This window comes from Benincasa hispida, chromosome 8 (assembly GCF_027475165.1).
Source record: "Benincasa hispida cultivar pf3 chromosome 8, pf3_genome.v1.1, whole genome shotgun sequence".
Classification (NCBI taxonomy): Eukaryota; Viridiplantae; Streptophyta; class Magnoliopsida; order Cucurbitales; family Cucurbitaceae; genus Benincasa; species Benincasa hispida.
In genome coordinates this window covers 3,717,510-3,861,688 of record NC_143485.1, presented here as the reverse complement: position 1 = coordinate 3,861,688, position 144,179 = coordinate 3,717,510, and the positions used below count along the sequence as shown (strand labels likewise).

Genomic DNA, 144,179 nt, shown 5'->3' with positions numbered 1-144,179 from the left:
GTTAAAAACCCATTTTTAGTCGAACTTTTAAAATGAATTTTTTAATCCAAAAAACTTTATAAGAAAAGGTAACACAATTTTAAATGTATATTTTTTTTTTATTAAAAAAGTAAAATTTTATAATAATGTAGGAAAATTAATTTTAGAAGTTGAGAGACAAATTATATTTATACAATTTTTTATATTATGAGAAAGAACCAGTAAATTTAAGGAAAATAGAATGATTTATTCTGTAATCTAAGTACATACGATTTATAGTTGGCCTTAAAATTTGAAAAGTTTACTTTAAGTTTGTAAAGATTGAATGAGGACTCTATTGTAGGGGTGTTCATGGATTGAATTAGGTCGGGTTGAAAGACTTTTTTAGACCAAACCCAATTGACCGTAAATTTCTCCAATCCAAATAACCTTTATTAAAAAATGAACCCAACCATAAAATATTTGGGTTGGGTTGATTCGGGTTAATCGAATCATTTATTTAAAATTTTGTTCTAAAAAGAATTAAAATGTAAATATGTAAAAATCTAATTTAATTATTTTCATATATTTAATTAAGATTAAAACTCAGTTTCAATTTATATAGTGAGAAACTATTTTAAAAGTTGTTGAATAATTCTTCAAAAAATATTGAAATTAAATAAAACTAAAATCAATATAAGTATAAATAATTGTGTCATAAGTAATAAAAAATATATTTTAAAGTTAATAATATATTCGGGTTGGTTCAGATTGGTTTGGGTTATATTAGGTGAACCCATGAATCAATCAAATCCATAAAATTTTCATTTATTTGAACCCAATCCAATTCAAATGAGTTGATAAACCAACCCAAACCGCACGAATTGGGTTTGATTTTTTCGGTCATCGAATTTTTCGTATTGATAGAGTCAAATAATCATAATACTCGAAATAGTCAATTGTGACGGTTAGATAATTATAACTATAACACTAATAATGAAAATGATATTCATGATAAATAATTAGTGTGTGTGTTTTGTTATGGAATAAAGTAGCTAAGATATGATTTGATAACTATTTAAGCTTTTTAAATTTCCTTTTACAATCAAAATCACTTAGCCTAACAAATATATATATATATATTTAAACCTAATCTTTTGAAGGCCCCATTTAGGTTGAATTTGAACAACTTTTTTAATGGAAGTGAACCAAAATAATATCAAACTTTGAAATGATGGGATTTGGTAGAAAAAGAAAAGAGTATCCTAAGCATTATATTGAAATTGGTTGAATGACAAAGAGGAGAAACTTGATTTTCCTTTTTAAATAATAAAAGAGGTCTTTGAGTATGACACTACAAACCGCCAAAAAGTCTATATAGATTGTTTGTTAAGCTACAAAATTTGAATCTTCTATGCTATCTTTAAATGCACATTATATATATATATATATATATTTATATTTATATTTATAAGATTTGATCTTACTTTATTTTACTTTCTAGTTTCAAAAACTTCTCATTCATGTCTAGATCCAAAGTATTCATTAATTGCATTTTATAAGTAAAAGATTCATTTCTTCATGTGTAATTTGGAGCAAAAAATTTAAAGGGTTTATTGGAGTTTTAACTTTTAACTTTACTTATTCATATTTGGAAGGAATAAAAGTAAATGAGTTTTGTTTTATAACTTTGATTCTGGTTAATTTAGTGTATGTTTGAGAATGATTTTAAAATTGTTAAAATTACTTTTGGCATGTTGAAAATCACTTTAAATGATTAAATATGTTTAAAGTAATTTTGAAAATGTCAAAAGTGATTATACCCACGTTAGAATCGTTCTCAAGTATGCTCTTATATTTGTTACAGTAATGAAAATCTACCAAAAACAAAAAGAAAATAAAGAAAATCATTTTTGCAATTGATTCTTCCGTTTTTTTTTTCCTTCTTATTTATGAAAACCACTTTCTTTGAAAAAAAAAATGAAAAAAAGAATATGATGAAAAAGAAAAATTAGGCATGCAATTGATTCTTAAGTCGAACATATTCTTTTTACATGTATTCATTTGAATGAATTATTCAAGATCTCATCAAGATATTACACGGCTTATTGATTTGTTTCAAACATCAACATTTACTAAATTTTATGGATTTGGAACATTTGATTAATCAAGAAATATCGTTATAGTGATCGATCCTTTTTTTTTTTTTTTTAATTGATGATATAGTGTAAAGTATCATACATGCTATTTTATTAAAAATATTGAAAAAAAAAATGAAGCATTTACATGACTTTAAGATTGCTTTTAAAACAAGTGTTCTTAGGGAAAAAAATATTTTTATTATAAGTGCTTTGCTTAAGAGTATTTAATAACAAAACACTTTGATTCTACATTATTAAAAATATTTTTTAACAATCAAGATATTTAGGCTCGTTTGGAGGCCCAAGTTGAGAAGAGATCATGTGGGTGACTTACATCTCACCGTTTGGGCCACTAACATCCTAACTACCTATATCTGATATCTACATCCCCACAGTGCTAGGTTTTGCCCATCGATATCGCAACTCATCTTCCCACCCTCTATCTGACATTTTGGTTCTCTCATTTTTCTCTCCTCAAACATTTTTTCAACGTTGGTTCTTCCATGGAGAAGGGTTTCCTTTCTCCAATCTGACGCATGATCAGTGGGTGTTCGATTTCAAGTTTAGTGGGGGGGAGGTCGTTCTCTTATTCTCAGATATGTTGATTCTTTCGTTCTTTCTTTTTCTTACCCTCTGAAATCACTTTAATCCCTCGTCGTTGGTTCTTACATTGAGAAGAGTTTTCTTTCTTTTTCTCACTACTTCAATGAAAACCTAAAACCAATATCTTACCGATTCCATGGTCCTTGTTCACTCATGACTAGTTCTATGTTTGGGTTGTGGGGCTCGATGCATGTTGCTTCTCGAATGTTCAGCATTGAAGTCTTGGTAGGGGATTGGTTTTAGTCATTGGAGCTTAGTGAGGGAGAATACCATCAAGGTTTGTTTTCTAAACCCCAGCCGGCCAATGATGAATACCACCCCCTTTTCACCCTCGCCGCTTCAATGAAAATCTGAAACCAATCTCTTGCCAATTCGATGGTCCTCTATTCACCCATGACCCATTTTATGTTTGGTTTGTAGGACTCGATGCATGTTGCTTCTCGAATGTTCGACATTGAAGTCTTGGTAGGGGACTGGTTTTAGTCATTAGAGCTTGGTGAAGGAGAATACCATCCAAGTTTGTTTTCTAAACCCTAATCGGCTGATGATGAGTACCTATCCATAATTTTTGTTAAAAAATTTCGATGATGAGTACCTATTATGATTTCTTATGAAATTTCTTCACTATTTTCATATTCGGTCTGTTTTTTTGTATTCCTTCTCATTCATTCAGTTTCAATCTTCGATTATAAGATTAAAAAATAAAAAAAGTGTTCCAAATAGGATGGATACAATAATTGAATTATAATATTAAAAAAGAAAAAAAGTGTTCATACAGACAAATTATTATAGAGTACAAAATATAAACCAGATAGCACTGACATAACAACTCTGCACATCCAAACACAGACATAACAACTCTGCACACCCAAACACAGACATAACAACTCTGCACACCCAAACACAGACATATCAACTCACACATAACAACTCTGTACACCCAAACACAGACATCATAACTCCCTACACATTAGAACTCTCCAAACATCAGACTTCCTCACATCCTATATCATTTTAGCGCCCCAAACAACCCCTTAATATCTATTTTGTTGAGATCTGAAATCTGTTTTTATGTTTTCGGATTAAAATATCAACTGTTAATGGAAAAAGATAGATGATTTGGGCTTGAGGACTAGATCCGACTTTCTTGATTTTCTGTTTTTCTTCAAAAATTTAAATTTTTTTGGGAGGATCGAATCTCTAACTTTAATATTGATAGTATAAACACTGTCAATTGTGCTACTACTTGTCATAATTATTATTAGGTTAAATTGAAAATGTGGTCATGATCGAATAACTTTCAAACTAGTGATTAATAAGTAATTGAACTTTAAAAAGTGCTCAATAAATTCATGAACTTTCGTATTTAATAGGTTCCTAATATTCTAACAAACCAAGCAACCAAAAGATAGAATTTGAAAATTCAGGGACCAAACACACGTATCTTTTAAAACCTGGGACTAAAAAGGTAATTTTGTTCAAAATTACTGTTTCATGGTTTCACACGTATCAATAATGTGTCAATGTCTAAACTTAACCATTTTTAACGTATCTGTGCTTTGTAGTACAAGGGTGTTATAACATATAACCACTTACCTATGCATTAAAAAAACAAAAACAAAATAAAACAAAATAGAAAGAGAAAAAAAAAAGGAAAACAAAACAAAACAAAGCAAGACAAAACCGAAGATTCCATAAGATCTTACCTTGTGCTTGCTTCCTATTTTGTGGATCAAAAGATTCGACTAGACCTGAATAACACCTAACACCTGCAACCAAATAAAGAGAGACATGCCATCATAATTTGTTTTAGCAATGGACAAATGAAGATATTGAAAGAACCAAACAATCAACACAGTTTAACATGAGACGTTCCTCTGCGCGAAACATGATCGAAAGAGAATTTGGAATGTTAAAGGTCGATGGGTTATACTTCGAGGAAAATCATACTACCCAGTTGATGTGCAATGCAAAACAACATATGCATGTTGTCTCTTGTAAAAATTGATCATTCGAGAGATAGGTCTACCCGACATTCGAAGAAGGCAAAAAAAGGTTAGAACAAACTGATGGGAATGAATGCAAATCATGTCAAATTCATGGAAGCCATGGATGCATGGACTCAATGGAAGGAAGATCTCGCGAATCAGATGTGGACAAAATAGAATGTAAACTGAGGAAAATAAATTGAATGCACGTGTTTTTGTGACTTCTTTCTGGAAAGATTGTGATGATACAATCTTGATCTTGTTCTTTTGTAAGTACGTGGGGTACATGTATAGGTTTATTAAAGGACGGTTGATGTGAAATATAAATCTTTTTGCTCACTTATGTAAATAGAATTATAAATAATGTGAATCGATTAATACATATAACAATACATGTGCAATGTGATAGACCACCAATATTGTTTCAGTATCAAAGGAGGAAGAATAAGGGTAATATGAGAAAGTTTAGAAAAGATGAATGTGCTTCGATTGAGAAGGTGGGGACCATGCCGATTGGGGACCCTTGGTTAGTTAGGGAATTTTCGATGATTATTAAATAAGAATTAGAATGTAACAATGAAATTGCAGGAGAAGAAAGAAATGGTAAACAAAGGGAAATGAATGGAAGAAGAAACAAAATAGAAGGCTTTTAGAACAGAAAAATGAAAGGGAATGGAGTGGGACTGAAATTGAGTTGAAAGAGAGAAAAGCATAAACTTTAATAAACTTTAGTTTATTCAATCTTTTTGTTCCATTCCCAGATTTGAATGCAGAGGAAACTATATTTTCTTTTGCATATGCTCTATTTCAATCCTTCTTGAATTCAATAAAAATTCCATTTTCAATTTGGTATTCTATCAAATTGGTAAATGGCTCAAAAGAGATTTGAGGAGAAACTGGAGCTGTTGGATCAGGAGATTTCCAGACTTCAAGTAGAGATGAAAAAGTTACCGACCATCGAGGAGAATTTACCATCCTTGGCGAAGAGTATTAATCGATTGGGAATGCAAGTGAAGACGCACCAGAAGATGTTAATCTCATATGTGGTGGAATGGTGAAGGGAAAAGCAATCTCGACGGAAGTAACAGAGGGATCGAGGAGCAAGCAAATCGAGGGATCAAATGACAAAATTTCGAATGTGTTGAATAATGCGGCCAAGTTGGGAGCAGAAGATTTTTTGAACAGCCGAAGTAAATTTAAGAAGGTTGAAATGTTGGTATTTAGTGGAAGTGATCCAGACTTGTGGTTATTTAGAGCTAATAGGTATTTTCAGATCCATAAGCTGACTGAATCGGAGAAAATGACAGTGGTTGTGATTAGTTTTGATGGGGTTGCGCTGGATTGGTATCGATCCAAAGAAGGATGAGAACCGTTAAAAGATTATAAGGACTTAAAGCAGAGATTCTTAGTTTGTTTTCGATCATTGAGAAAAGGATCGATCTGCGAAAGGTTTCTGACGATTAAGTAGGAGTCGACTGTGGAGGCACATTGAAATTTGTTCGACAAGCTGGTGGCCCCATTACCATACCTTTTCAATGAAATGTTGGAGGAGACGTTCATGAATGAGCTTGCGTCGTGGGTCAAAGCAGAGGTTGATTGTTGGGAACCAATTGGGCTAGCACAAATGATGAAATTGGCCCAATGAGTTGAATACCGTGAAAATGCACGATCGGAGGCGGGTCGGGCGAAGACATTCAAAGGTAAGATCCAAACCTTGAATAACCCTAAAATGAATAATGACTCTATCAATAAAGTAGATAACCTTATCGAGTCATTTTCGATGAGGATCATTATTAAGAGGGGTATCTGCAGGGGAAAATAGGAGAGAATGAGCATCTAGACGATTGACAGACATTGAATTTTAAGCTAAGAAGGAGAAGGGATTATGTTTTAGATGTGATGAAAGGTACTCGATGGGACACCATTACAAAAGACGCGAACTCCGAGAGTTGAGGTTACTGGTTGTGAATGCGAACAGGGAGGAAATGGAATTGTGCGATAAGAACGACTTGAAGGAAGAAGTAATAGAGTTGAAAATGTTGACCGTAGAGGATGAAGTGACTACAATGGCAGAACTTTTGTTGAATTCAGTTGTTGGATTGACCAACCCTCGAACGATGAAGATCAAAGGAGAAATAAGGGGTGAGCCAGTAGTTGTGTTGATCGATTGTGGAGCAACACATAATTTCATATTCGAAGGGTTAGCAAAGTGATTACTCTTGGCAATAACAGAAACCATAAACTATGGAATGGTTTTGGGATCTGGTTCGGTAGTCAAGGGAATGGAATATGTAAGGAAGTTGAGCTTACGATCGGGGAATGGAGGGTGAGGGACAGTTTCTTACCGTTAGAGCTAGGAGGGGTGGACGTTATCTTGGGGATGCAATGGCTACATTCATTGGGAAAGATAAAGGTGGATTGGCAGAACTTAACCATGACCTTCAATCATGGGACTCGCAAGGTAACTCTCCAAGGTGACCCTAGTCTGATGAAGGCGAGAGTGAGTCTGAAAAGTTTGATGAGATAGTGGACAGAGGAAGACCAGTGCTTTTTAATTGAATGTAGAATGATGGAAGGAGGAGTATCAATGGCGAAATGGTATGGAATAGAAGAAGTCTACACTATTTCTGAATCAATTCCCACATTTTTGAACAAGTTTGAGGATGTGTTTGAGTGTCCAGGCGAATTGCCTCTGAGAAGAAGTATTGAGCACCACATTCACTTTAAGAAGGGAACGAATCTGGTAAACGTGAGACTTTATCGTTATGCTTACCAACAGAAAGCTGAAATGAAAAAACTAGTAGAAGAAATGTTAGATTTGGGGATCATAAGACCCAGTACAAGCTCGTATTCAAGCCCTGTGCTGTTGGTGAGAAAGAAGGATGGGAGCTGGAGGTTCTGTGTTGATTATAGAGCCCTCAATATCATAACTATACCAGATGAATTCCCTATACTCGTAGTATAAGAACTATTTGATGAATTAAATGGGGTAGAGTTATTTTCTAAGTTGGTATCATTAGATTAGAATGTATCCAGGAGATATAGAGAAGACAACATTTAGAACCCATGAAGGACATTACGAGTTTTTGGTAATGCCTTTTGGACTAACCAATGCTCCTTCCACGTTTCAAGCTTTGATGACCACCATCTTTAAACCTTACCTTTAACACTTTGTCTTAGTCTTCTTCAATGATATATTGATGTATAGCAAGAACTTGGAAGATCATTTGCAACATCTGGAAGTAGTGCTAGCTAATTTGAGGGAAAATGAATTGTATGCCAACCTTAAAAAATGTCAGTTTGCTAAGGAACGTGTGGAATACTTGGGGCATATAATTTCGGGTAAAGGGATGGAAGTGGACCTAGAAAAGGTAAGGGCTATTTTGGAATGGCCAATGCCACATACCATCAAGGAGATCCGTGGATTCTTGGGGTTGACAGGTATTATAGGCGTTTTGTACAAAATTATGGAAGCATTGCAGTACCGTTAACTCAAGTATTGAAGGGTGGTGTCTTTCAGTGGAATGAAGAAGCTAAAAAGGCATTTGAGAAGATGAAACACACCATGATGACCTTACCCATGTTAGCACTGCCTGATTTTGGCTTACCTTTTATGGTGGAAACTGATGCTTTAGGCCACGGATTTGGAGCTATGTTAATCCTATAGAAACGTCTGATTGCCTTTTATAGTCACACATTATCTATGAGAGATCAGGCCAAACTGGTTTATGAAAGGGAGTTGTTGGCTGTGGTTATGGCTGTACAAAGGTGGAGACAATACTTGTTGGGAAGAAGGTTTGTAATCAAGACTGATCAGAGGGCACTAAAATTTGTGTTAGAACAGAGAACCATACAACCTCAACATCAGAAGTAGATTGCGAAGCTGTTGGGATATGATTTTGAGGTGATTTATCGGCCTAGACTTGAAAATGGAGCAACGATGCGTTATCATGAGTGATACTCGATGTACAGCTTGTGACCTTGACTACCCCTACACTGTTGGACTTTGCTGTCATTCAAAGAGAGGTGGAACGAGATTCTAAATTGCAGGATGTCAAAGCTAGGTTGCAACAGAATGAAGAGGGAGTTACAGACTTTTCTTTACAGCAAGGAGTGTTGAAATACAAGGGGAGGTTAGTACTGTCTAAGACATCTTTGATTCCCACCATTTTGCACACATATCACGATTCAGTGTTTGGAGGGCATTTTGGTTACTTAAGGACTTATAAACATTTATCAGGGGAGTTGTATTGGGAGGGAATGAAGAGAGATGTAAAGAAATACGTGGAGGAATGTATGGTGTGTCAAAGAAACAAGACTCTAACTCTATCACCAGCAGGATTGCTGATGCCTCTATCCATCCCTAATGTGGTTTGGCTGACATCTCAATGGATTTCATAAAGGGGTTACAAAAGGCAAAAGGTCATGATGTAATCCTAGTCGTAGTGGATAGATTGAGTAATTGTGGACATTTTCTGGCCTTAAAACATCCTTTGAATGTTGAAGTTCTAGCCAATGTGTTTTGTAGAAAGGTAGTTAAACTTCATGGGATTCCACAGTCCATTGTGTCTGATAGAGACAAAGTCTTCATGAGTCACTTTTGGCAAGAACTATTTTGTAACGACCAGACCCCCTAGGATTCAAGTTAGGTCATTACTAAACACATGCATGCATGGAAATTAAAACGACACCCTTTTATAGTGAATTAAATGATAAATAAATAAGGTAAATTCAAAAGAGATTCATTAAATTCAAATATTAAAAACAGACGATAGCGTACCAATAAATCATAAATGATAATAAATCGGTCTGAAAACAAATCTTAATAGTAAGTTTCAAACATCAAAACTAAACGTTAAAAAAAAACGTGAAAAGAAATCTAAATATCATGAGCGAAAGCATAAAACTGGTCTCAGTGGTTCGATCACGGATTCCGCTTGTCCATCGCCTGTACACCTCTATCTTTACCTAAAACAACAACATGAGAAAGGATGAGTATAAAATACTCAGTAAGTAATCCCACTACTGGGGTCAGGCTAGGCATCTATGTCCTCTAGATGCCTACCTCTAGTGGAACATATAAACTTCTTTAGTCCTCATAGGACACATGCATATATGAATAATTGAATTTCATCCAATTGTAGTTAAGTATGCCCACTACCTCTAGTAAGTCCCATAGGACCCACAACCTTTGATGAATCCCGAAGGAAACACAACCTCTAGTGAATCCCAAGGGAAACACAACCTCTGGCGGATCTTGAAGGAAACCACCACCTCTGGTGAATCTCGAAGGAAACAAAACCTCTAGTGAATCCCGAAGGAAACACAACCTCTGGTGAATCCCAAAAGAAACACAACCTCTGGTGAATCTCGTGGGAAACATAACCTCTGGCGAATCTTGAAGGAAACACAACCTGTGGCGAATCTCGAGGGAAACACAACCTCCGGTGAATCCCAAAGGAAACACAACCTCTGGTGAATCTCGAAGGATAACACCACCTCTGGTGAATTCCGAAGGAAACACAACATCTAGTGGGCATCTAACTAATCAGTAAGGACACTATCACAATCTCAACATCCCATGTAACACAACACGGTTCTATAACATACATATACACCTCATCATCATGGTTCTACAACCTACCTATACATCTCGTCATCCTAGTCCCATAACATACATATACATCTCATCATCATGATTCTATAACATACATATACCTCTCGTCATCCTAGTCTCATAATATACATATACACCTCATCGTCATGGTTCTATAACATACATATACCTCTCATCATCATGGTTCTATAACACACATAAATTTCTTCATCATAGCTCTATAACATACGTATGCATCTCATCATCCTCAGATTCAGCAGGATCTCCAATAATAATAATATACTCAAATCATACTAGTATTCAAACATCTCTATGCACAACTAGTCTTTTAAACCCTCATGTCAACAAGGCACACATAAACATCAAACCATCAATATATCCTCAGTAAATCATATTTATCAATACCTGGCTCTAGTCCTTTCAAACTTCGATCATCATGCTAACTAATAATCCTCAATAAATCATAATTATCATTGTTTGAAACTAGGGCAGTTCCAGTAGTAAGATTACTTATCCAAAATTATGTCTAACCGACAAGCAAATTAATCTTCCTCCTAGCTTAGATGAATCTTGAATCAGGCCTAAACATAATCCAAATTTACAATTTATAAAAAGAGCTTAGTTCCAATAATTAAATTAACCAAATAATTCCCAATAATCTTATCTAAAGTGTGTTGGTCCAAACATCACCTCATGCTACAAAATAAATACAACCCGACAACTCTAGTCACAAATTCAACCTTTACTCTCGATGGACAGTCACTTTGAACCTTCAATTCTAACCTTTTATATCACAATTGAATCAATAAATAAGCCATGACTTAGTGGGTAACCAAAAATAATCAACAAAGACCCCAAAACTTACCCAAAAGCTTGTCGAAACCACTTCCAAATCCTCTTGACAGCATATTTTTAACTCCAACGCTTCTCCAAAACTCGATTTTAAAGCCCAAACAAATGTGTATCAACAGATTGAAGCAAAACACCATTGGCCAAGAAATCCAATTAAAATAGCACAAACTTACCCAAACAGATCTGACAGCACCCAAGACGACGACAGGGGCGGGGCGGTGCCAGACGAACGCGGACGACGGCGACGGATCTGGTGAGGTCAGTGTGTAGAAGGGCACGTGGCAGAGGAGATTTGTGACAATGGATCTGGATGAGCAGCGGCGTGGCGCTGCTTCACATCTAGGAGGTTGGCTGGGCGAGCGAACAACTGGCCGGGCTAGGGCGACGACTTCCAGCGTCAGCGAATGGGGCAGAACAGCGGGTCATGCGGCTGGGCTATTTGGGGTCTGTTTAGTGTCACAATTGTGTCAGGTAAACGGTAGTTTGTCACCTGTATTGACGATCACACCCGTCTTACATAGGTGTTTCTCTTTACGAACAAATCTGAAGTGATGCCGGTATTCCAACAATTTTACACTACAGTCGAAACTCAATTCAATACCAAAATCGACATTTTTCGAAGTGACAATGGACGTGAGTTTATTAATCAGTCTCTACGTGAGTTTTTAACCTCTAAATGCATCGTCCACCAGAATTACTGTGCTTATACCCCTTAGCAGAATGGGGTGGCTGAGCGAAAAAACCGCCACCTTATTGAAATAGCCCGATCTCTCATGATACCTGCATCCTTACCCTCATATCTATGGGGAGATACTGTACTTACTGCAGCTCATCTCATCAATCGAATGCCCTCCCATGTGCTCAAATTCCAAACCCCTCTAGAGTGTTTTCAAGAGTCTTTCTCGTCCACTCGCCTTTTCCCAAATGTACCCCTTAGGGTGTTTGGCTGTACAATTTTTTTTTTTCATAATCATGGTCCTCACCAGAGTAAGTTTGCACCTCGAACCCAAAAGTGTGTGTTTGTTAGGTATGCACTTCATCAACGAGGCTATAAGTATTTTTTCAGCTTTCATCTCAAAAGTATTTTGTCACCATGGATGCCACCTTTCTAGAGGACAAACCCTTTTTTCCCGTTAGTCCTCTTTAAAGGGAGACCACTAGTGAAGAGGCTAACATGTCCACCTACTCCATTCCTATAGATCTGTTTCCTGAACCTATCCCTGAAACAAATGACCTTGTCCTTCCTACGAAACAAGTGCCCACAAATGACCTTGTCCTTCCTACAAAAAAGTGCCCTAGATAACCTACTATAGGAAGAATCTCTGAAAGGAAATAATTCCCGAAATAGTTCCCCTTGTTGCTCCACCGGAATTTGTCCAAGAGTCAGAACCGAAACTAGCTCAAGGAACCTCTATTCTTGATGATAATGAATGTGTTGAAGATGATGTAGTGAACTCTGACGAAGTCAAGATCGATGGTGGTAGTGAATTACCAGGTGATACATAGTGAACTGAAAATGTGTAACAGTCAAGTACAGATAAACAGGTGGAAAAGACTGGTCAGTTTGATGCTACTTTGGCTTTGTCGATTGCCTTACGGAAGGATACAAGATCCTGCACCAAGCATTCTATGAAAAGCTTCTTATCCTATAGTAACTTGTCTTCGAGATTTAAGGCCTTCACTACCAGTCTAGATACCGTGGTGATTCTAGGAAATGTGCACAGGGCTCTGGAAGTTCCTGAATGGCGAGCCGCAATTATGGAGGAAATGCGGGCACTTGAGACGAACAGAACATGGGATTTGGTCGTTCTTTCGAAAGGTCACAAAATAGTCAGGTGCAAGTGGGTGTTCACTGTTAAATACAAGTCTAATGGGACTCTCGATAGATATAAGGCCAGGTTGGTTGCAAAAAGGTTCACTCAAACATATGGGGTAGATTACTCAAACACCTTATCACCTGTGGCAAAACTTAACACGATTCGTGTTCTTCTCTCAGTTGTCGTTAATCAAGATTGACCCTTACATCAATTGGATGTGAAAAATGCGTTTCTGAATGGTGAATTAGAAGAAGAGGTCTATATGAATCCACCTCCAAGTTTTGAAGCATAGTTTGGTAATCAGGTTTGCAAATTAAAAAAGTCTCTGTATGGCCTAAAAGCAGTCTCCTAAAGCCTGGTTTGATAGGTTCACTACCTTTGTTAAGTCCCAGGGGTTTGTTCAAGGGCATTCTGATCACACCTTATTCACTAAGAGGTCGACACCAGGAAAAGTAGTTGTTCTGATTGTCTATGTTGACAATATCATATTGTCAGGGGATGATTCAACAGAGATTGGCAGGTTGAAACAGAGGATGACAGATGAGTTCGAGATCAAAGATCTTGGTGACTTGAGATATTTCCTCGGAATGGGAGTAACAAGATCAAAGGAAGGGATCTCTGTGTCTAAAAGAAAATCTACGCTGGACTTGTTGAAAAAAACTGGAATGACTGGGTGTAAACCTGTAGAGCCGGTGGAAGCCAATAGCAATCTGGTAGAATCTGTAGAAGATGTTCCTGTTAACAAGGAAAGATATCAACGTCTTGTAGGGAAACTAATATATCTTTCACATACCAGGCCTGATATATCGTATGCAGTTAGTTTGGTCAGTGAGTTTATGCAAGCTCCTGAAAAACACATGGAGGCAGTTACACGGATTCTGAGATATCTGGAATCTACTCTTGGAAAAGGCTTGGTGTTTAGAAAACATGACAAAAAATGCATTGAGGCCTACACAAATTCAAACTGGGCTGGTTCTATTACTGATAGAAAGTCCACTTCGGGACATTGTACATTTGTGTGGGAAAATTTAGTTACCTAGCGGAGTAAGAAGCAAGGTGTCGTGACTAGAAGCAATGTCGAAGCTGAATATAGAGCTATAAGCCTAAGAATTTGTGAAGAAATTTGGTAGAAAAAGGTTCTGGTAGATCTTCATCAGGAAATTCATGACCCTATGAGATTTTATTGCGATAATAAGGCTGCTATTAATATTGCTAATAATCCTATCCAACACGACAGAACCAAACATGTGGAGATCGATTGACACTTCATCAAGGAGAAACTGGATAACGATAGTATCTGCATTCCCTATGTTCTGTCTATTCAACAGATTGCAGATGTCCTCACCAAAGGATTATCGAGACAGATTTTTGACACCTGTGTTAGTAAGTTGGATCTTATTGATATCTGCGCCCAAACTTGAGGGGGAGTGTTGCAAAACGTTGTTTAGCCCAAGGGCATTTTAGTCTTTTACTTGGTGTCTACAGTCTAGGGTTTCTGACCTATGGCTATTTATATTTGTACCTGTTCTATGTAGTGTTTATCAAAAATTAATAAAAACTTTTATCGTGGTTTTTTCTCCCTAGCCTAGGGTTTTCCACGTAACCTTGGTGTTTTCTCTTCTGCCCTTTATTTTCAATAGTTGTCAAACGGGGTCTAATAAAAAAGAAAAAAAATCTTTATCAAGAAACCTTTTAAAGCCTCTAGGGATGCACAGTTCTTATTTTGTTGGCTTGGAAGATTCTTGTCCTCTAGTTTTCCATGCCTTCTCCTTTCTTAGTTTTTTAATGCACGAAGTTTTGGGTTTCGAGCCTTTATTTTGGTACTTTGTCGTTGTATTTCACTTATTGCCCTTTGCTTCCTTGTGGAGAATTGTAATTTTAAACGTTAAGTCTCTTTCTTTATCAAGAACTAACTTATTGAGATAAAAAAAAATGAAAAAGTACAAAGTCGGTAAGCCACTCAAACCAAAAATTACAAAAAAAAAAAAAAAAAAAAAAAACCAGCCCTCCAAAGAGCTAAAACAAAGCTTGGCTCCAGTCAAACAAAATAAGACCTAACGAATGGCTACAAAAATTCCTAATCACAGCTCCCAAAGTGAGACAATAAACTAAACCTAGCTATGGACCAACCCTCTTCCAAGACCTCTAAATCCTCTTAAAGATCCTATTATTCCTCTCCAGATAAATACTCTAAACAACTGCAAACCAAAGTTGAAGGAAAGAGACAAACCCGAAAAAAGAGTCGACTGAAGAGACTAATCACTAGTGGTGTTCAAAAAACTCAATGACCCGAAGAAACCGATCAACCCAACCCACCCGTGCGATTTGGGTTGGGTTATCAACTCATTTGGGTTGGGTTGGGTTCGAATAAATGAAAATTTTGTGAGTTGGGTTGGTTCATGGGTTCACCTAAAATAACTCAAACCAACCCCAGTCAACCTAAACTTATTGTTAACTTTAAAAAATACATATTTTTTAACTTATGATACAATTATATACACATATATTTATTTAAGTTTTATTTTTTTGGGATAATTTATTCTCCAAAAACTCCTAAAAATAGGTTTTTAGCACATTCAAAAGAAAATGATTAAATCAATTTTTTTCGTATTAACATCTTACTTCATTTTAAAACATAAATTTAATTAAATAACCCGATTAACCTGAACCAACCCAACCCAAATGTTTCATGGTTGGGTTGGGTTGGGTTCATTTTTTTAATAAGGGTTATTTAGGTTGAAGAAATTAACAAAGTGAACAATTGGATTGGGTCTACAAAAATTCTTCAACCCAACCCGACCCAATCCACGAATACCCCTACTAATCACACCCTAAAAGGAGATAAATGGAAAAGACGAGAGAACTCCAAACACTAGGGTCTTTGACCTACCCGACAATCTTCACATATTTGGAGAAGGACGCAATGCTTGAAGCAATTGCTAACCAAGGATTTCTAGATGTGCCTTCTAACCATGACCTAAAGCCCACTTGGATAAGTTGAGGTCATACTTACTCAAATGACCTTATGTCATATAGAATTTGATTCCAAAGGGAAACGCCACAGTTATTTGGCCTGCATCACCCCATTACAAAGTCTTAAATTACCTATACCCAACCCTCCTTGTCGTTGACACAATGTCCTACCTTACTCATGAGCCCTCCTTTACTGATCAATCTTTTCAAGAATCTTACTCCAAAAGACTGGAATCCTACACACTGATAAGAAATATGTAGAAACCCACCAAAAACGAATTGAATAAGAGTCAACCTCCCTCCTTTCAAGAAATCCAAAAAGGAAACACACCTAAAGTTGCAGCCTAAAGGAACCTCAAGGTGAAAAGGAAGAGACCCATCAAACAAGCTGCCAGAGAAGAGTACAACTTGTTACACACAAAATTAATCCCAAAAGACCACACTCCTAGACCTATCAATCTTAAGACCCAAAATAAGCTCAAACACAATGAATGCAATTGAGATTTACAAAGGAATCCTCTCTCCTACAATAAAAGAAAATAGTATCATTTGCACAATGGAGATACAACAGGAGAAGATTCTCTCTCCCCCACCTAAAAACCCTCAATAGCTCCTCTTTTCACACCTGTGCTAACTAATCTACTAAAAATATCCACCACTAGTATGAAGAGAGAGAGGAAAGAGAGTTTCCCTTCCTAAGCCCTCTAGAAGCCTCTATTTTATCTAACAATTTGTTATGGATAAGAACAGTGTTTTTAAATGCCCAAGGCGTCTTAAGGCACGATGGCCCTCTAAAGCCTAAGCACAAGGAACACAAAAAAGCACAGACTTTTTTTTGTGAGGCGCACTATATATAAAAATATTACATTAAAAAGAGAGAGTATAATTGATATGGAAATATGGAAAAAAGGGACCCAAACACAAGAAATGTTGCATTTAGGTTTTGTAAAGTTGATCCTTTTAGTTAATAAAGAAGGAAAATCCTTAATTATAACTATTTTTAAAAAATAATTGAAAAGCCCCAAGGTGTAGGTCTTTGATCATTGGGGCTTCACAAAAGGCACGCGCCTAAGGCATATCTTATTTTGTGCGCCTCACTTTTCCAAGGCGAGGCGCTAGACCTGCGCCTTGGACCTAGGCATGTGCCTGAGGGAGCTTTTTAAAACACTGGATAAGAAAGGAATATTTCGCCCTCTTAACACAAATTTAAATCTGAGATCTCCACTTCCACTCAAATCCTTTCTTCCCATGAACCTTATCTACAAAACCTCAACCCGCAAAGATGAAAGCTTTTTAATAATCAATTTAGTCAAATTTAAATCCAAGTCCTAACGTTGAATACAACACTAGTTACATAAGCTACCCATGTGCAAAAATATTAGAAAAGTATATGAGTGATCATGGGTTGGGTTGGGTTAAGTTGAACCATTTTTTAGATTCATTCCAATTGTTCAGGTATAAATTTTCTTCGACCTATATAATCCATATTAAATAATGAACTTAACCCAACTCAGCAATGAAACATTTGGATTGGATTGATTCGGATTTACTAGGATCATTTATTTAAATTTTTGTCCTAAAAATAAGTATAATATTAATAAGTAAAAATTTTATTCAATTATTTTCATATAATGAATTAAGATTAACAACTCAATTTCAATTTATATTATGGAAATTTTCTTTTCAAAGTACCAAAAAACATTTTTAGGAGTTGTTGGAGAATAAATTATCCAAAAGATCCTGAAACTAAATTAAATTCAAATAAATAATGTATATATAACCGTATCATAAGTAAAATTAATAATAGATTTGCGTTGGTTCGGGTTGGTCTGAGTTATTTTAGGTGAACTCATAACGAATTCAACCCAAAAACATTTTCATTTATTTGAGCTCAACTCAACTTAAATTAGTTGATAACCCAACCCAACCTGGGTCGATCGGATCATTGAGATTTTTTAACACCCCCAGAAAAGTATATTTCTGCATATCCTATGTGTGCATTACGACTTAAGTTTATCATATTATGATACTATGCACCAAAGAAACCTAAAAGAGGTGGTGAGACCATTTGCACTTACATGCAATCTTTTGGCCACCTTGGTTTTATCTTCGAACCAACTAGAGTTTCATCAAAATTCTTGGTTTCAGACTCCTGAAAATAACAATAAGAGAAAATGAGATTTAAGCTTTCAACACAACAAAGATGAGTGCCATTTGCTAATCAGCAATGTGTTGCTTTAAGATCATAAACGAAAAAGAGGCAACGATATTTAAAACCAGGAATAGTATTACAGTATAGAAAATGCAGAAGTTCCAATATTCATTATTTCATCACGTTTATAGGTTTTTGGTTATATATCATTTAAGTTTCACACACTCAAAACAAAGAACTTTGGACGAATCAGCCAATAAGTCTACAAGAAGCAGGACAAGCATTTCTACATCCTCACAAAATGCTTCACAAATACACACAAACGAATTATTGACCTGACTCCTAATCAGGAAAATACATAAACATCAGCAATTCTTGTATATATTTAAACAAAGACAAGTTGAATTACAACATACTAACTACGATGCATTGATGGCAATAAAAACAGAGTCATGAAGAACTTAATGCAATAATCACATCTTAGGTATCACATCTTGAGGCAAGGAGTGGAGTTGTGAACTCCTTAAGCCTACAGTATAAGAAGTTAATAAGTTATAAAATTGATATTTTTTTAGTAGGTTGAAAATGTCCTAAAATTCGCAGTTTGTAAACTTTGTGTTAAACATTCTATTTATCAAAAAATATTATTGAGTATTCTATTCAATAAAGTTGTTGATTTTGCATTCTATTATGAAAATCCAATAAACATATCCATGACTATAGTATGAATACTTTAACTTTATGTGGTGACATAATCAAGATCAAGTTAATAGTATATAACCTAAATGGTCTATAAGTATATGGATGAAATTGAGTATCTCATCCTGGTAACACTATTGGATGCGACCCATTTTGTATAGGTAATACAAATAGATCATTCATGTAGAGACATGTGAGTGGGGGCATCCTATGCAATGAGTTTGCATATAGACTGAATCATGAAATAGTCACTTTTCTTTATAACGACCATTTACGGTTAAAACTGACTATTTCATATAGTAACCTAGGATAACTCGATCTTAATCCTGAGTCAGCTATAAACTCCTATTTATTCAGGATTATCCTTGGATCTACATGGGTGAGAATAGTCCAACAAAACTGCTCAATAAGCCTTCCATAAATAACTTAAACCTTAACATTTTTTAAGAACTAGACAAATCACTATTATTTTTCTAATCGTTAGCTGAGGCATAGAGATTATAAGCCTCTATGCATTTGCAAAAAGGCGCAAGCCTCTTCCATGAGAGGCGTAAGCTTCTTATTGTTCAACAAAGGCGTAAATCTCGAGGCTAAAAGTTAGAGCGTTGCCTCGAGGCGAGCCTCAAGGCATAAGCCTCAATAGCTTTTTAAATCAATGCCTCAAAATCACTGGTAGTATCACTTTCTGTTTCTGCTGCTCTTTCCTTCACATTGCTAGCCTTCTCATAGCCCAAATTAGCAGGTTCAGGACTTTTGGGTGATTTCACCTCTTTGCACTGCTGACCACCATGTTCTTCCTTCTTGTTCTCCAAAGTAGAGATCGAGCCATCCTCACCCCCCGATGTAACTCCATTGCTCTTAACTAAATTATGATGTTTCTCAATGGTTGCGTCAACTCTCTCAGGTGTGGCCTCTTCTGTCGGCTTTTCTTCAACCTGATGGAAAGAGTATCATTTTACTCAATATTAGTTCAATGTGTTATATTTTGCATACCAACGTAATATGTTATGTTTTGCATACGTTATGAGCATGATATTATAAAGAACTGACTGTTCTAACAAGAGAAGAAATCCTTCTTAAAATAAAATCTGGAACGAATATGCATTAAGAAGCATTGTATGGTTGCATTACCTCATCCTCAGACATTCTAACTGACATGCTCTCAGCCACCTGCACGAAGTATCAACAGAGAAAAATGCAGAAACCATTACATAAAATTCATATTCAAGAGAAGATGTCATCATCACGTAAAGATCACTTCTGTCAAGGTTAAATTTATCTTATATGCTGACCCTTGGGAGTTGAATAGCATTTCAACAACCAGAATCTCAAGCTTAAAAGACCCAACCTCTGTAATACAGAAACTCGTAGAAAATTCAATATAGCAAATCATGTATCCTATAAATTTTAAACATGGGATTCAGAGATTGTATCCATGGCAGATTTGCATGGGATAAACGTTTGACACGGTTGGTAATATTATAAAAGATTCTAATCACTAGTCTGCCCAGCAAATAACGGAGAGAAAAGACCTACAGATCTTCATTTTTATCATACCCCATTGTCCTTCACACTTGCTAAGATAGGAGAGAGGAGCCCTACAGCCCTATCTTCACTTTCTTCTAAAACAGCCACATAATGGTCTCCATTGATGAAAATATATTCTATGGGTGATAATCTCTGGGTGAAGAACACTGTTAATAAACTTAAAAACATATTGGTTTAAAAAAATTAAGACTTCCAACTTGGCAACATAAAACCTGCTAAGTTCTAACTAATCAGAACAAGAACAAAAAAAAATACAACAAAACTACTGGGAAAAAATAGAAGCAAACTAATGGAAGGAAAATGCTAGACCTAAATTGAGTAGAAAGGCCTATAATTTTATAGACAAAACCAAAGTGGAGTGTTACACAAATGAGATCAAATCAGATAACAAATTACAAATTACAATAAGATTGTTTGGTGGTATGTTTTGAGTATCAGAATTTGCTTCTCTGAATCTTTTTACTTACTATTATTATTATCAGATCATATCAACTATTATTCTGCAAACACCAGGGAAGAATTGCTGTTACTGCTGTCATCTTAACTGTAGATTATCAGCAACTAATTGAAAGAATTGGCACAGCAAGCATATAAGATTACGGACATTCCTCTTCTCACTGAAATACCGAACCTAGTGCAGCGCAGCATCTACACTCAGGAACAACCAAAGAAAACTCTATTCCATATAAGAAGCCTTGAAAATATAACGGATATTCCTTTATTTACAAAGGTTGCCTACTAACCAACCCAACTACCAGCCCATGACACTAATTAACAAGGATTCAACAAATTAAACCTAATGAACAGTCAATAGTTATCCAAACTTATTACAATACAGTCAACTAATTCACCGCATTATATCTTTAATCGAGTTTTTCTTGCTAATCCTTCAAATGCACTCAAAACACCCAATATAATGGCCCATACTTTGCAGTTTGTTGCCCATGTTCTCTGGTATAAATCAATTTTCTGATGAAGTACAGAAGTCTAGTAGTATATCATGGAGAAACAAATTAATAGGAATTTGAAAGGAATTTGATTCCAAAATAAAATTTAAAAGGAAAAGTTAAGTAAAATTTAAGAGCACAGTTGTATATCACAACTGTGCTCTTATAAGTAAAATTTAAAAGGAATTTGATTCCAAAATAAAATCTAGTATGATACCTTACTGTCTTAAGGAAATGTTGGAACATCTCAATGATCAATGCATCACATTCCAAATCCAGCATGACCACACACGATCTGACCTTTGCAACAGTTTCAAGAATGGATGCCCTCTTTGCATATGATCGACTTGACTTGTCAGAGAGATTTTCAAAGGATGATACTATAAGATGAAATACCTCCTGAACAGCAGCATATATTAACTCTTCAGAAGTAAATTCAATAATTGGGAAATTGAGATTGTATCCACTCAAAGACCAAATCTCTAATTACCTTCATTTGTTCCTCACTGTAAGGGGCATTAGGTGCAGTGATCCTAGTTATTTCACTAATACATGCAGCAACTGAAATTTTGACATCAATATCCGAATGCTTTAGAAGCTGATCAGAAACCAGGGCTTTCAGTGATGGAGTGAGCGCAGTTTGCATTGATTTTGGAGGGGATTGTTCAACTTTTGCCAGCAAACTCTCAATTTTCTGCAATCAGGCAGATTATTGTGAAGTTAAAGAAACGTGCAAAGGGCTACCTATCATAACCACAAAAATAAAGATCCATATAGATAAAAATAAATAAATAAATACCAAGGACCCAGAAGGCCTACTTAGCTGCTAATAACTGCATTAGCAGGATGGAAAAAAACCAATGAGGTGGGAAAATACCTCATTAGACATTTAATGTGCAGTTTGAAGAATCAACGGCTTTTTTTAAAAAAAAAAAAGAGAAAACAAGACCTTTAAAGAGTCTAATGCTCAAAATTACAAGAAACAATATTAAAGGAAAATACAACAAAGGATAAAACGGGATTAAATGGAGAAGATAAAAGCACTCCAATTCAAACTAATATCCTAAATAGAATTGAAAGAGGACACAAAGAAGAAGCTAGAAGACGAGCTGAATCAGGGGAATTCATTCCCTATCGGATTTCCTCACTTCCAAAAAGTGCAACAAGAATCGCATTCTGAGCATTCGAGACTTGTGTCCAATTAATATTTGATGGAATGACATGACATCTAGGGGTTTTCTGAAGCAAAGCCATATAAAACTCCAAGATTTCATGCTCAATGTCTTTGAAGGAGAGGAGAGGTACCCCATTACTGAATAAAATTTCAGTAATCAAAGAGTGTTGCTTAGAAAATGCTCTCTCCTTTCTCCTCTCTCCTCTCTCCTCTTCCCTCCACATCATAGAACTTTCTTTTTCTAGCCCCGACCATCATGCCCCAGCCTCCACCGATTTCCCCTTCTTCCTCCATCATTCGGAAGATACATATTGACCAGAAAATTTTCTTTCTAACACTAATAGTTCCGGTTAACGGAAAACACTTCAAGCTCTTGGAACAAAGCCAATCCAACATCCACTCTGTCTTTATCTCGTGGAAATCACTTGAATGGTTAGCCTCCTTTTGTCCAATCTTTGTTCAAGGATCCCTGCAACCACAAATACTTTAGAAAGTTTATTGATGATAGTGATACTCTTTGGCTTGAAAAACACAGCAACGAATATAGATTTTTTGCCAAGCTTACCCTATTAGAGCAATCTGGCCGCTGCTCCATAATCCTTGTCCCTGCTATGGAAGACAAAAGAGGATGGTTTTCTTTCTTTTCCTTGGTTTCGGATTATCCTAGGAAGCCTAAATCAATGATCAAGACAACAATCAATACTACCATGCAAACTTATAAAGCAGATGTTCAAATAAGAAACATCCCCCTCTCCATGACCAATAATGACATTTCCCCATCAAATTCTAGTGGTTTATGTCTCTCTCCAGCCCCTTTGCTACCGCAGTTCGATCAGCAAGCTATGGTGGTTATTCAACGGTTTGCAATTACTGATTCATGGTTGGTTATCTGAGACTCTCTCCAATCTTATCTATCATCTTGATCTCGCTGTACTATCAATCCCATCTCTGATGAAAAAGCTCTGTCGCACGTTTATAGCGCAGATATTTCTCAAAAACTATGTGCCAACTTGGATTGGACTACCATCGATCCTCTGAAACTTAAATTTATCTCCCCACACATACCCTCATCTTTCCAACAACAAATGGTTGCATCATGTGGAGGCTGGATTGATGTGTTTCATCTCCCAATTACTCACTAGACCAAAGCCATCATTAGGTACATTAGTGATACATGTGGCGGATTTGTACGACCTTAAAATCAAACTGAACGTGGTTTGGTTCTTTCTTTTGCTCACTTGAAGATCAAGGAAAACAAGCAAGGATCTATTCCATATGAAACTCGTCTACCCAAAGAGTTGGCTGCACTCTGGTGAGAATTCAACCTGTCGATGCCGAATTTCAGGGACAGCAGCATTTCTCTCTCTCTCCACAAGGAAATAGCATTAAAGGGGTTGTTGAAAAAGTGGATCTAATTGAGTCTCGACTAAATGAAAAAGGCAAGTCAATAGCTTCTGAATTAAAACAGTCAGTTTCTCCCTCTCTCTCCCCATATCTTGATCCTTTGACCGAATCTCCTATAATTATGGAGAATATAAATCTTCCTCCTTTGACTGAATCTCCTATGAATATGGAGAATATAAATCTTCCTCCCTCCCTCTCCTTAAATGACCAATCTGTGGGCCCACCATCTGAACTTTTACCTCCCCCCACTTCAGCCGCAAGTCCTAGCCACATTACCTCACCTAAGTCAACCTCATCTTTTAGTTTCCAAAACCAGCATACCAACCCTTCCAACTTGGCCTCACCCTCTTTTTCACAATCTTCTCTATCCGCAGTCACTTTCTGTGAGGGCCCTACCACTTTACACACTGGTTCTCTAAACTCCACCTCAACCAACAAACCAGACCTTCCTTTTATCAGTTCTGATACAAAGAGTTATCTTTCCAGTCCCACCAAGGAAGATGAATTCATTGCTCAACCCCTTGATAAGGCCATATTTGGCGATCGACTAAATGATGCCAACCATTTGCCAATTCACTCTCTTCCCCCTCTTCTACAAGACTTGAGCCCCATTCAAAATTCCCCATCTACTTCCCCGATTAGCCATGGTTTCGACTCTAAATGTCCTTTACCCAATTAATCAACCGCCACCATCTTCTCCACCCTCCCATGAATGGCTTCTTTATTGTCCTTACATGGTTTATGTGTTATGGCTATTCCTTCTATCCTTCCTCCTAATCCCAAAAAAAAAAAGACCAATACTACTAGCAAAAAACAAAGCTTCAAAGGGAATCACAAGGCCTTTTTTCTTCAATTCACTATCATAAATCTGCCACCTTGGGTATTAAGAAGGGATCATTTGATGATCCATGAAATTCCTCACCTGGAATGTCTGCGGTCTTAATTCTTGGTGGTAGCGTGCTTTGGTTAAGAAGCTTATTCAGCAACATAACCCTGGTATTGTCCTCCTACAAGAAACAAATTCATCATTTGTTGTTTCCTCATTGATTAAACCCATATGGAGCTCTTCCTTTATTGGCTGGACTGCTTTGGATGCTATTGATACGCCAAGGGGTATTCTTATTTTATGGAGTGAGCCTGATTTCTCAATCCTCGAGGTTATACAGGGTCACTTTTCCATTTCAATTCATGTATCATTAACTGATGGTTTTTCTTTTTGGCTTTCAACAATTTATGGCCCTTCATGCTTTTCGAGCTAATTTTTTGCAAGAACTTGGATTTAGCTAGTTTGGGAAGTGACAACTGAGTTATTGGTGGTGACTTCAATGTCACTAGATGGTCTTGGGAAAAATCAATTGATAGAACAAATTCCTCTCGTATGCATGCCTTGAATCAATGGATATCTGATTATAAATTACGAGATATTCCTTTGTCGAATGGTTGCTTTACATGGTCAAGCTCTGGTCTTATACAAAATCTATCTCTTCTTGATTGGTTTTTGCTTACTGAGAATTGTCTTTGTAAATTTGGAATAGTTACACTCAAGCGATTGGATCGCATCACATTTGGTCATTTCCCATCAGTCTTATCTTCTGGCAATATTGATTGGGCCCTTGTCCCTTTAAATTAGAACTCTTGGCTATATGTGCCTTCTTTCCGTTCCTTGGTGGAGAATTGGTGGAATTTCCATCCTATTGATGACTGGTTGGGCCATGGTTTTATGTTGAAGCTTCAGGATTTGAAAATTATTATTCGTGATTGGAATAATGCTCAGTGCAATGCTGTTAATAATCTTCCCTCTCTTGTCTTGAAGTTAATCAATTTAGATGAACTAGAAGATAAAGGTGCCTTTAATGAGGATCAACTAATACGGCGCACGCCCAATAAATATACAACTTCTTTAATTTTTTTTTCTTTTTTTTCCGTTGAAAAGAAAAATACTCAAGAGAGACGAAATCTAACCCCTAAACTCATGAAAGGGCCAATGAAATGCCATGCCTGATATCAATTTGATTTTCAATCATATCCTAAACAGTCGACGGTTTTGCATGCATTTTCAATTGAATTCTTCATCTTCTTCGTTCGACTCCAAATTCTACAACTTTTGTTCTTCCTTGCTTTCTTTTTCAATTCTTCGTCTTCTCATGTTCTTCTTCTTCTGACATGATCAGGAGCTTCTGTTTTTTTTTTCTTCAGTAGACTTGTCTTCTTATTCATTTGACTGCATATTCGGTTGATTTGTTTCAGTCTTTCTTCTTCAGCTTCTTTCTTCTTCGACTTCTTGCTGAGTTGTTGGTTCTTCCATGAGTTGGGTTTTCAATGAAATGTTTCTTTTATAAATCATTTTTCAGAGGTTCTTTAATTGAATCTTCAATTTAAATCATTAAAATGTAAATAATAGTAATATTATTATTTAATCTTTTGTATAATAAATTTGAAACATTAATATTTTTATATTTTAATTTCTTTCAGTTAGTGGAGGGCAGATTATAATTTCTTTTTTTATTGTTTTCTATTTCTTTTTTCTTTGAAACCACTTAGATGATTCTGATTTCATTTTCTGGTGAGATTTCTTTTTCATATTTATTGAGGCGAGGTGTGATATTTCGACTTTTTTACCATTTAGTATTAATCTTGCAAGGCCTTGACGGTCTATGTGACTATATATAAAAATTCATGCCATCTGTAAATATATTTATATTATATTATTTATTTATTGCCCCTCTCATCACTCAAGCGACGCCTTTTTGTCATCTCTCACCTGGAGGCAATCATGGGACTTTTCGTCTTGAGGTACGACTTGCACTTTGAAAATATTGCTCTCTCTAGCCTTCCAACTTATTATTTGTCTTTGTTTCAGGCCCCCTCTTCTGTTATTGGTTGCCTTGATAAGCTGGTTAAAGATTTCTTTTGTGAAGGTTCTCGTGGTGATGGTGGCTTACATAATGTGAATTGAGTGGTTTCTCAGCGCCCTCAATTATGGGGTGGTCTTGGCATTGAACATTGAAACTATACTCTTCTTGCCAAATGGACATGGTAATTCTTATCTGAGCATGATGCTTATTGGGAGGAAGCTCATTGTTGCTAAGTATTATTCCTCTGATTCAATTTGATCCTCACCTATTTCAGGTGCTTCTTCCAAAGCTCCTTAGAGGTATATTTATAAATTTACCAATCTGATTGCCAATCGAATTAGACGCCCTACAGGTGATGGTTCTTCTACTCTGGCATGACTCTTGGCTAAGTTATGGTGTCCTTGCCAACACTTATCCAAGGCCCTTTCGTCTTGTGCAACAACCTAAGTTTACTATTGCTAATGCTTGGATCTCTTCTACATCTGTTTGGAATTTGAATTTGCGTCACAATCTTACTGAGTTGGAGATTGTTGAATGGGCTTTATTATCCCTTCATCTGGCATATGTCCGCTTATGTTCCTCCCTTGATGCTTGGTTGTGGCCTCTTGATCCTTCTATAGGCTTTACTGTTAAATCTCTTATGACTGATTTGGTGGGTGATATGGATTCGATTTTGACTGACCTTTATTCAGTGATTTGGAATGATAGATATCCCAAACAGATTAAAAATCTTTTTTTGGGAGCTTGACTGGGGTGCCATCAATACTACTGATCGTTTGCAGCGACGCATATCTCATATGTCTCTTTCTCCCTCTTGGTGTCATATGTGTCATAAGCATGCTGAGTCGCCGGTTCATCTTTTTTTCCACTGTTCTTTTGATACTAATATTTAGGATCTTATCTTGCCAACTTTTGGTTGGTCTTTCACTTGTCCTAATAACATTTGTGATGCTTTGGCCTCTATATCAGTGGGTCATCCTTTTGGTGGTACTAAGCAAGTGATTTGATTGGCCTTCATTCGTGCGTTCCTTTGGTGCTTATGGGGTGAAAGGAACAGAATACTTTTTAATGATACATGTTCTTCTAGTGCTCGGTTTTTAGAACTCGTTTTGTCTATTGCTTTTTCTTTGTGTAAATTAAAGTACCCTTTCAATCACTTCAGTTTATCTTTTTTAGTCAGTAATTGATGATCTCTATTGTAATATCTTTGCTTAGGGTTCTCCCCTTATACTTATCAATAAATTGTTTCTTTTACCGAAAAAATTTCGGTAATCAAATTAATTTCAACGTGAAAGACAAATTTAAAAGTCGTAGTTAGAAATCTTAAGAAATACTGAACTGCCTGACTAGTCTTAAAAACATGAACCCTCATTACATTAGGACCCATCATCCACATTCCTGGGAGTAATCCCCTCCTTACAAATTCTCAGAACATTCACATAATCTTAAGCAATTCCCCCCTTAATGGTTTTCAGACATAAATCACCCTACCCAACAGTATCATTCCAGTAAACTTGAATAAATATAAACCAAATTATCTTCTAATTTAAGTCTTCCTACTTGAAATCTAAAGCTTCAGATACATTAAAATATCAGCGTTATAATAAGGTATAGCAAAATAAAATTCAAAGACAGCATGGAAAATTCACAATCCCTCGAAAAAATCCGATATTGAAAAACAAAAACAAAAAACAACCAGCTGAAAAACAAAGAGAAGAAAAACGGAATGGCTTACATCGAGAAGAGGAAAAAGTTCTTCACTCAAGTAGGGGGGTCGACAATCTTATTGCTAGCTTCCAAAAGCTGTTCTTTGACATCCTTGTCGGAATACCAAGACGCCGTTAATGCTCGATTTTTAGCTTAAGATCCCAAATCCTTCGAAGTGGGGAACGGTTCAGTTCAATTGAAGTTCATGGAAGCAGAGAAGCCCACCGAATCGGATGGGAATGGGGTGAAATCAAATAGAAAAGGGAGGGAAAGTTCACTAATAACTGCACCGATAATCTAAAATATTTATGAGATTTGATGGTTTGGTTTCTATATTCGACTGAAAATTTTAACACCTTTCGAAAAAGTAGAAAATATATTTTACAGTCGTATAAATGGTAAATAGAATGGAAAATTTCACAAAATGACCCAAAATCCAAAAATTTTTGTATGGATGATCTCTTCCTAAAAACTTTTCTATCATTGACCTTTTGCCCATGTGAAATTCCAAAATTACCTCCAGTTTTTAAAAACCCTTCAGATTGCACCATATTTCTTCTTCCTTCAACGATTTCTTCAGCCCTTCATTCAATGTGCATTCAATACAGCACCAACATTCCACCAAAATATTTATTCCCAACTAATATTCTTCTAATAACATTGAAGAGAATGAAACGTCACTATCAGTATTCACTTTCTGTCTAACTCCCCACGAAATTCTCTCATTGTTCTCTCGTAACTTTCTCTCAGAGTTTCAGCCCAACATCTTCGTTGATCATTTCATCGTCAAATTTAGTCCACATTTCTTCTTCCTTCAACAATTTCTTCAACCCTACATTCAATGTACGATTTCTTGTCCCAGATCGCATTCATAATAAGTGTCATTCAGCATTAAATTACAATAAATGTTTACATATTACTATGCTATCATTTACTATGAGATCGTGTATAAATTACTATGTGATCGTTTATACATTACTATGCAATCGTTTATACATTACACTATACAATCGTTTACTATGCGATCGTAAACAATCGTATAGTAAATTATAAGCGATCGCGTTGTAATTTATACATGATTGTTTAGTAAATTATAAACGATCATGTAGTAATTTATACACAATCGCTTAGTAATTTATACACGATCACATAGTAAATGATCGCATAGTAATGTGTAAACATTTATAAACGATTGCATAGTAATGTATAAAAGATCGTTCACTTATCAATGATTTGTTTATCCCATTGTAGATCAATGACACTACTTCGCATCTTTGTACGATTTGGTGGGGATTGGGATGAGTCCAGAAGAAATTATTTTGGTGATCATATGAAAGGTCTGAAAGTCAGAAATGATATAATAGTTAGTGGATTAGTGAGTATGATGCACCAACAACTGAATATCAATCCGGATATGTTTGATATACACATCAAATGTTGCTACAACTATTGGTCCCGGCTCCCCCAATTGACATAGTCGACGATGAAGATCTTAGCTTCTTTTTAGAAGGTATTGATGCATTCCGGATGCCGTTATTTGTATCAGTTACACCTTGCGAAAGTCATGGAGTACACACGGACAATATGTATCAGCATTGTAATCCAACCGATCAATCCATTTCAACCAGTCAAAATTGTGGGTTTGCAACCATTCTGACATTCAATATTCATACCATGTCTTCACTTGATGATCATATTGAGCCATATAACTTGGGGGATGACAAAAGTGAAGCTTGGTTTGGTCAGAACAGTGAATCCAAATGTACTTCACAATTCGATACTGAACATGGATATGGACAATCTTCAGGACTACAAACTTCTCCAACACCTAACATCCATATTCCAACCCCACCTGCTCCCGTTCCACCAGTTGTGATGCCTTCGGTTCTAATGCATTCCACCATGCCAACCGAACCATTTGTTGATATACCCACACCATCAGAGGGCCCATCGTATGACGACTTCATCACAATACCTTATGACTGTTTGAATGACAAGGATATAAAGGTCGGTCAAATTTTCTTTTTGAAATATGATTTTTCAGTTAAATTATCGATGCTTGCAATAAGAAAAAACTTTTGACTACAATGTAAAAAAGTCAACAAAGAGCTTGCTAACTATCCGGTGTTTGGTGGAGGAATGCAAATGGAGGGTCCATGCAAAAAAAATGAAAGAAAGTTATTCTTTCAAAGTGACAAAATATCCAAGTGACCATATATATTCTCTTGAAATGAGAACTAGTAATCATCGGCAAGCAAAAAGTTGGGTTATTGGACACTTAATCAAGTCTAAATATGAACAAGTTGGTCGAACCTACCGCCCAAGGGATATAATTGAGGACACCCGACAAGATTATGGAATGAACATAAGTTACAGGTGGGCTTATCACGCTAGAGAGTACGGATTGGTGTATGCACGAGGTCGCCAAAAGAATCATATGCTATTGTTAGGGCATGTGGCGAGGCACTTAAACTTGCAAATCCAGGTACGATATTTGATGTTGAAATAGAGGATGGACAATACTTTAAGTACGTCTTTATGGCACTTGGTCTGTGTATCAGGGATTTTCTAAACTGCATCCGCCCAGTAATCGTTGTTGATGGGACCCATTTGCACAAGAAATACAAATGTATGTTGTTAATAGCAACGTGTATCGATGAAAATAACAACATATATCGTATCGCCTTCGGTATTATAGATGGTGAGAACGATGCATCATGGACTTGGTTCATGACTCATTTGAAGGCTTCGATAGGAGACGTTCCCAATTTAGTGATTATATCAGATCGTACATCTCAATTGTTGGGTTTTATATCCTAAAACTCGCAGTTTGTAAAATTAAACATATTATATTATCAATGAAGATGTTGTTTAACATTTCCTAAATAAAGGTATTGAATCTATTAATTGCATTCATAAAATTCTAAATCCAATTAACTAAGATCCATGGCTATTATATGAATACTTGAACTTTATATAGAGACATAAAGATGGATCAAGTTCGATTAAATAGTCAAAACGATCTATAGTATATGATTAAGGTTGGGTACTATATTCGGGTAACACTATTGGATGCGGCCTACTCTGTAGCTGTTACAAGTTGTTGTAAAGATACTACAAACGAAGTGATCCAGATTCGTTCATGTATTGACATAAGAAGTAGGGGCATCCTATGCAATGAGTTTGCATAAGATCGGACCAAGAAATAAGTCACTCTTACTTTATAACGTTGTTTACTGTATAAGACTAACTATTTCATTTACTGTATAAAACCTTATCTTGGTAACACTACGGACGTAGCCCGCTTTGTGGAATAGTTACAAATGTTGTGACTTGTCACAGATGATCTGATCCTAATCATTCGTGTAGGGGACATGCGAGAGAGGGCGTCCTACACAAAGAGTTTGTATAAGACCTGACCTCGAAGTGTTAACGTCTCGTCATATAACTCCATTCATGATAGAGACTTCACTTCACTAGGATGACCATAGGTAACATGACCTCAATCCTGAGTGAGTTCAGAACTCTTGCCATTGAGGGCGGTCCTTTGATTTGCATGGGTGCGAGAGGCCAAAGCACCGACTCAAACCTACCACTTTGAGAATTTTTCTGATTTGGGAGCTGGGAACTTAGCTTCACAAGATGAAGTTCACTTCTTCCCTGAAGAATTGGTAAGTAGATAGATTACTCTCTTCAGGGCTGATCCCGAGGCTTGAACGATGTGGCGTCACACACCTTCTCATGGCTCAAGAGATGTTCACACATAGTAGGACTATGTTGTATTGTTCATTAGAGGGATCAATGGTACTTAAAGAGTAAGATGTAACTACAGAGGCAAAATGGTAAATTGGCCAACAGTACTTATGAGCATCTGTGAAGGGTCATCGTACTGATGATTGTTATATCCAATGGACATAGAAATATATCTATGGAAAAAAGAGTTCAACTATCGGTCTTTAGTGGAATGTCTGGCAGTTAACGGATGGTGGATATCATGGCTAAAGAGTTTAGTCAGTTATTCACGTACTGTTGGAGCTTCAAACCATAGGTCCATAAGGTCCCCTTGGTAGCTTGGATACAGGTTGAGAATCAGTTTTTGGGTTAGTTTAAAATGTTCAAATTGACAAGAGGGAGTTCGATTATATATGATATAATTGAACTCGTTAATTATATATGATATAATTAACTTTATATATGAGATACATTAATTTGGAGGAAATTGGATATAAATATGATTTATATCTAGTGGAGGAAAAATACTATGATTAATATATGATATTAATCCATAGGTTATGAATATGATGTGATTATATTCATTGTCTATTAATTGAACGATTGAGGGATAATAGGTCGGCGTCTCTTCTATTTTCATAACGGATGAGTAAGTTGAAGAATCGCTTTGAGACGTTTAAATAGCTCACGGTGTGTTAAGCATTGGATGCGTAGACATAGTGTTGAAGTGTGTCATCGCTTAATAAAACCTGTGCCTATACGATAGTGCTTGAACGATCGCTTACCTATACGATAGTGTTGAGCGGTCGCTTAACGTTTACACCTGTGCGTACTATTTACTAGACGATCATTACCTTTTTCTAAGCGATCGTTTAGCACCCAATATTTACTAAATGATCTTTTACCTTTTCCTAAGTGGTTTTTTAGCGCCTGATATTTACTAAACAATCGTATAGACAACTACTTAGCTTTTCCAACACGATCGTTTAGACAATCGCTTACCTTTTCCTACACGATCGTATACTTCACCTAAATGATTAAGCATTTTTTCTATACGATAGACGAACCTTTCTCCCACTTGCTTGATCGTTGTATACGATCTCCCTTCCTCCTCCCCTCTACCAAATCCGAACAAAGCCCACCCTTTGGATTCTCATTAAGAGAATACTGAGGGCTTTGAGTGGTGGTCGTCCCCATTTCCTTTTGTTCGTGTGGAAACTGTTCGAGGTAGACGATTGGGATTTTCTGAACGATAGCTTACTGTTTTAGTGAAAGCGAGATTTGCTATGAAGAATAAGTCTTCAACTGGTATGATCACTCGATCTCTTATTTATTGTTTCTTTGAGCATGTCAATAATTTAGCATTATGAATGCATATTAGTACGTTTGAATGTATATGTGGAAATTCTGTTACAATGAATTGGAAAGATCCGCTTCTGCTCGTAGGCACTCTTGAATAAGAGTTCCTTCAATTGGTATCAGAGCTAGGTTTCTGATATTCCAATTCATTGCCGCAAAATAATTGCATTTACATTCTCGGTGGGTGCAACATGTCTACTCTCTGTTTTAATTGTTAATTTTTTTGTGGATGTGTGGATTAATGGAGTTTTCTGGGATGTAGCCTTGGTTTGTTGAATTCTCCAAATAATTGTAAAGGCTTCTGCGTTTTTGGGCACAATTAATTGCTATCGAGTCTATAATTTCAAATTTAGTTTAAGACTTGAGTCGTTCGTGATGAACTTCGGAGTAAGGGTTGTTGTTCTTCGAGGAAGAAGACGATCAAACGTTGATTGTGTCCTGTAGATGATAAGGTAAACGATCGCTGAGTATCGGATGCTCGACTGTCGTTTAAGACGCGCACACTAGACGATCGTATAGCTCAGCAAGCCTAATTTCTTAGTTACTGACTATACGATTGCGGAAAAAATGTGTGGTAAATTATTTCGCGTGCTAAGTGATCGTCTAGACGATCAGGCTTCGCGGCCTCATTGTTGTCTATACGATCGTTTAGCTTTCGCACTATCGTTTAGTGTGCGCTACACGATCATTTACCTAGAGGCATTTACTAAACAATGGGAACTTAGCCCGACGATTCAAGACTCGATTTGCTTGTGAACCGATTTGCTCGGTGGAATAATGTAATAGATAGTTTTCTTTCATTCTGGTTTTGAGTTGGTTCATCCCGGTCCATTAATCCATGGGTTTATACATGCGATGTATGTTTTTTTATGTCATATGGTATGCACATATAAATAAATCCCACCTTAGGTTATGCATTAGTCATGCATATTCTCTTTATTATAAGTGTTATGATTTAGTGATGCATGATTTAAATTACATAAGTGCATGCTCATGCATCATATAATATAAAGGTTATATTTATGTATGCATTATTTATTTAGCGTAATATTTATAAGCGTTATAAATATTTCGTTATGTGGCATGTGTATTTTAGTTGTTTATTTTATAATGGTTATAAAATGAAATTAGAACTAAAATAATTAGTTAAAGGTTAAAGTGTAGCAAATCTATCTATAAGAGACCTTTTGTCTAAGGCGGGTTCTGTCTAGGCTGGGGTATTTAAGGTGATGGCAATGGAACACCTCTACCTGGAAGCCTACTGATAGCAGGCAGAAATGTACGTTATCATATTGCTAAGTTCTTAAACAATGTTGGATTGCGTTGATGAAATATGTTAATTTGTGTCCATTAAGCATCGATTTCATAATATTGCAGTCGCATGCGTTCAACGCATTAGAAAGGTTGATGAAAATGTGTTATCAATTGAATTGTGTTTTAGCATCCAGGGACTTCAAAACCTCATTTTCGGGGGAAATTCCGGACTCGTTCGCAGCGGGGTCTAAGTAATGATATGTGATTGTTTCAAGCCTAAAGAATAATATGAGGATGGCTCAAGCAAGTTTTATAGCTCATGACAGCATAGAGCCTCATGATGAGTTTCTCATGAATGTGAGACTTAACTAGACAGAGTTATTCTCAGACATGTAAACCCTAGGAAAGACATCATAGTTGGCATTTCTAGAGTAGAAGCAGTTTTCAGTTGACTAGATTTATTCTGGTACGTATCTTCAGATGACGCATTATATAGTATGACCAGTTTCTTCACTGCACATATGAAGTTTTCCCAGTGACAAAATGGTAAGTTCAAATGTATGTTTTTAGTGGATAAGATTTTCTTAACTTCATGACCGTTTTCACAGTTCTCAGCTCGGACGTGTAGAAGTGTTGCTGATTTTCAACATCTTAAGTTTCATAGTTATTTATGGAAGGGGTTATTACACCTCTTTTGGTACTAGTTTTAGCTATGTCAAACGATGACCTTCGTTTTGCATCTAGTTTTTTTGAAGAGTCTTCAGTTAGTATTGGATACTTGATTAGATTTTGGTACAATTTTTTTCACCCATAGACTGATGCCCAAATAGAACGTCTGAACCAGATATTGGAAGATATGTTATGCCCTTGTGCATTAGAGTTTTTAGGGAGTTGGGACTCTCACCTGCATTTAATGGAATTCGCATATAATAATAGCTATCAACCTTCCACTGGCACATTGCCATTTGAGGCCCTATATAGAAAGAGTTGCAAGTCTCCAGTATGCCAGGGTGAGGTTGGTGAGAGGAAGTTGTTAGGACCTGAATTGGTGCAGACCACGAATGAGGCTTTACAGAAGATCAAGGCTCGTATGCAACCATCTCAGAGCAGACAGATAAGCTATGCCGATGTAAGATGTAAGGACTTGGAATTTGAGACTGGGGTGAAAGTGTTCTTAAAGGTGGCACCCATGAAGGTGTTCTGAGGTTTGGCAGGAAAGGAAAGTTGAGTCCGAAATTCATTGGACCTTTCGAGGTCCTGAAACGAGTTGGCCCTGTAGCTTACCATTTGGCTTTGCCCCCAGCATTGTCTTCAGTTCATAATGTATTCCATGTTTCGATGCTAAGGAAGTATGTGACAGATCCGTCCCACATAGTCGACTATGAGCCCTTGCGATTGAATGATAACTTTAGCTACGAGGAGAAGCCCATAGAGATCCTTGCCAAAGAAGTTAAGACATTGCGCCGCCGGGAAATTGATTTTGTGAAAGTCTTGTGGCAGAACCACCAGTTCAAGGAGGCCACCTGGGAGCGAGAGGATGAGATGAAAGCCCAGTACCTAGAGCTTTTTCAAGAATGAACTTTCGAGGGCAAAAGTTCCTTGAGGAGGGAAGAATGTAACACCCAGAGTGTTTTGTTACCCGGAGTGTTTTTAACTTTCGAAGATGAAAGTTCCTTGAGAAGGAAAGAATGTAACACCCCGCACATTTTTATATAATAATGTAATTTCAGTAACGTTATATTTTGGTAATTCAATAATTGCTTAGTCGGAGGGCCTTTTTGGAATTTTGGATCTCAAGTATAAATGCGGGAATTTAAGTTGGCGGAAAATTATTCAATTTTGAATTTCAATGTGAAAATTAACGACATGAGTTAATTTCCTTTTTAGTTATTATATTTATTACTATTTATTATTATTATTATTATTATTATATTAAATCAACCCTTTCCCTCCTTCTTCCTCGCACGACACACCCCTCCCCGATTTCTTTCTCCTCTTCTTCCTCCCGACCCAGCCGATCTCCTCCTCGCTCGCCCAAGCTTCGCCGGTCGTTCAGTCGTCGCTCGCGGCCAATCTCGCTGTGCAACCCTCCCCTATAACCCCCGCTGACTGCCGCCTCCCTTCACTGCCCAGATCTGAACGCCGCTGCACCGCTCCTTCACACGTCTAGACCACGAAGCAGTCAACGCCACTTGATTCACGCTCAACCGCGCCTCTGATCATCGAATCCCAACGGTATCGCTCGCCAACCCGCATTGCTCTCCATGGGTTGCAGGTCGACGCCCAGAATCTCGAGTTCGACAGTCACACAAGGGTGCTTCGGATCAGTCATTTCTTGTCTTTTGTACTGCCAACAATAAGGGTTGAAACTTGTGGATTTGGGGTAAGTTTGTGCTATTTTAATTGGATTTATTGGCTAATGGTGTTCTGCTTCAATCTATTGACACATATTTTTTTTGGGCTTTAAAATTGAGTTTTGGAGAAACTTTGAAGTCAAAAGTGTGGTGTCAAGAGGATTTGGATGTGGTTTCGACAAGCTTTTGGGTAAGTTGTGCTGGTGATTTGGGAATGATTTAATGTTTAAAAATTGGGCTTAAAGGTTAAGATCGATTTCTGTCCATGTTCTAGGATCTCATTCAAAAGTTGTGGAAAGCTAGAAAGGAGTTTGTTCGCTTGACTTAACTTTTGGACTTTATTTGAGGTAAGTAATCTTACCACTGGAACTGCCCACGGGCCAGGCTTTAGTTGTATGCTAGCATGATAAGTGTATGTTATGGTAAATGTTAGCATGTTGATTGACAGTATGACCTGAATAAAAGTATGTTCTGGCACGAATTCTGATTTGTTTACATACACACCTAAGTACTTGATCATTAGTATGTGATAGTATGTGTTTTCATATGTCGATGTATGATCTGCTGGTGTTGAGGCATACTTGCATGTTGTGGATTTATGATGTAAGTTATACATGGATGATGTATAATATGTTATTAAGAAATATGTGTATGTGATGAAGTCATAGTATCAAAGATTTTTATGTATGTTTTAGAACTGTACAATGTTGAATCTTAGCACGTTAAGACTGTGTAAATATCCTCATTGATTAGTTAGATGCTCACCAGTTTTTGTTTCCTTCGGGATTCACCAGTTTGTGCTTCCTTCAGGATTCACCAGTTTGTGCTTCCTTCAGAGTTCACCAGTTTGTGTTTCCTTCGGGATTCACCAGTTTGTGTTTCCTTCGGGATTCACCAGTTTGTGTTCCTTCGGGATTCACCAGTTTTGTGTTTCCTTCGGGATTCACCAGTTTTGTGGGCATACTTAACTACAATAGGATAGAGCTCGGTCTCTCGTTTGTTCCATTTGCTTATGTGCCGTAGGTGGGTATCTAAAGGACATAGATGCCTAGCCTGACCCTAGTGGTGGGGTTATTTACTGAGTATTTCATACTCATTCTTTCTTATGTTGATGTTTCAGGTAAGGGTAGAGATACACCGACGATGGCGAAGCGGAATTCATGATTGAGCCACTGGGACTAATTTTTACGCTTTCCGCATCATGAAATTTAGAATCCTTATTTTACCCTTAATTTCTAGTTTTACTGTTTGAAACTTATTATGAAGGATTGTTACTTTTATATTTTAATAGTCTTTACGAATTATGAATACCCTATTATTATTTTAAAAATTGCATTTAATAAATTGCTTTTGAACTTCTCTTGTCTATTTAGCATTTATTTCAACATTACTGAGCGTCATTTCAAATCCTATGTATGTATTTATTTTAGTAACGACCTAACCTAAGTTCTAGGGGGTCAGGTTGTTACAGTTGGTATCAGAGCCCATGTTTTGGGTTCTGTAGACTAACTTACTATGTAAGTCTAGATTGTCCCTGTGGCCCATGAACAGATTCCTCGTCATCGTCAGGTACGTCTTATCAATTACAAGTTTTATGATAGTTGTGCATTAAAATATTTGTTTAGCTAAATTCACCAGTTATGTTCTAATGCTAGGTCAGTGACTCGTTAGAAGTTATAATAAGAGGATTATCAGGTATGACACTACAAAAGGAGAAAAATAAAATAGAGTAAATTATGGGGTCACTTGGCACTAGTTAATCTCATGGAAATTATGTTAGAAATGAACAAATATATACCTCAGTTCAGCAATGCTTAAGATTGATGAAACTATGTAGAGTTATGACAATTTAGGAATGAAGATATTTAAATGTTTATGCCAAAGAATCAAATTATCGAGACAAGAATTGATCAAGGACTAGTGTTATGTTTTGTGTTGGATAGTGCAATCGGTGGTAGTATAAATTTCTTCATAGGCCACATACTTAAGTATAAGGTTAAAAGTTGTTTTATGGATAAGAATGAGAAAAAGAAGAGACTACAGATTTATTAAAGGTTTTGAGGTATTAAGAACCCAACATTTCAAGAAGAATTTTAGAAAGGATTCATAAGTCATAATCATTTGGGTAATACTACGACTTGATGGAGTAGGAAAAGTATATGTGATGATATGAAGAATTCTTTTGGAATATCTAGCTAAGTTGATATCATTAAAGAAAGTCAAAATAGTTAGGCATGAGTTTGGACTTAAAGGGGATAAAAGAAAGGTGTTATTTGTTTGGGTTGTAGGATTATTTTAGAGTACCTAGATTAAATTCATAGCGTTATTGTGATGAGGAGATCCAAGTTGGGCAAATTTGAACAAACAAAAGTCTTTCGGAGTCTAAAAGCATGAAAATTGGCAAAGGAGAATTCTACAAGATGGAAATTCTTAGTGAGAGATACAAGATTTATGGAGGAGTTAAGTAAAATATAATTTAGTAAAGAGATTATGTTCCAATCGGACAGTGGAAAAAAAGAGTGTCTTGAATTTAGTGGTTTTATCAAAGATAAGTGTAAAGGAGAGAGAAGTATCCAAGGAAGTTTACTTTTTGGAAAGAGAAAGGAATTTAATGTGTTCTAAACTCCTAGTTAAGTATGGTTTGAAGGCTTGATAAGAGGGGTTACAAGGTATTTGTTTTGGTGTAAAAGAAGAATACCTTATTGTCATGTGGAACTTTAGGACAATATGTGTTAGATGGAAAGATAGCTTAGGTAGGTGATTGGTATGGAACTTTGTTTTAACACAAGAATCTATTATCGAAATAGAAGGTTGAGAAGGGATAAGTTAAAATGGAGTTACTAGTAACAGTAGATGATCGATAACTATTGACATGGTATGTTGAGGCTTCATTAGTTAAGAGGTAAATCATTGAGGGCATTAGTAATATTTAAGGGATTTTGAGTTTGTGTGCTAGTTGAAAACATGAACTAGAAAGACCATCAAGTTGATTAAGAAAAGAAAATAATCCAACTCGAGGTAGACAATAATAGTACATGCACAAAAGTAAGTAAGTTGGATCTTCCAATATAACCATTGGTGTATGGGATAGACTTGGCAATAAAGTCGAGTTGATAGTAAGAAGTTACTAAAAGTAGGTTTGGAGTATTACAAGATAGTATTATTCTCTTGCATGGGCACTAAGCTAGGACTTATGAATCAAGAAGGTTTTATCATTAAAAAAAAAAAAAAAAAGACTTCAAGGATCAATTACGGTTATTACGAGGTTATGAAAATGTGTTATCAATTGACTTATGTTTTAGCATCTAGGGACTTCAAAACCTCATTTTCGGGGGAAATTCCGGACTCGTTCGCAGCGGGGTCTAAGTAATGATATGTGATTGTTTCAAGCCTAAAGAATAATATGAGGATGGCTCAAGCAAGTTTTATAGCTCATGACAGCATAGAGCCTCATGATGAGTTTCTCATGAATGTGAGACTTAATTAGACAGAGTTATTCTCAGACATGTAGACCCTAGGAAAGACATCACAGTTGGCATTTCTAGAGTAGAAGCAGTTTTCAGTTGACTAGATTTATTCTGTTTCGTATCTTCAGATGATGCATTATATAGTATGACCAGTTTCTTCACTGCACATATGAAGTTTTCCCAGTGACAAAATGGTAAGTTCAAATGTATGTTTTTAGTGGATAAGACTTTCTTAACTTCATGACCGTTTTCACAGTTCTCAGCTCGGACGTGTAGAAGTGTTGCTGATTTTCAACATCTTAAGTTTCATAGTTATTTATGGAAGGGGTTGTTACACCTCTTTTGGTACTAGTTTTAGCTATGTCAAACGATGACCTTCGTTTTGCATCTAGTTTTTTTGAAGATTTTCAACATCTAGTTTTAGCTATGTCAAACGATGACATTCAAGGTGAATGGAAGGAATGTTCATAGTAAGTGGGAGCAGGAAGTGCGACAGCATATCCCATGGTCTCTCTCGTTGGATTAAATAAAGTTTCTGCACATTGCCTCCAGGCACCTTAGGTGTGCCCCCCTATAGGATGTCTGTTTTGCACTTTTCTTTATTTGATCTCCTGTAAGAGGATAAGGTTACTTAGTCTCTTGTCCTAATCTACTTTTTCCCTATGGTGGGTGCATTAGGGCGGGACTCTGGGCCCGAAAACAAGGGGTTACACTTACGCAGAATTATTAAGGGTTAACAGTTCTGGACCAAACAAATGGTGGCTATTAGGTTCAGTTCTAAGAGTTGGTTCTGCCTAATAGTTGAGAATGTTTCATCCCAGTGAAGGGACATTTGATCACCCCACCGGTGACGTTTGCCCTGCCTCGTTGGGGCATCATTGCAAAATAGAAATCTTATCACTTAGGGTACTTGGAATCTATTATGCTAAAACTAATTGGTTAAAATGTGGTTTTGCAAAGTCTTATAAGAGTTTATTCGTTTTTTAGCAACAATTTTAAATGGCTACAGCCACTCAGTTTACTTAGCGCCGAAAAAATGAATGGTCAAAACTATTCGAGTTGGAAATATATGCTCACAACGATACTCATCATCGAGGATCTGAAGTTTGTCCTTACGGAGGACTGTCCTCCTATTCCACCTTAGGATGCTACTCGAAATGTTCGGGCGACATACGAGCATTAGACACGGGCAAACGAGAAGGCTCGAGTCTATATCTTGGCCAGTCTTAATGACGTGTTGGGCAAGAACCATGAGCCCATGGTCTTAGCACGTGAGATCTTGGAGTCCCTGTGGGGAATGTTCGGTCAGCCGTCTGGACAGCTCAAGCATGAGGCTCTGAAACACATCTTCAACTCCAAAATTGGGGAAGGCACCTTTGTTCGTGAGCACGTGCTGAATATGATGGTCCACTTTAACATGGCGGAGTTGAATGGGTCTAAAATCGATGAGGGCAGTTAAGTTAGCATTATCCTACATTTATTGCTGGAGAGATTATTCCACTTTGTTAGCAATACGATTCTTAACAAAGTGGACTATACCCTTACTACTCTCCTCAACGAGTTACAGACTTACCAATCCTTGCTGAAAAGTAAGAAGAAAAAGGAAGGTGAGGCAAATCTTATCTCATCTTCTAAAAGATCCCATCGAGGTTCGACCTCAAGAACAAAGTCTATACCTTCAACTTCTAACTCTGGAAAGGGGAAGAAGAAGAAAAGTGGTAAAGGGAAAGGGAATGCGCCTGCTAACCCATAACCTGTTGCCCAGAAGAAGCGTCCACCACCGGTTGAAAAAGGAAAATGTTTCCACTGTAACCAGGACGAACACTAGAAGAGGAATTGTCCTCATTATCTAAAGGAAAAAAAGGCAGCCAAGGCTAAGGCCAAGGCAGACAAAGGTAAATTTGATTTACTTGTGTTAGAAACTTGTTTAGTGGAGAATGATGATTTTGCTTGGATAATTGATTCGGGGGCCACTAATCATGTTTGTTATTCTTTTCAGGGGATTAGATCCTGGCGATAGCTGGAGGCTGGTGAGATGAAGTTGCGAGTAGGCATCAGACACGTCGTCTCAGCTGTGGCAGTGGGAGGCATCTAGTTAACTTTAAAGAATAGGTTTCTTGTATTAAAAGATGTCTTTGTAGTTCCTGAACTAAAAAGGAACCTTATTTCTGTAAAGTATCTGTTACAAAGCAATTACACTCTTTCTTTTAAATTGAATAAAGTGTTTATTCATAAGGATGGTGTTGAAATTTTTACAGCTAAATTGGAAAATAACTTGTATGTACTAAGACCGTTAGCCTTAAGTTCCCTCCATAACATAGAGAGTTTTAAATCTGTCGTAACTCAATCTAAACGCCAATAGGTTTCTACAAAAGAAAATGCCCAACTTTGGCACCTTCGATTAGGGCACTCAATCTCAATAGGATTGAGAGATTCGTGAAGAATGGCCTTCTAAGCTAGTTAGAAGAAAATTTAATGTACGAATCTTGCCTTAAGGGTAAGATGACTAAAAGACCTTTTACTGGAAAAGGTTATCGAGCCAAAGAGCCTCTAGAATTAGTACATTCTATCCTTTGCGGTCCTATGAACGTGCGAGCTCGAGGACACTATGAGTACTTTATCAGTTTTACTGATGATTACTCGAGATATATGTATGTTTATTTGATGCAACGAAAGTCTGAATCTTTTGAAAAGTTCATATTATTTAAGGCTGAAGTTGAGAATGCTTTGGATAGACGAATTAAAACACTTTGATCAGATCAAGGTGGAGAATTTTTGGATTCTGAGTTCCAGGACTATTTATTAGAACATGGAATTGTTTCCCAACTCTTAGTGCCAGGTACACCTCAGCAAAATGGTGTAGCTGAGAGCAAAAACAAAACCTTTTTGGACATGGTTCGTTTGATGATGAGTTACGCTTCCTTACCGGACTCATTTTGGGGTTTTGCAATGGAGACTGCGGTATACATTCTAAACTGTGTTCCTTCTAAGAGTGTTGTGAGAACATCTTTGGAGTTGTGGAATGCGTAAAGCTAGTTTACGTCACTTCCGCATATGAGGTTGCCCAGCACATGTGCTTGAGGCAAATCCCGAGAAGTTGAAATCACGTTCAAGATTGTGCTTATTTGTAGGCTACCCCAAAGGTACACGAGGGGGTTACTTTTATGATTCGTCCGAAAACAAGGTGTTTGTTTCCACGAACGCTACTTTCCTGGAGGAGGATCATATCAGGGAGCACAGTCCACATAGTAAAGTCGTGTTACGTGAGCTTTCCAAAGAAACTACTGAAACTTCAACAAGAGTTGTTGAAGAACCTACTTCATTAACCAGAGTTGTTGATGATAGTTCATTTGGTAGGTCGTTCCACCTCAAAAGTTGAGGGAACCTCAATTCAGTGGGAAGGTTACGAACCCACCTGATCGCTATTTGGGTTTCACAGAAATCCTAGCTATGTTGGCAGATGGCGACGTTGATGAACCTTGTGTTTACAAGAAGATCGTCAACAGTTCAATAGTTTTCTTAATATTGTATGTAGACGATATACTGCTCATTGGAAATGATGTAGGTCACTGACTGCAGTTAAGAACTAGCTAGCGACCCAATTCTAAATGAAATATTTGGGAGAGGCTGAGTTTGTTATGGGTATACAGATCTTTTGGGATCGTAAGAACAAAGTACTAGCATTGTTTCAGGCATCGTATATTGACAAAATCTTGCTCAAGTACTCGATGCAGGATTCCAAAAGGGGCCTACTACCATTCAGGCATGGAGTCACTTTGTCTAAAGACATGTGTCCTAAGATGCCTCAAGAGGTTGAGGAGATGAGACGGGTCCCATATGCATCTGTCGTTGCAGTTTAATGTATGCGATGCTTTGCACTAGGCCAGACATTTGCTACGTTGTAGGAATAGTAAGTAGGTATCAGTCTAACCCAGGCCAGGGTCACTGGACCGTAGTTAAGAACATCCTCAAGTATCTTCGGAGAACGAGGGACTATATGCTCGTGTATGGGTCTAGGGATTTGATCCTTACTAGATACACGGATTTTGACTTTCAGACTGATAAGGACTCTCGAAAGTCTACTTCAGGGTCAGTTTTTACTCTTAACGGAGGAGTTGTAGTGTGGCGGAGCACTAAGCAGGGGTGCATCGCCAACTCCACGATGGAGGCCGAGTACGTAGCGGCTTGTCAAGTTGTTAATGAGGTCGTCTGGCTCAGGAAGTTCTTGACAGAGCTAGAAGTTGTTCCAGATATGTCTAGGCCCATCACTCTCTATTGTGACAATAGTGGTGTTGTGGCAAACTCCAAGAAGCCCAGGAGTCACAGGCGCGGCAAACACATAGAGCAGAAGTATCATCTGATCCGTGAGATAGTGCATCGAGGAGACGTGATCATCACGAAGATTTTCTTGGAGCAAAATGTTGTTGATCCGTTTACGAAGGCTCTCACGGCTATAATGTTTGAGGGTCACCTTCAGAGTATAGGTCTACGGCACCGCCCACGGCTGGACTAGGACAAGTGGGAGATTTTATTGTAATGGGTTTTTATGCCCTAGTTTATTGTTTTGTACTTGTTTTTGTACTTCTCACTTCGCTTTAGGACAAGTGGGAGATTGTTGGGGTTTGTGCCCTATAGTCTCGTGTCCTGTAGTTTGTAAACAATTTTGTACGAATGCTTGTGATGTATAATATATATGATATTTACTTCATTTCTTAACTTTGCACATTTAGATGTTTTTATTTTACCACAAACCAATAAACTTAATATCCCTAGTTGTCTTTATGTAACTTAAGCATGTATGTAGTGACATACAAGTGGATCATGTCTTAAGTGACAACCAAAATGGTCTGTAGTATATGGATATAAGAGGGAAATCGTATCCTGGTAACACTATGAACGCGACCCTCTTTGTGAAATAGTTACAAGTATTGTGACTTGTCACAGATGGTCTAATCCTGATCATTCGTGTAGGGGACATGCAAGCGAGGGAATCCTATACAAAGAGTTTGTATAAGACCTGACCTCGAAGTGTTAACGTCTCGTCATATAACTCCATTCATGACAGAGACTTCACTTCACTAGGATGACCATAGGTAAGATGACCTCAATCCTGAGTGAGTTGGGAACTCCTGCCATTGAGGGCGATCCTTTGACTTGCATGGCTGCAAGTGGCCAGAGTGTCGACTCAAACCTACCACTTTGGGGATTCGTCTGATTTGGGAGCTAGGAATTCAGCTTCATAAGATGGAGTCACCCCTTCCTTGAAGTAGGGTGATAATTTGTAGAAATACAAGTTATTTATGCCACCTTATCTAGATACTGCGGCCAAAAGTTAGTAATTATGCGCCAATTGTATGAAAATTAGCCTAGTATTGCAATAATTATAAATGTTTGCGATTACACCCACTAACACCAAAAAGATGGAAAACAAGCCGAACTTTACTCTGTTTTGTTGGAGACCAAGTCACCGCTTGCGCTCAAGGCTCACGAGAGACTAATTAATGCATCTCTGTCACATTACGCCCATCAATCAACAATGAAGAGACGATTCATCAATGACGGCGCAATGCGACAGTCAATCCAAAAGTTGTGCTTCAACCACATGCGATAATAAAAATAACCATCACATGCGAACCTATGATCGAAAGATGCAGCTGAGCAATGCAAGAGCGGAGGATTGAGACACGTGTACAACTAACGGTTGTGCAGAATTGATGGTCTGATTGCACAACAAAAGGAATAATATCCCTCCATCTTTGGAATTACCATAACCATGAGTGGGGACCACAAGGCCGGAGTCAAAGATCTGCACCTATAAATACCCCATTGATTTCAGAGAAAAGATATGCTACTTGATACGGGGATAAGTGTTGCTAGATTGTAGAGAAAAGGCTGAGCTGAGTACTTAACAGAAGAAATCCGGGAAGAAGACGAGATAAGGCCGAGAGGTGAATCTCAGATCCAACCTGCCAAACACCCGATTGGAAGCTCTATGCAAAGATCCCTGCTACCAGTAGAGCAAGCCTGAGAGGGAAGCTCTTCCTACCATCAAATCCATCCTACCCGGCAAGCAGATCTTCATTAAATTTGTGCCAAGACATTGACACTTATTTGTATATATTCTATATCTCTTTCATTGTGTATTTCATGTTTTCTTTATCTCTTCATTCACACACCATGTATCAAACACTTAGTAGAAATATTAAATGTATCAATAAATTCCATTTACCATTCTTTGTCTATTTCTGTTCACCCACCAATCACTTTCTCCATGATGTCTCTTAACCCCCTGATGAGCAATATGAATCACTAAGAACTTAATTTTTATTAAAGATATAAAATACGTTTAGCTAAAGCATGCTAGACGACATCTTCACCTGTGAGAGCAGAAGTGAAGATGTCATTCTGATCTATCGAGAGAAGGTCAGAAGAATGCGTTAACTAAAGCGAGTAGTACTTCCAGACATGGAAGCAACCTTGCATTCATTGCGTTAGTTTCTGTTTCACCACAGACATGTGGGAGCACGGCTGATCACTGAGAGGTGTACGCCAAGAGAAGGGTGGAACAGTATTTGTACCTTCAATCCAATTAAGAACTTGCATTATTTGTATTATTTGTCTTTCTCTTTATATTCTGTTCATAAGACTTGTCACCGCATCCTATGTCTTTGCATAACTTTCACAGCCAGCTTTAATCCCAGCATTTTGTACATGAAGTCTGTATCTTGTATCATCTAGCTTAGGTTTATTGTATTTTTATGTTTTTATCGCATATTTACTGCTTTCTTTTATTTTATTGCAATTTATATACTTGTACAAACATACTTTTAAAGATTGAAAACCTGGTCACATGTATCATGAACATATCACAATAACCTAAACCATTCCCCATGTTCGACCTCGGATCACACCGAGAAACTTGCGGTGGAATTATACTTGGTTCCATTGTAAGGAAACTTGTGACAACGCATGGCATACTACATGAACATCCATAATTAACGCATAACTAGAAGTAGTATCACATCATTGTGAGCAATTTATATCATCAATCTAAACACGTTACATAGGGGTAAGCAGATAGATTACTTTCTTAAGGGTTGATCCCGAGGCTTGAACGATGTGGTGCCACACACCTACTTATGGCCTGAAAGGTGTTCACATATAGTAGGACTATGTTGTCTTGTTCATTAGAGGGATCAGTGGTACTTAAGGAATAAGATATAACTACAGGGGTAAAACGGTAAATTGGCTAGCTGTACTTACGAGCATCTGTGAAGGGTCATCGTATTGATGATTGGTTATATCCAATAGATATAGAAATATATCTATGGTAAAAAGAGTTCAACTATCGATCTTTAGTGGAATGAGATAACGGATGGTGGATATTGTGGCTAAAGAGTTTAGTCAGTTATTCACGTACTGTTGGAGCTTCGAGCCTTAGGTCCATAAGGTCCCCTTGGTAACTTGGATACAAGTTGATAATCAGTTTTTGGGTTAGTTTGAAATGTTCAAATTGACAAGAGAGAGTTCGATTATATATGATATAATTAACTTTATGTATGAAATACATTAATTTGGAGGAAATTGGATATAAATATTATTTATATCTAGTGGAGGAAAAATACTATGATTAATATATGATATTAATCTATAGGTTATGAATATAATGTAATTATATTCATTGTCTATTAATTGGACGGTTATGGGATAATAGGTTGGTGTCTCTTCTGTTTTCATAACGGATGAGTACGTTGAAGAATCGCTTTGAGACGCTTAAATAGCTCACGGTGTGTTAAGGATTGGATGCGCGGAAATAGTTTTGAAGTGTGTCATTGCTTAGTAAAATCTATGCCTATAAGATAGTGCTTGAACGATCGCTTACCTATACGATAGTGCGTAGCGATCGCTTAACGCTTAGACCTGCGCGCGTTATTTACTAAACGATCGTTTACCTTTTCCTAAGCGATCGTTTAGCGCCCGATTTTACTAAACGATCATTTACATTTTCTTAAGCGATCATTTAGCTCCCGATATTTACTAAACGATCGTATAGATGATCACTTAGCTTTTCCTATATACGATCGCTTACTTTTTCCTACACGATCGTATACTTCACCTAAACGATCAAGCATTTTGTCTATACGATTGACGAGCCTTTCTCCCACTTTCTTGATCATTGTATACTATCTCCCTTCCTCCTCCCCTCTACCAAATCCAAACAAAGCCCACCATTTAGATTCTCAATCCGAGAATACTGAGAGCTCTGAGTGGTGGTGTCGTCCCTATTTCCTTCTGTTCGTGTGAAGACTGTTCGAGGTAGACGATTGGGATTTGCTGAATGATAGCTTACCGTTTCAGCGAAAGCGAGATTTGCTATGAAGAATAATTCTTCAACTAGTATGATCTCTCTATCTCTTATTTATTGTTCCTTTGAGCATGCCAATAATTTAGCGTTATGAATGCATATTAGTACATTTGAATGTGTATGTGAAAATTCTGTCACAATGAGATCCGCTTTCATTCGTAGGTACTCTTGAATAAGAGTTCCTTCATCTACAACTTTATCTTCTTCCTCACAAAAAAAAAAAAAAAAAAACTACAATTTTACCTCACAAATTCACTCAAATATGAGTTCCACCACTCAAATTCAAGGATGAGAATAGTAAGAAGATCTCTTGGTTGTTCACAGTTGATTTGGACTGAATTGGAGTGAAGAACAACTTAAAATTTGAAGAATCATCAAAGGTAAGTTCTTCTAGAAACCCTCTTATGTATTTTCTAAAAAAGCATGCTTTAGAACTCAAATTAAATGTAATTAGAGTGCTTATTGATTCTGTTAGCTTCCGTTGCATGCTTGTGTATTCCTTCATCAATTGCAAAAACTGTTCCAAGTATATTCCCTGATGCATTTCATGCCCAGTGTATATACCATATTCGAAACAATTTGGTTGACAAATTCAGGAATAAGGACATAATCCCACACTTCTACCTAGCAGTGAAAGCTTATAGAATGTCTGAGTTTCAGATGTATTGGGCTAAGCTCCATCAATATCCTGGTGTGACGGCCTATCTTGAAGAGGTTGGATTACAACGGTGGAAAGGGTTTATCAAGTCCATTGTAGGTATGACAAGATGACGACAAATATAGTAGAATGCCTTAATGGAGTATTGAAAGATGTACAAGAACTACCAATCACAAAGCTATTAGAGCATATCCGCGAGTGGCTACAAGGTTGGTTCTATATTCGACGTACACATGCAATGGCATGCACAAACATTGTAACTGATTACACAATGAGTATTCTTAAGGAATCAGAATTGATGTCTAGAACATATAGTGTTTCCTCGGTGGATATACATATAATTAATGTAGACGATTACCCTATTTTGTAGTTCGATTTCTTGATTCCTACCATTTGTGAGATCTATGGTCAGTGTGTGAATTCAGTATGGACACGTTGAATAATTTATGGTGGTATCTAATGTGATCCCCTTAGCCTCAAAGGTCACAGAACATAAGTTAAATGAATCTAGTTACTATGATTGACGTCAGAAAATTCTGTTTTATTTACGAAGTACTTATATGGATGAGCATATGACTGACAATCCACCAGAAGATGCTAAGAAGAAGGAGGATTGATTTCGTGATGACGCTTGACTTTATCTTCAGATCAAAAATTCCATTGAGAGTGAGGTAACTAGTTTGGTTGATCATTGTAATTCTGTGAAGGAACTCTTAGATTTTTTAGAATTTCTATATTTGGGTAAAAAGCAAGTCCATAGAATGTTTGAAGTTTGTATGCGATTCTTTTGTGTCAAACAAAAAACAAAATCGGTTACCAGTTACTTTATAAGACTTAAGAGGATAACGTCGAGCTTGTTTTGTTATTACCATTCAGCCAAAATGTTAAAGTTCAACAAGTTCAACTAGAAAAGATGGTTGGTATAATCTTTCTTAATGGAATTTTACCTAAATTTGGAATGGGCAAAACACAAATTCTCTCTGTCTCTAAAATCTTGTAATTAAAAGATGTTTTCAATCGTATTCTTCACCTTGAAAGCTCTTAATCTGGTATGTTTATTCCTTATCCCAGTAGCGCTCTTATTAGCAAGAATAATAACCTCAGGGTACCTCGAGGGATGGACAATAAGTTTTAGAAAATTAATTATGATAATCGAAAATCAGATTCACAGGAGATTGTCTATAACTACTACCGTAAGCATAGCCATTTGAAACGTGATTATCGGAAGTTGATGTATAAGAATCAACGATCTCAGCATGCTTAAATAGCTTCCGCCAATGATATGACAGAGAACTTGGTTACCATTTCTGCAGATGAGTTTGTTAAATTTCAAGTGTACTAAGACACATTGCAAACGTCATTTTCATCGAATCTTATTGTCTCCAATGTTGACTCAGGTAATATAAAATGTCTCCTTATATCATCTACCAAATGGGTCATAGACTCTGGTGTCGTAGCTCATATGATAGGTAATTCTAGCTTAGTTTGTACACCATTGTCCTCTACTCTTTCCCCATCTGTCACTTTGGTAGATGGCTCAACATCCTCTATTCTTGGTTCTGGCACCATTAACCTTATCCCATCCTTTTCTCTATCTTCTTTTTTAATTTAACTCAATTTCTATTAACCAACTTAATTATGACCTTAACTGTTTTGTCTTGTTCTTTCCTGGTTATTGCTTGTTTTAGAATCGTATGACGAAGAAGATTATTGGTAGAGGATACTAGTCAAGGGCCTTTATATTTTTTATCACAAGATATCGAAAGTTGTGGCATGCTTTGGAGTTATATCTCCGTTTGAAGTACATTGTCGTTTAGATCATCCATCTTTGTTCGTGTTGAAGAAAATTTATCCATAATATCAGTCTTTGTCCTCTTTGAATTGTGATTCATGTCAATTTTCTAAATTTCTTCGTCTTAGTTCGAGTCCTCAAGTCAATAAATAAGAAAGTACTTCATTTGAGTTAGTTTATTCTGATATTTGAGGTTCTTGCCCAGTCGTGTCTCAAACAGATTCTCATTATTTTGTTACTTTTGTTCACAATTATTCTCGTTTGACTTGGTTATATTTAATGAAAAATCGTTCTGAGTTACTATCTCGCTTTTGTGCTTTTCATGCTGAAATTCTAAGTCAGTTTAATATCTCTATCAAAACTTTGTGCACTGATAATGTTGGCGCATATTTTTCTCATGTGCTTGGCTCTTACTTGTGTGAACATGACATCATTCATCAATCTTCTTATGCCAACACTTCATCACAAAATGGAGTCGTTGATTGAAAGAGTAGGCACTTACTTGAAACTCCACATGCATTATCCTTTCAAATGCATGTTCCAAAGCATTTGTGGGCTGATGTTGTTCCCACTACTTGCTTTTTGATTAATAGAATGCATTCGTCTGTTCTTAATGTTGAGATTCCTTATCGTGTTCTTTTTCCTACCAAATCTTTGTTTCCTATTGCTCCAAAGATATTTGGCTGGGTTTATTTTGGTTGGGATGTTCATCCTCGTCGTACCAAGTTAGATCCAAAATCCTTGAAATGCATTTTCTTAGGTTATTTGCATATTCAAAAGGGGTATCGTTGTTTTGTCCTACTCTTAACAGGTATCTTGTCTCTCCTAATGTTACATTTTTTAGGATATGCTCTTTAGTCCATCACCATCGCGTCCATATCAGGGGGAGAATGGAGATCTTTTTAAATATGATATTACCTCTCCTACATCATCATCGACTCTATCTTCCTCTAAGTCTCTTCCTTCTCGTATGTTGATTACTTGAGTCTTCTCTCGGTGACTTCCACAACAACCTACAGGCACATGTCCTACACCAACGCCTTCTTCGACATGCAATCCAGGACCAAGTGATAATCTTCCTATTGCCCTTTGAAAAGGTAATTACAAGTGTACTTACCCTGTTTTTTCCTTTGTTTCACATCATCAGTTGTCCTTGCCCACATATTCTTTTATTACATCCCTTGATTCCACATTTGTTCCTAACTCTATTCATGAAGCTTTATCTCATCCCGACTAGCGTAGCGCAATGATTGATGAGATGACTGCTTTAGATGATAATGGTACTTGGGATTTAGTCTCTCGTCCTATAGAAAAGAAGGTCATTAGGTGTAAATGGGTGTTTTCTATCAAGATTAACCCTAACAGAACCATGGCTTGATTTCTCATCTTGTTGGAAAAGGATATACCCAAATCTATGGAACTTATTATTCAAATACTTTTTCTCCAGTTGCCAAATTAACTTACATCCGACTTTTTCTTTCCATGGCTGCTACCCACAAATGGCCTTTTCATCAGCTTGACATTAAGAATGCTTTTCTGCATGGTGATCTTCAGGGGGAAGTTTATATGGAGCAACCACCTAAGTTTGTTGCTCAGGGGGAGAGTGATAAAGTATGTGACCTTTGAAAATCTTTGTATAATTTGAAGCAAAGTCCACGTGCATGTTTTCGTAAGTTTAATCAAAGAGAAAATGGGAACAAAGTTAGTCGAACTTCTTCGACAGAGATGTTCGAGAACACAAAAGTATTGCAGATTTCAATAAAGCTTCGGAGGTGGGCGTGCAGGTCTTCTCCACGCCGTCCTCCGAATTGTCCTGCAGTCTGGATCATCTACAGCATCACCGGTTTCATTTCGAATATGCTTCCATTGAGGGCAGGTCTCATGATTCCTGGAGAGAAATCATAGAGGTTTGGCGATGTATAGTCCCTAATGGGTCTATTGCGATCGTTAGCTAGAAGGATTGGATTTACCATGACATTGTTTTCGTTTGGTGCTCCGTTTTCAGGCTGCTTCGCCATCTCTTCTTTATCTGACTGTTGTTGTTGGTGGTCTCTTAATCTCTGTCTAAACGTTCTCTCAATCTCCGGGTCGTAATTCGCCAGAGATTGAGAGTCTGCAAAGAAATCAGAAAAATTACCGTTAGCACACTATTTTGCCGAAGTCCTCGGCAACGGCGCCAAAAACTTGATGCGTTATATTATGATGTGGATTTTGTGGATGAAATACGATGATGAAATTGCGTTGAGCACTCAAGTTTTCTCAGTGGAATCCAAGTGTAAACTCCACTGAGTTTCCTGGTAAGTCCAGGGTCGAACTCAGGGACTTTGGAAAATAGGTTGCGGTGGTAATTTTTAGGAAAACTTTGCGGTAACCAAATAAATAAATAGTTGTTGAGGTTGTTGTTTGCAGTAATGAAAAATAAACAAATGCAACGGAGTTTGAAAAGAGTTGAATAAACGGGAAATGCGATGAGTATGCGGTGAACGGGTTGAGAAAAGTTTCGGCTAACACTTCCTAGGATGCGTTCATGCTATGTGATCATGCAACATGCATACAACAGTAAACCACCTCTCGGTGCGAATGTCACGGTTTCTAAGGCTAGAACGCATGCGATATATGCGATAAGTCTATAGGACCTACACATAAGCCTCTATTCTTATTTATGTGATGACAAAATGACACATACACAAATAAGGCATCCACATAATATCATTCCCATCTCTAGGATGCATGCGATGCAGGTTGACAAACAGAGCTTATCTCTAAGTCCCTATCTCTTGTTTATGCAGTTCTAATCTTGCTCTCTCGAGTCTAGATTCTAACCTAGCTCTCTCGAGTCATTAGGTTCTTTCTTTAGACTCTCTCTCGAGTAGCTCTAAAGGGGTGTTGGGCACAACATAAAATAAGACAATCGCAAGCAATGAACTTCCTAGGTCATGTTAGCTTAGTTCTTCTCAACCCATTCGACTAGTTTAGCTACTCATGCGTGCTAAGAGAATGAACAGATGTAGAATAAGAACTTCCATTGTATAAATATAAAGATGAAGTACAAGATAACAATGCAAGAATAGAATAAAGAGCCTGGTAGCAATTTCTTGCTGCCCAGGCTTTTACACTGTTTTTCTACTCGTGTTCAAAAGATAATCTCGCTCTTGCGAGAGTCGCCCGCTCTCTGCTTCTATGCCTCAAAGTTCTCTCTCGATTTTCCCTGAGCGATTTCCGACGTCTTTACTCTTCTCTTGCTCTGCCTTAAAATAAAAGGAAAAACTATGGACAAAGATGTGCTAAGCTAACTTATGAATTTTCTAACTAGTGAACCCCTTTTCTGAAGGATGCCTTTGGTATTTATAGAGCTTTGAGGTGAAGGCGGCTTCTCTCTTATGATTGCTCAGATGGGATGACTTTAATTCCCTGACTGATGCGCCGAATATTTGTCACCGAAAAGCTGAATGTACTTGTTATCGTTAGCGGCTGTCAACTTAATTTGGATTCGACCGTCATCAGCTTTCTATCTCATCGTGATTAATTATGCCTTTCACCCAGATGCGCCCACCAAGTTGGGCCAACCAAGTTACGGCAATCCTTCTTGAGAAAATGTTTGGGAACACAATCACCACAAATTCTTGCGATAATGTTGTGCTCGACCAATGATTTCCTATTATGGCAATTTTCACCTTGCGTCAATGCATTTTCTGCATAAAAATACAAAAATGAACAGTTCCTATGCGATGAACGCATGCGGCTGCAATATAATAAACTTAATGCTTTTTAGACGCAATCTAACACATTTTATCAACGCAAGCCAACATTGTTTAAGAACTTAACACTATGATAACGTGCATTTCTGCCCGTTATTAGAGAACCACCACAAGGTCTTCCCTTCTATTCTCTTGGAGCCTTAGATTGAGTTGTGGAACTCAAAACAAGCTTGAATTGAAGGGAATTAAAGAGGAGGTTATTGGTTTTACACAGTGTGAAGAACACTTCTTCAGACACAAATCTCAGCATTCAGCAATCGTTTTTCTACCCATTTTATTCAAAATTCCAGCTTTATATTGCATGACTTTCATGCAACTAATAGCTTTGCATGAATCACAGCTCATGCTTGATTAATTGAGCTAAAGAAATGGTGGTTTAGTGACTAAGGTGCTTGCACCTAAAGTGGGAAAGTCCCACTTTTTCCATTTCCAATTTTCTTCTTTTATTTTGATTTCCAAACTAAAAAAATCATATTAATCAAAAATTGAAATTTTATTAATTTTAAAAAATTAATTAATTTTCTAATAAAATTAATAAATTAATTAAACAATTTTATTAATTTTATTAATTTAATATCAAATATTAGATTAATTCGTCACCAATTCCATTACCATGAATCTTTATTCATAAATTTAATATTTAAATCATATTATCGATTCTTCAATTCCATATAATTCCAAAATTAAACGTGTAATTATATCACATATAATTACTAATTCTCTTAATTCTAATTTGAACTTTTCAAATCAACTTGTTGTTGGGATTGGTGTCCTAATTCTCCTGGAGTCTCGTAGTTTGTAAACACTGTACACATTGTTGTGAATAAAATAAGAGTTATTTTATTTTGCATTTGCTCATATCCAATAAACAAAGATCCGTGGTTATTGTATGTAAACTTAAGCATGTATATGAGATATACAAGTGGATCATGCCTTAAGTGATAACCTAAAAAGGTCTGTAGTATAAGGATTAAGGAGGGATACCTTATCCTGGTGACACTACGGATACAGCCCGCTTTGTAGAGGTTTTGAAAGTGTTGTGAACTACTACAGATGGTTGATCCTAACCATTCATATGGAGATGTGCGAGAGGGGGTGTCCTATACAAAGAGTTTGTATAAGACCAAACCACGAGATGAATAGTCCTTTATATAACGCCGTTGATACTTGAGATTTACATCTCACCTAAACGACCATAGATGACATGACCTTAATCTTGAGTGTTTTGGGAACTCCTACCCTTGAGAATGGTCCTTTGATTAGTATGGGTGAGAGTGGCCAGATTGCCAACTCAACAAGCCTACCATTGTTGGGATTTGTCTAATTGGGGAGTTGGGAACTCAGTTACACAAGATGGAATTCATTCCTTCCCCAAAGCAGGGGTAAGTAGATAGATTGCTCCTTTAAGGGCTGATTCCGGGTCTTAAACATAGTGGCCACAGCTTCTCTTTGGAAGAGAGGACTCAGTCATAGTAGGACTATGACTTATGTTCATTAAAGGGATCAGTGGTACTAAATGAGTTAGATGTAACTATAGGGGCAAAACGGTAAATTGGCCCAATTATACTTACGAGCGATCTGTGAAGGGTTATCGCACTGTTAATTGGTTGATATGGACACAAAATATATTTGTAGTAAGGAAAGTGCAGCTTTCAGTCTTTAGTGGAGTGTCCAACAGTTAACGGATGGTGAATCCTGTGACTAAAGAGTTCAGGCAGTTATTCACGTACTGTTGGAGCTTCAAGCTACAGGTCCATAAGGTCCCCTTGGTAGCTCAATGGATTCAAGTTGAGAATCAGTTCTTGGAGTTGATTTGAAATGTTCAAATTGACAAGTGGAAATTCGATTGTATATGATATAATTGGTATGATGTATGAGATACATCAAGTGGATGATTAATGTAAATATGATTTACATTAAGTACCATAAAATAGAAAAAAGAGCTATGGTTTATATGTTTCATAAGATGAAATATTAAAACTATAAGTTATAAATATAATATGGTAAGTTGTTTATCATATATATTTATAATAATATTAATTATTTGATAATTATCTCTTTTTCTCTAATAACCAATTGAGTGGGAGTTATTGATGGTTTTATGGTAACCGTGAGATAAAAGGAAAAATGTTTTCCTAAAATTAGAGGTTAATTGATTTGGAAAGAAACTCATGACAAGGCTATCAAGTGAAATTCTTTCACTAATCGATAGCTCATAAAGAGATTAAATGATCGTGGAGTGTCACTATACAATAGTTCACACAATTGGTCGTAGCTAAACGATCGCGGGGCATTGTCTATACGATAGGCTACTATCTTCTACACGATTGAGCACATCGTCTATACGATAGACTGTGTCATCTCCCACTTACTCAATCGTCTACACGATTGTTATTCCTCTAGACTCTTCCTCTAACCAAGTTCATACAAAGCCCACAACTTCTAGATTCTCACACCGAGAATACCAAGGTAACCATTGTGGTAGTGTCCTCACTCAACTTGATTGATATCGAGGTTCTAGAGGCCATTCGTTGAGTTCGTGGTCGTGATGTTCGTTGTGTTCGTGCTGGTATTCGTGTTGCACCGGTCGTTGCATTCGAGTGATGTATTGCTGTGGACACAGGTAGACTGATCGAGGGAGTTTGAAGAATGAGTCTTCAAATGTATGATATTCTAACCCTTGATTATCTTAAAGCATGCTGTAATTTCTAGTTGTTGCATGACCTGTTAGTTTCTGTTTTGTGACTGTAATTGTTTATGTTCAATTTCGAATTGAATTTGAAACGATCCTTCCGCTGCTCATGGAATTCCTAAGGTCTGATTTCCTTCATTTATCACGCTACTCTAAGGCTAATCCGTTTGTGAGCTAGTAAGGGAACCTAGTGGACCTACAGATCATGGGCTCCAACGATCTAAGATTAATTGACTAAACTCTTTACATCGAGTTAACCCCCATTCGTTAATTACTGGGTCACTCCATTAAAGCCCATAGTTGCACTCCCCTCACTGTAGATATATTGTGTCCACTCGATATAACCATGATTAGTAAGTTAACCCTTCACATGTTGTTCGTAATAATGGTTGGGTCAAAAGGCTGTTTTACCCCCGAGATTACCTCTTGTTCCTTAAGTCCCACTGATCCTCTAATAAACAATTGATCCGATCATCAAACCGAGTCCTTCTCGGGCCAATGAGAGGGTGGGGTCCCTTATTCAAGACCCTAAGTCAACACTTAAGGGAACAACCTCTTTACCATCCCTGAAAACGGGTAGGAGTGAATTCCATCTTACATCCTACGTCTCCAGTTATCTACCCGGTCTTACACCTGAAATGGGAGGCTTATTGAGCCGACGTTGTTGAGCCAACCTCACCTATGAAAATCAAAGTATAATCCCGAATAAACAGGAGTTCATAGTTAGCTCAGGATTAAGGTCAAGTTACCTAAGTCATCGTTTTGAAATAGTCAATCTTAAACAATAAACAACATTATAAAGTAAGAGTAACTTATTTCGTGGTCAGATCTTGTGCAAACTCATTGCACGGAACGCCCCCACTCCTCATGTCATGACATGTACGAATTAGAAACACTTAATCTGTAGCACTTTACAACTCCTTGTAACAACTACAGACTGGGCCACATCCGATAGTATTACTAGAATAAGGCACCTAACCTTATTCATATACTATAGACCATTTTGACTATTTACTCAAACCTGATCCACTTTTATGTCTCCACATAAAGTTCAAGTACTCATATAATAGTCATGGTTTTTTTAGTTTATGGATTTATTTCTAAAACGAAATAAACAATTCATATATTCAATAACAACTTATTGAATTTTCAGAATAAGTTTATTGTTTACAAACCACGAGTTTTAGGACATAAAACCAACACATGGCATAATCTTTGTGTGAAATAGTGTGGATACACCAACTATTATCTAAGATGGGCTTCAGTTATCGTGCCAACTAATTTATGGTGTGATAATCAACCTGCGCTTCACATTGCATCTAACCCATTGTTTCATAAACTGACTAAACATAGTGAGGTGGATTGTCACTTTATTCGCGAGAAAATACAAGAAGGGTTGATGTCCATAGATATGTAAAGACTGGAGAACAATTAGGAGATATTCTTACTAAAGCTGTAAATGGAGCAAAAATAAGCTATCTATGCAACAAGTTGATGTGAATATTTTGTGCTATACGCAAGTGTACGTGGTTAAGTTACATATCAAAATGGCTTGTAAGGCTGAGTATCGTCCTCTAAGATCAAATTAACAAGTTATTGTTTAGTTATCTCAAAATTGTGTCAATTTTAGCTAAGGAAACAGAATCGAGTTTGAATTTGTGGTTTTGTAAAACAATAAAAGATAGCATGAAAAGTGTTAAAAAAAATTGAGAATAAAAGTGTTTTAGGGTATTGAATCCATTAATCACTACATTAGATCTATTCTAGCCAATTCATGGAATCATATATAAACATTATGCCTAAGTCTAGAAACTTAATTCAATATTACTTTCTCTAAAAAATAACCTATTCTCATGCAACTTAATTGAAAACTAAATCTCATGAAATCAAATTAAGAAACAAGGCATTAGGAATTGTCATCAACAACTTTCACTATTATCCTAACTATTAATATGATAGATTAATAACGATATAATGATATAGATCCGGTAAAACTTTCATCCTCTCAATTAAAAATTTAACCTAACAATTATCAATGGTCAATCAATAAGAATGAAACATGATACCATTAAAAAGAAAAATGTTCAACAAACATCCATGAGAAGAACTAAATTCAATCTAAATTCATAACAACTTCATCAATACCCTAAAACAATGAGTCTAGTCACTCATAGCTTGCAAGAACATATTTTCATACATCAATTCAAGCATAAGATAAGAGAAATAAAAGGAAACTGAAGAATCATCTAAGCTCACCTCGATCGTCACCTCGGAAACTCAAACAACCTTAAAAAAATATCCCTCAAATTCTCTAACTTTCAAGCATAAACTCTCTTTTAGCTCTCAAATTTAGTCTCCAAGATTAGAATAACTCTCCTCTCTCTTAGGTCAGAATGGCGTCCACAATATATAGAGGATGAGAAATTTGGAACAAAATCCTTGCCAATTAACAAATTTTTCAAATAAGGAAAGCCAATGTCGCAACGTTAGGCACCATCATAGCGACGTTAGTCTTATTGCCATAGCATAAGGCTATGCTACTTGTAGCGTAGCGACGTTGCCTCGGACGCACACGATCAGTTTTCCGTCATGTATCATAGCGTTGCTACGCTCCAAATAACTCAATTACTGTCTTGTAGCATAATGGGGCAGCATTACAATGCTAGCTTTGCGCTGCCCTCTTTTTTTATTTCCTTGGCATTTTTCCTTTTTTCTCTTTACTCCCTTCAATCCATTGCTTGGTTTTGGCTCCTTTAAGCCCAATTTGGTTCTTTTTAACTTATTTTGAATATAATTTACTTCTCGATCATAATTTCTGGAAATCACTAGCAAACACATCAAATCTAATAAAAAAAACACATTAAAAATCATCCTAAATCTAAGGAAAATAACATACATTTTGTTTGAGTTTCACAAATTGGACATGATTGACATATTGCTCCAACATGAGGGAAGTGTTATAATACATATTTATATATTTATATATAGATGTTCTTTATTGTAATTGTACATACCTAGTCTAGGATTTCTATATTTCCTATATTTATATAATTCTACTATGAATTATAATGAGATAATTTATTCCAAAATACTGAGGACATGAACTACATACCATTGTTTTAATTATAAATTGATATTATTTAAATTGTATTTTGAAAAATGTCACCATACACAATGATTAATTGAATATAAAGTTAATTATGGGTGTATGCATATAAATGTAAGTTCTATAGAACTATAACACATTGTATAGATACTTTAGTTTGGAAGTTATATGGTTTGAATTGTTTAATTACATTTAATTAAATATAACAGATTACTCTAATCAAATTTAAGAAATGTAAACAATTGATTTTTTATAAGTTCAAGTATTGTTGAATGTCATATTCTTTCACACTGGAATAGAATATGCTATTATCATATTCTAATAGTCGTTTTTATTTTTTGTTTTTATTTTTTTGGACGGTTTGTATTTAATGGCAAGATCTAAGAGAATGAACCCCTTCGAATTAACCTATGGACAAAATCAGAGGTTGTAGGTAGAATAAAAGAAGCCCTTAGTGATCAACTACTAGAAAGGTTTATGTAAACACCTTTTGAACACTTCCTTGACCGTCATTATAAATCAATCTTCTTAGATGGTGATGCACTTAATTCAAAGCCAATGCAAGCCTAAGTCTTCCTTCTAATTAACTTCTGATAGGAGGTAGAATATTAAAATTTGGACTTAGAGAATTTACTTTAATCACAAGTCTAAATTGTGAACCACTACCAAACGTAGATAATGATCATTTTTTTTTTTTTTTTTGGTAGGTTGGCCTTTGATTTTCTTGTAGATATGATCCATAGAAAATGTGCTACGAGCATGACAATGGGAGGGCTTGTATTCCCAATACTAGCATAAGCTTATGAAATGGTACCTATCTTAAGTACATCACAAGACTGCTTTGTAAGTCGAGTGAATAGAAAGTTGCAACCATCATAAACAAGGCTACACACACCTAGCCAAGATGGAACGATTGTGGAGGAAGGTTCTTAAATAACAAGAGGTAATGTTTAATTCTATATTAATTGTAGAACAATTAAAATAATAAAATGTTTGCTAATAGTTTTAGTCTCTTAATTTACTTGAGAGCTTGAGATTTGTCCATACTTGCCACTCTAGATGAAATGAAAATCCCCTATTGAGCGATTCCTTGAAGAAAAGAAGAAGATAATACATGAAATTAAAGAGGAGCTTCAAAAGTATATACTTAAGCAGCATGTAATTGACCTCACACTTAATAGAGAAGGACATTATTTACTGAATCTTTGCCTTAAGTCGTCAAACATGAAAGAACGAATTGTAATACAAAAATATTTTGTACATAACTAGTTAGGATTAGGTTGTAATAATGGGATATGCAAGCGTTAAGTCAAGAATCAATACACTTTAACTAAAAGAATAAACCTATAAAGTACAATGATCAAATATAATTGTTTAATATGAAAATTACATTGTAATAGAAGTAACCCTTGATAAGTACTTGCAAGAATTTTTGTTTTTAAAAAAACAACTATAAATGTTTAGAAAGGAAAATACATGCAGGAAGAGTACCGACGTAAATAAAAGTACAATGTTCTAAGATGTAAACTCAACCAGATATATGAGATATTTACATGACCTACGATTATGACTCATCCTCCCACAACATCCACGTTGAACTATGCTCTGTTTTGTAAGCAAGACAAAATCCTCTTTTTCCTAGGTCTTCCATACGATCCTTTCTTCTAAAAATGTGGATGATTGAATATGGGATTAGATCCATTTTTCCCATTCTTTCTTCCTTGTAATTGTTAAATCAGATAGTCTTTGAGCAATCCAAATTCTCCAAACGTATAAGGTGAACCTTTCTTTGGTCAAGACGACCTTAGATGAGGTTATCAGATTTGGCATCTTTGATGGAGGTGCTTTTTTCATCATATCAGACATTTTTAGAATAAGGTTGTTGTTTTCCTAGTTAGAATTTTTGCTATAGAGCCTTGTAATTAATGCTTAATTTAATTATTTGCATTCGTAACAATCAACTATCTATTATAGTAAAAATTTAATGTTATTAAATTTAATCCTAAACAGTATGTGATTGACATACAAGTGGATCATATTCAAGAAATAATCTAAAGTGTCTATAGTATATGGATCATAATCCTTGTGACATTATGGATACAACCCGCTTTGTAATTGTTACAAACGATTTGATCCAAGTCATTTATGTAGAGACAGGTAAGCAGAGACATGTTTTACAAAAAATTTATTGTATAAGACTATACCATGAAATATTTAATTTCTCTTTGTAAATTCATTAAATTGATAAGATTAATATTTCACAAATAATCATATATGCAACTTGATCTCAATCCTATATGAGTTATGAATTTCTGCTTGTGAGGCCTCCTCCTTTAATTTTATGGGTGAGAATGACCTTAATAGTCAATTTAATAGGCCTATCAGTTTGAGGACTTAACCAAATAGGGGGTTGGAAATATAATTTTGCAAGATGAAATACATTCCTTATCATATAAGGAAAACATATGAGTAGTTTCCTTAAGTGTTGATGTTGGAACTTGAACAATGAAACTTCACCCTTTCACTAGCCCAAGAGAGACTTTGTTTATGATTGGAGCATAGACAATTTTTTCATTAGAGGATCAATGACACTTAAGGTACAAGAGGTAATTACAGAGGGTAAAATGAATATTTGACCCAACTGTAGTCACGACTAACTCATGAAGGATCGACTTGCTTGTGATGATTATATCCATAGATACGACTTGTCCTACCATGGATAAGAGTATAACTCTAGGTCTATAGTGGGGTGACCTATAATTAATGAACGAAAATGATTAACTAGAGATTTTAATTAATTAATTATGGATCATTGGAATTTATAACATGTAAGTTCATAAGGTCCCCTTGCTAGCTCATAACGAAGAAAAAAGGATCAAGTTTGTTGAAAGAAAATTTAAAGTATTCAAATTGATTTTGGAAATGATCACCTACATTTTCAAACCCATCCATCCCAATTTACTTGGTTTAAAATACAAACCTATCCTAAAGTTAACCACCCCTTTTTTATGCATGGGTCAGAACTACATGTGTTGCACGTGCTTCACAACATTGAAAATGATCATATATGTATAAGTTGAAAAATTATTCAATATAAATCTCAATCTCACACAAACGTTAAAAAAAATACAATTTACGTTAAATGATAAGGAAAAAAAAAAAGACAACATACCTTAAGAAAAAAAAAGTTGTTTTTTTAATGTTGCATTTATTTAAGGTGAAGTAAATATTAGTTAGACATAAAATAGAATTTTGATTTTTTTTTAATTTTCTTTATTTAAGGTAGAGTAAATATTAATTAGAGATAAAATGTGATTTTTTTTATTTAAAAAAATATATAAGTTTCCCTTTAGTTAAAATATTAATTAAAGATAAAATGTGTTTTTTTAAAATAAAAAATTGTTTATTCAACATGAAATAGATATTAGTAAGAGATCATATGTGATTTTGTTTTTCTATTTTCATTTTGATGATTTGATGATTTTCTTATTTTCAAACTTTGATTTAAGCCAATATTTTCTAGAAAAATTTGTGATAATTCTTTCTTAGTTTTTTGAAACTTTTTTTTATTGGATAATTTGATTATTCTCCTGCTTTTAAACTTTAAAATAAACTAAAATAATTGTTTTTATTTTTTTTAATTTTTTTATATTAATCTCTTAGTTTTTTTTTTTTTTTTTTTGATGATTTGATTAATTGGTCAATTCCAAACTTTGATTTAAACCAAGTTTTTTTATAAAAAAAAAATATCATGATAATTTTTATTTTCTTAATTTTAAACATTAATAAAGGTAAAAAAAAAAATTTTTTTGTTATAATCTTATCTATATAATTTTATTAATTAATTTGGATGATATGATTATCTTTTTAATTTCAAACTTAAATTAAAATAAAATATTATTATATTTTTGTATAAAATTACATAATAATTATTTCTTAGTTGAAAAAAAAATTGTTTATCCTTCTAATTTCATTTTTTTTCAAATTTTAATTTCAACAAAAATAAAATATTAAAAAATATGACATACGTTAAAAACAGAGAGAGGGGTGATATCTTCTTATAGAAGATAGAATAGAGATACTTGAAACAGGAAGGTTAAACTTCTTAAGGAAACATTAGAAAAGAGGTTGCTATTAACGAAATTTAAAAAATACCTATAACAAAATTTCTAAAAAAAAAAAAAAAGAAAAAGAAAAGAAAAGAAAGAAAGAAAGAAAAGGAGATACCAAATGGAAAATGAAGGTTGAAATTAACTAGAGAGAAAAATTAGATCTCAAATCATAATTTCATTTTATTTTTTCTAAAAGTATTTCGAGGTAGAGATTATTAGAGATAATATGTGATTTTTTAAAAAAAAAATTGTGAATAGGAGATTATAGGATAAAATGTGATTTAAAAAAAAATTGTTTTCCCTTTACTTAAGGTGAAGTAGTTATTAGAGATAGAATTTGAGTTTTTAAAAAAGTGAATAAGATATTAGGGGATAAAATATGATTGTTCTAAAAAATAGAGATTTTTTGGGATAAAATTATGTGATTTTTTTAATAATTTAAATGTGAAATTACGTAATATATTCATATGATCATTAACTAAAAAGGGCAAAAGGAAAAATGGAATATTTCTCATCCATAGACCCTTATAGATATTATAATTCAGAATAATTAAACATAAAGGAGCAGAATTTTTATTATTTATTTATTTTTATTATTATTTTTATATAATTTTAGCAGCTAAAATAAACCATTTTAAACCTAATGTAACAATTTGAGTTGTAGTCCACCTAAAATTCTGTGTGGTGGATTCAACCTAACAAATCAATAAGTTTTTTTAGTTAATAAATTCGTTGGTTCAATTCAACGCTCATTCAACAAAGTTGAATTTATTTATATAATTTTTTTTTTTTTTTTTAAGAAAGAAAGAAGAAGATTAAACCATAGAATTTATCTATTTGATTGATAAAATTTCAAGACTACAACATTACTCTTGGACTTTTAAAATTTGAATTTTCAAATTTATTATCAACTTATTAAATACAAAATTGAAAGTGTATTTATTAAATATTTTTAAAAAATCAGAAACTAAATAATTACAATTATTATAATTTATCTTTCTAAAAAAATTAAATTCAAGACACGTTTACCTACTTGCAAATGTAATCCATGAAACTCAATTAAGAGATGTAGGTCTCACCTAGGGTTGGCAGGGCGGGATGGGGAAGGGTTTTGGGTCCCGTCCTCGATAGGGGAATTTATCCCCATCCCTGGAAACGGGTCTAGAGACCCGTTTCCCCGTTTCTCCAAAAATTTTCTTTGGTTTGGACTTGAACATTTTAGTGGGGCTAGATTGGGTTAAATTAAAGATTAAGCTAAATGTAAAAAATTAAGATGTATATATATTTTTTTAAAATCTCATCAGGGCGGGGTTGGGTTGGGGACGAGGCGGGATACCCTTCCCATCCCCATCTTCGATTTGGGGACCCTAAAAAGGTCCTCGATTTAACCCCATTCTCGATCAAACTGAAGATTCTCAACCCCGTAGGGCCTATCTCGCAGGAAAATTTCCAACTTTATTCTCACCAAATTACGTTTAGGGTTATTTGCCTAGATCCGAAATGATAATCCATTATTGGTCCTACCATTTTTTACATACACCAAATCATGTAATTCAATTGATCTTAAGAAAGGTGATACTCTTATTACGATGACAGATTATATAGGACCCACGCCATATTTTTTTTTGTTTCACTTTAGATTATTTACCCTTTCTATCTCATTTGATATTTTATTATTATTATTATTATTTTTTGGTTAGCTTCAAAAGGTTTATTTTATTTTATTTTATTTTTTAAAAAAATTAAATGAAGAATGCATGGATGAAAATTTTGAATAAATTTAATTTTCTCTCTCCTTAATTTCAAATTGGATTCTTGCCAAAATTCCATCCTTTACTCTCTACTTTTCATCAATTTTGACCTAGATCTAATGGCTATTTTTAAATAATTCAATTTCATTATTTAGCCAAATTTTATCTTCTTTTCTTACCTCTCAAAGAAAATTTTTCAGCAAGCTTTTCTCGTTTCTTTTGCTCCAAAAAGTGCCTAAAAATCTTAAATCTCTCACAAATCGATCTTAGATTATTTTATTTTGTGAGAAAAATTGTGGAGTATTTCTAGTTGTCAAATTTGTGTAATCTAATATTGTGAGAGTTTTATTTTTATGGGGATATAAATTTATCAATTCATTGAGAATTTGTAATAAGGTGTGGAAGCATATTGGGATTGAGTGTAGTGGTTTAATTCTAAATCCGAAAAAGGATTTAAACGTAGTGGTTTAATCCTGAATCCGAAAAAGAATTTCATAATAGTAGGTTTATTCTTGAACCCAAAAAAGGTTTTGATAGTAGTGGTTTTGATCTTGAACTTGTTGAAAAAGATTAGAATAGGTTGGATCCTAAACATGCAAAAGGATCAATTGTTTATTGATTCAATAGTGATAAGTCAGATTTGATTCTCACATTTATGAAAATGCTTGCAGTAAAATACCCAAGAAGAAGTCATGGGAGTGGAGAAGGGATTCTGAACCAATATAAAAATTACCGGTGTCATCTCTTTCTCTCTACTCTTTTGATTTATGCAATTTCCCATGCTTAGTAATTTACTTTGATTCATTGTGCTAAATATTGCTTGCTTATTTGTTTATTTTAAATTAAATTAGTTTAGTTTATATTTATAGAAAAGTTTTAATTTTTGGAAGCAACCCTATTCACCTCTTTCTAATGTTGTCATACGATCCTATATTTTTAGCTCTCCCTCTTGCCTCCCCCTTTCATACTCTCACAAATGCTTGATCTTGCTCTCATTTATGTTTGATCTTTGTTCTCATTCATATTTGATCTTGCTCTTGCTTCAACTCTGGCCCTATGACCAAAAAACTAAAGTGCGACCCAGTAGGCATTTTTTTTCTTCTCTAATTTAAGATTTTATATAGTGAAAAAGATTTTGTTTAAAACATATATACAATCATCTAAAAGATATCTATCACAAATATTCATATCAACATTACTTTGCCCTTTTATCATTAATCAATGAAATATTTCTTATAAAAAAAAATTCTTTGAAAAAATAAATCGAGATTAACGAAATTTATTGTAATTACTATATTTTTTAAATCCTAGATTTTTATGGTTTAGGCAATAAATTTGGTTAAATATAAAATTTCAATTACTAAATAAGACAAAAGAATGAATAAGTATAAAAAGAGATTCTCACAAATGCATAGAGATCACTACTAAGTCATATTTGGCATGATTGAAATGCAGCTTTTCTCTGCCATAAGAAATTCTAGAGAATGGAAAAACCTTGTCTTCATATCCCCAAGTGAAAGAACCTTACTTCTTTATGTGGTTTATGGTTTAAAATACCAAAAATATTGGAGAAAATTCACCTCTTTACTGAATGCAATACAAACAAGTCAATACAAATAAACCAAGCCAGATTTTAAGTACATCATTGAATGAGAAGAGTTTCTTTTAGATTAAACATCCATTACATAAACAAAATGATCATCACATAAACAGCCAGCAAAGAAAAGAGACATATACCACCAGGTCTGACAATTCCACCCTCAGAAAACACCTTATCTTCTGCACAATCAATAGAAGAAGCAGCAAATATCATAAATCTCAAATCAAATGTCAAAAAGTAAAAATTAACTTTGTAAGATTAGAGAATCAGAAACATACTGCACTCAAGAACATGGCATATGCATCTCAAACCCACTCCACAATGCCCATCAGGCTTTTGACACTCATTACACAAATTAGGAACATGATCAGGAATGTCAAAGGAGATTGAAGTTCCCAATTTGTATACATTTTTCAGGTCAAAATCTGAGGAGTTTCTGTAAACCCTCCTGAAATGGGAGCAATTCAAGTCATTTGGATGGAAGCTTTCCTTCAGCTTTCCAAGATCCTCAAAAATCAAACAAGATGTTCTTTGGGACATTTCTTTTTCATCTTGCTTTTGTAAAGCTTCAAATTTTGGGCAGTTTTGGACAGATTCAGAGATGGGTTTTGTTGGGTTTGAGCAGTTGAAGAGGAGGAGTGAGTTAATGAGGTCTGGTGGTGAAGGAAGCCCTGAGAATAGAAGAGAAGGTGAAACAAAATGGTCTAAAGAAGAATGAAAATGAGAGATTATGAGAGTTTTTGTGGTGTAATCAATTTTGGAGATGGGGAAAAGGCCAATTGAAGTTCTGAAAAACAGTTTCTGAGATCTGCAAAGAATCATATGGTTTAATGGGAAGGACCCAGTTAGATTAGAAGAACTTAAGAAAGGAGGTTGAATTTGGAATTTACCACAAGAAATTGGGTCAGTTTTCTGAGAAATGGAAGAACCTAAGCAGAAATTCAGGAACAGAAAAGACTGTAGAAGATGAAAACTCTGGATTTTCTGCATTTTTTTTTGTTTCCTTTGTCCTCCCTGGGTTGATTGTTTTTTTCAGGTGGTGAAATTTCAAAGGTGATATGTTCTATGGCTAATGGTTGAATACAGAGTGATGATAATAAAGAATCAACTTTTGGGTTTCATTTCTGCTTTTTCTGGTGGTCTCTTTGATCGAGGCTTCTTTGGAATCCAAAACAAAAGAACATTTTTCAGTTTTATAATTTAAGAGATCTCATTTCTTCCTTTCATGTCTGTCACTTTCACAATAAATTATTGACTCTCCCTCCTTTTGTAGATTCCCTTTAAAATAAAGAAACAACAAATGCAAAAATCAAAAACTGAGAGCATCAATAAGACTGAATATAGTGCTGGATATGACGAATCATATCCAGCATCTACAGATTTAGCTTTTAACTTGGTTGTGTTATTTCTCCCCCCCAAGAAACTTGTATGGACATGCATAGTAAAGAGAGGAGAAAAATCACAAGATAGCAGACCATAGTTTTGGACAAAATAAAGCCAGACAAGCATAACCACAATTTATATCAAAATTTGCAATCCATACATATGTTATCAATTAGTTCATTTTTTTCATGTCATGTTGTGTCAAACCATCAGTTGATAGTTTCGTCCACATACTATATTAACATTTAGCGGTTGTTTGGAGTACTGAATTAAGTTCTAAAGTCTAGAATTAATATGTTAGAGTTAAAAAACTTGTATTTGGGATGCAAAGTTGTTTAATATGAAAATGGGAAAACAATAGAGGGAGGGAGAGAAAAAGAGAGGAAGATGAAATTTCTCGATAAATATGTAAATTTCAATAGTGAACACTATTGAAATTGGTGAAGTTGAATTATTTAAAATCAAATTATGAAATCAATAGGCCAAATCGTGGCCATGGAATGAAAATCAACAATTTAGGAGTATTGTAGAAACTTCTTTTATAATTACTCTATCATCCGTTCATCTAGGCAAGTAATTACAGATCTTCCGACAAAAGAGTGTTTAAGGCAACAATAGTGGCAGACAAACTTTGTAAAATGGGGCCTCCTACGTTTGAACAAGAGTGGATATTTTCATCATCCAATTATCAATCAGGGAAACAAAAGAAACGTAGGAAGTACATATTAGACGAGCTTAGCAAGCAAATGCATGGATCATCAGCCACTTTTTTCCCATTAAGAAAAGACTTCACTTTCCATGATTCTCAAAGCAAACAGAAGAGTACATACTGCAAATAAAGATGAGAGAGTACTATTTTTTAACGCTTGACAATGCCACATTGTCTTTGAAGTCTCCTAGATCATGCTGAAGCAGATGCCGGTGTTGGGGCAGGGGCAGTGGCAGGTGTTGGTAGAGGTGTGGATGTCAACACTGGTGGTGGAGCAGCTTCCGGTATTGCTTCCACTGCTGGTGGTGGTGGCAGCGGTGGCGATGATGGAGGTGGTGCAGGTGCTTTGACAAGAAGAGATGGGAAATCAAGGACTACAATCTTGTCAATGGCTGCACTGAAAGTGGGACAGAACTCAATATGCTTAGGATGGGTAAGAAATGAAGTGATGGCTTCTTTATCATCAAATGTCATTGAGAAGACGTGCGTGAAGCCTTGTGTCAGCATGTCTTGGCCTTCCACATCATGTCCCCTAACAAAGCCAAGCAGTAATATATTTGCATCACCCATTTTCAAGTTCCAACAGCACTTGCAAAGAATAACACTCTATAATTTGTTTCGAAAGTGTTGTTTTCAAGAAGATTTCAACAATATGCTAATAATATAACAGGAATTTTAATCTTCTAAATGATCAACTATCAGTAGAGTACTGTCTCTATCTAAATTGAACTATCCATCCACTATAATCCAAAAAAGATGATAAAATGATTGTAATTATGACTTGGAATCAAATATAACATGGATTAAAAGGGATAGAAAGGGGAGAGATACCACTCAAAGGACTTGACAGAGTCAATAACAGAAACCATCTTCTCCACTTGCTCCACAATTTCATCCACATTCACACCCTCCTTAAACTTGACAACAACAAGGTGCTTGAACTCGGCCATGGCTGCCTACAAACACTCCAAAGGTGAAAAGAAAGACATTGGAGACCAGAATATATACAGAGGCATTTCATCGAACAGTTTAGCGTCAAGTTAGAGAGTAACTGGGTTTTACCCCCCCTGTTCGCTGACACACCCCCACGTTCCACTTTCCCGGTTGGATTTTGTAATTGTAGCAATCAAACGCCTAAAAATGGCTACGGCTACGGCTATTGCTAATGCAGTAATGCTTGGCTTTGTTTCCATGTTGACTGCATCAGCTCTGTAAAAGGATTAAAGGAGAAAGGACCCACAAGTCAGCCGCTTCGGCGCTGAGCCGCACGGTTGGACCTGTCCTTCCCTGCTTGCTTACCCTCCATGGGACCCTCTCTCTTTTTCTCCTCTTATTATCAACGCAAAATTGGAATACATTCATATAAATTGGAGCATCAATATTTAAGAATTAATCTTCTATTAATCTCCATATAGATATAAATAACAATTACTTAGTTTTCCTTTTTGTTGGTTGGTTTTCTAAGTAACAATAACATAATATTTAAGAATTAATCATCTATTAATCCTCTTGGTTGGTTTTCGAAACTTAGCTTGAAGGGTATCTTTTCTTTTCGGATTGTTCATTTAGCATGGGGCATGCATGATGTCACGGTCATGTTTGTCCAGGGCGTGTTGTCCATGGCTGCATGTCCGCCTCCATCTCTTCCTACTATGCTTTCATTCTATATATTTCATTTTGCTAGTTAGTTTACTTTTATGTACTTTTCTTAATGTGTGACCGTTCACCTATTTCCATATGCAAAGGTGACAGATGTCTTTTTGTTTATAATGCACTATATGGGGTAAACTAATCATATCTTCATAACCGAGAGTTGTATGCTATAAAGTCGTTGTTATTGCTTATTACTTTCTAGCTGTACGACTAATCTTCATCATTTAATCATGTTTTCAAACGTTTGCGAAAACCTTTTTCTCTAAACCCGTTTTCTAAAACATTTTCTCAAGAACGGGGGTGGAGGTTGTGAAAAACGTCCATTGTGCCATCGGCTATTTGAATTTAGATTGGTTGACTTGTTCGAGGGTAAGAACAAGTGTCGCACAATCGTCTTGAGCCTCTTACGAGGATGTGATTGTGAAATACGATACATGTGGTTTGCCACTATATGATAGATTAAACTAAGAAGTGAATTGGTGTCCTAGTTTGTGATTATTGCCCGTTGCTTTAATATATTACATCTTTTGAAAAATTAAATTCTTTTTATAAATTTCTTTATTTACAAAAATATTCGTCTATGTTGATATTTTATATAATGTACATTTAAAATTTAGATATCAATGTTGTAATCCTTGGTCTAAACATAAAATTTCTTTTCAAATTACAATTTCATGAAAAATTATATAAAATCTCTTTGAACTTAAAAGATGCCCAAAATAGCTTAATTCATTAAGGGGCATTTGGGGTAAAAACTATTTAAAAGACTATATAACCAACTCTTACTACAGTATATACTATCTTGTAGTTTCAAATTAGCTATAGTAACCATCTTTTACTACAGTATACACTATTTGCTATAGTTTTTACTTTTTTTTTATTTTATCATTTTTTTACTGTCGTGTTTACTATTTTCTTTTCAAATTAAAATAGTTTATACCTCAAACACATACTATTATAATCCAAACTAAAATAATCTACATCTCAACATAAACTATTATGACCCAACTATAATAACCTAGGACTATAACCAATTCCTTCCTCCAAAAGACCCCTAAAGTATTGTATCTTCAATCAAATTATCAGATGTTCAAATCCACACTCCAAAAAATAATAGTATACTGCAAGTTTTTTGTTTGCCTTTCGTGGTCTACTTACTCTCTTTTCCCTTCAATTTGTTGGATCGTAAGAGTATTAGATAACATGAGTTTGTTTTCTTTCTTAGTACGATAAGGGTAGGAAATTTGAGCCACATATCTCTTGATCACTAATACATCCGTATATCAGTTGAACTATGCTCACTTTGACGATAACATGAGTTTTTATTTCAAAATTAATTGACAAAAAGAGAAATGATCCATGTATTTTACAAAGATTATGAGGTCTTTCTATTTTTCCCATCTAGAATTTCAACAAAGAAAAACAATATTTTACCATAATTTCCAAATTAGTTCTTTCCTCCACAAATCAAAACGACATCATTTCAAAAGTGATTTAAGACTTTTCATTTTCTTTTCTTTTTTCCTTAAGCTCGTTGTTGAGCCTAATGAAATAGTTTTTTTTTTCTTAATAATGGAATAACGAAAACCTAACCTAAAGTTTAAAGGTATAATTGAAATGGCCACATATTATTGTACAAATCTTTGTCATATCATATAAGATCTTTTTTCTTTTAGTGAAAACGATGTCACAAGGGAAGATGAAATTATTATTTTAAAATATATTTAAAATTAAAGGGTATAATTGAAAATTTTAAAAGTTCATTGGTATAATTGAAATGCACAATTAAGAGAATTTGGTATAAATTAATCTTCCCTTTTCAATTTTATATTTTTAAAAACTTATGTTTGCCTTCCAATTAAATTTGAATGGCATGTTTTCCACTTCCTTTTATATATTCGTATTATTAGCTAATTTTCAAAAATAAAAATACATATTAAATAACTTTTTTATTTTTAAAAACTTTGCTTAAATATTCAAATCGTTTTCAAAAATAAAATAGCAAAACAAAGACATACGATTTAGGAATGAAAATAGAGTTTATATGTGATCCTGGACTAAATAGTATAACCAATATAAAATAGGGATAGAAGCAACAAGGCCAAGAAAATGACAAAGTTCAATAAAAAATAGCATCATAGGACCAAAATGGGTCTAAGGGTGAAGGATGACTTAGGTCAAGGCCCAAATCAATGTGCTCGGAAAGGTAAAGATTGCGTCTGGTTTAGCAAAATAATTAATGTGCATGCCCTTCCTTCAAAAAGCTAAATGATTATTCTATTATAGTTCCGAAACTCAATTGGAAAAAATCTAAGTCATATACTCCTATAAATACATCATTATAGCTCTTGAAAAAGGAAGTCTATTTCTTCACTCACAAACTATTAACTTGTTGCATTGATCTACTTTCTAATTTAAGCATCGAAGTGCATGACACTGGTGCTCAAATCTTCCTATTTTATAGGTCACGTTCCTTTTCAATTTCAAATAAATTTAACGTAGTTATCACATGAAAGTTAGGCTCTTCCCCTTGTTTGAATTTTGAAAAAAAAACCCAACTGCATTTTGTTTAGTGGAACATGTAAGGATGTGATGATTTGAATCTTAAACCTCTTGGATCAAAGATATATTATCCCAATCAATTGAGTTTTGTCCATACTGATATTTTCAACTACCCACTAAATCATAATTGTATGTAGTTTTCTATCATTGACACGGTTAATTAGACTATAATATGACATTTTTTAATGGGATAATTGTCAAAAATAACACACAAATAATATCTTTTTTGGCTATTATTTTTCTGTAGTGTCCCAGTGTAATCTCAGCCAAAATCGATCCAAGACCAAAACAAAATTTCTCACTTCTTTTTTTTTTTTTTTGGCACATTTGAACTATCAATTGTGCACTTTCTTGGTGGTAATTCTGAACAAAATAGAGACCAAAACAAAATTCCTCAAAGCAACACTATTTTGATTTCCACCTGTTTCATTTTCTTCTTGTGTTTAGACCATATGTTTATGTTTATGTTTTCATTTCTGAATATATTGATTAGTTTTTTAATCGACGTACGACTCTCATCTAAATATTGAAAATATGTTTAATTAGTTAAAAAAATCTCGAGATAGAAGGTAGAGTTCGACGATAGTTCAAAATCGTTGGATTGTTGAGAATGAGAAAAAATTTCATTATAAAGAAGGAAGTAAAAGAGGTGCAAGACATTTGGAAAACTAATGAAAGAGTGGGATGCTTTAGGGGTGATAGTTGGTTCGATTTCGTCGGTTTTGAGGTCAATCAAGAATCAAACCAAATCAATTGGTTTTACAAACAAGAGATCTAAACCAATGTCCAATAAAGAATAAAACCATTGAATTGGTTTTAGTTGGATCGATTTATTACCGATTTGGTTCTCGGTTTTTGTAATTTTCTTCTTTCTTCCAATTTTTATTTTTATAATCACTTTATTTTGAATTGGTCATTTTTGCTAATTTAAAATTAAAATTAGGTCTATTTCTTAAATGAAATATGACAGTTTTGTGTTTTTTTCTTAACACTTTTATAAATAAAAAACATACATAGTCCATAATAATTGGTCTTTTTTTAAACAACAAATATACATGCACCATAATACTAAAAAGATAGTTATTTTTTAGGGTATATATATACCATTGGATCGATTTCAGTTTTGATTGGTTTTTCTAATAAAAATCGATTGAAACCCATATTTTTTAGTTTTCTCCAAATACAAACCAAGATGTTCAATTTTATACTAAAAAATCAAACCAAATCATTGGATCGATTTGGATTGGTTTAGTTTCGATTTTTTGTTGTACTCCTAGGAAGCTTGTAACAAGGGGATATGCAATCTCCTATGAATTTATTAAGCCAAAGAGCAAAGATTACACACATAATTTGTGGTTCGATTGTGCCATGCATAAAAAGAAAGTTAAAATTTTGGACAAATATCAATTTATACTCCTAAACTTTGGCGATTGTATCAATTTAAACCATAAATTAAGAATTATATCAATTTAAACCTTAAACTGTAGGGATTGTATCGATTTAAACCTTGAACTTTGGGATTGGTATTAATTTAAACTCCAAACTAATAATTATATCACTTTAAATCTCGAACTTTCATAGGTGTATCAATTTAAATCCTGAACTTTTATAAATATATCAATTTAAACTCCGAATATTCATAAGTGTATCCAAATAAAACATAATAGAGAGTTTAAGTTGATACAATTATAAAAGTTCAGGGTTTAAATTGATATACTTAAAAAAGTTCAGGGTTCAAACTGATACAATTATTAGCTTGGAGTTTAAATTGATATCATCCCTAAAATTCAGGGTTTAAATCGATACAATTATTAGTTTAAGATTTAAATTGATATAACACTCAAATTTTAAAGGTATAAATTGATATTTATCCTAAAATTTTTGTTTGAATCCAAGTATGGATCCAATGGAGCTGGTAAAAAAAGTGTTATTTGTGAGAGGTAAAATTTTGTTGTGTTATTTATGATAATTGTCCAGGGATATTTTCGGTATCTTGCATTTAAAACATCTGTATATTTGACCTATTTTGGAACTTTTTTTTAGAATTTCTTAAACTATTTTTATTACCAAAAATTCAAATAGCATGTTTAAGAAAATCAAGTGAAAAATCACTAAGGGTGTGTTTGGTGTGTGATAAAAGTAGAGAGTTGAGTTGAGTTGAGTTGAGTTGGTAATTATTATTTGGAGAGTTAAATTGTCTGCGTTTGTTTGCAGAGTTGAGTTGAGTTGATAATTATTATTTATATTTGTTGTGCAGAGTTGAGTTGAGAGTTGAGATCTAATACAGTTTTTTTTGTGAATGAAATTAGTTATATTTTTTTTCTGTTTGTTTTTTATTTCATTCTTTTATTTTTTTAGTTTTATGTTTTGCTATTGTTGATTAATTTTCAAATATACACGTATTTTCTCAAATCATTTATGACATAAACTGAACAATCTCAATTTTTTTTCTCAATTTGTAGAACATAATAGATTATTTTTTATATATTCTTTTAAAAAACTGTAATAATTCTAATTCTCTTCAATCGGTAAAACATGCCAACAAAATATATTTCATATTGCTACTAAATTAATTGGTATATTGTATATTGTATGTATATATATTGAAGGTAATTATCCCAATTATTAATTGATATATTGTATGTATATATATTGAATCTTGCTAACTTAACTTTATTATTTCACATATCATACAAATTATTTTTATATAATATGGATAGTATATTTGGAATTGAAATTGTACATAAGATAATTACCTTTCATTTGATTATGATGATGAGAATGTGATGTAGTACAGTAACATTTTTCATAAGATCACAAAAATAATATGAACCGACCGAACACGTGGTCGTTTCCAAAGAAATTCACAAAATATATGTTCTTTTCGATACCTATAATATCGTGTCATAATACAAACACAAAAAATTTTTACGACAAATTTTTTTTCGATACTTAGAATCCAAATGTTTGACGATAAAAAAAAAAAAAAAAAAAAAAAAAGAATCAGATCTGGATCCAAACGGCAAAGATGAGGGAAGAGAGAGAAATAAAAATATATTGATTTTTAGGATTAGTTTTGAGGAGATAAAAAATGAGAGTTTTGAGTGGTTAAAAGAGGGGTTTTAATAACTCATAGGTTTTCTTTATGGGTTTAACAAACACGAGTAATAAATACCCATCCAACCCAATAACTTATACTCATTTATCAAACACCTCCTAAAAGAAATCTAAATAGGTTCAGCTTTCAAAATTTATGAGTATAAATTAACTTTTTCCTAAATAAAATTCAAAACTAGTGACAATTCAATGAGTAAACAAACACAATGTTATGTTGATCAAATGTAATTTGTAATTTATAATTTATTTTAGTATAAATAAATAATAAAATAAAAGCCTTGTGCCCCATTTGCAGTAAATTATTGAGTGTGAATATTGGAAAGTTTGTAGTGACTTGACTTGAAGGGCAGAGTGTACTATTTTGGGAGTTTGTTGAGTTGAAAAGAAAAGCCATTTCAACAAGTAAAACATAACCCACACTCAATTATTCACTCTTTCCACCTTTGCAACTTTCTTCAAAATTTCACCTTCCTCATTTTTTTAAACAACAATACTTTTAGGTCTCATCTAAGTCCATACTCTTCATTCTCTATACACAAAATAATAATAATAGTAATTGCTTAAATAATTTTTTTAAAAAAATTAATTACCACGTGACAATTTTTTCCCTGCTACACTGAAGTTTTTTCCTTTTTCAAATATACAATTTTTGTTCTTTGAAGCCAACAAAATTAGATATTACAACTCCAAATTAGAGGAAGAAGATCGAATATCGGGTTGAATAATGAGAGTTTATTTTATTAATAAGGGAAACTCCACTTACATAAATACATTTCATAGACCTATTTATATAAGGATCTGAAAATGAGAAACTAATCAAATAAAGACTGTTACAAAGGTTGTCGGATTACCAAACTAATAATAGAAAATACTTTTATAATATTGATTACCAAGATCTTAATACTCCTCCTTAAGTTGGAAGGTGGATATCAACAACACCCAACTTGGATAAACATCTTGAGAGAGCTAAAGATGACAAGGCCTTAGTAAACATATCAGCTAGTTGTAGATTCAGACAAATAAGCAAGACTTTGAGGAAACCATCAACAATCGTATCCCTCACAAAGTGACAATCAATCTCTATGTGTTTAGTCCTCTCATGAAATGTAGAATTAGAAGCAATGACAATGACTGCTGGGTTGTCACAAAAAATTGTGGATGGCAGTAAACACTTTATATTCAAATCAGTAAGTAACTGAGAAATCCATACCCACTCACTTGTGACCGATGCTAAGGCCCTATATTCAGTCTCTGAAGAAGACCAAGAAACAGTGGGTTGTTTCATCATTTTCTATGAGATCAAAGAATCTCCTAAAAAGACACAAAAACTTGAGATAGAACGACGAGTATCCAAGCAAGTCTCCCAATTAGCATCAACAAAAGCTTGGAGATTAAACTCTTTAGCTGGTTTGATTAGAATACCTTGACCTAGTGAACGTTTTAGGTACTTTAATAGAGGGTATGCGACATTCAAATGAACCTTGGTGGGTTGTTGTAAAAACTAACTGAGACGATGGACAACAAAACAGATATCTGGCCATGAGATCTGTAAATAGAGAAGACGTCCAACCAATCGTTTATAAGAAGTAACTTTTTCGATTGCCAAAATAGTACTGGTGTCCTTTGAATGTTTAATATTAGGATCCATTGGTAATAAGATTGTCTTGGCATCAAGATAACCAGTGTTTTCGAGTATTTGCAAACAATACTTCCTTTGAGAAAGGAACAAACCTTGTCGTGAATGAGACAACTCTAAGTCCAAAAAATACTTGGTCTATTCTAAATCCTTAAGTCTAAAATGACTCTTAAGGATCTCTTTAACAGAATTAATCTCATAAGAAAAAGGATCTATGAGTAATATATCATAAACATACACTAATAATGCAATAAAGGTTGAACCATTGCCTCGAGTAAAAGGGAATAGTCAGACTTTGATTGTATAAATCCATGTGCAGAAAAGGCTGAAGAAAACTTAACAAGCCATTGGCAAACCATGGATGGATTTATCTAAACGACAAACAAGTTTCTCCCCCTTACTTGGAACAATAGAAATCTTATAACCCATAGGTAAATTCATGTAGACTTCTTCAAATAATTCACATTTTAAAAAGGCATTATTAACATCAATTTGTACTATATGTCAATTAAAAGAAGTCACTATGGTGAGAAATACCTTAACTTTGACAATCTTAGCAATCGGAGAAAATATATCAGAAAAATCTATGCCTTCTCGCTGACAATAACCTTTTGCAACAAGACATGCCTTGCACCGATCAACTGTGCCATCAGTGTGATACTTAACTTTATACACCCATTTGCTTCCAACCGTGTGATGCTCCTTGGGTAGTGTTACCATTGTCCATTTCTTATTTCGTTCTATGGCAGCACGCTCTTCAGATATGGCATATCTCCAATTTTGAAACTTGACAGGCTGATGATAGAATGATGGCTCATAAATGGAAGCAACATTTAACAAAAAAAATTTATGTGTTGAGAAATATGCATCATAAGACAGATATTTCCCAAAGAAATGAGGAGCTGTAGAGGAAACAAAATTATTGAGAAGAAGATTGCAGTGAAAATCTTTGAGATATGAAGGAGGACAAGTTTGTCTCGATGATCTTCTTAAAGGAAAAGAGACAAGATCCTCAGCCTGAGATTTTGATACAACTTCTTATTCACATACAACATGACATGGAGAGGAAATAATATTAATAGGTGGTTCTCAGTACTCTATTCTATATCAACATCAATAGTTGTAGGATTCCCAATAACAGGTGATGAGTCAGAAGATGATCCATGTTGAAAACTGCTACTAGAAGGCCCTTAAGTCATATCAAACAAGGAACAAAGAAGGACAAAGTGATCCAAAAAATCATTATGTTCAACAATAGTACTACCAAGTTTTGAGGAAAAAGGATACAAGTCTTCAAAGAAAACCACATCTCTAGAAACAAAGAAAGTTTTCTTGATCATATCAGACAATTTATATCCTTTAACCCCTAGTGAATATCCAACAAAGATACAAGGATGAGCTAGTGGATTAAATTTGGAACGATGTACAGACAACGATGAAGCATAAACAAGACAACCAAAAACCCTAAGCAAAGAATAACCAACATGCTTTCCAAATAACACAACAAAAGATGTAGAATGAGATAACAAAATCATTGGTATTCTATTTATTAAATGTGTTGCAGTCAAAATACTGTTGGGATTGGTGTTCTAATTCTCTCGGAGTCTCGTTATTTTGTAAAGATACACATTGTTCAATGAATAAAATAAATGTTATTTAATTCTGGCATTTACTCATATCCAATAAACAAAACTTCTTGGTTATCTTATGTGAACTTAAGCATGTATATGTGATATATAAGTGGATCATGCCTTAAGTGATAACCTAAATCGGTCTGTAGTATAAGGATTAAGGTGGGATACTTGATCCTGGTGATACTACGGATACGACCCGCTTTGTAGAGGTTTGCAAGTGTTGTAAACTACTACAGATGGTAGATCCTGACCATTCGTGTGGAGACGTGGAGCGGGGGTGTCATATACAAAGAGTTTGTATAAGACCTAGACTACGAGATGACTAGACTCTATATATAACATCGTTGATACTAGAGACTTGTATCTCACCTAAACGACCATAGGTGACACGACCTCAATCCTGAGTGTTTTGGGAACTCCTACCTTTGAGGGCGGTCCTTTGATTAGTATGGGTGAGAGTGGCCAGATTGCCAACTCAACATGCCTACCTTTTTTCGAACTTGTCTGATCTGGGAGCTGGAAACTCAATCCACAAGATGGAATTCACTTCTTTCCCGAAGCAGGGATAAGTAGAGAGATTGCTCCCTTAAGGGTTGATTCCGAAGCTTGAACATAGTGGCCACAGCTTCTCTTTGAAAGAGAAGACTCAGTCATAGTAGAACTATGAATTATGTTCATTAGAGGGATCAATGGTACTCAAGGAGACAGATGTAACTACAGGGCCATAACGGTTATTGGCCCAGCTGTACTTACAAGTGATCTGTAAAGAGTTGTCACACTGCTGATTGGTAAAGATGGACACATAATATATCGGTAGTAAGAAGAGTTTAGCTGTCGGTCTTTAGTGGAGTACCTGGCAGTTAACGGATGGTGGATCCCGTGAGTAAAGAGTTTAGTCAGTTATTCACGTACCGTTGAAGCTTTAGAGCTACAGGTCCATGAGGTCCCCTTGGTAGCTTTGATTCAGTTGAAGATCAGTTCTTGGTATTGATTTGAAATGTTCAAATTGACAATAGGTATTTTGATTATATATAATCGGTATGATATATGAGATACATCTAGTGGAGGATTGATGTAAATGAGATTTACATTAAGTACCATGGAATAGAAAAAGAACTATGGTTTATAGGTTTCATGAGATGAAATATTAAAACTATAGGTTATAAATATAATATGGTAAGTTGGTTATCATTTATGTTTATAATAATATTAATTATTAGATAATTAATTCTTTTTCTTTTAAATAACCAAAGTAGTGGGTGGTTATTGGATCATGGTAACCGTGAGTTTAAAAAGAAAATGGTTTTCCTATTTTGAAAAAAAGTTAAACAAAAGATTGAAAAAGATTTTTGAGATTTCTCTCGACGTATAGAAACTCACGGTGGTCGTCAAGTAAATTCAGATTTACTAAACGACGGCTGGACGAGCTAAACGATCGTGCAGGTGCGAGCTAAACGATCGTGCAGTATTTATAAATGATTGCATAGTTTTGCTAGACGATCGCTGGCCCAAGGTAAACGATCGTTTAGTGTCTGTAGGCACCGAGCTAAACGATAGACTAAACGATCGCATAGCTTTTGCTAGACGATCATATAGCTTTATCTAAATGATTGGGCATCGACCTATACGATAGGTCTCCGCCATCTTCCACTTGCCCAGTCGTGTACGCGATCATTGTTTCCTCCGTTCTTCTGCCTCATACCAAGTCCGAACAGAGCCCACCCTCTGGATTCTCACACCGAGAATACCAAGGTTGCCTTGTTGGTGGTGTCAGACTGAACTCGACACCATCGAGGTTTTTTGGAGGCCGTTCGTGGTGCTGTGGAGGTCGTTCGTGTTGTAGAGGAGTTCGTGACTGAGGAGATCGTTGAGGACGAGCGCGAAGTGTTCGTGTTGTGTTCGTGCGTTGTTACGATCGTATAGATTGGGTGTTCGTGGTCTCTGTTGTTCAAGTGTTCGTGCGCATTGAGCGTGGAGACGCTTCTGCCTTTGTGCGTTCAGTTTTCCTCTGTACATTTGAGATTTTCATGCTGTAATTTTTGGATTATTTGCATAACTGCTTGTTTGAAGTCGAATGTAAATGATTTTTTCATTCATAATTGTAATTTGGAATAGTCTTGTTCTGCTGCTTATGAAAATCTGATTTCCGATTTCCTTCAAATACATTTTCCTCAAAAGGTTATAGGGACTTTAGGTTGAAACATCAAGGCCCAGAGATGTTGATGTTTCCGTTCTTCAATTGAATTTTGTTGTGGTGTATATACATGAAAGAATTGATGAACCATGCCAGTAATAGCAAAAAAAAACTCATTAAAACTAAGTTCAGGGGCATTGTCTAAACGAAAAGTTTTGATGACTTTGGAAAATTGAGTCTCAATGAGTTTAAAAAGATGAGGGATAATGTGTAAGACATCACTTTTATTTCTTAAAAGATAAACCCACGTATACCTAGATTTATCATCAACTAAGGTTACAAAGTAAGAATAACCAGCATGTGTAGGAGTTTTAAAGGGTCCCCAAATGTCACAATGAATCAAATCAAACACATTATCAACAACATGATTCAGAGAAAGGGAACAAAGATGACATTGTTTAGCTAATGGACAAACATGACATATATCTTTGCAACTAATAGAATCATTAAAAGATAATACTTGTGATAAATATTTCAATCGAGCAATGGAAGAATGTCTCAAATGTCGATGCCAAACATTAGTTGAAGTTGCACATGTAAGGACTGAATGCTCAACAAATGAACATTCAGATCTCTCGGGAGTGGTGTCAAGTAAGTAAAGACCATCAACAATATCAGTCTTCTCAATGGTTCTCAAACTTAACTTGTCCTGAAGGATGCACTAATTATTAGAAAACATAACAGAATATCTGGAATCCTTTAGAAACACACTAATTGATATCAAATTATACTAAAATTCTGGAACCAAAAGAACACCACGCAATAATATATCCTTGTTAAATTGAATATCTCCCATATACTGGACTATTAAGCGAGTCTTAGCAAGTAAAACAATAGGAACATTATGAGCAGAACGAATGTTTATGAACAAGGATTGATTATGGCTGATATGAATGGATGCACCAGTCAATAAAATAGAGAAACAGGTATCTGCCACATGTGTGATTTCTTTCTGAGGATTACCATCAAGTTGAGAAGAAAAAAGATAAGCTTGTAACATCTGCAATAATTGAGAGTATTGTTCACCATTGAGACTTGCAAAGAAGGCTGATTAAGTTGTCTTAGAAGTATCCGTTCCCTTGTCAACAACAACAGAAGAAGTTTGCATAGCAGAAGGCGATTTTTTATGAACAGAGGTATTAGTGTTCACAAACTTGTGACCTGGTGGATAATCATGTAGCTTATAACATTTTTCGACTACATGTCCTTTAATGCCATAATTAGAACAAACCAACCCTTGTGCATCTTTTTTCTTAGACCGATCAGCATTAGAACGCTTATTATTAGAATTGGCCATTAAAGTGACTGCTTCAATTGGAGAAGTATGATTAATAGATCGTTGTCTCTTTTCTTGGATTATTAAGGAAAATACCTTGTTGATGGAGGGCAATAGATCAATTAAGAGGATTTAAGTACGAATCTGAGCAAAGGAATCATTTAAACCCATAAGAAATATCATAACGAATTCAACAATAAGAAATTCAAGCATCTTCTTCATTCCTCCACATGTACATTCATCAATTGGACAATATTCAACAAGAGCTTTCCAAATAGTAGTAAATTTTGCATAATAGGCCTCAATAGAAAGAGTACTTTGAACAGTTGTGACAAGATCCTTCCTCAATTGATAAACATGGGGACCATTAGATTGTCTATATCGCTCCTTCAACTCATCCCAAAGATCTTTGACATTTCCAGTATAAACTAGACTCACTGCAATTTCTTTGGAAATCGAATTGATAATCCAAGAAGTGATCACATCATTATTACACTGCCATGCCAATAAGAGATTTCCTTCAATTGGCTTCTTGATAGTTCCGATAACAAAATTAGCTTGTTCTTGCCTGAAAGCACCAGACATATTGCTTTGCTCCATGATGAGTAATTGATGGATCCAACGAGAGACTGAGAAACGAGATTGGCAATCAGAACAATCGAGTAATGCAACAAATAAGGATTTCATTGATTCTTAAAATCAGAAGATATTGATGTGGAGGAGAGTGTTGTGTTCTTTGGATTAACCATAGTAAAGAGTTAAATAAGAAGAACGACAAAAACAAGAAGAAGACCTAGGGCAAAATTCAAGAGAAACAATGGAAAAAAAGAAAGAAAATACGCCAATCAAAGAGACCTGGAAAAAAAATCAACCCTTAAATATGAAAAAGCTCTGATACCATATCATAGGTTGAATAATGGGAGTTTATTTTATTAATAAGGGAAACTCCACTTACATAAATACATTTCATAGACCCATTAAATTAATAACAGAAAATACAACTATAACATTGATTAGCAAAATCTTAATATTGAATAAAAGGAAAATCAACCACTACTCTAATAAAGAGATATCCAGAGAATCGGATTCAAAAATGTATGAATGATATACAAATACACATGTATTAAGAATGATAATTGGTGGATTTCAATTTATGTATGGTACAACCATAGAAAAAAAATATAGTTGGAGAACTTTATCAATAAATGTTTGTATTTAAAAAGATTTGACATTAGTAAAAGTAGGATAGGAAATGCAGTACCTAATCTACATATGGTCAAAAGAAAGATATACATCTCTCAATAATTTTAGAGCAATCAAGTTAATCAACTGTTCGGAGTATAAACAATGTGTCACAATAGTTAGAAAAAGAAGTGATCATGAATATATAGGTGAGAAAAATTATCTTCATCGGTATGAGAGCTTTTAGGTGGTTCTAAAAGTAATGCCAGTGAAATCTTTTTTTTTTAATGTCATAGAAGTGGGAACAAATTGGTGCATCTCCTTTCTCGAGCAATAATCAATTTCCCTTTTGTCCAATTTTCTTCCTCCTTTTTAGAGGAGGAAATTGTTTTTTGAATATATAATTACTTTGAGTGGTTCTCCTTTGTGCTTAATAAAGAGTGTTGTTGTTCATAATTTCTCTGGTTTGAATGAAACTTGATAATTTCAAAACTATACCTGACTTTTAATCGTTAAAGATACTTTGTAACACTATTTAAAGGACATGTCAAAATACATACTAAAAGTTCAAGGCAAAAATTAACTAATTGGACAAATATTTAATATTAAGCTAAATCATGCACCTAATATTAGATGCAAATAAAATATAACTTAAATTAATAGGTCCAAAACCTACATACATAAGAAGTTATGTTATATCAATACATTCATAATATTATTTGTAGAAAATCTATATGTTAACATCTAATAAGAAATTGAAATAATTGGCTCATTATATGTAACTTTTACTAGCTAAGCCCAAGTGGGTCAAATGGATTAGATTGGCTTGAGAATATTCCATCTTTTTCTTCTCTAGGTTCTTAGCTTCTTTTGAGTCAAATGTGTTAGTTGAATGCTCCTTGTAGCTATTTTTTTGTTCTCTTTCTAGCCTTATTTATTTATTTATTCCATCGGAGTTACATGTATCATTGTATATAAAATAAATGCTAATTAATGTATATATCATAGTTACTAATATCACAAAAGTATATTCAATATTACATATCTTTTTTTTTTTTCCATACAATTTATCCTTCTTTGTTAAATCGTTGCAATTAATTTCTTTGATTAACTCTACAGGACGTTTGAGGCGAGAAATGAAGTTGTTTAGTTTGAAGAATTGTTTAGTCGTGAAACACACAGTTGTAAAGAATTAATAAGTCATAAAATAAAATCGATGTTTTTAAGTCGTGCAATCATGAACTCCTAGAACCAAACAAAAGTAAAGTTAACGACTTCACTTCCCAACTCGTTGGATGAAACATATTGGCTGTTGTTTTCATTTTAGAGGCTGATATCAAATTCTAAGTAGATTTGTTATCTTGACATCAATGATATATTTACGGGTTAACAAGGAATCTATATATTATTGATCAACACTCTATTAGTATATTATAAATATTTAGAACAAGTATATAAAAGTTACCAACCTCAAAGTACATTTTTATCTCATTTAACTCGAGAGAGGTAATAATTAGTGCATATCAATTATCGTTAAACTATACTCACATTGACAATACATTAAACTCATGCTCGTGTTTCAATATTTAAATTCTTGCATTAGCTCACTAAATGTACGCTTAATGATTTACTTTTTAATATTTTAAGTATCATTTGATAACAATATTATTTTTAATTTTTGAAATTTATGTTTATTTTTTTCCCAATTTTCTAATTATGGTTTTGCCTTTCTTAAAGAAATACTTGAACTCCATGTCAAATTTTAAAATAAAAGAAAAATACAAAAAGAAAATTTTACCTTTTTTTTCTTTCTTTTTAGTAAAAAACAAAATAAGACCTTGTTTCGTAATCATCCAATTTTTTTATTTTTTATTTTTTACTCTTTAAAACTAAATCTATTTCTTACCATTTTTTTTATCTATCTTAAGTAAAATAGTTAAAATTTTAGCAAAAATCCAAAAATAAAAACAAATTTTTAAATCTATTTTTTTTAGTTTTCAACACTTAACTTGATTTTTAAAAACATTGGTAAAGAATAGATAACAAAACAATAAACTTAGATATAGAAGATATAGAATGAATGTATATAAGTTCAATATATTTTCAAAAACTAATTAAAAAAAAACGAAATTGTTACCAAACAGGTCTGAAAAATGTGCAGTCTCTTCCTACGAATTAGTAAATTGGGCAGTATACTTTTGTACCGAATAACAAAGAACGAGTAAATCTTCATAATTTTTTACATTGTAAATGGAAAATGCTTATACAAATAAAAATAAAAGGAGAGGAGATAAAAAAAAATGCAGACTAGTCAAACATGGATTCATTCATAGATCTTTAAGTTTTAATTACCAAGGATTAGAGACTTTACAAATATAATTCGAGTAATGGCATTCCAAAATTGCAGTTATTTTATACGTATATGGTTACAATTATGCAGCTTTCCAATGTACTTATAATGTAGATATCAAAATGATAAAGAGAGAGCGTGGAATTGACGTGCAATGCAAGGCATTGAAGGATGGACGATAGTCAAATGATAAATGATAGTGTCTAAAAGCATCAATTTTTTTGGCAATACTATTTAGGGCATCACGAGGTGATTGCAGAAAAGGTCTCTAGGGGCCTAAATGCAAAAAAAAATTAAAAAAAATAAAAATAAATAAATAAAATTAAAAAAAAAAAATCACAAAATTGCTTTGGGTAAAGTCCCACAACAAGAAAAATAATATACACATCCTATTACAACAAGAAAATGAATGTGTATATATATATATAAAAGGAGGTTGCAATAAAAGCTATGAAACCTCTCTTGAATTGCACCAATTGAGTCAAGAAAGTAAGATTTCATGCCAACAAGAAAATGTAAAATCACTTAGTGAACAAGAAGTGGAGTGATCATGTCACGCCTCCGGTCTAAGATACGAAATTTGAATTCGACATATGATGATACAGATTAGTGAAGATTACCTTTATAAATTAACATAGGTCTTTTCAGTACACTTAGGATCATTTTGGATTAATGAAGATTACCTTTATAAATTAACATAAGTCTTTTCAGTACACTTAGGATCATTTTGGATTAGTGAAGATTACCTTTATAAATTAACATAGGTCTTTTCAGTACACTTAGGATCATTTTGGATTGACTTAAGAAAAAAGTGTTTTTGAAAAACTTGTTTTTATTTAAACACTTTTGATCAGAACTGTTTAAAATGCACTTTAAAAGTTGTTTTGAGTGGTGGTCAAACACTTCAATTTTGTTTTAAAATAACTTATTTTTTAAATTAAACACTTGAAAATGTATTCCAAACACACTCTTATTTTTGGAGTTGTTATGATTGAGTCACCAAAAATGAATGTGTATATCTTATTGGTCTAGGTAGTAGTAGGTACCAATTTTAAATTTTTCTTAATCATATTTTTATGTCCTCAATATCTATCTTATTCAGATGTGATCTCAATCCATTCATGTACCCCTTATTGACTCAACGTTATCAATTAAGTGACTCAACTTCCTTTGGAACAAAGGATATGAACTGCCCATAACATTAAAACATTAGTTATATTTTATTTAATAATTTTAGTGTAATTTTTGTATTTTTCAATTCTATCCTTTTTATGACATATTAAGTAAAGTTAATATATATCTTTTTTTCATTTTACTATACTCTATGATTTGACATTAGAGTTCTCATTGGGAGACGAGGTAAAGTCCTGCCTTTATGTTGTTTAAATGATTACAATGAATTGAGTTTTGACTTGCTTCTTTCAAGTTTAATTAATAGAGCTTTTTGAATTTTATAATTCAGGTAATGATTTGTGTGTCAAAAACATTCGAGTGGGATTGATCATTCTAATTTGTAGAGTGTTCAAATCTTGGACTAAGAAATTTGTTCTTTGTTTCAAAAGTTTTGATCATGAGACAATCCATGTCTAACCTAATTCTAAGAATTGAAATCATATCAATTTGAGAATTTTGGTAGAATCAAAAATTTTCATATTAAAAGGGTTTCTAATTCAAATTCGCGAATTTCCGTAAAGGAAGATAAACTAAATTTTCTTTTAAACAGAATCTAAAGAAACTATGTGCATCTTGTCCATTAGAGTTGGGAGATTGAGACAGATTCTCAATGAGAAACTTACCTCATTTCCAAGTGTCTACTGTAAATACTTGAAGTGGAGTAGACATGGGCCAACTTTTAATTCTCCTATATATATATATATATATATAAAGATGCCTTCTGAAACTTAAATCTATAAGCACAGCTTTGAGCATCTCACACTTCAAATAAAATTACGGTTGAAAATCATTTTTAATCCCTAAATTTTGGTACAAGTAACAATTTAATTTCAGAATTTTGATTTGTAACGATTTAGTATCTGAGCTTTTATTTTTATAATAATTTAATCTCTAAATTTTACTATGTAACAATTTAGTCTTTGTACATTAAAATTTATAATAATTTATCTTTATTGTAGAAATTAGTGTTAAGATTTAATGAGATTTCATGCATAAATAAATTGATAAACTAATTAGAGACTCAATGTTTTTATAAAATACAATGTTTATATCATAAACAATAAAAATTAGCATATAATTTTGATAAATTTTTTTAAGTTAGGGAGTACAATTATTACAAATTTGAAAGTACAAGAGCTAGATTGTTAAAGTTTAGTGACTAGATTGTTACAAAATTAAAATTACAAGGATTAAATCGTTACAAATTAAAGTTTAGGAACTAAATTGTTACTTTTATCAAAATTAGGATCAAAAGTTTTTCCTAACCTAAAATTATTTGTAACTAGATGAAGGGGTGTGGGAGCTATTGAAGGAGGGAGTACTTATTCCTCTCCTAAAACCAAGTTTATACACTACATGCATCTTGAAGTAGGAAAGGTCAAACATTAAATCTAAGAAGGCCAATGAATTCTTGAAGGCAAGCAAAGTAAGCAATTTTGGTTCTATTTGATAACGCTCATGTTTCTCGTTTCTTGTTTCTCGTTTCCTATTTTATGTTCTTATTTTTTAAGAACATGAAATAGGAATATGTTTGATAATTATTTCTGTTTCTTTTTTCTTGTTTCTTGAAAAAAAGAAACAGAAACAAGAACTTATTTGATAATCATTTCTTGTTTCTTGTATTTTTTCTTGACATTTTATCTTATTTTATAGTTTAAATAATTTAATTATAAAAAATAAAAAATATATAGCCTGCATTAAATTATAAAAAAGAATTATAAAACATTTACATTATCAAATACACACAAATCTCGATGCAAAACTAACAACTATAATACAATTGCTTTTATCATTCATATGTTGCTAAAGTTTATTTTGGAATATTATTTATCACTCACATTTATCTTAAATATTGTTGACTCAAATTCGACCCAATTATATTTTTACGTAAATGTTGTGGTTATAAAACATTGAAGTGGACCTAATTGAATGTCTTAGTAAACAAAAAAATTATATATTATAAAATTCCAATCAATTTCGAATGTACTAAAATTAATAAATTTAAATTTAAAATAATATATAAACATGCATATTACAAAATTTAAAATGTAAAATTCAAAATTTATTTGAATAATATATATTGAAATTTTGCCAATATATATATATTAGAAAAATTAAAATTCAAAATTAAATTAAATATATAAATATACAAAAAATAATAGAAAAATAATATATAAAAGAAAGAAAGAAATGCAAAAGAGATCTAGCCAAATTAATATAGAAAAGAATAAAATATAAAAATAATAATAATAATAAAATGAACTTGTAGCCCTAGGAATTGAACTTTTGTCAATTGAACCCAAGACAAAAGTTTAGCCCATGGATGAGGCTTGAGCATGCCTCACTACCAACCAGCCAAGCCAACTTTTTATTTCACGCAAATATATAAAATGGAAATTCGGCCTCTCTTCGCTGTGTGAATAAGGTCTTAGTACGTATGGCCATTCTGGATGGGTCGCAATAGGTTTTGACCAATCACAATCCATCACCATCTTGTTCGCTTCCAATTGATGACGGCTATTAAATAAGTGTTGATCTAAGTCCTTGTGCTGGGGCTCGACTCCCAAACCGTACGTGAGTTGCCTCGTATAGCTCTTCCTAAGAACTTAAAGCCCGGCCGACTTTCATTGTTGCAACCTTTGCATTTCCTGTTGAGATCCCAAGTCTCCAAGTGGGCGCTCTTGAAACAAAACATGGAGAAACGACTTTTGTTAGTTCATCAAATTTGATCCAATTTTTAGAAACGTTTCTCAAATTTTAGAAAAAAGAAACGGAAACAGTTATCAAACAAGTTAATTTCTTAAAAAGAATGAAAAACAGAAACAAGAAACAAGAAACAAGAAACGTTAACCGACCCTTTTATGCTTCAAATAACTATGTGCCAACTAAAAATAGTTCAATGTTTCTCTACTATATGCCTCAATGTCTAATCCGCCCAAGTGAATAGATCTCTGCTATCTTGTCACCAATCAAATGAGCATCATCATTTTTTGCTTTAAAAAGGAGTAGAATCAGATTATTGTTAGTGTAAACTGGCTCCAACAACAATCGCTCCACCAATATCATCCAGTCTTGCCTACAAGTTAAGAGAACCTTAAATTAAATAAATAAATAAATAAAAATCCAAGCCCAAATTTTTTCTTCACTCTTAAAGAGTATGCTTGTCTCAAGAAGTCAGTGAAATTAGGAGGTGTTTGGAGTAAGAGTTATGAATTCTAAGGAGTTATGAACTCCTAAAGTCCACATGAATAAGTTAATAAGATATAAAATTGATATAAAATTAATGTTTTTTAATAATAAAACCCACCAACTCTGGAGGGATGACTTATCATGTATAAATTGATAATGATTTGCGAAAAATAAGATACATGAGGAACCAATTCAAAGGGGCTTCGACAATATCAAATTAAAACTTTTCCTCTTTTTGTGTGTAACTGAGAAAGTTAAAATAAAATGAATAATAAATTACATAGATCCTCTGCTTGCTTAATTTGTAAAATTAAGGTCTAATTTAGTAACTATTAATTTTTTAATTTTAGTTTTCAAAAATTAAGTCTAAAAACACTCTTTTCATCTCTAGGTCTTTTGTTTTTATATCTACTTTTTATCCATATTTTTAAAAACCAAGTCAAAATTTAAAACTAAAAAAAAGTTTTTAAAAACTTGTTTTTGTTTTTAGATTTTAGTTAAAAACTCTACTTTTGTATTGATAAGAAAATGGGAGATTATATGCTTCATTTTTAAGGAAAAAAAAAAAAACAAAAAAAAACAAAATAATTATCAAAGAGCCTAAAATATCAAATTATTGAAAATAAATTTTCTAAAAAAAATCTGATTTTTGAATATTCATTTAAAATGCCGAAAACAAGCATTACTTTAAAACATTTTGAAAAAGTAATTGAATTTGGGTTGAATTTAAACTACAAGTTCCTAAACTAATTAGAAATAAAAATAAACTTAACTATATTAAAGTAATCAAACAAATAATTAAGATGACATTTTAAATTAATCTAAAATCTAAACATTTTAATTAAATACAACAAAATATTTAACAAACTATCTAAATCTTCTCAAACCTACCCTCCAAACACAGACTTTGTTGCACTCCAAATATAGTTTTGTTAAATCTAGACTATCTAAACCCTTAGTTTAATCCCTCAAATTTAACATTTTTTTTTTAGGTTTAAGATTCCAAAACCTGTGGGCGATATGTCCACTAAAAGGGTAACAGTATCCTAGAAGGGCCCGAAAAAAGGAGCAAAAAAATCAGAAACCAAGAGACGGCTCATTATAAACTAGGCTTATGCAGTTCGACTCTTAAGAGCCTAAATTACATTTGATTGAATCTAAAGGGTTAACATTTTTTTTTTTCCTAAAATCTAAAGGGTTAATAAAAAGTCAAAAAACAATGCCAATACTACTTTGCATTACCAAAACTGCAAGCCATAAGAGCTACTCTTGAGGAGATAGTTTCTGTTGCAGCAAGGAAAGCGCTTCACACTTCTTCTTAAGCCGATACATTCGTTTCCGATGCGTGCGACCTTGATTGTGTTGTTCCCATTCATGTGCTCCTCTTAATACTTTATTCCCACAAGCCTGTACAAATCAACTACTTTCAGGAATATGTTAAACAGGTGGTATTCAATTCTTCTTTATTCTTTTGTATGGGAAAAGTGTTTGAAATGTTGTGCTTTCATGCAGTTTCAACAATATTTATGTAAGAATATAGAAGATTAAAGATGATGTCAACTATGCCATTCAATGGTTTTTGCTAATTATTCAGTGTAGAGAATACTTTGAAGCAACAATATATTGCTCATTTTCCCAGCTTTTTACCATTTTATTCTTTGTTAAATCACTGATTGACCCAAAGCTTAACCTAATCGGTGAAAGTAAATTTAATATTATATCAACACTCTCCATCACTTGTGTGGGCTCAAAAATATGTAGAAGACCCAACGAGTGAATCAATATTAATTGAGAGGAAATAACAATGCATGGGTTTGAGCACAGTACTTCATGGATCACCTGTTTTGATACCATGTTAAATAATCGATGACTCAGAAGCTTAAGCAAATGACTATTTTGTAGCAGAAAACTATCTTCAATTTTAAAATGCAAAAGTAAATAGGAACACACCCAACCCAATATTATATTACCTGGCATATATACTGTGTCCACACGTCCTTCTTGATTGTTTGCCCTGAGTTATGCGGGTTCATTGTCTCAGTCGCTGAACAACCATCTTTAAGGAAAGACCTAATTATGTGGACTGCAGGTTCAACGACTTGTGCAGTCCACGAATCCTCCACTTTGGCTAGGCATTTGAAATAGCAGGTGTTCAGGATAATGGATCAGGCAAGAGGAAGCTTATAAAATAATTAATTAAATAAATAATAAACTTAAGATCATTACAGAAGTTATACATGTTATATATTCCGTGGAATCAACATAGTGGATCTTCCATCCAAACAAAGTCTCCAGCCTCCTTAGCTGCCTCCTCTGAAACCAACAAATAACACTTCATACAGAAAGTATTGGATAAAAACATACCTGTACCGTTTTAATGCATGTACTTATACATATATTTAGAATTTAGGCCTATATAGATCTCTAAGCTTTTTTGAGGAAACCAAGGGATTTCCTTCATTGTCGTTGAAGATCCGCTCATTCCCCTCACACCAAAGATTCCAAAAGGAGGGACATATTGGAGGCAAGCCAGAGAGTTTTTCTTTCTTCTTTAAAAGGATATCCAACAAAAATTAAAGCAAAAAGATCGTGGATATTTCCAGGCATGGCCATGCTCCAGCCGAAGCCTTCCAACATGTGGTTCCAATACTTTTTAACAAGGACAAAAGCTAAAAGAGATGAAACTGTGATTCTGCATTTTCTCTATGAAGGGAAAAGAAGAAAGAAAGGCATTCTCCTTCGAAGGCTAAGCTCCCACAGGAAAGTTCTCATTTTTTGGGTAGGAACCTTTCCAAATGACTGTAAGTACATACCAATCCGCGGTCTCTAAGTTATATACCATTTAAAAATTTTGATCCTAATATTCTCATTCTTAAAATAAAAAATAAAAAACTAGAGAGACAGAAATACGTTTTTTACTACCTGAACTTTTAGGTTTGTGTCTATTTGATTCATGATTCATGAACATTTAAAATGTGCCGAATAGATCCTCAAACTTTCAATTTTGTATCTAATAAGTCTAGTCCCTGAGCTTTAAAAAGTGTCTAATAGATTCTTGAATTTTAACATTTATGTCCATTATAAACTTTAGAAAACATTTAATAGATTCTTAAAGTATCAGTTTTATGTCTTATAAATCCTTAAAGTTTTCAATTTTGTATCGAATAGGTCCTTGACCCATTCAACATATTCTTTAAAATCCACGTATCTACTATATATATAAGTAAAAATTTAAGGTTCTATTAGACATAATATTCAATTTTACAGCCAATATATCAATTACAATTAATTTTTTTAAAATAAATTGAATATATCACGGGCATGTGAGATATAATATTGAAAGTTTAAGGACCTATTCGACAAAAAATTTTAAGTTTAGAAACTTATTAAATACAAAATTGAAAGCTCAGAAACCTATTAGACAATTTTAAACTTCATCCCCAAGTAAGTCTTCCGTAGCATGTTGCCAAGTCAACTTTCCCTACTTAGCAAACCCAAATTCCCTACACTTCATCCCTAAGTAAGTCTTCCGTAGCATGTTGCCAAGTCAACTTCCTTAATTCAAGAAACTCAACTAGCTCCCTACTCCACTTCGAACAGCATACTGTTTACTCAGTCATTTTGTTCCTCTGAAAATGCCCACCAAGTTTGGACAAGAGTTACAACCTCAGCAGATCACGCCCTCATCTCAAAGGTCTGCTAACAGGTTGTCTATGCGCACCCGAGCTTCAGCCCCCTGTCTGCCCCGTGTGCACGCCTGCACATCCGTGCGTGCATGCGGGGTGAGCGATATACTTGAGGTGGAGATAATCAGTGGGTGGCTGACATCTTCACAAGCCACAGGGTAGCATGGCATGCCTTGGCACACAGCCAAGACAGGTGGGCCTCGGAAGGGCATTAATACACCAACGGGCATGGGTGGACACATGGTACCGGGATGGGCATTGGTTGGCGCAAAGGCATGCACGGGCATGGTCGGACACAACAAGGTAGCAAGTGTTGGGAAGGCCTTGGCGCGCGCTAGGCAGCGCTAGCATGGGCGCAGGCGCACACGGTGGGCGTGTGCATGCAGCAACATGCGCACGAGCGCGACAGAAAAGGGCTGACGCTCGGGCTCATACAAACAATCCTGTCAGCAAACCTTTAAGATGAAGGCGTGAACTGCTGAGGCTATAACTCTTCTCCAAACTTAATGGGCATTTTCAAAGGAGCAAAATGACCGAGTAAACAATATGTTGTTCGGAGTGGAGTAGGCAGCAAGTCAAGTTCCTTGAATTAAGGAAGTTGACTTGGCAACATGCTATTATTAGCATGGAAGCCTTATTTGGGGCGGAAGGGTAGGGAATTCGGGTTTGCTAAATTTAGCTTCTCCACTTCTCCAAGTTTCTCAACTTTCCTAGAGAATAGGAAAAGTAGTTTGTAAATACTTGTATAAATAGGGGACAAGTCCTTCATTTGGATCATCTCACTCCACACGTTAGAGTTGTAAGAAATTTATTTTGGAGAGAATAAAGAGAAAAGCAAGGGACAGTTCCCCTTGGCCAAATGTGTGCTTGTGTGCTACTTGTATTCTAGTTTTAAGGTGTCCACGACGATCCCAGGATGTGAGTAGGCTAAACTCAAAGACATGAACCTCTTAGACTGCACGAGGTATCCTTAGTACAAGCCTCACAACTCCAAATTGAAAACATCACAAAGACCCTCACCAAGTAGACATAGCTACAGAAACAATGACAAAACTCTCTTTATAAAGAAATTAACCATCCAAAGAAAACAACTAAATTACGAACTTATTTGAATAGGATATGTTCTATAGGTTGTACAATTGTGTCCTTGAGTTCTAAAGAAAACAATTAAATTTGACATATTAGGAACTGTGGGACTTGTACTTAAAAACCTTCCTTAGATCAACAAGAGTAGGGTCTTCATTTTCATATTTCTTCACCAAACATGAAACCTTTTTATCATCTCCATATTAATATCAGTTTGGCTCCTATCACACACTCACATAACTCTTTCCCACAATAATCAGTTAGGGGGAGAAGTGCCAGATCTATTAGATGAAGACATTAGTATTTCTTTTCTAAAGTATTACCATCGCTAACATCACCATTAATAAGGGGAAGGGACCCACCTTCCAATTAACTTCATGGCTACCACCATCTAGGCTGTACTGCACCTTCCCATTTATAGAATCCTTACTAATTATCAATTTCCTTAGATGCCGTAATGGAAGATAAAAAACAGAGAGGAAGAAGAGGAGAAGAGGGGAAAAAAGGGACAGCTAAAACGAAGTTAACCACCCACCTCCAGAAAAAGTAATATTTCTCCATTTATATAGTCTCAATTGAACTTTTTCCAACACAGGAATTCAGGATAAAATATATTAGCTTACCTAGATAGTCCTAGGCCAGATTCCCAGCTTACAGCCCCAAAACTGACAGCAAAGAACAAGCTCAACTTCCCTCTTCTCAGTGTGTGAACCCACGGCAAAAGACTTTAAAGAGTGATTCATAACTCCTCAAGAAGCTCAAAACCATCGATTAAGTTGTACAAGTTTTTAGCTTCCCTCATCCAAGGCATATAACAAAAAAGAAAAGTGTCATTTGCAAACTAAAGGTGGGATATATAGACCTCATCCTTGCCTATAAAGAAGCCTTCAATCAAACCCTCCTAAACTAAGACGATCAGCCACCAAAACAAGAAGAAAAGAAGATAAAGCATCACCATTGACTTTACTACTTGGTCCACCACAAGCCATGATTAAGTAAGCTTAGTTACACAGCTACGACCCTAAAACATGAGCTCCATTTGTCCACTAACAGTTCTCAAAACCTTTAACTTCCAGAATGTTAATGAGAACTCCCAATTAACTTCGACATAGGTCTTCGCCTTCTCCATATCGAGTTCTAAGAGCACCCTCATTCTTTTCTTGCACCTCCACTAGTATACTGCTTACTTCATTTGACACCAAATTCAGATTGATAATCAATCAGATAGTAATAAAGGTGGATTGTAAAGAAAAAATAGTTCCGAAAATTCTCTATGCTATGGTGTAAGGTGGTGAAAAGCATACATGGAAGTGGTTCTCATAACTGGCACACATCCGGTAAATTCCGAGAGGGGAGAACGAATGGCTCAGGAATCGACTGGTTTCGAGCGGACTCCCAAAGAGAACCTAAGAGACCTAATCCTCAGAATGTGCAAAACCGAAGCCTCAAAAGTCCTTGGATTAATATATCTCGAGGGTGGTTGCAAGTTGAAAAGTTTGCTTCCTTCAAACTTGGTTGTGGAACAAGAATCTCTTTTTTGGAATGACATATGGCTAAATTCATCTTCATTGAGCTCTTTTTTTTTTCTCTTTTTGGAAAGGAAACAAGGCTTTCATTGAAATAATGAATGAATCTTCATCGAGCTCTTTGTTTCCAAGGTAGCCCATATTGCCTCAATTTCGAATGGAGTAGTTCTAATTATTTGGACTTGAATACTCTCTCCTGGTCTATCAATTTTATTGGAGTCTTAGAGGGTCGAAAAGCAGTTGAAAGTCTAAATAAAAGAAGTTGGAAGCTTCAGGTCAGTTTTCTGTCAAATCTTTATTCAAGCACCTGGCTGCCTACTTTTCCATGGATTCAAGGCTGTACAAAGCTTTGTGGAAATCAAGTTGTCCAAGAAGAATTAACATCAGAATTTGGGTTATGATTTTTGGAGCTCTTAATTGCTGGTGCCTTAAAAAGAAGCTCACAGGCCACTCATTATTACCCTAAATTTGCCCTTTGTGCATGGAAAATGGGGAAGACTGCCAGCATTTATGCTTTGGGTGTAGTTTTTCAAAACATTTTGGAGAAAGTTACTCTCTGTTTAATTTGCAGTGGGTGTCGTGCAATGCTTTCAAAGAGAATGTAATTCAGATTTCAGTGGAGCCTTCTTTGAAAGCTCTTCCTCACCTTTTTGTGGGTGAATGGAGTTATGTGATTCTCTCATAAAATTGGTTTGAAAGGAACCAACGAATTTTTCAAGGCAAATCCCTTCCTTTGATTTTGTCGTTATGAGATTGTTTGAGTCAAGCTTCTTCATGGTGCTCTCTTTCCAAATTCTTCATGGGCCTTCTTTAAGATTACCAATGGCATTGAGCGATCCTTCAGAAACTTCTTATGATCTGGCCGCAGGGACAAAAAAACATCTCACCTTCTTAGATGGGATCGCCTCAATAAACCATTAGATGAAGGGGGGTTGGGAATTATTGACATCAATCAGCACACCAAAGCCCTACTTGCCAAATGGTTTTGGTGTTTTCACCTTGAAAAGGACTCTCTCTGGCGTATTTTGATTAAGGCCAGATATGGCTCTCAGCATTACAACTTTGAGGCATCTGTTGGCAGGCCATCTTCTTCTAGAAGTCCTCGGAAGTACATTCTCCCACAAAAGGACCTCATCTATGGCAACATCTGGTACAACATTGGTAATGGCACTTCAACATCCTTCTGGCAAGATATTTGGCTTGGTGATTCCCCCCTCAAACAGGTCTTTCCAAAGCTTTATCATTTGGCGGGTACCAAAGAGGCATCTGTGAAGGAAGTGTGGAATATTGAACACAACACCTAGAGGATGAATTTTAGAAGACTCCTAAAGGATGATGAAATTCTTGAATGGGCCGAATTCACTCATCTTGTCCCAAACCTGCCACATACTGACTGTGAGGATGTATGGACATGGAAACTTGAGCCTAAAGGCTTCACTACAAAACCCCTATACACTCACCTCATTTCCATCACACCTGCCTCTTCAGAATCATTATTCAAGGCGATTTGGAGTTGCCCTTGCCCGAGAAAAGTCAAATTCCTTCTTTGGGAAGTGTCCCATACTTGCCTTAATACTATGGATAGGCTCCAAAAGCGTCGTCCTTGGATTAGCCTCTCTCCCTCTTGGTGCTGCCTCTGCCAGCAGTATAATGAATCTGTACAGCATGTGCTCATTGACTGCCCTTTCACTAGCAAGATTTGGTACGAGATTTTGGAGGCTTTCAACTGGTCTATGGTTCTCCCTCATGTTACTCAAAGCTGGCATCGTTTGATGGTATGTCACATCCCTTTCAAAGCTTCTAAAGGTCGTTTATGGCTGAGCATCATCAGTGCTGTTTTGTGGAAAATATGGGAAAAAAGGAACTCTTGAATCTTCCAAGGAATTTCTTGATCGATAAAGAACATTATAGACATTTTCATTCAATCTGTTTTTATGTTTTGTGTAAAGATTTACCGACTATTAGTCATATTTTTCCTTTATCGCTAACTGGAAACATTTTTGTATAACCAAAAACCTCTGAAGGAGGTCCTATGATCATTTGTACCCTTTGGATATTTCATTCAATCAATGAAATTGTTTCTTATCCAAAAAAAAAAAAAAAGATATTAACTTAAATTGGAATGCATTTATTTCTTCTTAACTAAGCTTGTTTGGTTTGTTAAAGATTTGGTCTAGTTATCTTATTGTACTTTCATTTGTTGTTAAGCTTCCTTTTGTTTCATATCTTGTACTTTGAGCATTAGACTCATTTCCTTCAAAAATTTTATAAATACCCACCAACTACTAATTAAAGCCCTGATTGTTCAAAAACTACTTTAAATATAAAAACCAAAGAAATTGGCAACTAAAAGTACTTTTTGAAAAACAGAAAATACGAAACAAATTGGTCATCAAATGGACAATAAATAACAGATTCCTTCTCGATCCATATTGATATTTGCATTTGAAAAACATGTTCACTTCTCTGACAGAATCACATCAGAGAAGAGAAAAAAAAAAAGGAAGTTCACAGATAGATATTCACATACCTGACGACGAACCAGTCTTCTAGTATTCAACTTTACATTATCTATAGCTTCTTTCAGTAGCAAACTGGGTTGGCCATCACTTGGTGAATTTGGGATTGACCTCATATTCTCTTTCAAAATCTCATTGCACTCCATCAAATTTTTTGGACTAAACCCAGCACTATCATCTTCGCATCTACCTTTGGGTACATGATATCTCAGAAACTCCTCAAACTCCCGAACACCAATAGCTTGACGTAATCCTCTAGTATAGTTTGCATTTGGATTGTAAATGTCATAGACCTCATCAAGTAATCCAGCAGTCATCATGCTGTCAACTCTAGAATTAACATGTCCATCAAGTTGTGGAACAGAAGCATCGACACATATCAAGCAGCAATTGTATCTGAAATTATCAGCTTGACCCCAATTCTGCCCTGCCACATGCAATATTACACCATGTATTAAAAGATATGGGTTTAGTAACATTCAAGGACTTACGCATGCAATGTGAAATGAAGAATGAATAATCTAAAGAAAAGAAACTTATTTTAGAAGTCCAAGCATCAAGGAAGAACTAAAAGGAGGGCATGCACAAACATATTACCATAATCACATAGCTCAATGGAAAGAAGATTCATACCTCAGCAGCCTTTCCTTGAAAAAGTATACTGGGAAGAACGCCAGTGCGGTAATACAAACTCAGGTATTGATTTATCTGCAACATATTCAATGTCGAATGAAAACAAATCAAAAGTTGGGTAGGATATTCTGTTAATTTGTGCAAGATTAAGTAGTGCACCATATGACGAAGGGTTTTTGGGTTATTTGCACAGAAAGAAGGAAGGAATCATAGTTGTATTTCAATGGCAGAAGCACGAGCAACATGTTGAATGATATTGGGCATTGAACCTTTGACAGAAAAATAAACCCCCCCCCCCCAAAAAAAAAAGCTAAACAATGTTGAAAGTCCCCATATTCTAGGTTAGTTTTTAGGCCATGCTACTTAAAAGACCTTTATCTAAATATATATATATATATATATATAATACCAACTTTCATTGAGAAAAAAATAAAAAGAATTAAAAGGCATAAAAAAATCAAGCCACAAAAAAGAACATCCTAGAGAAGGGCTCCAATCAAACAAAATATAAGACCAAGTGAAAAATAACAATAGGAATTCATCAACGAAGTTCAAAGAGAAACCAAGAACATCACAAAGGAAAACATCCAAAGACTCCCTCTCAATCCTCCGATGTTATTTCTCTCACCCCAAATACCCCATGACAAAACACACACCCCACTTTCATAAAAAACTCCTCACTCAAAACTGCGAAGGGAGGAGGAACTCCTTAATCACACTCCTAAAAGCTCTGTGTTGAGCTATCAGAATGTCAAATCCCCTGAAAAAATAGTTCCATACTGATAGCTTGTAGAAATACAAGTTATTGTTCTCTTAAAGTTTGAATAATTAGAGCCAAATAATGAGAAACGTATTCATTTTAGTAGAAAAACACATAAAATTACTTATATGCGTTCAATACATACAAAAGTATCCTTTTAAGAGAAAAATGCACTACTAATGTTTGATAACGTAGGAATCGTAGATTTTTCACTAAATGTTGCAAAGAAGCCAACGCAGGAAGCATGCATTGGAACCAAGGGGACGCAAGAAGATACATTTCACTCGTGCACTTAACGTCAAATCTCAATTTGCAGCAATGTTGTTGAGGCGACCCGGGCACGCGCCTTAGGTGAGAAGCAAGGCGCCCAGGGGCCTGTGCGCCTCGTATGTGGCTGGGGCAAGCGAGTTGAGTGAGGCGCTCGCCCCGTGGTGCCTTGCAGCACCTTGTGCCTTGGCCAAGGCGTGCGCCTGAGTTATATTTAGATTTGTTTCCTTTTCTTTTTTTTTTTTTTTACTTTAAACTAATACGATGTTATAACCTAAAGCCCACGAAAAAAAGCCCACCATAGCCATGCAACCTAATATTATATAGCCATCTGTGATCATGCAAAAATAAAAAAGGAAAACGTGTTTGTGACTCTTCCAATTCTCCTCATTTACGTTTGCTGTTTTCTGCAAAGTTTGAAATACTTCTTCTCATCGTTAGTTTCTGAAGAACTTCCAAAAAAAAGGAAAAACTTTTCAACTTCTTAATCTTGGCTGCACTTCTTAGGGTTAAATATCACAGAAAAAGATTAGTGTTTTTCTTTTTCCCTTTCATTCTTCTTCCTTCCGGCACATTCTGATCTGAGTGGATTCATTTAACAAATAAAAATCAGTTCTTTTCCCCTTTTTATTATTCTTCTTTCCGGAAAATTGTTTTCTAAAAAGGTTAGATTTTTTTTTTCGTGATTTTCGGCAGAATCAGAATGGAAATTCTTTTTCAAAAAACCAATTTTTCGGTTTGTGGTTTTCCGGCAGATTCTTCAACTTGTTTTTTGAAAAAGGTTAGGTTATTGTTTTTGCGGCAAATTCTTCAATATTTTTCTAAGAAAGGTTAGTTCTTTTGGGTTTATTTTCATTTTTTTTAAAGCTTTTTTGTTTATTTTTAATTTTAAAAAAGTTGAAAACTTGAAAGTTGAAACCGATTGTAGTGTTTTTTTTTTTCCCTTCCATTCTTCTTTCCAGCAGATTCTGATCTGAGTGGATACTTTAAAAAATAAAAACCATTTCTTTTCTCCTCTTTTATTAATCTTCTTTCCGCAAATAGTTTTTTAAAAAGTTTTGTCTTTTCTTTTTTGGGGGGACCTTAGTATAGTGATTTTCGGCAGAATCAGAGTGGAATTTTTTTAATTAAAAAAAACCAATTTTTTGGTTTGTGGTTTTCCAGTAGACTCTTCAACTTGGTTTGTGTTTTTAAAGTTTTTTTATTTAAACCGATTTGAGTTTTTTTTGGTAAGCTAAGTTATAAAATTATAGATTTATAGCATAGCAGACAGTAGCACTAGGTAGATTTTTAAGGTGTTGTTTCTTTTCTTTCTTTTATAATAGGATGGGAGAGCAAAAACGCAAACATCCCGGTTGGCAATATATGATATTAGAAAATGAAAAGGATACGAATACGTGCAAATGTATGTTTTGCGGAAAAATCACGAAGGGTGGGATTTGTCGGGCAACACAACACTTAGTTAATGAAAACCGAAATGTTAAAGCATGCTTAAAATGTCCACCTAATGTAAGAGAGGAAATGAAGGAGTATCAAATGAAGACAAAAGCAAAGAGGGAGGAAAGTAATGCCCTCCCAGACTATGGTGCTTATGATTTGAATATTATTGATGGAGATGAGATGGAGATGGAGGATGAGATGGAAGTTGGTGAATCAAGTACCAGAACATCTAGAAAATGAGCAATTCAATTGCAATCGCAAGCAAAACCCCCACGAACAAAGGGAGCAATGGATAATTTTGTGTAACCAAATCCAACAAAGGTTGCTGATGATCGGAATAGACTAGAGAAGTTGAAGCAATCAACCATCATCGAAAGATACAACAAAGAAGGTAGAGATGCAACAGTTCAGTTTTTCATGTGTTGGATTTATCATGCGTTGTTCTACTTCCTTCAAAATACAATTCAGTTGAAAAGTTTTCAAGTAATGATTGGAGCCATAGGACAATTTGGGCCTGGGTTGATACCTCCTTCTTATCACGAGGCAAGAGTAACATGTTTGAGAAAGAAAGTAGAACACACAAAAAAAAGTAATGAGCAACTATGAGATTGAATGGAAAAGAAATTGTTGCTCGTTGATGTTTGATGGGTGGACTGGTAGAAGAGATAGGACCTTAGTAAACTTTTTAGTACATTCTGCTGCTGGGACATTATTTTTGGAATCAATTGATGCATCTTCCTACATCAAAACTGGAGAAAAATGGTTTGAACTATTGGAGGGCATGGTGGAAAAGATAGGAAAAGAAAAAATTATCCAAGTTGTGACCGATAATGCCTCAAACTATATCCTAACTGGCAAATATTTGGAAGCAAAGCGACCACATTTATATTGGATATCATGTGCTGCCCACTGTTTAGATTTGATATTAGAGGACATTGGGAAGATTGATCCGATCAAAAGATGTCTTAAAAGGGTTGTATCACTTAATAGTTTTATTTATAATCACTTGTACGTACTGAACATGATGAGGGAGTTCGCCAATCAACATGAATTAGTAAGACCGGTGGTTACACGTTTTGCAACGTCGTTTTTTACCCTAGCAAGTATCCACGGGAATAAAGCTAATTTGAGAAAGATGTTTATTTCTGAGAAATGGATTACTTCCAAATGGGCAAAAGATCCAAAGGGAAAGAGAGCAACCGACACCGTTTTGATGTCATCCTTTTCAAACTCAATGGTCTATACTTTAAAGGCATTCAGACCCTTAGTTCGAGTATTTAGACTTGTCGATGGTGATAAACCTGTAATGGGATATATTTATGAGGCTATGGATAGGGCATCATTAAGCGTGGATTTAATGATAGTGAGATGAAGTACAAGCCGATCTAGGAGATCATTGATAGAAGATGGGATTTCAAACTTCACCGACCTTTACATGCTATTGGATATTATTTGAATCCATCACTTTTCTATGACCACAAGGATAGAATTACTCAAGATGTTGAACTCATGAATGGCCTTCTTAAAATTGTGCAAAGATTGATATCATCTATTAGTGTCAAAATCAATGCACAGTGGAGTTAGAATTATATTCTGAAGCTAAAGACATGTTCGGCATTGATTTAGCAATCAACACGAGGAAAGTTAAAGACGCCAGGTAAGGACATTCCCTACTACATTAATAATATACAAGTATATTTAATATTAATGTTCTAAATCATGTCAAAATGTGTGAACAGCATCATGGCGGGCTCTTTATGGTGGTAGTACTCCAATTTTGCAAAAATTAGTCATGAGAGTCCTTAATCTAACATGTAGTGCTTTTGGGTGTGAGGCGCAATTGGAGTGTTTTTTAATACGTATGTGATTATTTTGTTTTCTACATTATTATTTTAAGATTTAAAATATATTTATAACTCTATATTGGTTAATAATTTGTAGATTCATACAAAAAAAGAGAAACTGATTGGAGCAGAAGTGCTTAAATGATTTGGTTTATATAAAGTATAATCAAGCACTTAAAGATCACTTTGATCTAAAGCATCAACTTGATCCAATCTCCTTAGATCATATTGACGAGAGTAATGAATGGCTGATCGGAACATTGGATGAAGAAAATAATGAAGTTGAAGTTGACAATAAGCTAGTTTTTTATGACGGGGACCTCACATGGGGAGATGTGGCTCGTGCTAGTGGCATTAGAGAACCCATCACGTACACTAGATCAAAAGGAAGGTCAACTGCCTCTGCCACCACTTCTAAAGTTCAAGAGCAAAGACCAACTATACAAGTGGTTAGTGATGAAGATGACGACGATGAGGAAGAATTAGACATTGAGAAGGCCAATGGCCAAAGAGAGGCAATGGACGAAACCTTAGATTTAGATGGGGAGGATGATGATGAGTTTGACATTTGATCATGATTTAAACTTTTACTTTTAGAGTTTTGTTCATTTTTATTGATTAGATTACTATTATTAGTCTTTGAGGCTTTGACATTTGCATACAAATTTATGTTCTACTTCTACATATATTATTTATTTATTTATTTATTTATTTATTCATTCATTGCACCTCGCTTTGCTCGAGCGTCGCCTCTCGCCTTGAGGCAATCAAGGGACTTGTCGTCTTGAGGTGCGCCTTGCGCTTTGAAAACACTGCTTGCAGTATGGGTAACCTGACAAGCAGCATCTAAGTTGATCAGAATGGCAGGTTGCTACAGCAAGGCATGGAATTTAATGTCATCAAATCACAAGTTGTTGAAGCCCAACGCCTAGAAAAGGAGATGTTGCCCACATGAAAAAGAATTAGTTAGTTAGAAAGTCATAAAGTCAGACACTTAGGAGTAGAACATAAAGCTTTTTGGGCAGTCAAAAAGCTCAACTTGGATTTGGATATAGCAGAAGATGCTAGAAAACTACAATTGAACGAGTTAAATGATTGGAGACTCGATGCGTATGAGAACGCGACGATCTATAAGGAGAAGACTAAGCGTTGGCATGACCAACGCATCTGTAAGAAAATTCTTTTTGTTGGACAAAAAGTCTTGCTCTTTAATTCACGTCTGCATTTGTTTCCAGGAAAGTTGAAATCTCATTGGTCTGGGCCTTTCATCATAAAAGAAATCTTTCCTCATGGGTCGATCGAGCTGACTAGAGAAGATGGATCAAACCCCTTCAAAGTCAATGGGTAGGGAGTAAAACCCTACTTTGAAAGAGAGGGCGAGCGAAGCAAAACTTCCATCGATTTATGTGAGCCTGCTTGATGCTCACGTCAAAGCCATCACTGCATCGGAAGCTGAGAATCACATTCCAGGGACGCTTCTTTAATTTGTTAACTTGTTTGGTTTGGAGAATGATTTTGTGATTTTTGAGACTGAATTCCTTTGTTTGCTTGCCAAAAGAGAACCAAAAACACAGCTAACGCTTAACTGTTCAGAGCTAACGCATAGCTATGCGTTGGAGTAGAACTAGCTATTACATTAGGGGAATACACCACTCAAGTGGTGCACTGTCCCATGCATGTCTCTTCAGTTGCGCATTTAATGAGCCAACTTGAGGGCACGTGTGAATGACACGCGTTGCCTCTCTCTCTCTCTCTCCCCTTCTCTCTCCTCGCATCTGGCTATTTAAACGAACCCTCTTCATTTTCTTCTTCTTCTTCTACTTCTCATCTCAAACTAAAACCCCCCTAGCATCCCCTTCGTTTAGACTTCTCCCATTCCCGTGACCTGAGGGATTACCTGCGCTAACAAACGTAGAGCAATTTAACACCCCCTGCTCAAATTGGTCCTGACTTCTCTGCGTCTGTTGGCACAAGTAATCCCTCAGAGCAACGTTCTGACGCTGAGGTGTAGCTTGTTACATATGAAACACCTCGAGAGATGTCGCGATTGGTGTAAGTTGGGCTTGGATGAACTCTTTGAAGTCATCCATGTTAAAGCTAGCAAAAGATGATATTGGAAGATTGGCATGAGATTCAAGCTTCTGCTACGAGTTTTCCCGCATCTCACCAACTGGACTTTATGAATTTTGGGCATTGTTGATTCCAAGCCCATTTGGTTCATAGATGGTCGCAGGGAGGTTAAATTGGGTTAGCAGAGAGTGGTTTGGTGAATGCGGCGGGCTTACTATCTCACCAACCAGGTCCCTTTACATTTTATCATAGGCTTTTGGATCTGTTGGCTCATCGACAGGAGGTACGAGTTGGGTTGATTTTGAAGGTCTTGAGGAGGAGGCAGCAAGATAAGGTCTTCTTCCATGTGTTCAACTTCTTCAGGGAAAAGAGGAAGGTTTAAGTACACAAATTCGGACTCTTCGTTCTCTAACACAAGCTCAGCCTCGGATTCTCCGTTAAAGGAGGCTTCATTGCTTTGTTATTCTTCAGAAGTCTCAACGCGTCTTCTTTTCCTTTCACGTTTTGAAGGCTAAGACTTGGAGGTTTTGGGTTTTGGTGGAAGGTCTGGCTAACACGACAATCCTCTCATCAAACGCCAAATTAGAACCAAGTCCATTAGGCCTTCCACTTCTTCAAAATCATCCTCCACGGGGATGCCTACTCACTCACACAACGCGTAGATCAACCACAGAAAATATACTTGGTCACGTGGTTCTCCCTTAATGCTTTTAATCTGCTCTGCGATGATCTGTCCGTCGTCAAGTGGGATGCATTGCATGATGCAGTAAGTGGCTAGCACCCTCTCTCTCGACATTGTTTCATCATGCAAGGTAGGCATAATTCTGTTCTTGACAACATATAACCATAAGTGTGGGGGAGAACGTTATTGGCCAAAGTCATAACGCCTGTTGTTGAGATTTGCCAACTGCTTCCCAGCTTCGCTACGACTCGGATTGCATCCTCTAAGTGTTGGGGAGTTGGCTGCTCAATGATGCGATTGCCTTCAACGTCGGGGTTGTTTAACGCATTGAAAACTTCATTAATAATTCTTGGAGAGAAACGAACTATTATGTCTTCCACTAACGCCGCATTCTTTTACTCATTAAACTCACTGCTGTAGAAGGTTCGGACGAGATTTGGCCAGATTCTTGTGGGGTTGACACAAAGTTGACGTTCGCCCATTACGTCAACTGTTTCTGGTATAAACTCTAGCAGTGGATGGCGTTCAGGGAAGAAACCTTTCTCCACTAAGATGTCTGAAAATTGTCGCTTTCTTCCTTGCTTTCTCCTTCCTGCCTCGTAGGCAACGGCTTCTTAGGCCAATGCCTTCAATTCTTTTTCCAACTCTTTCTGGAAAGCTCCTTTCCTCCACCCACTTTTGGCTGGCACATATTTCTCGAGCATGCGTTCCAGCTTGTTCAATTCAGCCGAGCTCTCCTCATGCGTTGCAACTACAGGACCAATTGCAATTTCTTCCTCCCTCTCTTCATCACTTTCTTCGGCCAATATTAATCTTCTTTTCCTCGTTGGCTGAACTATTGGCCCTTCATTCGCATCAGATTGGCGTGCCATGGATGCGTCAGGACCACCTGCCACAGGGATAGACCCTTGCAGCTGCTCTTCTTCTTCTTCTTCTTCCTTAGCCATCTCTTGGTCCAAAATAATGGCCCATCGATCGGCTTCATTCAATTCCTCTTGCAGTTGTGCTAACATCTCCTCGTTGTTGCTCAATACAGTTACCACCTTCGGACGCATCGGCTGCTCCGCACTCCGTAGTTCTTATCTCTCTTCGAGGCTGGCTAGGATGTCACCAAAGACTTCCTGTAGCCAGCTCGACTGCGCCATGTTGAGAGTCATCTTGCGGGAAGGGTTGGTCATATGGCGGTGGTGGGGAGAGAGGGCGAGTCTCAAGAAGGGTATGTGAGGAGTAGGGTGGTGATGCGTCGGGTTGATCTTCAGCCTCTATAGGGAATATGGTGGCCAAAGGTTCTACGGAGAGTGGAATTGTTCGGCGCACAACAGGGGATGGAGCAGTCCGAAGATGCTCAGGAATTGGGTCTTGTGTCGAGATGATTGGTTGGATGGTTGGGATAACAGGTGGTGGAGCAGGCTGTTTGTATGGTTTCGCATCATGCTTAGTTGCTGATGTCTTCGACGCAGGCTACCGCGTTGGCTTGGAAAGGGTTGAGGACTTGGGATTTTTAGAATTTTGGGAGACGAAAGGTTTAGGTTTTAAGGAGGCTCGGGTAGATGGAGATGAGTTGGTCGACGCCGGTTTCTTAGGAATTTGAATAAACGCCAGAGGTTGGAGTTTTGAATGGGGCTTTTTCGATGGATGGCACGGTGGTCTTAGGCTTTGGTTTGCTGGAAGCTGTTGATTTGGTGGATGTTGGGGGAGATGGAAAGGACAAAAGAAAACGAGAGGGGGACGAGAAAGAGCTCACCCGGTTGTCACCAGAAAAGCTCATTGACGCGTTTTGGCAATCAAATGCATCCGACATTGCTCCGACGAGGAAGGTGTGAACAATCTTTTAAGCTGGTCACCGGAATGGGCAAAGTCTAGACAAAGGGGATGCTCGGGAGGCTATGGTTTGAGATGAGAAGTAAAAGAAGAAGAAGAAGATGAAGAGTGTCCGTTTAAATAGCCAGACGCGAGGAGAGAGGAGAGAGAGAGAGGCAACGCGTGTCATTCGCATGTGCCCCCAAGTCGGCGCATTAAATGCATAGTTGAACAATTAATCTTTATCTTATAACGCAAAGTCTCAAAGTAAGATAAAAAAACGGCACGAGCGTAACGCAAAGATAAAAGGATTAAAATCGCCAACACATACTGACTAAACATAATAACAACTTCTTAGGGGTCGTTTGGGGCAAGGGCTATCCTAAGACTATAATAACCACCTCTTGCAACAGTAAATACTATTTTGTAGTCCCCAATCCCCCCATTTGCTACAGTATTACAATTTGCTACAGTTTTTACCATTTTACATTCATCATTTTTTATTCTTTGCTACAATATTTATTATTTCATTCTCAAACTAAAATAGTTTACACCTCAAACACATATTATTATAACCCAAACTAAAATAATCTACACCTTAAACACGAATTATTATAACCCAACTAAAATAACTTAGGACTATAATAACCAACTCCTTGCCCCAAATGCCTCCTTAATGAGTGATCTAGATCTTCTTCTACCCTCCTTACCTTCCAACAAAGGATATAAATGAACAACCCAACCGATGATAGAAATGTCCTTGACAGCATATCCAAAGTACTGATTCTTCCATGAATAACTTGTCAGACAAAGACCTTCCAGAAATTCGAGAAAACATACTCCCTTGAAGGGAAAGGGTCCAGTAGATGATGGAAGAAAGAACTAAAAGAGAAGCCCTACCATAACCTCCCTCATTTCTCTAATGGACAAAGAACAACGGATCCAAAAAGAAGAAAGAGCTCCTAGAATGAATCAAGACAATAGGAATGCAAAGATGTTCAAATGTAGATAAATGAGATAGATTAAGGAACCTACTATAAAAGGGGCAATCTCCCGACCTCTTATTCTCCCAACAAAAGGTACCATCCCCATCACCCACTACACACTCAAACCAAACCAAAAGAAAGAAAGGAGCTCCATCGTCCAATCATAAGGATGAGAACTGTACTTGCTCACAATTATCCTATTCCACATGGAACTAGACTAAAAGAGAAATAACCATTTTGCAATGCTCTATTACGGATCCTTAACTTTCCTAACTCTTAACACATCCCAACCCAACTAAGAAATTTAAAAAACACACATTGTATTTACACTCATTTCAGAACATAAACAATTCCCTGAAGTCCTAAACTGACCTAAAGTCGGTGAAAGACTAACCCCAGAAAGACATTATATTTACACTCGTTTCAGAACATAAACAAAACAAAGAGGAACTCACATAAGTATAAATATTCAACAAATACTTACTGATATGAAAAACTTAACTACGGAAAAAACATGAGCAAAAGGAAGAAGTTTAAGGTGTCCAACACCTCTTGAATGAAAAATGTGAAATGCAAAAACCTCTACAATGATTGATGATTCTAAAGGATACATTAGAGAAACCATAAACTTCCCGACACTAGGAAACCAGATCGCACAGAACAGATGACATTCAAAATTTCATGTAAAACTCTGGTTTGTCTACCACTTGTGTTTAGAGATGATTGACATTATTCTACCATTTGGTGGCTATAATTAAAGATAATCGCCCTTGAAAACCATATACTAGCCACTAGAATAGCATTGTAATTCAAATCAATCGTTCGAGTTATAAAAGTAAGACTTAACTTGTTCTCACATTCATAAGAAGGATTACACATAACATAAACTGACAGCCTTACTTTTCTGTGGTTATTAGGATGGATTCTGTTAGCTGAAACTGGATCAATCTTTTTAAGATGGTTATGGTCATACTTCAAATCATCTCTTCCCTCATCCAACTCAATACCCAGCTCTTCATCTCCTGGAAAAACATGAATAAAAAATTAATTTATACACCCGATCCATATGAATACTATTAAACATAAACCTGTAGAATTAGCAACTACCGTGATAAATGGAGCAACTTCCGCTAATATTTTCTGTAGAATCATCCAGAAGAAACGGGCTAACAAGGGCCTGCATAAGAAATAGAACATGGTAGCCTGCTGTAATAAAATGATATATAATATGAGCAAAGTCCACAAAAAAGGGTGATTAGAAGTTAAACATGAAGTCTCAAATCTCCCAAAGGAAGATAAACAGTGTTTTTAAAAACGTATGATAACACATTTTGTATCCAATGATTTGAATCAAAACGAAGGGCAAACAATTCAAATCATGGTTTTGAATGAGTAACTAAATGTACTATGTGATTCAAGATATTGAATCGTGTGACTCAATCTTGAATCAAAACGTTCTGATTCACGAATCAGTAGATTAATATATATATATATATATATATAATAAATAAAAGGCAAAATACCGTTTTCGAGTTGCAGCGTTGCTGGCGCCAAAGAAGAAAACTTTGTGAAGTAGTCGGCGACAAAAAATCACGAAACAAGCGTTCTTGTCGACGATAGAATAAAATGGAAAATAAAACTTGAGAGATAACTGATGAAGAGTGCGAAGAAAGAAAAAAGAGGAAGGATTGCTATCATGTTTCCCAATTTCTGTTGAAGAAGAAAGAGAGTCTCAAGAAAAATGGGAAAAGAAAAAAAAAACGAACTTTATATTTGAGATGCTTTGTGCGTGTTTAAATGATATTTGAATATTTTAGACTTATAGTTATAATAAGATTTTGTCCCAGACAAGCATCTCAAATCAATAGTCTTTCTATTGAGAAACTTGCCTGCAGCCCTTCCTCTTCTTTCTTCTTCCACACTCTTCATCAGTTCATCTCTCAAGTTTCATTTCCATTTTCTACTAATCGCCAACAAGAACGCTTGTTTCATGATTTTTTATCCACGCAATGTTGATACCGACCGCTCCACAAGGTTTTCTCTCGTCTTCGGCAATGCTTCAACTCAAAAATGGAATTTTGCATTTTCTCTTAGTTTTACTGATTCGTGAATAGAAATGTTTAGATTCAAGAACACGGGGCATGATACAATATCTTGAATCGTACAATACATGTAATTTCCTATTCAAAACCACGATTTAAATCGTTTTCCCTTCGTTTTGATTCAAATCATACGGTACAAATTTGTATTATATGTTAGTAACACTGAGCACACCTACTACTTCTCCAGTCAAATGATCATATTCATATTTCATGTACAATGACAAAAACTAGGTCACAAGATGATCCCCAGAAACTGTATTCTAAAATGTCAAAAACTAGTCTTACGATGTCCAAAAATTTCCTTCTGACTACATGACAACAATCTTGTACTAGAACAATTATAAGAATTTGAGCAATAAAATACTCGCTGCTTGAAGCACTCAAATTATTATATTAATCATTAGATGACTGGACATTTTCTTACCTGTATATAATAATTCGTTCCACCCACTATCATTGGCAAGCATCCACGAGAAATTATGTCATCGATAACCTGAGAAATTAAAATGCAGAAACAAGACAAAACCACATAAATAAGATTGATTATAAGGGGAAAAATCAGCCCACGCACTTCATATAAACGATAAGATTAATATGCTACAAACAGCACAGGACTGTTGACTTACTAACCTAAAAGATGGTCTCTAGACCATAAGTCAATATCCATTGTTTCTCTTCCAGTCTTTTATAACACTAATGTTTTCTTTTAAATTCTGAGTAGCCAGTTATTATGTTACTAACCACCTTCTCTTCCTACGACTCAAGTACAAATCCAATATATCCCAATTGGCCTAATTATTTGACTCGCTCTGGTTCTCCTCCTTTCCCTATATGCCGCAAGTATTGGATATGACTAAGGAGAGGCCTAGCCTTCTTCTTCTCTATGTCTGAATGAGACCAGCAACTACAGTATCATAAGAGAGTTGGTCGGGAGATTTAAGACCCGTTTGGATTGACTAAAGAAAAAAGTATTTTTCAAAAGTTCATTATTATTTAAACTCCTTTGATAAAAACAATTGTTTAAAATACACTTTAAAAGTATTTCAAAAGCTATTTTGAGTGATTGCAAAACACTTAAATTTATTTCAAAATGACTTATTTTTTAAATTGAACACTTGAAAATGTATTCCAAACAAACCATTAACTTCTTGACCTTGATTGAGGAGACTATTGACCATGTTCAGGTCTTCAGGACCAGAAGCAGAAATTGAACCTTAGTAAAAGCTCATCGACCCATATCACTGAAGAATAGCAATACAAAACTATAGTAGAATAGGACAAGTACATTTTTCGACCACGCTAGTATCTTTTCAACGGAATAGAAAATGTCAGACATCAATTTTCATCTCTTTCAATTTACATCTCAGAGAATGCGTAATGAACACTGGAAGCAAAAACCTTTTGCACCGAGACAGTATAGCTAACTTACAGGAACGGCAGAATCTCGGAAGTCTTTAGCCGTGAATTCAACGTCTGGACTCACTGTACCTAAAAGATGATGCGGGACTCCTAGATAACGAAACCCATTGGAAAACCCAAATCAGAAATCAAGAGCAATCAGGGGAAGCACGGTCGCACCAACAATTGGAAAGAATAACATACATATAGAGTAACTGACTGACCATTTTGATCTTCGGGAGGAACTTTGTTTGTGAGAACGTCCAATCCTCGATAAACCTGCATAGAGTCGGCGTTGATGATCTCGACGGGGAAGAGTGAAGCCAAGTCAATAGCGAGACGAGACTTCCCAGAACCAGTCGGCCCCATAATCACCACCACCTTCGGCATTTCTCTTCCCATGTTCGGATTTGCAGACTGCGTTGGAGTGCCTCCGTTTACAACGCTCATCGCTTCTCCGATGATTCAATTTTAGACTATTTATACGATTCAAGGGTTTTTTTCTTTTTCTTTTTCTTTTTCTTTTTTTTTTTTTTTTTTATTTTTTTGGAAAATGGCCACAAATAGCCTTAAACTATTTTATCTTTCCAAACTAGTATTTTTAGAAAATTCATTCGAATAGTTTTTTCATCTCGACTTCAATTACTAAGATTTAGGGTATATTTGAAACAGATTTTTAAGTATTTAATTTAAAAATTAAATCATTTTTTAAATTAGAGAGTTTAACAACCACTCAAAACAATTTTTCAAGTGCCTTTTTATCAAAAGTGTTTAAATCTAAATGCAATTTTTTGATAAATATTTTTTTTTCAAGTCAATCCAAATGGATCCTTAGATAAAGAAAATTAATTTTTTCGCTCCCTCGTTTTGGGCTTTCTGATGAAATTTCAATCAGATTAACACTAAGAATCTATATATTTGGGTTGTCGGTGAAATTTTGCGTAGAATAAAAAAAGATTCTATATATTTTCCAAATTTGACTTAATTATTCAGATAATTGTGGAAGCTAATATTGGGTGAAAGAGTTGAGAGCTTACTTAAATTTTTTTTTAGTATAGGTGATATTATTATACAATAACAAGAGGATCCTACAGCCCGAGATTAAGGCATCAAAGCAACAAAGCACAAGCAAAGACAGGCAATAAAACCAAAACAAAGCCAATAAGATAAACCAGAACAAAGCCAATACATAAACGCAAACTCGCAAACCACCAAGGAGAAAGCCAGAGAAAAGAACCCAAAACCCCACAAACTAAGGACAACAGCAAAACAAAGAACAACGTAAAGTTCAAAAAGAAAAAATATTCGTAAACACATTAGATAAGACCAAGAAGATCAATCCGCCAGGAAGCAGTACGAGCACAAACCGTAAAGACCATAAGGTGAACTAGAGCAGACACCGACCTCGATCAACCTCCATGTAGCCACCGATTACGCTCCTACCAGATGTAGTATATGGAAGCACACCAGAATACACGAAACAACTTACTACGCACCCCCTTACCCGACCCCATTCGGCACAACCAACTCAACTTTACATCCCAACCCTCCACCTGATGCGATGAACCCAACTGATGCAACACACTAGACCACACCTCTCTCTCAAACCCATACTCAAAAAATAAATGATCTCGCGACACCACACCTCCCCCACACAGAAGACACCCCCTTCTGTCAACACACCACAACTCCTCAACCAATCTCGCGTACCTAACCTGTCCCTCATAGCTAACCACGCACAAAAGAAGTGACGCGGAATACCACCCCTGCCCACAAAATACCAGCCCAAGACACCCTAGGACGACGAGGACGCAAACTTTCCCACGCACTAGCGATAGAAAACCGACCACTAGCATTCGAAGGGGATTTTCCTCGTGGAATCTCGTGCGTGATTAACATCGAGATTCTATTATTAATTTAAGTAAGTTATTTGTATTTTATATCAAAAATACCCTTCAATTTTTTAAAGTTTCAAAAATATCCTCAAATTTTTAAAAATAAAATAAAAAAATATATATCTTTATCATTGGTTTTAGGTCGACAACGTTAGTACTTTGTTTCAAAACTACTTTGAAGCTCTCAAAAGCTTTAAAAATACCCTTAAACTTAAAAAAAAAAATTAAAAAAAACTTTATTAATATATCTACAAAACCATTAATACTTCGTTGTAAAATACTTCTGACTTTCAAAAGTTACATTAGTACCTTCAAGTTTCAAAAAAATTATAAAATGTCATCTAACGTTTATCTACACCCATCATGACCGGGTTTTATGTACGGATGGCCTCATTTGTGAGGTCCAAATGAAAAATGGTCACTTGTAGAAAAAGTAACGGAAAGTGGCCTTCTGTTAATGTCATCAATGTGTGATTTTACCGCTTCGCCCCTGAGATGCACCTCGCATGCCTGGGCCTTCCAAGAAACTTGATTCTCGATTACCCGTCACTCAATCCTCGATTACTCGTCACACGACCCTCGTTGGCTCGTCACACGATCCTCGATGCACGGTCACTCGATACCCAGATGCATGGTCACTCAATACGTGTGCAATCGACAAGTGTATACTCGATCATAGCCACGTCATACTTGACACTCGATTAATGTGTACTCAATCATTTTGAATTGTCTGCACCCATTGGAGGACCTACTCTATAGTTAATGCTCATGTACGAATATACACCAATTGGGGAATTTTCTGACAATTCTCACTATTCTTTTAAATCGATTTCTTCAAATGTGAAGTTATTTTTTTTATTAACTAAGAACAAAGAGAACTGGAACACAAAAAAGAAAACAGAGCTCACTTTCCCTAAAAGAAATCAACTTTAAAAGCCTATTTTTCTTGACAGAGATCAAGTTATTAAGGCATTCAGATCATTTCACTATATTGTCTCACACCTCAAATAAGTAAATGTTATGGTTTTTCCTCATTTGTTGCTCACGTTTTTTACTTTCGACGTTGTGCGAGACATACGAACATAGCAAAGAAAATAAGTGTGTGAGTATGTGAGTGTGCATTTAGACATGCGAATAACTTCAAGTGGAGTGAGGATGAGGGGAGAGAAAGTTATGAAATAGCAAGCATCAAGTTAAGAATATCGAGTATCGAGGAACGTGTATCGAGTATTGAGAAGTGAAAAGCGAGTAGCGAGGATCGAGTATAATGAGTATATAACAGTAACCAATTTTCCTAACTGCTCACTTTGTGTATTATTTTTCTTGAAGGATGGAGAAATGTATATTCTTATGTTATGGTGGTATATGGGACGATACATAACAACGCTATATTGGAGGCCTTTTGAAGGGTTTGTTAGTTCTGAGCACATTGACGTATAATGAGTTGGTAAATCTAGTATATAAGATCATGCAAGTTAGTTTCACAGAGTTCAAAATTATAATGAGGGTGACATATAAGATGGATATTGATTCTCCTCCAATATGATTAATGGATGACGTTGATGTTAAATTTCTCCTCTCAAAGTATGACCGTACTAGACCGCAGGTATTTGTAAGTTTTGAGGAAATTGAACAAATTCATCGCGAGGCAACATTTGATTACCCAAAGAGATAAGACCAACTCATGTGTGGAATGGATGTTAATGAGCATGATGTTTGTCCATCGAGTGTCTCACTAAAAAATGATAACATTGATGTTAATATAGCGAATGTATTGCATCTGAAAGTGACAATAGAAGAGGTTGGGACATGTGTAAATGAGAATTTGATGATAGAAAAGGAAGAGGCTGGGAATGAAGAACAACCAACTCAAGTCGTTTTAGGGAGTGATTCTTCTATTGTGAATGAAGAACAATCAACTCCGATTCTGTTAAATAATTGTGGCCATTTTGTTGATAGTGCGCCTCAACAAATTCCGTACAATGTACTACCATCCAGTAGTATACCAGAACGCGGGACTTGATCATGCAATCGCAGTCGTCCATAGGGTTGGAGATATGGTTAAAGTAGATCAAATTTTCTTTAGCAAGAGTGGTGTGAAGATGAGGTTAGCAATGTTGGCCACTAAGAACAACTTTGAGTTGTGGGTTAAAAAATTGAACAAAAATTGTATATTGTTCGGTGTTTACACCCAACTTGTTAGTGGGTTGTTCCAGCAATTAAAATGGACGAATGTCATATTTTCAAGATCATAAAATGCATGCCCAATCACACATGCTCGATTTAAGTATTGAATCATGACTACAGGCAAGCCAGTGCATTAGTTATTGGTCACTTGATGAAGGACAAGTTTGGAGTTGATCGGGAGGACAAACCACACCATATTATTGAGGATATGCAACATCAATACAGTGTCAATATTAGTTATAACAAGGCATGACGTGTAAGAGAAACTACTTTTACTCTTGCAAGGGGGGCGCTAGAGGAATCATATGCCAATTTGCATGCATATGGTGGGGCTTTGAAAATAGAAAATCCTGGAACTGTATTTGAGATCAAGCTTGAAGAATCAAAATATTTCTAATACATGTTCATGGCACTAGATGCGAGTTTAAGAGGTTTTAGGAGTTGCCGACCTGTGATCATTGTAGATAGTACTCATCTAAAGGATAAATACAAGGGAAAAATGCTAGTTGGTGTTGCAATGGACGGTAACAACCAACTGTACCCATGGGCATATGCAATTGTTGATAATAAGAATGACCGAGCCCTGAAGTTGTTCATGAAGAATCTTAAAATAGCAATTGGAGAATGCCTTAACCTCATATTTGTCTCAGACCATAGATAAAGTATAGCTAATGCAGTTGATGCCATATTCCCCAATTCTTACCACAGGCTTTGTACCTACCATTTAAAAAGGAACGTGGAGAAATACTTCAAGGACAAGTTCGTTAGAAAATTGTTTCACGATGCTTGCAGAGTGTATCGGGAATCAGAGTTCAAGGGCCATTGGGTCCAAATAGTGAACTTTAACAACGATTCGCTTCCAAGATATTTGGATGATGCTGATATTGAGCAATGGGCACGGTGGTACCAGTCCAGAAACCAATATGATAACATGACCAATAATAGTGTTGAATGCTTCAATGCTATTACCAAATAAGCCCAAGTGTTACCAATAACTTTGTTGCTAGAATACATAAAAGGTCTACTTCAAAGTTGGTTTCATGAGAGACGAACAATGTGGTCTAATATTCATCAACACTGTAACATCCCAAGTTTTTCGTAATTTAAAATTAGTATTTTGTAATAATTGAAGATATTCTTTTTTTGTTAATTTTGAAATTTGTGTTTTAAAAGGGGAAAATGAAAGAATTTTAAATATATATATGGTTATTTGGTTTTTAAAGAATAAAGTAAAGTAAAATATGGTTATTTGGTTTTTAAAGAATAAAATAAAGTAAAATTAAATTAAATTAAAAATAATATTTTATTTTATTTTTATTATTTTTTCTTTAAAATTAATCTCTTCTTCCCTCTCTCGTTGGTACTCATGCGACCCCCCGCCCCCCACTTGAAACCCTCGCTGCCCACGATTGTCGCTCATCGCCTTACCCACGTCGTCCAGCCTATCACATCCCCTCCCTCGTCTTAGCCCAAGACTTGGAAGAGGGCATGAAGGCATACTAGTAGCTTTTCAAGACAATATTTTAATATAACATTTCCCCCTTTATCTATTAAAAACCTCAATATGTTTACAATAACCTAATAAGCCCAGGGGTGGTGCCTTTTAAGATAACATAGCTTAACAAAACATATTTTTGGGAAGTCAATCACATAATCACAATTATAATCTCTGCATGATCACATGTATCTCATTCAATCATTATCCTCCACTACATGCTATACTTGGCATGTTCACATCATGCATATATTAACAATCATAACAACTTTTATGGAAACTTTCCTATAACTCACTTTCCCTGCCAATGTGCACATCAACCTCTATTTCTCGCTAGTCATGCTTAGGTATCTTGACTATATTTCCCGTCGGTCGTCACCGACTATCATTTCCCGCCGACCGAGGCCGACTATATTTTTCCTGCCAAGTACCATTGTTAAGCATGCTAACTTATGTATTTCAGGTATAATCTTAGTTTCCATAGAAATCACACAGACAATATCATAGCAAGTAAACATAACATTACAAGTATGCATTTGTACTTACCTATGCATTTATTCATATAACAATGCATAAAACTAAATAACCACTCACCGTAAGCAAGATTTCTTACTAAAACCACTTTGAGAATATCTTCTTGAGATTTCCTTCATATGAATGAAAATTCCTCAATTAATACTTGTTATATCAATAAATAATGCTAAAATAGCCAAAATACCTTTATATAATAAAAGTACCAGCTTACCCCACTCCAAACTTAGCCAAAATCCCGAAATCAGCCCCTTTAGAGGTTATTTGAACTGTGTGGGCGCAATGGAGTTTGGCAGGCAGCTGGGCGTTCGGCCGTGTGCAGGGTGTGTGTGATGCATTGCACGGTGGGCTGCTACATTTAGGCTGGTGTGAGTGATGCATTGGTGCAAGGCACGCTGCTTTACGATGGACGAACGCAGTGCTGCAAGGTGCAAGGCGCTCGCACTGTGTGCTGGATGCGTTGGCTGGCTAGGCGTATGCATCCGAGCTGACTCCAATGTTTCACCAACATAACCTTAGCTCCCTCAGACCCCAATTAATTTGGCAGCCTAAATACTCAAGCATAGCACTCTAAATAAGCTCTCAACACAGAGATTTTGGTGATGGCATGAATGAATTCTTCTCGCCTAACCTCTCTATTTATAGCCATCCCAAGCTCACCCCTTTGCGAAAACTCAACTCCCATTTGTCCCTTTTTAAAGCTGCCAACACTTAGCCTATTCCAGCACAGTCTTGAGTTGTTCTCACCTTAATTTGCCAACCAAATTTTTCATTTTGTATGCAACCTCCTTCATCCACCTCCTACTTAGGGTGATAGGACCACTTTTGCATGTAATCTCCTTTGGCCACCTCCTGCTTAGAGTGATAGGATTGCTTTGTGTGATCCTCCTTTCGCCATCTTAATCACTTAAATACTTAAACATGTTCACCTATCAAATTTGTTAGGCTTATGGATGCATTTCATAAATATTGGCATCTCCCCTTGGGGCTCTTTTCAAACCTATCAATTAGCCTTCCTTTTGTCCATAACGCATAGCAAGCCAACGCACTACCATCACAATCCAACTTAGCCATCACATAAGCCAGCCATCACCAATGCATAGGGTGGCCGCTTATCCTTGACGCATGGCTCACTAGGTATGTCTGCACGGCTTACTTGGCATGGACGCATGGCGCTTGGAATAGGCGCTGGCCATCGACGCATGGCCGTTCAACAATGCGCTCGTGGCATAGGCTGGTCGCTCGACGCATGGGCAGGGGCGCTCGGCACATGGCATCAACGCATGGGCATGGCCGCTCGGCAGGGCAGCTTGGCATCAACGCATGGCTAGCAGTTTGGCAGCGGTTGGCCTACTCGCCGTATGGGCTGTGTGCTTAGGCTCGACGCATGGGCTGGGTGCCTGGCATGCCCGCTCGACGCATGCCTTGCCCGCGTTCGCATGCCTTATGCATGCCCTTGCGTTAGTTGCATGCAAGTCCACGGCCATTGCCCAAGCCTTCTTGCTTCCAAAGTTTAGTACAATATGAAGCCAGCCTTCTACGTACTCTTAGGCCATGCGTTCAAGGTGCCTAAACTCTCCACATGCATTGGCCATATTCCTAACCACTTGCCACCCTTTTGATATAACTTAGTATATATGGCTGTACTCCTCCATATGCTTTCACCATTGCCCCAATATTTTTTATTACTTAGGATTTTCCTTCTCCAAATAATCTTCCACCTTAGATTTAGTGTTAAGGTCTTACATAGCCTCCAAGTTGTGTGTCGCTGCTCCTCCATCGAAGCCTCATCCCAGCCGCTGTTGTTTGTCAGCGCCGATTCATGGGTTTCGTTCATGCTTTTTGACGCCATGAATCTGAGTTCCCCCACCGACAACTGAACCTGAGCCTCGTCATGTTTTTGTTTTGCTAGTCGCGTTTGCCGTCGTGACCACCCAGCCATGCGAAGTCTTCAAGCCAGCCGACCATGCGTCTCAGCCTAGATATACCAATGGCAGACCTCCCATCTCGTCGAAGTCGTGTTGTCTAGAACCATACGCCATCGTTGAGCATGCTACCGCCGGTCCAGCGTCGTTGCCACTGCCTCTGCCTAAGTTCTCACTGGAATTTCGAGTTTTGGGAGAAGTTTTAAAGCCAGGAACGAGTTGTCCAACGTTACAAGGATTGATTTTTTAAGGATTTTGGTAAGTTTTATGGTGTTTTATGAGTTTTCTTGAAAGGTCTTGATTACCCATTTAGTTTGGCTTGAATTTAATGTTACCCATAATGCTTTGGATGCAGGATTGAAGTTTTGGAGAGGTTTTGAAGCAATTTTGCATTAAGTTACATTTCGGATAATTGTTTAGAGATTTCAAGATGTTGCTATAGAATTGAGACATTGTTAAGTTGGTAAGATTGGTGAATTTCAACACTTTCGAGTTTTGGATTAAAGGTAATGGTGAAAATCAATTGTTTAATGTGGGTTTTGTTTTTATGCTCAGGTTCGCTAATAGATCTGAGTTTCGAAACTAATTTTGGATCAAGCCTCTTTTTTTTTTTTTGGTAAGTTAAAACATTTTTGGACCAATTTGGTTAATTGGGTTTAGCTCCCAAAGCGTTAATTTAAAATATTGGATGCATGATTTTAGACCATGGTCACTAAATTAAATTTGGCAATTTATGTTTTAGGATTGATTCAAGTTTTCTAAAGGTTTTTAAGAAGATTAATTTCGTGGACTAATATCCCTGACACATTTGAGATATCTTACTAGAGGAACTGCCCTAGTGTCTGACAATGATAATTATGATTTATTGAGGATTATTAGTTAGCATGATATTTATGTATGCCTTCCTTGACTGAGGTTTGAAAGGACTAGAGCCAGGTATTGATAATTATCATTTACTGAGGATATATTGATAGTTTGATGTTTATGTATGCCTTGCTAGCACGGGGGTTTAAAAGACTAGATGCGCATAGAGATGTTTGAATGCTAGCATGATTTAAGTATGCTATTATTCTTGGAGATCCTACTGAATCTGAGGATGATGAGATGTATATGTATGTTATAGAGCTATGATGACGAAATCTATATGTATGTTATGGAACCATGATGACGAGAGTATATGTATGTTATGGGACTAGGATGACGAGATGTATATGTATGTTATAGAACCATGATGATGAGATGTATATGTATGTTATGGGACTAGGATGACGAGATGTACATGTATGTTGTAGAACTATGATGATGAGATGTATATGTATGTTATAGAATCATGTTATGATACTTGTGATGTTGGGATCGTGATAGTGTCCTCACTGATTAGTTAGATGGCCACTAGAGGTTATGTATCTTTCGAGATTCACTAGAAGTGGTGATTTCCTTCGGGATCCACCAGAGGTTGTGTTTCCTTTGGGATTCACTAAAGGTGGTGCTTTCCTTCGGGATTCACCAGAGGTTGTATGTCCTTCGGATTCACTAGAGGTGGTGGTTTCCTTCGGGATCCACCAGAGGTTGTGTTTCCTTCGGGATTCACTAGAGGTGGTGCTTTCTTCGCGATTCACCAGAGATCGTGTTTCCTTCGGGATTCACTAGAGGTGGTGCTTTCCTTCGGGATTCACCAGAGGTCGTGTTTTCTTCGGGATTCACTAGAGGTGGTGTTTTCTTCGGGATTCACTAGAGGTTGTGTTTCCTTCGGGATTCACTAGAGGTGGTGCTTTCCTTCGAGATTCACCAGAGGTTGTGTTTCCTTTCACTAGAAGTGGTGTCTCCTTCGGGGTTCACCATAGGTTGTGGGTCCTATGGGACTTACTAGAGGTAGTGGGTATACTTAACTACAGTAGGATGAAATTTAGTTATTCATGTATGTATGTGTCCCATGAGGATTAGGAGAGTGCTTACGTTCCATTAGAGGTAGGCATTTAAGGGATATAGATGCCTAGCCTGACCCCAGTAGTGGAGTTACTTACTGAGTATTTTATACTCATCCTTTTTCATGTTGATGATTCAAGTAAGAGCAGGGACGCGTTGGCGAATGAAAAGCGGAATCCATGATCGAGTCACTGGGGACTAGTTTTAAGCTTCTGCTCATGTTTCCTTTATTTTTTTTTATTCACTTTCAGTTTTAGTATTTGGAACTTAAAATTGATATTTGTTTTCAGACTTATTTATTTTCATTTATGACTTTTTGGTACCCTATCATTTGAATTTATTATTTGGATTTAATGAAAATCTTTTAAGCTATCTTATTTATTTAGCATCTATTTTACTATAAAAAGGACGTCGTTTTAAGTTCCATGCATGCAACGGCCTAGCTTGAGTCCCAGGGGGTCGAGTCGTTATAGTTGGTATCAAAGCCCACATTTTGGGTTCTGTAGACTGACTTACTATGTAAGTCTAGATTGTTCCTATGGCCCATGAACGAATTCCTCGTCATCGCCAGGTATGTCTTATTAATTAAAAGTCATGTGATAGTTGTGCATTAAAATATTTGGCTTAAATGCACCAATATGTTCTAATGCTAGGGCAATGACAAGATAGAAGTTATTATAAAAGGATTATCAGGTACGACACTACAAAAGAAGAAAAATAAAATAGAATAAATTATGAGGTCACTTGGCACTAGTTTATCTCATGGAAATTATGTTAGAAACGAACAAATATATATACCTCAGTTCAAAGATCTTAAAGGTGATGCAACTATATAGGGTTATGGAAGTTTAGGAATAAAGGTATGTATATGTCTAAGCCAAGGAATAAATTGTCGAGACAAGAATTGATCAAGGACTAGTGTATGTTTTGTGTTGGATAGTGCAATTAGTAGTAGTATAAATACACAAGCCAGTACTCAAGTATAAGGTTAAAAGTTGTTTTATGGATAAGAAGGAAAAGAAGAAGAGTCTATAGATTTATTAAAGGTTTTGAGATATTAAACCAAACGTTTCGAGGGGAACTTTGGAATGGATTAATAAGTCATAAGCACTTTGTTAATACTAGGAACTCGATGGACTAGGTAAAGTTTGTGTGATAATATGAAGATTTCTTTTGGAATATCTAGCTAAGTTAATGTCATTAAAGGAAGCCAAAATAGTTGGGCATGAGCTTGGACTTAAAGGGGATAAAAGGAAAGTGTTATTTGTTTGGGTTGAAGGATTATTTTAGAGTACCTAGATTACATCCATAGCCTTATTATGATGAGGAGATCCAAGTTGCACAAGTTTGAACAAACGAAAGCCTTTTGGAGTTTAAAAGCACGAAAATTGGCAAAGGAGAATTCTATGAGATGGAAATTCCTAGTGAGAGAAATAAGACTTTATGGGAGAGTTAAGTATGGTCCAGAGGCTTGATATGAGGGGTTACAAGGTATTTGTTCTGGTGTAAAATAAGAATACCTCATTATCATGTGGAACTTTAGGACAATATGTGTTGGATGGAAAGATAACTTATATAGGTGATAAATATGGAACTTTGTTTTAACACAAGAATCTGTTAGCGAAATAGAAGGTCGAGAAGGGATAAGCTAAAATGGAGTTACTAGTAGCAGCAGATGTTCAAGAACTATTGGCATGGTATGTTGAGGCTTCATTAGTTAAGAGGTAAATCATTGAAGGCATTAGTAAGATTTAAGGGATTTCGAGTTTGTGTGCTAGTTAGAAACATGAACTAGAAAGACCATCAAGTTGATTGAAAAAGGAAAATAATCTAGCTTGAGGTAGACAAAAGTGATATATGCACAAAAGTAAGTAAGTTAGATCTTCCAATATAACTATTGGCATAAGGGATACACTTGGTAATAAAGTTGAGTTGATAACAAGAAGTTGCTATAGGTGGGTTTGGAGCATTACAAGATAGTATGTTTTCTCTTGCATAGATAATGAGTTAACTAGCTCTATAGAGTACAAGGAATTCAAGCTAGGACTTATGAATCAAGAAAGTTTTATCGTAAAAAACTAACTTCAAGGATCAATTATAATTATTATGAGGTTATGGAAATGTGTTATCCATTGACTGATGCTTAGCATCCAGGGACTTCAAAACCTCATTTTCGGAGGAAATTCTAGACTTGTTCACAATAGGGTCTAAGTAATGGTATGTGGTTGTTTTAAGGCTAAAGAATAACATGAGGATTGACTCAAGAAAGTTTTATAGTCGTGACAGTATAAAGCCTCGTGATGAGTTTCATATTAATGTGAGACTTAATTAGACAGAGTTATTCTCATACATGTAGACCCTAAGAAAGACATCACAGTCGGCACTTTTGGATGAGAAGCAATTTTCAATTGACCAGATTTGATCTGTTACGTATCTTCAGATGATGCCTTATATAGTATGACCAGTTTCTCCACCGCATGTACGGGGATTTTCCTGTGACAATACGGTAGGCTCAAATATTTGTTTTTAGTGGATAAGACTTTTTTAAGGTCAGGACAGTTTTCACAATTCTCAGCATGAATGCATTAAAGTGTTGTCGATTTTCAGCATCTTAAGTTTCATAGTTATATATGGAAGGGGTTATCACACCTCTTTTGGTACCAGTTTCAATTATGTCAAATGGTGACCCACGTTTTACATCTTTTTTTTTTAAGTCTCCCAAAAGGTGTATGATACCCAGTCAGAATTTATTACAACTTTTCACCCGCAGACTGATGGTCAAACAGAGTGTTTGAACAAAAAATTCGAGAATATGTTACGTGCTTGTGGATGGGAGTGTTCGAGGAGTTGAGAATTTCATTTGCATCTTATGAAGTTTTCTTATATTAATAGTCACGAGACTAATATTGACATGTCACCATTTGAGGCCCTATAGGGGAAGAGTTGCAGGTCTCCTGTATGTTGGGACGAGGTTGGTGAACAAAAGTTGCTAGGACCTGAGTTAGTGTAGACCACGAATGAGGCAATACAGAAGATTAGAGCACACATGCAAACAATTTAGAGCAGGCAGAAAAGTTATGCCGATGTCAGACGTAAAGATCTAAAGTTTGAAACTGGCGACAAAGTGTTCTTAAAAGTGGCACCTATGAAAGGTGTTCTAAGGTTTGTAAGAAAAAGGAAGCTAAGTCCACATTTCATTGGCCCTTTCAAGGTCTTGGAGTGCATTGGCCTCATAGCTTACCGATTGGCATTACCTCCAGCATTGTCTTTAGTTCATAATGTTTTTCCATGTATCTGTGTTGAGGATGTATGTGACGAATCCATCCCATGTGGTGGATTTTGAACCATTACAGTTGAATGAGAACTTAAGTGATGAGGAAAAACCTATTCAAATTCTCGCCAGGGAGGTAAAGACTTTACGCAACAGGAAGATAATTCTAGTGAAAGTTTTGTGGCAGAGTCACTAATTCGATAAGGCAACATGGGAACGAGAGAATAAGACGGAGAGATCAGACACTGTGATGAAAGGTACACTTCTCACTCTAGATTCTAACACCCTAGGGTTATGCTAAACCATTTAACTTGTGTTTTCAAATTGGTGTTTACATTAGAGTTGGAGGTGTTACTTATATAGGAAAAGTATAAATCTTCACATACCGTGAAAGTTTGAAGTACTCGTATACATGATATAATGAATTAGTTTGAAATCCAAAGGATGAGATGAAAGCTCGATACCCGGAAGCTTTTTCAGGACTGAACTTTCGAGGATGAAAGTTCTTTAAGGAGGGAAGTGATAACGAGCAGAAATGCACGTTATCATAGTGCTAAGTTCTTAAACGATATTGGATTGCGTTGATGAAATATGTTAATTTGCATCCATTAAGCAACGATTTCATATAATTGCGATCGCATGCGTTCAACGCATTAGAACAGTTGATTTTTGTATTTTTGTGCAGAATATGCGTCAACGCAATGCAAGAATTGCGATCATAGGAAATCACTGGTCGAGTGCAATTTCACCGCAAGGCTTTGCGATGATTGTGTTCGCAAACATTCGCCCGAGAAGGATCACCGCAACTTGATCAGCGCAACATGGTGGGCGCATCTGGTTGAAAGGCTAATCAATCGCGATGGGACAGAAAGCTTATGACAGTTGGATCCGAATTAAGTTGACAGCAGATAACAGTCACAAAGTACATTCAGCTTTTCGGTGACAATTATTCGGTGCATCAGTCAGGAATTAAAGCCGTCCCATCTGTACAACCAAGAGAGAGAAGCCGTCTTTCACCATGGATGCTCTATAAATACCAATGTCATTCTTCAGAGAAGGGGTTAAGCAGTTAGAGATTTCATACTTTAGTTCGCACGCTTTTGTCCATTGTTTTCTTCCATTTTAAGGTGGAAGCGAGGAAGGAGGTTGTGCCGGCTTTCTACCTTTAACTTCCATTGTCATTTTGTACTCAACTCATTTATAAAAATGGAATTTACTTCTCTATATCTGTTCACTCTCTGTTATTCACGCATGAGTAGCTAAATCAGTTGAATGGGTTGAGAAGCATTTAGCTAGCACAACTAGGGAATCTTCATTCTTTGCGATTATCTTGTATTATGTATGCTTCATTCGTCTATTAGAGATACCCGGGAGGGTAGTCTAAGGACAGGATCTAGACTTGGGAAGGTCAGGTTAGAATCTAGGCTTGGGAGAGTCAGATTAGAACATATAATACAAGAGATAGGCACTTAGGAATGAACACTATTTGTTATTAATGCATCGCATGCATCCTAGATATAGGATATGATTGAATGCGGTCACCTTACTTTCATGCATTTTGCATCATTGCATAGGACAAGTGTAGAGACTTAGAAATAAGCTCTATGGACACTTTTGCATTTAACACGTGCGTCCTAGACTTAGGAGCATCACATTTACATTGGAAAATGACTCTCTGTGTATGGTTGTAACATGATCGCATAGTCTGACGCATTCCCAAGTAATGCTAGCTAAAGATTTTCTCAACCCGTTCATTGCATACTCATTGCTTCTATCACACAACTGTCTTTTCTCAAATCTGTCACATTTGTTTATTTTCTTATTAACGCAATCAACAACAAACCAACAACTTATTTACTCGGTTATCGCAAGGTTTTCATAAAAATTACCAACGCAATCTGTTTTCACAAGTCCCTGTGTTCGACCCTGGACTTACTAGAAAACTTAGAGGAATTTACACTTGGATTCCGCTGGGGAAACTTGAATGCACAACGCATATGATCCTCATTTCCACTTCATAAAATCAAGCATCAAGTTTTTGGCGCTGTTGTAGGGGACTTCGGAAAAATAGAGTGCTAACAGTAATTTTTCTGATTTCTTTGTAGACTCTCAATCTCTGGTGAATTACGACCCAGAGATTGAGAGGACATTTAGAAGAAGACTGAGAAACCGCCAACAGCAACCATAATCCAATATAGAAGAGATGGCGAAGTAGCCTGGAAATGGAGCACCAAATGATAATAATGTCATGGCCAATCCAATTCTGTTGGCAAACGATCGCAATAGGCCCATTAGGACTATGCATCGCTAAACCTCTATGATTTCTCTCCAGGAATCATGAGGCCTGCCCTCGACGAAAGCAGATTCGAAATGAAACCGGTGATGCTGCAGATGATCTAGACTGCAGGTCAATTCGGAGGAAGGCGTGGGAGGATCCGCATGCTCACCTCTAAAGTTTTATTGAAATCTGCAATACTTTTGTGTTCCCGAACATCTCTGCCGAAGAAGTTCGACTAATGTTGTTCCCATTTTCTCTCTTTGATCAGGCTAGGAAATGGGCATATTCTCTCGAACCGAGAGAAATCACTTCTTCGAAACAAGTAGTGGAGAAATTTATGAACAAGTATTTTCCACCTACCGAGAACGCCAGACGAAGGAAATTGATTACAAATTTTGAACAAGACATGGACGAATCACTCAACGATTCTTTGGGCGAGGTTTAAGAGGTTGGTCCGAGACTGTCCACATAATGGGTTACCAGACTGCCTTCAAATGGAGATTTTCTATCATGGTTTGAATCCCGCTTCGCAGACCGCTGCCAATGCGGCAGCTGTTGGTGGTCTGCTTAATAAAACATATGATGAGGCGAAGAATATCTTGGATCGCATCTCTAACAATCATGAAGATTGGAGAGAGAGTGACTAGAGATTGAGACTCAAAGACACCGACGCAAATAACGGTGCTATTGCTTCACTGCAAAACCAGATGACCTCAATGATGAATTTAATCCAAGGAATTGCGATCAGCAGCCCAACATCGCAAACTACGCAAATCAACACAATCAGTCAAAACACCGCAAGGTGTGCGACTTGCGGTGATGGGCATGAGATGGAGGATTGCCCGCGAAATCCACAATTTGTCTACTTTTTAAAGAATAACCTTTTTTCGAATACCTACAACCCTGGGTGAAGAAACCACCCCAATTTTTCTTGGAAGAATCAACAACAAAATTTCCAACCTGTGGTGCAAAAAGAAGGGCCACCAGAATTCTTTCCACGCAACAACGGTCAAACGAGCAATCAAGCAAGTAGCTCACAACAACCATCGCAATCCTCTTCTTTGGAAAGCCTACTGAAGCAATACATAGAGAAAAATGAAACCGTGCTTCAAAGTCAGGCAACGTCCATCCGCAATCTTGAATTACAGATGGGTCAGATTGTGAGTGAGCTGAAGAGTAGACCGCAAGGGGCTCTGCCAAGTTCAACTGAACTTCCACGCAACTCGGGGGGATTAGGTAAAGAGCAATGTCAGGTTGTGACATTGCGTAGTGGGAAGACTGTGGAGGGAGAAAAGAAGGAGCTTAGTAGAACAACTTCCATTGCGGCTGAACCTAAGATTGCGGTGACGCAAGAAGAAGGAAGAGAAAATGAAGCAGTAGAACTGGAGGTTGCGTCGACCTCAAAGCCAATTGAAATGGGAACCATGAAAGTTCAGTTACCCTCTTTCCCACGGAGACTAAGGATGAAAAAGAACGAAGAGGTACAGTACCAACGCTTCTTATCTATATTAAAGCAATTACATGTTAATATTCCTTTCAGTGAAGCGATTGAGGAAATGCCTGCCTACGCCAAGATTCTGATGGATATGGTAACTAAAAAGGGGGAGCTGGAAAATTTGCCACGCTCGCGTTAATGCAAAGTTTCAAATCAATAATTCCACCAAAGATGAGCAATCCTGGGAGCTTTACTATTCCTTACTCCATAGGAGGACTGTACATCGGGCAAGCCCTATGTGACTTGGAGCCAACATAAATTTGATGCCTCTGTCAATGTTTAGACAATTGAATGTGGGGCAACTTATACCCATAACCGTGACTCTCCAGCTGGTCGACAGATCTCTAGTTCATCCAGAAGGAAAGGTGAAGGATGTGCTGATAACTATTGAAAAATTTATCCTGCCAGCTGACTTCATCATTTTAGACTATGAGGCCGACAAAGATGTGCCCATCATTCTAGGGCGACCTTTTCTATCAACGGGTCGTGCTCAAATTGATGTGCATAAAGGGGAAATCACTTTGAGTATCAACGAACAGAAGCTCAAGTTTAATATAATTCGTGCCATGAAGTTTTCGGATGAAGAAGACCTACAGGACTCTAATGATGACCGTAATTCAATTGAAGAAGAAAAGTTTGATGAAGAGAATGAAGAAGAGGATGCCAGCGCATCCGTTGCTGCTTGCAATGCGATCACAACAAAAACAAACAAGGAAGAAGAGATGATTGCAAATCAAGAAGTAGAGCCAACAGAAATAGATCAAAGAAAAATAATGCAACCTTCCCTAGTGGAACCACCAACACTTGAATTGAAGACCCTACCAACCCATTTAAAGTAAGCATTTTTTGGGCAGAATGAGAAGCTGCCAGTGATCATTTCCTCTGCGCTCAACGAAGATCAAGAGAATGCGTTGATGAGCATTCTTAAGAAACATGTGCGAGCAATTGGCTGGACACTCGTCGACATTAGAAGAATTAGCCTTGCGTACTGCATGCAACACATTCGTCTTGAAGATGACAACAAAGTAACAATTGAACATCAACGCAGACTCAACCCTGCGATGAAGGAGGTCGTCAAGAAGGAGATTATCAAATGGCTAGATGCGAGAATTATCTATCCTATAGCAGATAGCACGTGGGTTAGCCCCATGTAATGTGTGCCAAAAAAGGGCGGAATGATGGTAGTCCCGAATGAAAGGAACGAATTAATACGCAAAGAACCGTCACTGGATGGCGTATGTGCATGGACTACCGCAAGTTGAATGCGGCCACAAAGAAAGATCATTTCCCTCTGCCATTCATTGACCAAATGCTAGACCGTCTAGCTGGAAATATTTTTTACTGCTTCCTGGATGGTTATATCGGATACAATCAAATTATGATAGCTCTAGAAGATCAAGACAAGACCACATTCACCTGCCCATATGGGACATTTGCTTTTCGCCGCATGCCGTTTGGTCTCTACAATGTGCCAAGCACGTTCCAAAGGTGCATGATGGACATCTTTTTAGATTATCTAGAGGACTCTGTGGAAATATTTATGGATGAGTTCTCTGTTTATGGGAACACTTATGAAGTCTGCCTAGCCAATTTGGAGAAGATACTGAAAAGATGTGAAGAGACAAATTTGGTGCTCAATTGGGAAAAATGCCATTTTATGGTAAAGGAGGGCATAGTTTGGGACATAAGGTCTCTCGGGATGGGTCGGAGGTGGACAAAGCGAAGATCGAAGCAATTGAAAAACTTCCATCTTCAACTAGCGTGAAGGCTGTACGAAGCTTCTTGGGGCACGCTGGATTTTACAGACGATTTGTCAAAGAATTTTCTAAAATAGCATGACCACTGAGTGCGTTATTAGAGGCAGACAGAAAATTTGAGTTTGACAATAATTGCCTCAACGCATTTAGAGTTTTGAAAGATGCACTGATTACTGCACCCGTATTGATTGCGCCGGATTGGACACTGCCATTTGAAATCATGTGCGACGCAAGCGAGTATGTGATGGGAGCAGCTTTAGCGCAAAAGAGAAAAACAATTTTGCATTCCATCGCATATGCGAATAAAACGTTAAACCCTTCTCAAACAAATTATACCACCACAGAGAAAGAACTCCTGGTACTGATTTTTGCGTTGGAAAAATTTCGGGCATATATGTTGGGAACAAAGGCATACTGATCATTCAACGATCAAATACTTAATGACAAAGAAGGACGCAAAGCAGAGGTTGATCAGATGGGTTCTCCTCCTTCAAGAATTTGATATAGAAATAATTGACCAAAAGGGGACAGAGAATCAAGTTGCGGATCACTTGTCTAGACTGGAAAATCCTGAGGTTGACTGCAATAAGTCTGAGGTTAGTGCCGTATTCCCAGATGAGCAGCTGTTCCATATAAAAGAATTTCCCTGGTATGCAGACATAGTTAATTATTTGGTTTGTGAGCAATTTTCTGAAGATTACACCTACCACCAATAGAAGAAGCTCAAAAGTGAATGCAGACATTATTATTGGGATGAGCCGAATCTGTATAAAAGAGGTGCAGACTAGATTTTTCGATTATGCGTACCAGATACTGCTCAACAACACATATTATCGCAATGCCACGACTCACCATATGGTGGGCACTTTGGAGGGCAGCGCACCGCAGCCAAAATTTTGCATAGTGGATTCTTTTGGCCTATATTATTCAAGGATGCAGTTGACTACGCAATGAAATGTGATCGGTGCCAACGCACAGGTAACATTTCATGGAAAAATGCAATGCCAATGAACATTATCTTGGAGCTTGAATTATTCGACGTATGGAGGATTGATTTCATGGGACCATTCCCTCATTCGAATGGTAAACATTATATTTTATTAGCCGTCGATTATTTCTCCAAGTGAGTAGAGGCAATAACATGCGCTACAAGTGATGCGGTGGTAGTCTCCCAATTCCTGAAGAAAAATATCTTCACTCGTTTTGGCACTCCCCGTGCCATCATAAATGATGAGGGATCCCACTTTGTCAACCGCAATATCAAGGAGCTGTTGCGCAAATACAACATTCTCCACAAAGTGGCCACCGCATACCATCTCCAAATGAATGGTCACGCTGAAGTGTCCAATAGAGAAATTAAGCTGATACTTGAGAAGGTAGTAAGGCCTTGATAACGGGCAGAAATGCACGTTATCATAGTACTAAGTTCTTAAACAATGTTTGATTGTGTTGATCAATTATGTTAAATTGCGTCCATTAAGCACAAATTCTAAAATATTGCGGTTGCATGCGTCCAACGCATTAGAGCAGTTGATCTTTACATTTTTGTGCAGAATATACGTTAACGCAATGCAGAGATTACGATCATAGGGGTACATTGGTCGGGCGCAACTTTACCACAAGACTTTGCGTTGATCGTGCTCGCAAAGATTTGCCCAAGAAGAATCACCGCAACTTAGTCAGCGCAACATGGTGGGCGCATCCTGGTGAAAGGATAATTAAGAGTGATGAGACAGTGATGACAGTCGGATCCAAATTAAGTTGACAGCCAATAAAGGTCACAAAGTACATTCAGCTTTATTGGTAACAATCATCCGACACGTCAATCAGGAATTAAAGCTATCCCATCTGTACAACTGGGAGAGAGAAACCGCCTTTCACTATGGAAACTCTATAAATACCAAGTGCATTCTTTAGAGAAGGGGTTAAGCAGTCGATTACTTCATCACTTTACAAGTTCACGCCTTTGTCCATAGTTTTCTTCTATTTTTAAGGCGGACGCGAGGAAGAAGGTATGCCGGTAGATCGTTTCGGTAAGCTTGGGAAAGCACCGAAAGCTCCAAGACAGAGAGAGAGCCGACGCCTGCGGAAGCAAGAACATTTGTAGATCAGAATAGAGATTTAGTGTAAAAAGCCTCGGTCAGTAAGGAATTGCTACCAGGCTCTTTACTTTACTTTCCATTGTCATTTTGTACTCAACTCAATTATAAGAATGGAATGTTTTTCTCTATATCTGTTCACTCTCTGTTATTTATGCATGAGAAGCTAAATTAGTTGAATGTGTTGAGAAATAGTTAGCTAGCATAGCGAGGGAATATTCATCTTTGCGATTATCTTGTTTATGTATGCTTCATTCATCTATTAGAGATACTCGGGAGAGTAGTCTAAAGACAGGATCTAGACTTGGGAAGGTCAGGTCAGAATCTAGGTTTGGAAGAACCAGATTAGAACGCATAAATGGGAGATAGGCACTTAGGAATGAGCATTATTTGTTATTAACGCTTCGCATGCATCTTAGCAATAAGATATGATTGTATGTGGTCACCTTGCTTTCATGCATTTTGACTCAACGCATAGGACAAGAGTAGAGACTTAGGGATAAGCTCTATGGACATTTTGCATTCAACACATGCGTCCTAGACTTAGGAGCATCGCATTTACATTGGGAAATGACTTGCTGTGCATGGTTGTAACATGATCGCAAGGTTTGATGCATTCTTGAGTAACACTAGCTAAAGATCTTCTCAACCCGTTCATCGCATACTCATTGCATTTATCAACGCAACTACCTTTCTCAAATCCGCCGCCTTTATTTATTTCTTTTTCATCAATGCAACAACACACCCAAAACTTATTTATTTACTTGGTTACCACAAAGTTTTCATAAATATTACCAACATAATTATTTTCACAAGTCCCTGTGTTCGACCCTGGACTTACCAGGAAACTCAGGGGAATATACACTTGAATTTCGCTGGGGAAACTTGAGTGCACAATGCAATCCACCAACGCATATCATCCATATTTCCATTCATAAAATAACGCAACAAGTTTTTGGCGTCGTTGCCGGGGACTTCGGCAAAATAGTTGTTAACGGTATTTTTTGTGATTTCTTTGCAGAACTCTCAATCTCTAGTGAACTATGATCCAAAGATTGAGAGAACATTTCGAAGGAGACTACGAGACTGCCAACAGCAACCACAATCCGATAAAGAATAGATGGCAGAGTAGCCTAGAGGTGGAGCACCAAATGATAATAATGTCATGGCAAATCCGATTCTATTGGCAAATGATTGCAATAGGCCCATTAGGGACTATGCATCGTCGAACCTCTATGATTTCTCTCCCGGAATCATGAGGCCTGCCCTCGACGGAAGCAGATTCGAGATGAAATCGGTGATGCTGCAGATGATCCGGACTGCAGGTCAATTCAGAGTAAGGCATGGCGAGGACCCACATGCCCACCTCCAAAGTTTTATTGAAATCTGCAATGCTTTTATGTTCCCAAACATCTCTACGGAAGAAGTTCGACTAACGTTGTTCCCATTTTCTCTCTGTGATCTGTCTAGGAAATGGGCTTATTCGCTCGAACCAGGAGAGATTACTTCTTGGGAGCAGGTAGTGGAGAAATTCATGAAAAAGTATTTTCCACCTACTAAGAATGCAAGACAAAGAAAGCTTATTACTAATTTTGAACAAGATATGGACGAATCCCTCAGCGATGCTTGGGCGAGGTTTAAAAGGTTGGTCCGAGATTGTTTGTATAATGGGCTACCAGACTGCCTTCAAATGGAAATTTTCTATCACGGTTTGAATCCTGCTTCGCTGAACGCTGCCAATGCGGCAACCGTTGGTGGTCTGCTTGACAAAACTTACGAGGAGGTGATGAATATTCTGGATCGCATCTTCAAGAACCATGAAGATTGGAGGAAGAGTGACCAGAGATTAAGACTCAAAGATTCTGATGCAAATAACGGTGTTATTGTTTTATTGCAGAACCAAATGACCGCAATGATGAATTTGATTCAACGAATGGCGATCAGCAGCCCAACACCACAAGGTGGGCAAATTAACGCAATAAGTCAAAACATCGCAAGGTGTATGACTTGCGGTGATGGACATGCGATGGAAGATTGCCTGCAAAATCCACAGTCTTTATATTTTGTAAAGAATAATCCTTTTTCAAACACTTATAACCCCGGGTGGAGAAACTACTCCAATTTTGCTTGGAAGAATCAACAACAAAATTTTCAATATGTGGCGCAAAAAGAAGGGCCACCAGGATTCTTTCAACGCAATAACAGTCAACAAAGCAACCAAGCAAGTAGCTCGCAACAACCAACACAATCTTCTTCTTTAAAGAGCCTATTGAAGCAATATATAGAGAAAACGAGACAGTGCTTCAAAGTCAAGCTACGTCCATCCGCAGCCTTGAATTACAAATGGGTCAGATTGCGAATAAGCTGAAAAGTAGACCACAAGGGGCGTTTCCAAGTTCTACCGAACTTCAATGTAACCCAGGGGGATCAGGTAAGGAGCAATGTCAGTTTGTGACATTGCGCAGTGGAAAGACTGTGGAGGGAGAAAAGAAGGATCAGAGTAGAACAACTTCTATCGCAACTGAGCCCGAGATTGCGATAACGCAAGAAGAAGAAAGAGAAAATGAAGAAGTGGAACCTGAGGTTGCGTCGACCTCAAAGTCAAATGAAACAGGAACCGTGAAAGTCCAGTTACCACCTTTCCCTCAGAGGCTAAGAAAGAAGGAAAAACGAAGAGGTACAGTACCAACGCTTCTTATCTATGTTAAAGCAATTACATGTTAACATCCCCTTCAGTGAAGCGATTGAGGAAATGTCTGCCTATGCCAAGTTTCTGAAGAACATGGTAACTAAGAAAAGAGGCACTGGAAAATTTGCCACAGTGGCATTAACGCAAAGTTCCAAATCTATTATTCCTCCGAAAATAAGCGATCCTGGGAGCTTCATTATTCCTTGCTCCATAGAGGAACTCTATATTGGGCAAGCCCTGTGTGACTTGGGGGCCAACATAAATTTGATGTCGCTGTCAATTTTTAGACAATTAAATGTGGGGCAACTTGTGCCCACATCAATGACTCTCCAATTGGTTGACAGATTTCTGTTTAATCCAGAAGGTAAGGTAAAAGATGTACTGATCACGATTGATAAATTTATTTTGCCAGCTGACTTCATCATCCTAGATTATGAGGCCAACAAAGATGTGCCCATCATTTTGGGGCGACCTTTCCTATCAACGGGTCGTGCTCAAATTGATGTGCACAAGGGAGAAATCAGTTTAAGCACAAACGGATAGAAGCTCAAATTTAATATAATTCGTGCCATGAAATTCTCGGATGAGGAAGACCTATAAGATTCTGATGATGACCTGAATTTGATTGAAGAAGAAAAGTCTGATGAAAAGTATGAAAAAGAGAATGCTAACGCATCCGTAGCTGCCTGCAATACGATCGTAGTAAAAACAAACAAAGAAGAAGAAACGATCGCAACGAAAGAAGAAGAGCCAAAAGAAGAAACAAAAACAACTCAACCTTCCCTCGTGGAACCACCAACACTTGAACTGAAAAACCTACCAACACATTTGAAGTACGCATTTCTGGGGTAGAATGAGAAGCTACCAGTGATAATTTCCTCTACGCTCAACAAAGATCAAGAGAATGCGTTGATGAGCATTATCAAGAAACATGTGCGAGCAATTGGCTGGACGCTTGCTGACATCATAGGGATTAGCCCTGCGTACTGCATGCACCATATTCATCTTGAAGATGACCACAAAGCAACTATTGTAAATGAACGCAGACTCAACCTTGCGATGAAGGAGGTCGTCAAGAAGGAGATCATCAAATGGTTGGATGCGGGCATTATCTATCCCATTGTAGATAGCACGTGGGTCAGCCCCATTCAATGTGTGCCGAAGAAGGGCGGAATAATGGTAGTCCCCAATGAGAAAAATGAATTAATACTACAAAGAACCATCACTGGATGGCGCATATGTATGGACTACCGCAAATTGAATGCGGCTACAAGGAAAGATTACATCCCTCTGCCATTCATTGATCATATGCTAGACAGACTAGTAGAGAATGATTTCTACTACTTCTTGAATGGATATGTCGGGTACAATCAAATCATGATAGCTCCTGAAGACTAAGACAAGACCACATTCACCTACCCATATGGGACATTTGCTTTTCGATGCATGCCGTTTGGCGTATGCAATGCGCCGAGCACGTTCCAGAGGTGCATAATGGCGATCTTTTTAGATTTTCTCGAAGACTCAATGGAAATATTTATGGATGACTTCTCCGTCTATGGGAACACTTTTGAAGTCTGCCTGGCCAATTTGGAGAAAATTTTGAAAACATTTGAAGAGACGAACCTGGTACTCAACTGGGAAAAGTGTCACTTCATGGTGAAAGAGTGTATAGTGTTGGGACACAAGGTCTCCCGAGAAAGGTTGGAGGTGGACAAAGCAAAGATTGAAGCGATTGAAAAACTCCCACCTCCAACCAGCATGATGGCTGTGTGTAGCTTCTTGAGGCACGCTAGATTCTATAGACGTTTGTCAAGGAATTTTCTAAAATAGAACGACCACTGAGTGCGTTGTTAGAGGCGGACAGGAAATTTGAGTTTGACAACAATTGCCTCAACGCATTCAAAGTGTTAAAAGAGTTGTTGATTACCGTGCTCGTACTAATTGCGCCGGATTGGACAATGCCATTTGAAATCATGTGCGACGCAAGCGGGTATGCGATGGGGGCTGCATTTGCACAAAAGAAGAAAACTATTTTGCACTCCATCGCATATGCGAGTAAAACTCTAAACACTGCTCAAATAAATTATACCACCACTGAAAAAGAATTCCTGGTTGTGATTTTTGCGTTGGAGAAATTCAAGGCATATCTGTTGGGAACAAAGGTACTCATTCACACTGATCACTCGACAATCAAATATTTAATACCAAAGAAGGATGCAAAGCCGAGGCTGATCAAATGGGTTCTCTTCCTTCAAGAATTTGATATCGTGATAATTGATCAAAAGGGGACAGAGAATCAAGTTGCGGATTACTTGTCCAGATTGAAAAATCCTGAGGTTGACCGCAATGAATCTGAGGTGAGTGTCGTGTTCCCGGACGAGCAGCTGTTCCACATAGAAGAATTGCCCTGGTATGCAGACATTGTTAATTATTTGGTTTGTGAACAATTTCCTGAAGATTACATATACCATCAACAGAAGAAGCTCAAGCATGAATGCAAACATTATTTTTGGGATGAGCCGAATCTGTATAGAAGAGGTGCAGACCAAATCATTCGATTATGCGTACCAAATGCTGCTCAACAACGCATATTGTCACAATGCCACGATTCACCATATGGAGGGCACTTTGGAGGGCAACGTACTGCAGCTAAAGTTTTGCAAAGTGGATTCTTTTGGCCTTCATTATTTCAAAACGCTGTTGACTACGTAATGAAATGTGATCGGTGTCAACGCACTGGTAACATTTCATGGAAGGACGCAATGCCAATGAACACTATCTTGGAGCTAGAATTATTTGACGTCTGGGGGATTGATTTCATGGGACCATTCCCTCCTTTGCATGGCAAGCATTATATCTTATTGGCCGTCGATTACGTTTCCAAGTGGGTAGAGGCAACTGCATGCGCCGCAAGTGATGCGCCGGTAGTCTTCCAGTTCCTCAAGAAAAATATTTTCACTCGTTTTGGCACTCCCTGTGCCATCATAAGTGATGAAGGATCACACTTTGTTAACCACAATATAAAGGAGCTGCTGCGCAATTACAATATCCTGCACAAGGTGGCCACCGTATACCATCCGCAAACAAATGGCTAGGCTGAAGTGTCCAATCGTGAAATTAAATTGATACTTGAGAAAATGGTAAAACCTTCGCGGAAAGATTGGGCAATGAAGCTTGATGATGCGTTATGGGCATACCGGACCGCATTTAAAACACCTATAGGTATGTCCCCCCTATGCATTGGTATTTGACAAGGCGTGTCATTTGCCGTTGGAGCTGGAGTATAAAGCATTGTGGGCAGTCAAGAAATTAATATTTGATTTGAAGAAAGCAGAGGAAGCGCGAAAACTGTAGCTGGTCGAGCTAGAAGAATGGAGGGTCAACGCATATGAGAATGCGAAGATTTATAAAGAGTGCACCAAGCACTGGCATGATAAACGCATATGCGTTAGAAACCTCCAAGTTGGGCAAAAGGTCTTACTTTTCAATTCGAGATTGCGGCTCTTCCCGGGAAAATTAAAATCGCACTGGTTCGTCCCCTTCATCATCAAAGCAATATTTCCATATGGTGCAGTGGAACTGATCACTGAGGATGGCAGTCGAACATTTAAAGTTAATGGACAATGTATAAAGGCATATTGCGGAGGAGATTTCCAACTAGAAACAGTCTCTGCAAAGTTGAAAAACCCGGACTATCTCTTACTCAACTCTTGAACATTTAACTCTTCGTCATTTTACTATTATCAGTATTTAACTTATTTTTCTCTAAAAAAAAAAAAAAAAATTGTTGTTTTGGTTTAAAATCATTTTACCTTCTCTTTGTCTGTTTACAAGGATTAAGGCATAGGATTGTGAAGAAGAAAATGAACTCATTCCATCACCGCAATCTACAGGAGCAAAAATCGCCGCAAGGATGGATGCATCAATACACAATGCGGGCGACGACGCAAAATTTGGGGGTGTACTCTTCCTTATCTTTATTTCAAATTTTGCGCTATCCCATTGCATTTTAAGTTTTATCACCGCATCCTCCTTAATTACCGCAATCATTTGCCAAGTAGATAAATTTAGTAGTTCACCGCATGTGGTTTCTTTGCCAAGTATGATTTCAATGATGAAAAATATGCTTTTATTTCTTTCGTATACACAAGAGTCAACTTAGTCTTAAAATAGTCACGTCATGAAATATTTCTAGAAGTTAGAGGTTTGCTAGCTTTCTTTCAAACTTTCTTTACAAGCATTCTATGACCATCGCATGACCTATTTTAATTTCTTTTGGCAATGAGGACATTGCCGCATTTTAAATTTAGGGGTGACATATTTATTTTCGACCTTGCTATGGGATATATATATATATAGATTTGAGAATAATGACTCCACTGTCAATGCAATGGAAAACCCATGTTGATAAGAGTTAAGTTGTGAAAGGCACTTACCCGTAGTTGGATGTCTGCATGACACACGTGGGGGCAAGCCAAAACGAAAGTAAGTCACCAGGATCAACGCATAAATCAATGACCGCAACTCCACTGCCAAATCAGTATGAGTTTAGTTTGAGAAAGAGTACATTGCTCGTAGTTGGATATCCACATGACACACGTGGAGGCAAGCCAAAATGAAGGCAAGGCACTCGGATGAGCACAAGGTCAGAAAAAAATAGCAATGAAGAAAATTTTTATGCAAGGATAAAATCATTTGACACCCCGGAAGAAAATTTTCTTTTAAAATAAATCATGCAATGTTCCGGAATTTAGTAAAGTCCTTTTGAAAGTTAAGCTTGCAATTCCTAAGTCTTAAAAATATTTTTGGAAGAGACTTGAATAAAACTTAAGAAAATTCTGGTATATAGGATTTGAATGAAGTATCCTTGAGAAATCTAGGAAAGAAAACTTTGCAGTCAACTAGCTAAAGGAATCTTTAGCTTAGGCTTGAGGACAAGCATTGTTTAAATTTGGGGTGTGATAACGGGCAGAAATGCACGTTATCATAATACTAAGTTCTTAAATAATATTGGATTGCGTTGATCAAATATGTTAAATTTCGTCCATTAAGCATAAATTCTATAATATTGCGGTCGCATGCGTCCAACGCATTAGAGCAGTTGATCTTTACATTTTTATGTAGAATATGCGTTAACGCAATGTAGAGATTGCGATTATAGGAGTACATTGGTCGAGCGCAACTTCACCGCAAGACTTTGTGTTAATCGTGCTCGCAAACATTCGCCCAAGAAGAATCACCGCAACTTGGTCAGCGCAACATGGTGGGCGCATCCGGGTGCAAGGATAATTAAGAGCGATGGGACAGAAAGCTGATGACAGTCGGATCCAAATTAA

At 36.1% G+C, this 144,179-nt stretch overlaps 5 protein-coding genes, 1 long non-coding RNA gene and 1 pseudogene across 10 annotated transcripts; 2 read left to right on the top strand and 5 right to left on the bottom strand.

Moving 5' to 3' along the window:
- Window positions 1–19,186: 19,186 nt before the first annotated feature.
- Window positions 19,187–28,986, bottom strand: LOC120083890 (sister chromatid cohesion protein PDS5 homolog C-like). The gene is given in 7 exon segments (XM_039039800.2): window positions 19,187–19,735; window positions 19,932–19,970; window positions 21,518–21,694; window positions 21,786–21,989; window positions 28,464–28,492; window positions 28,495–28,587; window positions 28,953–28,986. Coding segments are annotated over 7 exon segments (864 nt in total). The 3' UTR covers window positions 19,187–19,447.
- LOC120083891 (uncharacterized) lies at window positions 25,877–27,927 on the top strand. The gene is made up of 3 exons (XR_005483579.2): window positions 25,877–26,666; window positions 26,734–26,909; window positions 27,003–27,927. It is a non-coding gene; the product is annotated as an uncharacterized LOC120083891 (long non-coding RNA).
- A 39,414-nt stretch (window positions 28,987–68,400) lies between the features above and the next one.
- On the bottom strand, window positions 68,401–69,609 carry LOC120082681 (uncharacterized). Its single transcript, XM_039037951.2, has 2 exons — window positions 68,714–69,609; window positions 68,401–68,614 (listed from the first exon to the last, which is right to left on the bottom strand). Exons 1-2 carry the CDS (start codon window positions 69,423–69,425, stop codon window positions 68,517–68,519), a joined length of 810 nt encoding a protein of 269 aa, XP_038893879.1. The 5' UTR covers window positions 69,426–69,609; the 3' UTR covers window positions 68,401–68,516.
- A 944-nt stretch (window positions 69,610–70,553) lies between these two features.
- LOC120082682 (stress-response A/B barrel domain-containing protein At5g22580-like) lies at window positions 70,554–71,865 on the bottom strand. Its single transcript, XM_039037952.2, has 2 exons — window positions 71,359–71,865; window positions 70,554–71,059 (listed from the first exon to the last, which is right to left on the bottom strand). Exons 1-2 carry the CDS (start codon window positions 71,475–71,477, stop codon window positions 70,720–70,722), a joined length of 459 nt encoding a protein of 152 aa, XP_038893880.1. The 5' UTR covers window positions 71,478–71,865; the 3' UTR covers window positions 70,554–70,719.
- Window positions 71,866–84,731: 12,866 nt separating this feature from the next.
- Window positions 84,732–85,199, bottom strand: LOC120083117 (uncharacterized). Its single transcript, XM_039038674.1, has one exon. It carries the CDS (start codon window positions 85,197–85,199, stop codon window positions 84,732–84,734), a length of 468 nt encoding a protein of 155 aa, XP_038894602.1.
- Window positions 85,200–91,519: 6,320 nt separating this feature from the next.
- On the bottom strand, window positions 91,520–115,762 carry IPT2 (tRNAisopentenyltransferase 2). Of its 5 annotated transcripts, XR_005483423.2 has the most exons (12): window positions 115,517–115,760; window positions 115,324–115,403; window positions 114,319–114,387; window positions 112,900–112,969; window positions 112,693–112,814; window positions 101,944–102,018; window positions 101,322–101,732; window positions 94,731–94,806; window positions 94,464–94,621; window positions 93,736–93,900; window positions 92,160–92,380; window positions 91,520–91,984 (listed from the first exon to the last, which is right to left on the bottom strand). XR_005483423.2 is itself a non-coding variant. In XM_039039202.2 (11 exons), exons 1-10 carry the CDS (start codon window positions 115,740–115,742, stop codon window positions 93,757–93,759), a joined length of 1,431 nt encoding a protein of 476 aa, XP_038895130.1. In that variant the 5' UTR covers window positions 115,743–115,760; the 3' UTR covers window positions 91,520–91,984; window positions 93,736–93,756. The 5 variants fall into 5 exon arrangements, 3 of the variants coding, with proteins under 3 accessions (XP_038895130.1, XP_038895131.1, XP_038895129.1); XR_016531444.1 differs by lacking the exon at window positions 92,160–92,380 and having other exon boundaries at window positions 93,736–93,913; window positions 115,517–115,762; XM_039039202.2 differs by lacking the exon at window positions 92,160–92,380.
- Window positions 115,763–138,494: 22,732 nt separating this feature from the next.
- Window positions 138,495–141,168, top strand: LOC150034299 (uncharacterized; annotated as a pseudogene).
- The last annotated feature ends 3,011 nt before the right edge of the window (window positions 141,169–144,179 follow it).

Bases quoted from the DNA above. Each gene is read 5' to 3' on its own strand.
- LOC120082681 (XM_039037951.2), bottom strand. From the start codon at position 69,425: ATGCAGAAAATCCAGAGTTTTCATCTTCTACAGTCTTTTCTGTTCCTG. The intron at 68,615-68,713 runs GTATGTTTCTGA...TTGATTGTGCAG, and splicing joins ATGCCATGTTCTTGAGTGCA to AAGATAAGGTGTTTTCTGAG.
- LOC120082682 (XM_039037952.2), bottom strand. From the start codon at position 71,477: ATGGCCGAGTTCAAGCACCTTGTTGTTGTCAAGTTTAAGGAGGGTGTG. The intron at 71,060-71,358 runs GTATCTCTCCCC...TGGCTTTGTTAG, and splicing joins TCTGTCAAGTCCTTTGAGTG to GGGACATGATGTGGAAGGCC.
- LOC120083117 (XM_039038674.1), bottom strand. From the start codon at position 85,199: ATGGAGCAAAGCAATATGTCTGGTGCTTTCAGGCAAGAACAAGCTAAT.
- IPT2 (XM_039039202.2), bottom strand. From the start codon at position 115,742: ATGAGCGTTGTAAACGGAGGCACTCCAACGCAGTCTGCAAATCCGAAC. The intron at 102,019-112,692 runs GTAAGGCTGTCA...AATATGTTGCAG, and splicing joins ATCCTAATAACCACAGAAAA to ATAAATCAATACCTGAGTTT. The intron at 94,622-94,730 runs GTATAACTTCTG...TCAAATGCCTAG, and splicing joins TTCCACGGAATATATAACAT to CCAAAGTGGAGGATTCGTGG.